The following is a 111,267-nucleotide window of genomic DNA, read 5'->3' on the forward strand; positions in this document are numbered from 1 at the left end:
AGCGCCATCGCCATAGAAAAGCGGAAGTGTACTGCTACGGGTTTCAAATCCGAACACAAACACATGATGCTGCTCCGACTTTCAAATACTATGGGGTTCCTCATGGCTCAACTGGATGCCCTTCTAGTACAATTATTTACAATATTCTTTCTTTTTCTCATGATTTTGAGGGAAATTGCGAAAGGTGTTGATTTTAATCTTGTTTGTTTGTGGGTATTTGTTTGTTTGTTTAATCCTTGTGTTTTGTTTGGTTTTTGGTGTTTTTTGGCGATTTTTCGTGTTACATGTGAGACGCTTCGTTGTTCGCTTCGCATACGACGAGTCAACTTGACCGATAGCATAGCGGTGGTGGCTGATGGTGGCGGTGACGGCGGTTTCAGGACGGGATCCGATTTCAGAAAGGAAAGCGCGCTAATTGTGCCTTATTTGAGGGCGGTAGATGTGCCTCAATTATTGAGGGCGTAAATTGTGCGGCGTTAATTGGGTCTTATTTAAGGGCGTTAATTGTGTCTTAATTAAGGATATTAATATTTTATTATTATGCCTTAATTAAGAGCTTAATTGTCTCAATCATGAGTTATCATGATTGTGGGAATATTTTGATGTAATCTGTTAAATATATCGACTTATATTCTTCTTGTTTCTCTTGTTTTATTTTCAGGATTCTTGGAAGAAGACCGATTTTCTTTTCGGACATTAAAGTTTTATTGTCTAAATTTCCCCGGTCATCTTGCATGTCCGACGGTTAGATAATAAACTTTATTGAATGAAAGAATTATCACGGTGAATTGCCGATTCTCGTTGAGATTTATTCTCATTTTCAAAAAAAAAAAAAAACATTCATAAAATATGGAATAATCAATTAAAATTCCAATTTTATTCTAATAAGAAACCCCTACGGATTTGAATTTTATAAAATCCTTAAAACAGCTAAGGTTAGCATTCGGCCGGTTCGATCAGAATGGACAGAACCAAAAGAACCAAAGACCGAATAACTATTTTTTTTCAGATCAAACCAGACCGAAATCATCATTCTTTCCTTAAGAACCGAAATTTTGCAAGCTACAGAGCCGCCATCAGAGTTTACGAAACTCAGATCAAAATTCATTACAGTGGTATACTCTGCTTCTTCAGCATTAAAAAATTAAAACAAACATGAAGTATTGATGGGTGATGGGCCTAATTGCTTTCGAGGTGCATGAATCTCCGATTCTGGCATCAGAATTTACGAAATTCAGATCAAAAGTCATTACAGTGGTATACTGTGATTCTTCAGAATTAAAAAAATAAAACAAACATGAAGTGTTGATGGGTGATGGGCCTGATTGCTGTTGAAGTGCATGAATCTCCAATTCTGGAAACAGCCATTCTTGATTCTCAACTTATATATTTGATAATAGATTCTCGATGTGATCAGCGCAGCAACAGTATGAATTTTTGACTCTGAGGAATTTGGGATTTCAGGCTGAGCGATTGAGACTCTGTAGTCACTTATAGCTAGAGGTGATCGCGGCCCGGTTTAGTTCGAATTAGAGTAGAATCGGAACCAAACCGTACATTATCAGTTTTTTAAAATTTCAGACCAACCCGTGACCCGCAAACCAGCTAACCCAGATCAAGCGGTACGGTTTTTGATGGTTTGGTTAAACGGATTGATTGGTTTATGAGTAAGGCTTATAATCAGAAATAAGAATTCATGAATAATACCAGAAATTAACGTGTTCACATTTTGTCTCTATTAAGTGCACACATAGTTAAATTAAAATACAAACTTTAGTCTAAAAAAAAGCATAAATTTGAATCAATTGAAGAGTAGTGTCAAGATCTAATAGAAAACTCAATAATAATGAAAAAAAATTAGAAATGCAGCTGTCTTATAAACTAAAAGAGTAAAAGTTCTAGTTTCAAAAAAAAAGGAAAAATTCTAAACAGCATAACAGCAAACCAGCAAGTATAAATTAAAAAAATTAATATGTTTATATAGATATAATATTTTGTACATATATGATATTAAATCTTTATGTGTGTATATGTGTGTGCGCGCGCGATCCGGTTTTATAACGAGTTGGTTTAATATAAAACCGAAACCAACCCACAAATCACGATTTTTTTTGATTAGTCGAACCGAAACCGTAAACTTCATTTCAGTTTCGGTTTGGATCGGATTAATATCGGGTAGGTTTATTCGGATTTTGCGGTTTAAACCAAACCGTGATCACCCTTGGTTATAGCTACAATTTACAAAACATAAAGTGATAAAATGTACTCCTTACGTCCCATTCATTTATATACAGTTTTCTTTTTGGAATGTCCCATCATTTCTATACATTCCAAAAATAATACTTCTTCCATCCCAACCAGCTGTATACATTTGGTTGGGACACGAGACCAAGAAAAAATGTAAAAAATGAGTAAAGTTAGATGAAAAGTGGGTATAGTGGTGAGACCCATTTATATTTAATAATAGATCTGAGATAATGGAGGAAATTAGTGGGTGTAATTGTGTTTATATTATTATTATAGAATGGAGATAGTGGATAAAGTAGTTGGTTATAAAAGTTTACTACTACTGGAATGTATACAATTGTAGGGACGTTCCAAAAAGGAAACTGTATACAAATGAATGGGACGTTCCAAAAAGGAAACTGTATACAAATGAATGGGACGGAGGGTAACATAAAATACTATTACACCCACTACTTTTTTCAATCATCTCCATTTTATAATAATGGGTCAGGTTCCACATAGAACCGCTTACACTTAGAACCTTAGAACCACATTAATAGTCATTAAATGAAAATAAACTAAATGTGTTTTAAATTAGTACATATTTAAATATACATCTATTCAATTAATGCACATTCCTAATTTTAATGAAACTAACCATATTTAATCATTCTAACAAAAAAAAATATTTGATCTTTAATTTATATATCTCATGTGATAAAATGATATATACATACAAATTAATTTATATACTGCTGCAGAATCATGATATATGAATAAATCGAATATATCTATTATGATTTTTTTAACTCTATTATTTACATATACTGCAACAGAACTCCTACATACGATGAGCTAGAGTGTGTATGTTTTGATTTTATTCATTATTATTTTATGTACTGCAGCAGAATCTCTTGTTTTGTAATATTATATGAGTTATAGATATGTACTGCAACAGAGATCTCCTCTCTTTTATAATATTATATGAGCAAGAAATGTACTGTAGCAGAATATCGTGTTTTGTAATAATATATGAGCTCGATATGTACTGCAGCACAATCTCGTGTTTTGTAATGTTACATGTACTGCAGCAAAAACTCGTGTTTTGTAATATTATATTATTAAAATTGATTAAAAATCACATGTTGTTGTAGGTTTGATTTGCATGTATATATATTAATTAATTGTTATTGTAAGTAAGTAAATAATCAATGATTGTTATGATTTGTAATGATGATCTATATATAAGGTAAGGTATCTTAAATAGCACCTAGTTTTAATTTATATTTATATAGCTAGGTAAATTATGACCATTAAATTCATATTCATCCAATGGATGTGTGTGGTCCTAAGTTCTAATTATAATATTGGTTCTAATTTGAACCTCACCCTTATAATAATATAAACACTATTATACCCGCTACTTTTCTCAACTATCTCAAATCTATTGTTAAATATAAATGGGTCCCATCATTCTACTCACTTTTCATTTAACTTTACTCATTTTTTACTTTTTTCTTGGTCTCCGTGTCCATCCAAAATGTATATAAATGACCGGGACAGAAGGAGTATTATACTAACGCTAACATATATTATATTTAATATATTAATTATTAGTATATTTGGTCTGAACCAAATTTTTTAAAAAGAACTGGACCGTACCGGACCGAAAAACCAAAAAATCGAAATTCTGAAAAAATTGGAAACTGGCCCGAATTTTCACGGTTCGGTTCTGTATCAGTTCTGCTCAGCACGAGAAAGTCCAGGGGTGATCAAGAAATCGCCCAAACCGCATAAACCGCCCGCACCGCACCACAAAATGCGGTTTTTAATTTTCGTGGTGCGGTTGCGGTTTGAATTTTTCAAAAACCGCGTGGTGCGGTGTGGGTTGCGGTTTGACATATTACTAGTGCGGTTCAAACCGCACCGCACCGCAATATTATAATGTATATATAAATATATTAGTTATTGTCAAATAAAATTATATTATAGTCATATATATTATTTATAATTTTGTTATAATATTCATTAGATCTCTTCAAATAATAGTTAATAATTATTTTATCAATCTCTCATTACTATTATACAAAATTTGTATGAAATGATTATATTATTATAATATCTTTTAGTATTTATATTTATTATCATATTTACACTTTTGTTTATGTTATTTTAGTAGTTGTTGTAGCTCTGAAATAATAAATATCATATAAATTCATTACAAAAAAATATTTTAATTATGGTATATTTAAATTTTATTTCTAACTTCAACTAAAAATATTTATTTTTAATCATACAAACCGCCCCGCACCGCCCCGCATTTTTGTGATGCGGTTTACGCGGTTTTTATGCTAGCGTGGTGCGGTTGCGGTTTGAGTTTTTAACCAAACCGGTTTTAGTGAAAAACCGCACCGCCCGCACCGCGATCACCCCACGAGAAACAACATGTACAACCTGAACCTACTCCTGTCCGATTCAGAAGCTCGAAAGTACAGTATATTTCAGGGACGAAGCCAACAAACATCTGTAAGGGGGGCCGAAAAAAAAAATTTCTTCCATACAGTAAAATTTTTCATCAGCATTATAAAATATTCATTATAAAATAAAGACAAAAATACTAGTAAAAATATTATACTAGAGCTTTGCGGTCTTTTAAATCTGGGAATCAAACTTACAATTGTGTCAACTAAAATATTTGGCTATTTCTCTTTAAATATATTTAAGTATAAAATAGTCAGGAAACTCATCATAATAACTCTAAGTTATACAGTAATCTTTAATTGGCAAGTAATACACATTAAATGAAATTGTATTTTGACAATATCTCAAAAACTAAATATTATGTTTATTATACTTACAAAAAGAAATATTGTGCTTACTTAGAAGATGACAAATTATAATTTAAATAAGTAAAAATATTACCTGGATGATGAAATTTAAATTGAAGATGAGTAGATCAATATTAATATTAAATAATAAATTGATAATGCACGAGGACTAACTCTATTCTATGAAAATGAAGAAGTGAAGTGAGGTATAAGTTTCTTGGATAAGAAAGACCTCCACCAAAGATTCTTATTTTTAAAGAAGAACCATATTGATATTTATATTTATCACCTTTTACGATCTTTTTTTTTAAAATAGTATAATTGTATATATATCCATATTTTTGTTTATTTTTATTTTTAAATTTGGTCTAATACAATAAATTAAAAAAATCTGAGAATAAAAACTTTATTTTACAATGTTAAATATTTTTTAGAAGCGAACAAATATTTTTTGAGGGGACCAAATTTTTATATTTATATAAATATATAGATAAAATAATTTTCTTTAAAATTATATAATACAAATTATAATATTATGGAAACCCTAGGAGGCCTCGCCGTAGCTTCGTCCTTGATATATTTGTATATTATGTAGAAGCCGCTGTGAGAAGCCTGAAATCAAATCTCGAGTATGTATTCTTCATCAGCCTAGAAGACAATAATAATAAGTCATAGTTGCAAAAGGAGGACTGATCTCTCTCTCACATCAGACTGATCAAACAAGGTTCGGCTTGATTCTTATGGGTATGGATAATTTATCTGATTTTCTGCAAGATTTGTTGATCGAAATTCTAATAAAACTGCCTGAAAAAGATTTGTACAAATGCAAGTGTTTGTCACGAAAGATGTATGATTTCATCACGTTTACTTGTGTGCCCGTGTTACTGTCACAAACCACAATTGCATGCCCAGAAGGTTTTTTCTTTAGCCGATTATCTTTACCACGCCCGCGCCAATCTGAGTCGTATCTGCCCAGAATTGGGTGTCGCTCGACTCGTAAAACCGTTGATGAATTCTTTTATAAGCTGGCGTATTCGAGTTTCAAGCACATTTTTACTGCCAGCGGTTGGGATGTAGATTATCAAATATGTCGTCAGTTCATAGGGAAGGATGTGTCTTCGCTTTTGCCCTTTAAGCATCACGCCAGGGACTTGCTTGATGTTTGCAATGGCTTATTGTTATTTATAAAACCATATACATGTCAATTATATGTTTGTAACCCTGCAACTAAACAATGTATTTCAATTCCCAAGTTATGTGATCATAGGCCTTGTGTGTCTCGTTTCTCCATGCTCGCCTTTGACCCTTCGGTCTCGTCCCATTACAAAATTGTTCGGTTACCTCTGTTTGAAGAGGAGAATTTGTTTTTGGAATTTGATATATTTTGTTCTGAAACTGGAGTTTGGGTCCGTCGCGCTGTTCAAGTCAATGAGAGTAATAGCCTTTGTGGGTTGAGTTTAGTCAAGAATTCGGCCTATCTTGATGGTGTCCTGTATAGGTTACTCTCGTTTAATTCACGGAAGCTTGTTAGCATCGATCTTAACAATATAGACTCTGTCATCGTTCGTGTTATTGACCTTCCGGTTGTACATAAGCTAGCGGTTCCAGGTTGCATCGGGGTTTCTCGACGGAATATTTATTATGCTTATCGTGAACCACAGAGCTTTAACATTTGGCATCTGAATGAAGCGGCGGATTGGGTCTTAAATTATGAGCTTTCTACTCGCAAATTTGAAGCGTATATAGTCCGTAAGTTCAATGTTCAGTCTGATGAAACTGTATGGCTTTCTCCCTATGCAATGCATCCAACAGATGATATCGTCTTTATCGGTACTGGTGATATGATCTTTGCACTTTATCTGGAAACCAGCACCCTTCGTTTGGCGTACAGCACAGATTCTTTGACGTGTGTGCCAGGTCTTTTTCATCCCATATTTGTGTATATCAGTTGTCCAGTCCCGTTGAACAACTTTCGCCCCGTAACAACCCAAAAGTAAGAATTTTTTTTTGTTATAATGATTTGAAAATTGTCTTTAATTACTGGCTAGTGTTTTTAACATGATATTTCTCCTCATGTTCTGTTTATCTGTCTGATTAATCTGTTGGAGCATGCAGGGTACTGTGGTCTTGCAAAGGAGAAGTTTTAGTTACCGACGGCGACGTATGTAGTGATAATCCAGAACAATGTGGTATTTTACCTGAAATGGACAAATTTGTCAATGGAGTATCTCCAGAATTTTGGGTGATGCCAACTATACGTAGTATTGGACTGAAGCATGTGGACGTGACCGGTGTTGGCCACCTATTGCATCCATCTTATAAAGGTCCCAAGTTCTAGTGGTAAGAAGAGGTAATGTGGATGGATGGACATATGTGGTATTCAAAATTTTGCTGCCACATGTATGAATAATCATCTTTCTCACTGATGAATAAATGGAAAGCATTTTGTCTCAGAAATGCAAATATTCGGGGGATGCCATACTTATCTATCTATTATATAATAATGCTTCAACAAGGAGGTTCTGTGAGCCAAAAAGTCAGTGAAAAATACAATTTTGCCCATCATTTTATAAGAATGAAACTTCTTTTACCATGTCTACGCTACCTGCTCGGTCTTTTCAGTTATTTTGTCAGGGAATTGCTACAGCCTTTGATTATATTTGTAAGTTGTACAGAAACAGCTGCCAGGTCCTCCTCTCTGTGCTTTTTGCGTGTATCAAAAGTTCAGATACAACTGTTGGGTCCTCTCTCCGTTTTTCACTTCTAATGCTTTATTAGTCTCACCCTTTTTCAAGATACTATTGCTTTGAATTTTTTTTTTTTTTTTTTGTGGAATCATTTGAGAGCTCAAGAATTGTGATTAGTATGCAATCTAACGTGTAAAGAATGACCCACCTCCAATCATGCGAGGATGGAATGATGACCAGGTTCTTCAGAAGTCATAACAAAAAAAATCAGTGGCAATCTTCTGTGTTTTGTTAGTAAAATCTGGTACTGCTAGATGCTTATTCCGCAAAAAGGTTAAAGAAATCTACTTTCTCAACTCTTCATATTCTGTATGCTTTCTTTGTGCTCATTGTTCTGCTTTTTAAAACTATTTAGGCATACATTGCCCCATATTTGAAAGCACTGTTTGGTGATTATGCAGTTTTGCACCATGTGATTTAAGTTATTTTACATTGGGATAATTAATTTATACGTCCTTGAACTTTGGCCCATTTTTGATTCGCGTCCTTGAACTAAGTTTGTCAATTTATGCATCCTCAAACTTTGTAAATTTCCAATTCAGGTCCTTCCGTCAGTTTTTGACTAACGGAAGTTAGTCAATTAGGGTTTTCAATTTGAGGGTTTTCGATTCGTTCATGGATTGATGAAATTGATGGTATGGGAAGTTTCGGGAGGTCAAACCGAACAGATTAATGTAGGTTTCAATGATGGAGGATTGCCGGAATGGTGGCAATGTCTACGCCGGCCGGAAAATGGCCATTGATTCCGGCCATCATTCCGGCAATCCTCCGCCATTGAAACCTACATGAATCTCTTCGGTTTGACCTCCCGAAACTTCCCATACCATCAATTTCAACAATCCATTAACGAGTCGAAAACCCCCAAATTCAAAACCCTAATTACTAACTTCTGTTAGTCAAAAACTGACGGAGGGACCTGAATTGGAAATTTACAAAGTTTGAGGATGCATAAATTGACAAACTTAGTTCAAGGACGCGAATCAAAAATGAGCCAAAGTTCAAGGACGTATAAATTAATTATCCCTTTTACATTCTATATAGAAATATGACAATATATCAAAGAGTTGAGTATTCTTTAACATTGATTGTTTTAATCTAAAAGAGATTTCTTTAGCGACCTGGAATGCAATAGATTTAGTTGTATGCCGTTTGAAGCAGCTGAATTTTTAGATAGATGCATCCTCAGTGTATTATAATTGTATTGGTTTATATTGATATGTCAAAGAAGATGCGAACTATCTGTGTATTTCTATGATTTGACGAAATAGAGTTGTTCTCATTTTCTACTGAATCTGAGAGTTCTGATGTCTGAATGTTACTCAGACTCGGGTACAGAGTGTCGGACACAACACATATCCAAGTGTCGAACTTGGAAACTTTGAAAATTGGGGACATGGGGACACCGTCCTATTTTTGGACACGGGTACGGGGACACATCATAGTATACTAATAAGCAAGTATGGTAAGTTAGACATCTTAACAAAAGTAACAATAAAACTCAAATTAGACATGATTTTGTAGGGGATTTTGCAAATTAGGCTTTTTCTGTACTTTAATCCCATTCTTCCTTCTTTCGTTTTTCTCACATATATCTTTTGAATTGTAAGTTTGACTCGTATTTGATTTTTAAATTGGTCAAAGTGTTCACATTTTAGTCAAAGGATCCGACACGAAATAAGTGTCGTGTCCGAGTGTCCAAGTGTCCGACACGGGTACGACAACCTAAATAGAAGAGTCGGAGTAACATTGAATGTCTCTCTTGACGAGGCAAGATGTCATGGGTTTCTCTACTGTCAAAGGCTGTGATCATAAATGTTGGCTAAAACATGACATATATTTAATTAAAAAGAGGCCTTATGTCCGAATATAAAATAATCTGGGCATATATATATTACAGTCATATGATGTATACGATGTTTACTTGATGCTATTCATACCCTGAATCTCTGCCCATAATTCAAATTTCCTTAGATTTTTTTTAAAAAATAATTGGGAGTAGCTACCTCTTTTATAGACCAGATACCAAATCCATGCGAGAAGGACGAGGGTGACGAGGAGTCAAGAGACTCTTTCTTTTACAAGCATAGATCGGTCAAGTTGTATCAAAGGTGGAGTAAAACTATTTTTCGTTAATGTGTAATGGAACTTTAGGCATACTCTTCGTTCTCTTGCCGCTGATCAGCTTAGACTAGGTTCTGTTATTCTGGAAAGTGATTATAGTTTATACAAATTTTATTCTCTGCTCCTATTATTGTTTGATTTGTTTGGGCTTATTTTTTATTTTGGTGCTTTATGGAAATTATATTGTTGGATTTGGTAGACTTAAAAATTGTTAGATGCTTATAATGTTTCGTTTGAATATTCTACTTTTAACAAGTAAACCTAAGATTTCGCTTGGTACAGTTGTTCAGTCGTGAAAGCCACGTTTGTGTAGTTAATGAATGATGGAGGATAAAAATTGAAGTGTTGTAATATCTTAATCTTACAGGGGTGATTATCTTATCATACACTTTATGCACATAAAATGGAGGCCTTTCTTTGATGGGGAATAAAAGATTTTAATTAATATTCTCAATGATTAGTTGTATATTTCATGAGTTGACTATTTTAAAATTTTAGTATTACAATATTCCATAAATGCAGTTCATTTGATATGATGGGTTGTCAACACTCTTCTTTCTGGTTCCACTATGGGATCATTTACTGGAGGTCAATAGCTGTCAAATTTGGTCAGACCGAGACTTCTCGGTTGGATGCATTCTCACATGGAGTTCGAACATTTTCCTGGCATGTTTCTTGCCAGATGGGTTGATATTATCATAGTTCGATTATGTTGTTTCAGAGCGCTCAGAGTGGTAAGACAATATTTATAGGTTGCTTACTCGCTGAAATAGGCATGACACATATTACCTGCAATTGGACCGACCAGCCAGATATCTATTTGTATGGGGTTTTTGCATCTTTGCTGGCTGGATAACCTTTGACAATAAATCCTCTATGCTGAGTTTATGTACTGACTTGGTTAAGTTACTTTACAACATTTTCTCATTGCAGAGAAAAAAAACCTGTGGGATAGCATACATCATCAAATGAGGTTGTTTTCGGTTGATTATAGACAAAGCAACATCAGGTTTTTTAGTACACACACTCTGATGGCTTAATTAAACGTGTGTTTAGTACATTTTAATGATTATTATGGTCTCACTTATATGCTTTATATATATATGTGTGTGTGTGTGTGTGTGTGTGTGTGTGTATCTGTGTGTTTGTGTGTGTATTTGATCCTAGTTATGTTCAGAATATTTTTATGATTCTCATGCATGATACAGACGGATATCCTCAATGCTCGTCAACTTGCAAAAGCTAGGTATCTTTTATATTGGCGCTGCTGCGCATAGAGGCTTTCTGAATGGAGGGTGTTGTACTCATGCTGAAGATGGATATACTGGTTTTTGCTTTCAGTTATCCTCATTTTGCCTTGGTACTTGTCTTAGTTTGATGAACTTGCAAATGCAACACCTATGTATGCATATATATATAGGATATATAATTGCACTCTCAAAGTGGACAAACGAGCAAACACCATCCTCTCCAGAAAGCTTAAGAGTGAGGAGCACGACAGGATGGATGTTTCTCGGCTTAATTGAGTAATCCCTATGCTGATTAAAAATGTCAGCAAACTCAGTGTTTATACATATATGTGCAGACTACGTCTCTTTGTCTCTTCTGCACTTTATCTCATCCGCTCAACTCTCAACCGCCGATTGCTATTAATTAGATCTGTCATATAAGAATTTGCTGCTTACAGGTGCCTGCTATGCTTTTATTAATTCAATTATCAAAAATTTACTCTTTCCCCGATTTGTAATATAATGATGAAATGATCAAGGTTCTATGTATGCTCTCTCTTCTCTCTTTCTTTCCTCATTTGCTTGTGATTATACACATCGCCATATGAGCTTCATGTGTTCTCATTTGTTAGGCTCATGAGATAGGAGAAAAACACACACACACAAATATATATATATATATATATATATATATATATATATATATGTATGTATGTATGTATGTATGTATCTACTAAATTGTTATTCCCCTACTAAATTGTTGTTCCCTTCTGTAAAACAGGTACATATCTATCTATTGTGAGATTCATGTAGTTGTTTGTAAATTTGTAGAGGAGTTCATTATTGAAAAGGTTAGTATGCTAATGTGTTCTAAACAGTATACAGATATGAAACTGCTTTGTGAAATAGGATTAAGAATATATAGCAATGGTGCAACAACATAAAGCCTTTATTGTGCAAAATGTTAAGGTCTATAAAAGCTGGTTACTTAATATAGGCAATATCTTTGAGAAACAAATTGTTTATACGTATATTATGTACTTAATATGTACTAAACAAGCAATTGTTTAAGACTCAGAAATTGTTTGAAAACATCTGGAGAACTAGAACTGAACCCAAAGTAATTTGCTTAAAGTCCAATCACAAAACATGTTTTCTAGGAGATGACAGTGATCATCCTCTCGCCTTCTTTGCATCTTCAATCTACATGAATACACACAATTGAAAGACATTAGATTTTCCAGAAATGAAATGGAAGGTGAAAATTTAAAATTTTAATATATATTCTATTTGAAACATCAATCGCATAAAAAACAAAGATAAATTTATAAAAAATATTGATACCACAAAAATATAGATATTTACCATTTTTAAGATTTGTGTCGCATTCGGTCGAGCCTCGGGCAATTCTGCTAAGAGCGCCCTTGGTAAAGCCGTGTCAAACTTCCAATCAACAGGAAAGATTCCCTTCTTTATGCCATCTATAATATGAGATCTTTCGTGGTCCGTCTCAACGTGAACAAGAAGCATGTCCAGATAGGTTATTCCAAGAGCATAGAAATCTGACTTTTTAGAATAAGGCTGATGTTGCTTAAGTTCTGGTGCGCGGTGAAAGCCAATTCCGATGGATTCTGAATGTGGAGAGTGAGAGCAGTACATATCATCGTCATCTTGGCCAATCAACTCTTTAGCTGCCAGAGATCCGCATAATAAGTAAATCAATCAAATTAATATACCTATGATGGTATATCTATATAAAAAATGTTGGAATTTGAGAGAAAAAGCTTATATATGTAAAGTTAAACTCAATATATTAATTGTAGTGATAAAATTATAGTAAAGATTAAAATCCGTAAAAATTTACCTAAACCAAAATCACCGATTTTAATTCTTTTATCCTTTCCAATGAAAATATTTTTCATGGCGAGATCTCTATGTAAAAATCCAGAGTTATGGATATAGTCGAGGCCTTTTACCAAATGATGCAAGTAAGTTAGGACCTCAAAGTGATTCACTGGCTGTTCTTCCAGTTTGGACTTCAAAGTGCTATATCATAAAAAGAAGAAATCAAGGGAGAGTTTTTTATAAAATATAATGAAACTGGAAATCAAAATTAGCAATCACTTAACCTTGGGCAATACTCCATCTGTATAAACAGATACAACTGGACAATACAAAAAAAAAACAATTTTAGAATTTGACAAACTCAAAATCAGCAAGTCAGACTTTTAAATTTATTAACCTAATATTGTGTCATCTAAAGATAGAGTATTTACCAGATTTTTCACAGGAGAATCCTCACTTCCTTCACTTTCTTGACTTTTACTTTCTTCACTTTCTTGACTTTGACTACCTTCAGTAGATGAAAATCCATCCCAATTAGTATCAGTCCATGACTGCAAAATCAAAAAAAAACAAACAAATTAGAGGTGTAATTATGTATAACTATAATATTATGTGAACACTTCGTTTTACCTGATAATATCGTACCACATGTTTGTGTTCCAAACATGAGAGGGCTTTGACCTCCCTCAAACACCACTCAAGTTGTTTTCTGTTGTTTTTCAGTTCAATTCTCTTAACAGCATATTCTTTTCCTTCCAAAGTATGGACACATTTGTAAACTGATCCAAAGCCTCCAGCCCCTGTGATGAGAGAGAATTTTGTTCTTAGGTACATGTGTATATACACACACACACACGCATTTACCTCTCTAGACAACATCTAGATAAATCAAGTTCTTACCAAGTCTTTCAGTTTTTTCGAGGAGATCACTGAATTTATTAGTGATTCGAACACTTGAATCGGGATTTGACTCAGAACTTGAGTCATCAGTTAAGTCGGGATCATAATCTGACATGCTAGTTATCATAAAGGAAGTGCATTCAATATTAGTGAACCTTGGTAAATAATGGTTGCGCAAGATGGAACAATGTTTACAATTCAATTTTATTGCTATGTGGGAAAAATGAGCAAATTTCTAGCCATCACAAAGAAAAAGGAAGCGAAAAGTAGATTTATATCACTAAAACAGTTCCTAGTTCCGAACAAGCATTATGACTGACTTGCTCAAAATAATGTAGTCTGAATAGTAGAAGGTCACAAAAGTTAATGATGGTTGCACAATATGGTTGTACTTTCAAACCCTGCCTGGACCAGATTGATTATAACAGATATACTCTGCATATGTGTTAAACGTCAAATGTTTAACAGCCTAAAGCACTTATAACATACTAAGACGGCAATCAAATCAAATACCAAAACACCCCAACAAGTAAACTATCCAGCCAGGAACCTATCCAAATATCAAATCCATATAGTCCACTTCTAAGGTCTTTTTTTTAATCAGCAAATACGTTAAATAAAGTAGGAAACAGTACATCAGAGGGGAAACATCACAGCAAAACAACGAAAAGAAATAATTAAGACACTAAAAGGACAAACAACAGTAGCATAATCTAGACAGTAAGACAGGCTAACTAAAACTACCAATCCAACCCTACAAAACTGCAGATGCCTATTCAGAAGGATGGTCAATGCACTGCCAGTAAAAGGAAGATTAAGTAGCACCGGAAGAAAAACAAGGATGCAGGTAGCTACGATTTCCAACTAAACGTTGTGCGCTCATTGGATAGGAAAAACCTTTATTAAACTCTAACAGAACTTGAGGTTTATATATGTCCCTTTTCAATATTACTCTCTCCCTGCGGCTCTGGATCGTTTAAGGTCCACCTATTGTTTACTTGATCAGCTAATCTGCTCATGTAATCGTAATTGTTAACATCTGATTTTCTAGTTAATACCAAGGTTGTGATAACATAAGAGGAACCCCTGTTTTCATGTCTGTACTTGCTAAAACTGTATAAAATGCATTTGCAATATAAAACCCTTCATATATATGGTTTAGGTGTTCTTAGTGCCTGAAAAAGTGGGAACAAACAGAGTAACGTACTTCACAAGGCCAAAAGCTAATGACCTTGTGATTTCTCCTCTTATCATTAAATTTTGTAAATCAGCACTCCAATTCATTCTAGTGCTCCTGTTACAAACCATACATTCTTTCCGACATCTCAGTCTTAGGAATCACAAATGCATATTGGTAAATGATGGCTGCACAATATGGAACAATATAAAAAATAAGAACATTCGATATTAGTGAACCTATTCGATATTAGTGGACCTTGGTATGTGATGGCTGCACAATATGGAACAATGTTTACAACTCAATTTTATTGATCCTTAGTTGGGGAAAAGAGCAAATTTCTAGCCATCACAAGAAAAAGGAAACAAAAGCTGGATTTATATCACTAAAACAGTTCCTAGTTCCGAACATGCTTTATGACCGACTTGTTCAAAATAATGTAGTTCGAATAGTAGTTCACAGAAGACACTAAAAGGACAAACAACAGTAGCATAATCTAGACGGTAAGACAAGCTAACTGCATGAAAACTGCTTAAGGCTATAAGTTAGTTAGGGAAGGAATTCGCAAACATCGAAATAACATCACCAAATTCTCGATATACACCTGATTAAAACTAATCAGAATCATCAGATACATATCTTTCGTATAAAGCGAGAGCGAATACCTGTTTCACAAAGTTAATCAATTGCAAACAGATAACAATCACCTTGAAACCTATGATCAACAATCCGGAGAGAAAGAGGGAGAGGGGGAGAGGGGGGGAGAGAGAGAGAGAGAGAGAGAGAGAGAGAGCATGTCAAAAAAGTACCTAATAGCTGGAATCTCGAAATTGTCACTGCAACTCGTAAAGTAAGTGCTCCAAATTGTCTATGAAGCTCCTAAAGTAAGTTCATGAATTGTGAATCACCTTGAAACCTACGCTGAACAATCCGGAGAGAGAGGGAGAGGGCGAGAGAGAGAGCGAGAGAGAGATGTGAGGTGTGTGTTTCGTGAGTAAAAAGAAAGAGGAGCAAATACAAATTTGGGGGTTTTGAATTGGCGGGAAGGAATGTTGTCGCCACGTCACAATTCAGCTATAACACGAGGCAAGAGTCATTAGTAGTCCGCTTTAAATTAATGACACATGGGCCATGGCTATGCCTTAGAGAGACTTGACTTGACAATTTATCAGTTTAAATTGTTCGTTGGAGTAATTTTATATTATATGTAAATTATAAGTTATTAAAAAAATAATAATAATATTAAATTTGATAAATCGTTCAGTCTAGTGTTAAAATTGATGATTATAAAAAAATCATTAGAATAAAATAAACTGATAAAAAAAGTATATCATATCAATTTTTGATTTTAACTGGTTTATTTTTAATCTTCACTAAATTCTGACTTATTAGACAAACAAATATTTTCCGCTTTAAAATTAAAAATGATTTAAAACCAGATTAAAAACCCACACAAACATGCTCTAGATACAAAAATTGACTATAGGCTTTTGACACTCATATATGTTTTTCTGATAAAAATATGCAACAAAGATTAATTTGTTAAAGTGGATAATTAAAATAATAATTACTCAAATTCAATAAAATGGTTTTGACCAAACTTTAACATGAATTAATAATAAATGATTTTAGAAAAATGAAAGACACATTTTAATGTATATCTAAAATATTTTAAAATTATATATATATATACACACACACACACACACATATACATACATAGTGTATTATTAAAACTGAAATATTAAAAATTTGGATCATCGGTCGGTTGGGCCGAATTATGGGATTGCTTTATATAATATTATCCTTTTTAGCTTAAATTATTATTTTTTTATATTTTCTAACTAAAAAACACAATTTCTAAAAATAACATTGGACAAATACCTTTTTTAACTAAAACACATTATCTTTTTCGAATTCCGAACTAAAAAACCGAATTTCTAGACATAACACATGCAACATTCATAAAAAAAATTATTATATATAATTATTAATATACAACAAATGATATGTTTCACCTAAAAACATTAATATTATTTTTAATTACTCAATGTTATGACTTTAAAAGTAATATTCATAAATCTATATTATCCTTTTATATTATATTATACTATACTATATATTATTATTATTTAATAAAAACAGAAATATTAATAATTTTATTGGTCGATCGGCATTATCCTGCATGTCTCCTTAATACATAGCATGTTCTAATAAACTTTTTTATTATCAATTAAGTCAAACATTTAAAAATTCGGTCAATACGATAAATTTGTATAACAATTTAAAGTCAGGCTGGTCTGTTGTCAGTACTTGGCCCGAATCATCGAATTGCCTATATAATCAATTATCCTTTTTAACTAAAATTATTATTTTTTTAATATTTTCTAACTAAAAATTCTCAATTTTCTAAAAATAACATTGTACAACATACCATATTTAACTAAAACATATTACCTCTTTTAGATTCCTAACTAAAAAGCTGATTTTCTAAAAATAACACATGAAACATACATATGAAAGAGATAATATTCTTATATATAATTGTTAGAGCATCTCCAACCATTGAAAGCCCTTGACTAAAAGGTGAGTTGGCATACTTAAATTAAAAATTTAGCCAACAACTCGAAATATTGAACTCCAACCATGCTCATCTGTTGTCTATAAATTTAGCCAATCTCCTATAGATGGCTAAATTTGTCGAACCTCTACAGCTCTGTAAGAAATCTGTAGGAAGATTGCACATCATTTACTACCATATTGAACTGATATATTCTATTTTAATAATTTAAAATATTAATAACATACTATTTTTAAATTATAGTCAATCAATATAGCCAATACCATTGAAGCAAAATGTCTTACAAGTTCAGCAAATTTTACATAATGTCTTACAGGTCCCATTTAGCCAACGATTATAGTCAACGCCGTTGGAGATACTCTTAGTATGCAGCCGAGGATATGTTTCAACTAAATACATTAATTTTATTTTTAATTACTCCATGTTATCACTTTAAAAGTCGATATTCTAAAAATAACACATGCAACATACATATTAAAAAAATAATATTATAATATATAATTATTAATATACAACTGATGATATGTTTTAACTAAATACATTAATTTTTTTAACTACTCCGTGTTATTATTTTAAGAATAATATCATATATCTGTGTTGTTTATTTATAATTTATACTATATTATACTATATATTATTATTATTCTATTAAAACTGAATTTTAATAATTTTGTTGGTCAGTCTAGTTTTATCAGTTGGTCGGTATTATTCAACGGGTCTCCTTAATATATAACGTGTTCTAATAAATTTTTTAATTGTCAATTAAGTCAAAATATTTAAAAATTCGATCGCGATGATCGATTTGTATTTAAATTAAATTTAAAACATAGACGATAAAGTTACAAATATTATTAATTACTCGTGATCCGCGCATGATATATATGTATATAGGTGAGTGATCAAATACAAGCCAACTCTTAAATACAAACTAAAAACCAGATCCCTGCCACTATTTATAACTACGGGTATCACTAATTACTGTTTTTATACTGTATATAAACATCAATTTTTATTATTTAAAATTGAGAAAAATCTACTGCCTAAACTATTGATGCTTATTTATAGATGATCAATTTCAAGAAAAGTTCTCGACCGCAACAAGCCGTAAAAGAAGGTGTATGATGGTAGTATATAGTCGATTGTTTTGGTAAGTTATGCTGGCAAGTGTCCGTGACTATTGTTGATTGATAAGCGTGCATTTATCTTAATATTATCCCTGTATTTTAGTTATTTTGTAATTAATTGGATTTTTATTTAATAAATATTAATGTTTTATTGTAGGATGCAAGGAATTCTAATTAGATTTGGATTGGAGTTTAAATAGCAAAGATTGGAGATTAATTCGAATATAATTCGGATTATGAAGCTAGCTGCGCAGCATTCACTGATTGGGTCATATCTGGGGTTCTGTAAGTCCAAATCAGGTGATTCAAGAGCCCACGCGAAGATTAGAACAAGGCCTTTAATTCAGAGGTGGTCTTGTATTTTTATCCTAGTTGAATCAGCCCAGAAACAGAGTCAAAAAATTAACTACGAATTTCCTCTTTTGGAATTCTATTCTGATTCAGAAATTAAATCTCCTTGTATTTTCATTAATTCATTAAAACAACTTTTAATATTGATGTTATGGTTTAGTATTCAATGAGAATTATAGAGATACGAAGCAAGAGACAAGAAGCTACACAAGGGAGGAGGAAAAGCCATCAACAGAGAAAATTTCAGCCATTGAAGACATTCAATTAGCTTTGTTTTCTCTTATCTTTTATTTATCTCTTCTTATGAACATGTGTTGGTTATCTTGGGATTGTTTTGATACTTTGATTATGAACTAACTTTTATGAGTTATGATTTTTATGGAACCCTAGTATGGGATTGTTGGTATTTAGATGAGATGTATTATATGCAGTTTGCAGTTTATTCATTCAAGTGGATTTCATGTTTAGTATTTGCTATTGTTTGGCAAACTATAGTACATTATTGAGTTAGTTATAATACTGAGAGGGTTATGATTAATTGACACAAAACTTGAATGGTGCATAATTATATCTTTTTATTATAATTTTGTTGCGGTATAGACATATATTGTGATCATGCATAGCCGTGTGAAATTGGTGCTTAATTTGTATTCTGGAAGTTAAATTTGGCATAGACATATGTTAGTTTAATTACAGAATCTAAATCATAATGATTTCGAGAAAAATCTATGACCATTAAATTTCAGGTTAGTAAACTGTGATTTGTTATAATATTACACTGTTTTGTTGCCAGCATGAACATATTAGGGGGAAGTAATTATCCTGGCTTATGTTTTAGTATCTAAACTTATCCAGATTTTTTTGCTAGTATTTTATTTGTTAGTTAATTTAGTTGCTAAATAATTAATTTAATTAGAAAAACTAAAACCCAATTCTTGTGTTCTATAATTGAATTGTTTGATATTGATTTGCAATATATACAAATAGACAGTCCTTGAGGAACGATATCTCGTATTCACTATTATATTACTTGCTTGTGATTGTGTACACTTGCACATCTGTATTTTACGCAACAGTGATGATAGACGATGATGGCAAGTCATAGAAACGGCGGGCAATGGTGGTGAGGGGTCCATTATTACGGTTCGGATGAAGATGATGGTCATATACATTGCATATATATATATATATATATATATATATATATATATAGGGTCTTGCTCAAATGAGAACCCCAACTAATATGAGATATGAGATCTAATCTAATCCACACATTTTATCCCCAAATTAAATCAGAACCACACATTTGAACTCTTGTTTTATAATTCATCTCTTTTATTCACCTCCCACCCACCTCCACCACCCAACCCATCCACCAGCACCAACACCATCCACCACCACCACGCACCAGTAGTGCCTCAGCCATCACTTCCGCGCAATCAGATCTCTCCCCTCTCTCTCCCCCTCCCCCTCCAGCCCCGCTCTCTCCCGCTCCTACCACCACCATCCAACGGCGCCGACAACCTAACTCTCTTTCTCGGAAAAACACCGCGCTACTTCCTCTACGAACGACGCTGTTGAACTGCCTTGGTTTCCGCTACCGCTCGTGCTCTTTCCGGCGCTATTTTGCGTTTGTTAATCTTCGAATATAGATACAGAATGATGATGCACACTCTTTTGCATACTGATCTTCGATACGGCGTTATTTACAGCGCTGCTGTTATCTGATTGTCTTGTGTTTTAAGCTTTAGTGATTACACTTTATTTTTTGGAGATCTGATGGAATTTTTGGTGATGGTGATTGTATTTTAGTGATTCTAATTTTGGTGGTGATTTTCATTTTTCCGGCACTGATTTTATATTTCCGGCAATGATTTTGTCTTGTAGTTGGTGGTTTTTTCAGATTTGGGAGTGGTGGCGGTGGTTTGTAGATGGTGTGGTGCGGTGATTTTAATTTTCTGGCGTTGTTTTTGGATTTTATGGCGGTGATTTTTAGTTTTCTGGTGGTGATTTTATGTTTTCAGATGGTGATTTTATGTTTGTCGGTGGTGATTTTCTGATGGTCGCCGGAGGTGGTGGTGGTCGCCGGAGATGGTGGTGGTGGTCAGCAGTGGTTGAAGGTCATAGGTAGTTGAATTAGAAGATGGTGAAATAATAAAATGTTAAATGAATGATGAAAGATGAATATAATGTATTTAAATGAGTGGGTGAGATTAGATCTCATATCTCACCACAAGAGGGGTTCTCATTTGAGCAAGACCATATATATATATATATATGGTAGCACTCCATAGTATACCCTCTTATATGGAGTTACGTAGCACACCATTATAAATATATACATAATATATATTTTATTATATTTTTTATGAAATATAATTGCAATTTTTGATTATTAAACCGAAAACGAAGTTATACAGTTTTTTTATTCCAAAAATCATCTAAAATTATGCAATATCTCAACATGATTCTATAACAGAATAATAATCATTCAGAATTATTCTGTTGTAGAATCAGTTTCGAAAATATACTTTTTTTAATCAAATTTTAAGTGTTAAATTACTTAAAATGGATTTATTTTATAGTATTCTATATTAGAATCACGTTTTATATGTATTCTATAACAGAATTTATAATAAAATTGATGATTTAAAGTGGCGCAATATGTAACTCCATATAAGGAGTCCCTCTCTGGAATGTTGGCATATATATATATATTGACTCATGATCAAATAGAAACCACTCTTAAAATAAAAATTAGAAACCAATACAAGTTAGTGATATTCTCAGTACAATTTCGTGATATTCTCTTTAGAATTTAGTGATCTGTGTTGCAGGTTTTAGTGAAAACTTGCAGAAACTGCCCATAATCTTCAGATATGTTCCAGAAACTGCTAAGAATCTCCAGATCTGTTCACGTTTTCGATTCAGATGGTGGTGACGGTGGTGGAGATGGTGGAGGTGAAGGTGGAGATGGAGGAAGGATGATTCTGACGGAAATCTGGGCGGCTTGAAGTAGGGGGTTGGAGCGTTGCCGGAAAAGTGGCGGCTCCGCCGCATTTTAAAGTTGAGCCAAGGTGGAGAAAGAAGTATGAACGGGGCTGAAGGAGGTTGAAGCAGCGATCAAGATGGGGCAGGTGAATATGGAGGTGGAGATTGTGTTGTTAGAGAAATAATGGAGGTGGAGATGGAGGGGGCGGGCGGCATAGAGGTGGTGGTGGTGGTTATGGAGGAGGCGACGACGGAGGTGGTGGCAGTGGCGGATGTGGTGGTGGGGTTGGTGAAGATGAATGTGGAGTTGGTGAAGATGGAGGTGGAGATGGGGTTGTTTAAGAATTTAGTGGTATTTGCTTTAGGATTTAGTGATATTCCAGCTTGGTTTTTAGTTTCTAGAATAAGGAGATTTCTATTATAGTAAGACTTTATATATTTTTATATATATAGAGGGTGGTGCTTAAATGAGAACCCCAAATATGTGAGATATGAGATCTAATTTTAGCCATCCATTTTATATAAAAAAATCTTAATCACATCCATTCAGTTGTCCTATCCCAACTTTATGTAATTCATCCACACCCCCCAGATTCTTACCTCCGCTACTACCCTCTCGCACCATCACTTTCAGATCGAACCACCTTCTTCACATCAGATTTCCTCCTTACCTCTGATTTCTACCTCTTCACAATTTCTTTCTCCGATCTTCCCCTGCCATCTCCGATCGATTTCGATCTTTTTGCCTCTGCTTCGATCTTCAACTTGCAAATCTTTTTTTTTCGGTGATCAAGATGTTTACAGTTGTCAGCAGTTGAATGTTATATACTCTCGCGAGTCCACTGGTTCTGGTTAGTCAAATTAGTGTCGCTCTTGTGCTTGTCAAAATGTGTCAAACAATTTCTATTTGTTGGTGTTGGTGGTAGTTTGATGATGGTATCAGTGTGGCGGTGGTGGTATTGGTTTAATACAATGATTGTAGGTGGTTAGGAAAGTCATGACCGGAAATGATGTGGTGATTTTTTTTGTGGTGGTGATTTTTGTTTTCTGGCGCTGATTTTACTTTGTAGTTGGTGATTTTTCAGATTTAGGGGGTTTGTAGATGGTGGTGATGTGGTGATTTTCGTTTTCTGACAGTGATTTTCATTTTTATAGCGGTGATTTTAGTTTTCTGGTGGTGATTTTCGGTTTCACGGTGGTGATTTTATATTTGCTGGTAGTGATTTTGTAGTGGTGGCCGGAAGTGGTGGTTGGAGGTGGAATTAGAATGAAGATGGGGATAAAATATTTAAATATTAAAAATTAATGTATGGTGATAAATTAATATAAGGTATAAAATGTGTGGTTGGGATTAGATCTCATGTCTCATAATAAGCGTGATCCTATATATTTATATGACAATGGAATGTTGGTTAAGATTGATTGTTTGGAACAATCAAATCGAAATATAATAATTATTTTGAGATCCACATAGTAAATTTTCTTATGCGACTGTGTTTTAAAAATTAGAGTATGCTATATTAAAATGCTTGTTTAAAATCAATGCGTATATATACACATTATAAAATGATGGAAGTAAAATAAAAGGGAGTATTTACGATGCATACATACATGTTTGTCAAAATCTTATATTAGTGGTTCTTCTCCGAAATATTGTCATTCAAAGTAGGGACGAGTTGAAAGTTAAAACCTGACCCTCATGTGCCACGTATACTCCTCCGGCCCACCATTCATCCAAAGTAGGACCCCCAACTACTCACTGAAGACGATATCAAATCGCACCTCTTTACCTCAACTTCCAAAATCACACGCACTACAATCACACATAATTTCGTCAATTCACACTCAATTTCGTTAAAAAGCTCGTAATTTAATCAGAAATTGACCAAAAATCTGGAGATCCCGGAGGGATTAAGAGCGAGATGGTCGGCGTTGAAGCCAGTCTTCGCTAACGACGACGACGGCGGCGTCCACCGCCGTCCGTGGCGCCGGCGCGTAGTCTCGTCAATCGCGTTCTTCGCTTCTGCTTCTGTTCTTCGTGTCTCGCTTCTCTTGCTGCTTCTCGGTGCTATTGTTTCCGCTTGCGTTTTTCTTCCTGTCGAAAAGGTAGTTTTCCAGTTTTTTTCGATTTGGTATATTGCTTGTTAGTGATTGTTTGATTTGAATTGTATTGTTTGAGATCTAATTTGGTGATTGAGGTGCTGCATTTTACTTAAATGTTGTAGAATCTCTATAATTGAATGTCAGATAAGTTACTATTAAATAGCATTGTTTATATTAAGATAGGACTGAGAAGGAATTTTTAATTTATCGAGGTTTTAGTGTGATGTTTTTATTTTAGGTTGTAAGTGTGGTATTGTCGAGATGGTGTATTTTGGATTTGATAAATGTATAATGTCGATAGATGAATAAAATTCTGTGATTTGGAGGCTATCTAGACGCTCTTTGGTTTGCTTCTACACTTAGTGTATGATTTGAACACTGTCGATGTAATACGATGGTTTAATTAGGGAAAGCCGGATCTCATTGATGTTGGCCAAATGCATTGCATAAGTTAGCTGTTTGTTTAGTACCCAAATAAAATTAAGGAATGGGAACTTCATTTTACTGAGATATCAAATAATATTGTACAAGTTCTTGGACATCCATAAGTCCATCAACAAGGATTACTTTAAGGGGGTGTTTGGATGGTGTGTGCCTGTGTGGGAATGGGAATCAGGAATGAGTATTCCAAGGTGCATGGAAGGAATGATTTACCCCTCAATTGGGAATGAGGTTCCCATTCCATATCACAAAATTATTAATCCAAACTCTAAAACATGGGTATGAGTTTTCTATTCCCCGTTAACCAGGCTCGTAAACAATGAACCAAACAGTCCCTAAGTCTATTGCTTTAGATATCAACACTTAACTGTGATTTGGAATCCCTTATAACTTGCTAGTATATTCAGTTATAGATGTGAATTGCCAATGCAACAAGGGTATATGTTTCTGTGTATACTCATTCGATGTGAGTCACTTTTTTTGGAGGAGCACGTGTCGTTTTTCTTCATACTGACTGACTTCTTTTTCTGCAGGTGTTGAAAAATTTTCTTACATGGATTAAGAGTGATCTTGGACCTTGGGGTCCACTTGTACTGTAAGATGTCTTTGATTCTCAGTTTTGATAAATATTTAGGTTTCAGTATATTTCCATCATTATATTTTCTGTGTCATGTATTATATTTTAACTTCATGTCATGTTCTATTGTATTTTTTACTAAATAAGTTCTAGATAATGATGAAATCTGTAGTACCAGTTATCACTTTCACATCAATATAATTTATGCCTGTACCCTAGAGGATTACTGGGTTATGACTTATGAATAGTGGTGTGTGTTGCTGGGTTTAGTAAATTAGTTAGAAATTATCGATTAACGCAAGGCAGATTTTTATATTATTTTTTATCTGGGACGATGATCACATGCTTTGTTTAAAGCATAACTTTTCGGCTCCATTATGCTGACCTTCTAACTATCTAGCATTTCACAGGGCTGTTGCATATATTCCCCTTTCAATTCTAGCTGTCCCAGCCTCTGTACTTACGGTAGGTGGTGCGTTCCATACCTTGGAAGAAAACTTAGTTACTACTGACTAATGTTGATAAATGTGCAATTACTTGTTAATTGTTATCAGCTGCCCCTTTTTTAGAAAGCAGCAAATTGTTTAAGATGAACACAAACAAACTTATCATACCATATCTGGCATCAGAATAATAGTTATTAAATCTTGGTATATGTATATAACTAATTCATGAAGACTTTATGCTATAATCTACGTACATTCTGCTTTCGTGTTAGGACATGAGAGAAGATATGCATATATTTGGTTTTTATTGTATATGTGGGGTTGTTGGGTCTGAAGTAGAATTATCATTGAGGAGACTGCCAATTTTTGTTTCCTTTATTCTGTTCTAGTACCACAGCAATTTGATTTATGCCAAAAGTGTTGCTACGCTGAGAGACTGCCATCTGTACAAGCAATGCAATGCAGATCAGTTAAATACAATGCATCAATGGATGAATCTTATGTGGCCAGAACCCATCTTAGTTTAATTAGAATCTTTTGGTAAATAAGCATGATCACCTCTAATAGTATTCAGGACCACATTCATTAATATGGTAATACATATATTGAGTTGATGAAGGCTGCTTCCGCGTTATCCGTTAATAATGGCAGTGATTTAGAATGGGGCTGGAAACAAATATTGCAAAACAGGACAGTAAGATGCTATTTACTATATAAAAAAAGTTCGTTTGATTAATCATACACACCAACTTACTGCGAAATAATCTATCATATTGTACGTTTTGTTGGTTGAAGTATATGCTCTATCCAATGATCCCTGTAAGGGGCTATGTACTTACGAATTGAATGGCACATTGGCACGACACCGTCCTCCTCCTTCCCGATATATATGCTAAATTTCTTAATTCATATTAACCCAGTGTAAGTAAATTTTCAATTTCTCTTACGCGGCTTTTTTTTTTCCCTCTTCTGTAGACTTATTTTGTTTTATTTTACCAATTGGCAGCTCGGGGGCGGATATCTCTTTGGGTTGCCAGTTGGATTTGTTGCTGATTCTACTGGTGCTACACTTGGAGCAACAGCTGCATTTCTTCTCGGGAGAACAGTAAGTTAAACTCCCCCTTGACTATTCCTTATTGGCCAAGACCAAGTGCAGTTATAGTGATTATATCTATATTTTGCATAACTTTGTCCCCCGTGGTATACATTCCTATGCATTTATTCTTTTATCTTAAGCTTATTGCCATTTGTAGTAAGTGCCAAGCTCTGAATTTATGGTGTCATCTTCACATGAATATATTTTGCCACATATTTGCAGATTGGGAGGCCATATGTCAAATCTAAATTGAAAAATTATCCCAGGTTTCAGGCAGTTACTATAGCGATTCAGAAATCCGGGTTTAAGGTTTGATTGCTGACTAACTATTTTGTTGATAATTAAGTTTATGCCCGAGTTGGGATATTAAGTGAGAAGTGACTTTTTTATAGCTGACTGGACACCTATGAATTTCCTTACCTAAGTGATTAAGATACACTAGCGACAACCCTTTATATATTTGCGTTATATTGTTAGGATGTACATATAAAGGATTGGCTGAGAAGCTCTTGTAAAAAAACACATGTTGCCAGTGTCATGTTGCCGGTGGTTTGCTGGCACATTTAGCTCCCATATGTTTTACAAGCTTAAATATTAATTGAAATTTGAAGTATGCTTTTAAGTGTCTTTGTTGGTTGCTTTGGTATTGCACATTAAGATACCCAATCGCTATTATGAGAGAGGTGTATATTCTATTCATCTGCAATGACCGAATTGTAACAGCCTGATTCCAACCATAACAAACACAAAAAAAAAAATAAACAGCTAAAAACCTTCAAGTTAGATCATTACAAGATTTTACAAATCAGGGGAGGTTCCCAGGTCTGCAGCCTATACATAACAGCAACTACCAAAATCAAGATTTTGACTAGCCAACTTTATACAATACTAGCCTAAAACTAGTACAAAGTATCACACCTCCTGGTACAAAATTCAAAAGTCATATGCTCACTTCACACATCCAAATTGTATGATCAAAAGTAGGAAGATATTAGACTACCCAGCCCGCTTGTACTTTTGCTCTAGTTCTGGTGTTTTTCTGAAAATCATAAATCATCACAAAAATGAGCATTGATATGCCCAGCAAGTCCCATAAGATAAACACAGGAAATATTTCAATTTTGTAGGAAGCAGGAGTAGGCAAGCACACCAATAAACCAACGAATGAAGATAAAATATACCCGCAATCATGTAACCTTCATTTACTAGAGTGATCAGCTCTAGTGGCCATCAATTATGTAACATGCATGTACTAAATCCATCATTTGTGGCTGATTACCATCATTTAGCCACATAAAACATAATCGCAAGCCATCAAGTAGAAAAGATTATATACCTTCTATGTTTATCAAAAGAGCCAATACATAGCTAGCAATTTACTCATCAGGATAAGAAAGTGGAGACAAAGTGATGCGTGTTACTCGACCACATCAAAAATCCCTTTTACTTTCAATAGAGCTCACTATAATTCACAATAAGGCTACCAAATTAAAAAGAAATAAGAAGAAGCTCACAAACCTCAACTAGAAACCAACAATCAAAGCAACAGAAACAAGGGAGAACAGAGTAGACTACGGAAAAAAAAAAAACCATTAAAAGAGAGAGGGAAGGAGAGAGTGAAGGACTTGCCTGCCTTCTCTTCTTTGTGCTTACTTCTTTCTAATTCTTGATTACTACTTGTTCTTTGTTTTCCCTCTGTATCTATCCTTCTCTCTACTTTTGGGAATAAACCCCTAATTTTTCTCTCCCCGGTCTATGTACTCACTGACCTGGCACCTGATGCTTGTTGTTTTTTTTTTCTTTTTTTTTTTTTCTTACTATTTTCCTTTTAATAAATCAATTCTTAGCACTTAATAAAACTATTATAAAGATATCCAAAAAATTTCCATTTATTTGTATTATTATTAATATGACAACTTTACAGCTAAATTTTAAACTAATTTAATATCTAACAAACTTTCACACCAATATTTTAATTAATAACTCTATTTACCAAGGTAGTGCCAACTCTTACTATTATTTATAAAACCAACTAACCTGATGCATTACACGAATAATAGCAACAAACTATTGTGATCCTTTACAGATACTGATCTTTGGTGGAAAACATGTGTTTTACTTTTTATCTCAAGTATATATTACATAAAAAATTAGAAAGTAGAGAGCTTAATGCATTTTGTACATGATTTATAATCTTATCTTGTAATCTCTCAACATAGTGACATAACTCATTTTGGTCGACCATAGCTTGCAATTGATGTTTGGTCCACTGAATAAGTTTTCAGGAAATGCCTCTTATCTAAATCTTACTGGCTATTCAGGAGATATAACTTCATGACTTATCCTGCAGGGATTTACCGGGGTGTTGAAAGATTGTAATAAAACCCCTTAAAAGATTTTTGTATATGGTTATAGCCAAGATCAATTAAGTGATGAAACATGTATTTGTCCTTTTGAAAAAGAAAACAGCCAATGGCCAGAAGCTTTTAGCACTAGATGGGGTAATTATCTTCTGGAATGAGATGTCTAGCACTTAATGTGGTATATATTATTACTATTATTGTTGTTGTTGTTGTTGTTGTTGTTGTTGTTGTTGTTGTTGTTGTTGTTGTTGTTGTTATTACGTACTTGTTTTTATGGTGAGGGGTGGGTGAAATATCTGTCGATGAGTAACAAAAGAATGGGATCGGGTGAAATTTCCTGGCTATGAGTAAGAATTGAATGTTTGATTACTTTCTTATGTACATAGGTAGTTCTGACTCTTTTCCTCTTCTGTCATTTCACAGATTGTGTTACTACTTCGGCTTGTTCCATTACTTCCATTTAACATGTTGAACTATCTGCTATCTGTGACTCCTGTTCGTCTTGTTGAATATATGCTGGCTTCTTGGTTGGGGATGATGGTATGTTTCTTTCAGTTATTCACCAATGTTTATATATCTTATACAGACTATATTAATATGTAACATACTTTTTTTCTTGTTTCTATGTCGCATAGCTGTTACAATTTTTTGATCTCTTGAGTTCAGCGATATGTTTTTGCTGTTATAATAGCCCAGGTGGTGCATAATCGTGCCCAGAAGTTGGAACATACAATAAATTTGCATAATCCATTTATATATCTTGCATTCTTCAGTTTTTTTGCTAAATTTCTTGTGATGTTCTTGGTTACTATGTTCTCAGTTCCTATATAGAATAATCGTTATCTTGATGCTGTATCATTTATAACTTTTTTAGTATGAATTCAATCGATTTCATCTTTATTCCTGCATTACAGGAAAGTAAGTTCTAGCATACCAACTAGACTCCCAAGTGATTCTGTGTTGCTGATAATTTGCGTAGTTTACATACTATGAAGCTTTGCTCAATATAGGGATATTTGGAGATTATCACAGTTATGATAGCAGTGATATCATTCTCTTCCTTTCTAAATTGTACTGTATTTTATCATGGGCAAGAGCACTTGGCAATTGGCATTGTATATCTGTTTGGTTGATTCCTGTTATTGATATTGCATCCAAATCTAACTTGTTAATGACGTTGGTGGCTTAGAAGTCTTCTTGCACTTTTCTAGTGTAAAAAGTTGTGTAGGTTGCTGCAAATTAGACCTGCATTATTTTTTTTGATTGGTGAATTCTTTCAATTGATTCTTTAGCATCCCACTATGGCCTGTGTAATAGCGCTCTGTTGCTACTAGGCAAGATGAAATCTTGCACCTTTTTTATATATTTCATATTGAATCTGCGCCTGTCCGTGCTGCTTGTTCTGTCTTTCTTTCGAATACTTTCTCTGAAAAGATAATATCCTCTTTTTCTAATAATAATTTTCCTATTTAATGAGACAGGGGAGAGTATGATAATGTAGAGTTGAGAACTTGAGGCCTGAGGATGTTTGAACTTAAAACAGTCATGTTCTACCAAGCTTAAATTGATTCTAGTTAACAGAAACCTTACAGTTGAAGATAGGGAGTAAAATGATCTAACTGATACTCTATTGTTTCAGCCAGTAACATTTGCACTAGTGTATGTCGGAACAACTTTAAAGGATCTTTCTGACGTTACACATGGCTGGGGTGAGGTCTCGACAATTCGTTGGGTAAGAGATCAAGACCTGTCATTCTATTTAAAAGTAATATTATACATTGTCAAGCCTGTAAAAGATAAAATATTGTTATATATGAAACTCCTTTCAGCTTCCTGTTAAAAAAAGTCTCGGAATTAGCCTAGAAGATAAACTTGATTTCAGAATAATTTGACACTGTAGGGTGAAAATTGATGTGCCTTGTTATTGGCTCTTCAATTTGTGCATCTTTTGTTACCTATTCCTCTTTGGTGTGTTGTGACAGTTACTTTTTAATGCAGATTTTTATTGCATCGGGCTTTCTGATCTCTGGTAAGCTTCAACCTTTGACTGAGCTTTGTGTTTTAGCTGACAGCCTGACATAGAATGCCTAACATTTCACTTTTTTTATATAGTAATTATACTGGTGTATATTTTCAAAACCGCAAAGGCTTCTCTTGAGAAGGCTTTAGAAGAAGGTGCTGGAACAGATGGCCTTTTAGCATCCCCAGTTCTACCCTTTGTGGCTGAGGCACCTCTGGGTCTCCAGAACCCTCTTGTTATCAAGATAGACTCATCTGCAGTCGACCATGTGCAGTAAAGGTTAAGACAATTACTTCATTGGACCGGAAGTTAGGAATGATGGACACTAGAGCAAGGGAGTGGTTATAGAGGAAATCGTAAAAGTAAAAATAGGACACAGAAACCTTTACTCGGCCTTAGTTGTAGAGTGGTAGTGCTGCTGCTTCGATCTTTAGTTATAGCTCCTGCTGTTATACATGTATGTAAATTATAGAAAACGTCGCCAGTCATCCAGATTTGTCCATTTTTTGTACTTGCACGTGTTGATTTAATTCATTGCAGATTCATGTTTGACATGTATGAGAGATGAGAGAATTTTATGACAACTTAATTTATATATTTTTTTAAAAGAAACACTACTGTAAAAACTTTCTACGCCTTCTCTCTCTCTCTCTCAAACCTTAGCCTCAAATTAAAGATTTTTGAGGGGACTTTCATCGATTTTCACCGGTGGAAAGCCCCAATTTTTTTATTTTTTGTTTTCTTGTTTGAAGTCTTATTTTCCTTTCAATAAGTTCCCGATTTATTTGGGTTTTGTTAGTCTCTTTTTGTGATAATTGATTTTGTTTTGGTGTGTTTTGATGTTCTTCATGGTTGCTGAGATTATAGATGGGCATGATTTTCACATTATTCAGAACAGTCGGCGAAAACTAATTTAAGATTGGATGAAATAAAGTACATGTATTCAAATTATCTTCAAATTGTTTAGTTGTTTAAAGACAAATTGTTTAGTTGATTAAAGATTTAAGAGTGATATTTTTCGGGGTGTCCAATTTCAATTGTGTTTGTAAATATTGTATGGCTTTATAAATTGATTCTTTTTTATTAAAAAAACTTAGGTTATATTTATTTTATTTCTTTCCCACGACATCTAATGTGTCATTAGTATAAATTATAATATTGCTACATATTTCTTCGAGTAATCCTTAACAAAGATATACCGTAACAGAATAGTCTGCTATTCAATATATATTTTAAATTCATATCTAAATATTTTAATTTTTTAAATGTACAAATAATATATAATTTAATATTTTTATCCTGCATTTTTCCTAAAAAGAATAAATGAAAACTTTAACGTATTATAATTTATATATCACTCTCCGGCTCATTTCTTTGCGATTCTTTTCCACTATTTTACATATATGAAGATGTATAAAATATATTTTCATGATTTTTTTAAAATAAATCAAATATTAAATTTTTATTTGAAAAATTAAATAATTTATAGAACCAAAATGCGTCCCCTCCGTCCCATTTTAACTGATGTTTGACTTTCTAGCACGTATATTGAGATGTAAAAAATAATAACTACACTCAATAAAATAATTCAATTCTTATATCAAATAAAAGTTTAGGTTTTAAATTTTTATTTGATATAAATTTTATAAAAAGTTATTATGTTTAGATGCGATTTTTTTAACATCTTAAAAATATGTGTAAAAAAGTCAAAAGCAGTTAAAATAGGATGTATACTGACATACTGTATAGTTGACTACCTGTATACCACTGAACATCCAACCCATGACGAAGAAGCAAGTGAAGTACTGTGTGGTAATCTCATTTTGTTATTTCCACTTGCATCAATTTGTTATTTATACACACATAGAGACTGATGATTTGCTAAATAATTTTAATATTTTTAGGTGGATGCATTCACAGAATCAGCATTCAAGGGAAACCCAGCTGCAGTTTGTTTGTTAGAAGAGGAAAAAGATGATTGGTGGTTACAATTGGTGGCCACTGAGTTTAATCTCTCTGAGACATGTTTCTTGACTAGGATTGAATTGGGTTATGCTAATCCTAGGTTTCACCTCAGATGGTTTACTCCTGTTGCTGAGGTTCACTTGCTATTGATTCTTGTCTGTGTTTTTTGTGTTTTATGATTCCCCGGGTATCGAATTTTGGTCTTGTGTATTGGGTTTGTGTAAGGATTTAATCTTTTGGTGGTAGCGGTCTGGAATTTGAATTTGTGTAATGGAGTTTGTGTAAAGATTTAATCAGCAGTCTCAAATTTGAATTGGGGCAAAACAAAGTTGATTTGGACATTCAAGTGGACTTAATAACGAATAAGTAATTAAGAATGATATGCATATTAAACTCCTTTGTTGCTGAGGTTCAATTACTATTGAGTCTTGTCCATCATTTTTGTTTTTTTTTTTATTTGAAAAAAGGTCCCTACTATCACAAATTGAGTTGAAAAGACCCGTAAACACACAACTTTGTGAAAAGGCCCTTTGTATCACTAAGTAACGAGTTTTAGTGTAGCGTTTTGTATTAATCCTCTGTATATGCAGTTTCATGAGAATAAAGAGTTGAAGTGGCCTCTGAGAATGGGCAGTAGCCCATAAGACTTAATAACGAATAAATATGATATGCATATTAAACCCCTTTGTTGCTGAGGTTTTATTTTAATCTTGTTTAGCTCATTTATTTGTATCTTGGGTTTGCATAAAGATTTGATAGTTTTGGTGTTACCGGTCTTGAATTTGATTTGGGCAAAACAAAGTGTTTGAAAAAATTTGGTTTGGAAATTCAAGCCGAATATTCCCGCAAAGATGGTTTATCAAGTAATTTTAGTATGATATACATAATAAACTGCTTTAATAATAATTTAAAATTCTAGTGGAGTTGGTAACGTAACAGATATTATGCGCGTTCCATATGTTATTGCTTTGATTATGTGATAGGTAAATCGTAAATGACCACGTATTTTTCTTAGTCATGCACTATTGCTACTATGTCAGTTGTCATTTTACTTGATATTTGAATAAAACATGCATAATTAGACTATGTTTTATTGCATAGCCAGAGGTGGTGGTTGCTTTATCTTTCCATCTAAAAAGGGTCTATGCAATTATATGTGTATTAGCTAAAATTGATAAAGATAGTGGTTTTCTCATGTCAAATTTACCAATCGCTTGATAAGTCATTCGTAGTTGGCCTGTTATAGTTTACAAAGACTTGCTAGTTTTCATCTCTATGCATAATGTCTGCTTACAGGTTAAACTTTGTGGCCATGCAACTTTGGCGGCATCTCACTTCATCTTCTCATCTGGTTTGGTGAAAGTGAATGTGATTGAGTTCATTACACTCTCTGGAGTTTTGACTGCTAGGAGGGTTTCACTGCCTAAAGTTTCGGTTTTATCACACTTGACAAGTGATGACGCAGGTGATGATTTCTGTATAGAGTTGGATTTTCCTGTGGTGCCACTGGTTGAATATAATTCTGCTGAGGTGTCAATCATTTCACAAAGCCTAAACGGCGCCTCTATTGTTGACATCAAGAAGACAACTACAGAAGATGACCTCCTTGTAAGTGTTTGGCATTGCTCTAAAATTTTGTTAATATTATTAAAATGTGGATACATTCTTTTGGAAGTTGTTTATGACGGGGCTAACATGTCTTAACAATGATATGTTATATAGGAGTGCCATTGTTTCTTGCTTAGAAAAAGTTTATATTTTGTATCCGAGGAATGTAAAAGTCATCTGAATTTGCAGGTTGTGCTATCATCTGGAGAGACTGTTGCAGATTTAAAGCCGATGTTTGAAAAGATACAGAAACTTCCTTGCAGAGGAATGACTATAACAGCGCTTGCTCCCTCTGACTCTGGATTTGACATATACAGCCGCTTCTTTTGTCCTAAATATGGGATTAAGGAGGTAAGCCTTAAGCTAAATATCAGGATTCCTTGATAATTATCCAAAACCTTGGAGAATTGTCATAGTCTTGGTACACTTTGTATGTGGTAGTCTCTTCATAACTTGTCTACCTTCCAAATGCATTCTTTTCTTATGTCTAGAATTTGGATATTCCATTTGGCCTTCACCCACCTTTCATTATAATTCATTTGCTAGATTATTTGTGTAGTGTTTAATTCAAAACTAAATTCAAATTGTTTATCCTTAGTTGAATCCAGGTTTTTAATAGAGGTGCTACTTCTTATGTCCCGTCTTTCCCTATAGACTATAGTTACAGGCACCATGTCATTAAATAGAGAAAGAGCTTATCTAAAAGTTGAACATTTGTCTTGAGTGCTGGGAACTGATACAAATTGGTAATCTCTTTAATGTGTGACATTTAATTTCAGGATCCTGTCACAGGCAGTGCACATTGTGCCTTGGCACCCTATTGGTGCCAAAAGCTGGGAAAAAGTGATCTTGTTGCGTATCAGGTTATTGTCCTTAGTGCTCACTCTCTCTGCCTATCTCTATCAAATACGTATGCACACACTGATTACGTATTTGATCCTTCTGGAGCTTGTTCGTTAAACTCACTAGTCAGTATTCAACTTTGTCACAATGTTGTATTTCGTGAATTCAGGCATCAAGTAGAGGTGGCATCATTAAATTACATCTAGATGAGAAGAATCAAAGGGTAATGCTCCAAGGGAAAGCTGTTACTGTGATGGAAGGTTCTCTCCTAGTGTAAATTTGGAGGTATTCCTAGAATGCCTAAAGTGAACAGGGAACTATTCATCACTAAAACATCAAAATCTTGAGATCTTCATATTGTATCTGTAACAGTTTACTTCAACAAGTTTCTTTACCATTTGCTACAGCGATTTCTTGGTGAACACTATCTTGTCAAATGTGTTTTATGAATGTGTTGTTGATATAAGCGTTTAGTGCTAATGATTATAAATAAGTAGTATTTTTATAATTCTCTTGAATAGATTGCTTGCAATATTGTATACTTGAATAATTTATGTAGTCGTCTTCACTCCTCTGAGTCACTGGAACCAAATTGAGTTGGTAATCTGTATGTTAGCATAAGTGACTAAGAGAGTATTTATGTGTCATTTCATTTAACATCTCCAATATATTTATTTCAAAGTATTGTGCAAAGTATTGGAATTTGTAAATAATACTGGCAAAATTGTGCCAATATTATTTAGAGCACTTAACTCTACTAACGACCGAAAGAAATCCGTTGGTGATTATATTCTTGCCAAAATCCATACTCCCTCCGTCCTCATTTCTTTATACTTTTTTCAACTTCTTGGCACGCATTTTAAGACTTCTGTAAAACAAACTTTCATTACTTATTTTCAAGATTTTCTTTTTGTGTATAAAAATTTAAGGACTCAGTATGGAGTCATATCAACAGACAACAATGGCTACTATTGTACCACTACTCGCCATAGAGAGCCATTTTTTCCATTAATTAGTAAGATGCCTCAAGTGCATCTTCTTAAATTGATTGAGGCATTCACTTTGACCATCAACATGTAGATAGTATGGTCTAGTGTCACCTTTTTGAAGAGTTCTGTGTAGAAACCACTAGTTTATATTTTGTCTAGATCCAGGATTAGGAAAAAAAGGGCTGATTGAAGCTTTTGCTTTTCTCGATGTAAGGATCTGTGGCCATCTCCCCTTGCATCTTCATACGTTAGGAACAATCCTTTGTTAGGAGGCTTAATCTTAGACAGTGCAATTTGAGAGGAACTAAATTGGTTGTTCTTATAGCTCATCGTCATCTGTACATAGGTTGTTCTTATTGTTAATGATATACAAGCAACTTCAGCAAGCATGTGCAAGGTGACAGTGACAGCTAACAACATGACAGCTAGCACAGCTCCACCTCAGCATACAGGCCACGATCTCATAGAATAGTTCGTTACTAGTTTGTTACAAAATGTGTAGATACATTCATGTATGTAAATAGTCTAGGAGTCTCTAGTAGGTTCTGTTCATCTGTCTATATAAACAGAACCATGTGTACAGTTTTCTGAAGCTTGATATTCAATACAGTTTCTGATACACAGTAATACAAGCTCTCTTCTTAGTGCATTCTTCAGTTTAGATTACATTTCTGATATGGTATCAGAGCGAGGTTACACTCTAAACTGAAGATCCAGCACCTAGTTACAGTCTTCGATTGCGTGTGAATGTACTCATATGCTTCCGCAGTAATATCAGGAACTTCATCAATGGCGGCAAATCAAGTAATAGACATAAATCATCCATATTATCTCAGCTCATCAGATCATCCTGGATTAGCGCTTGTCACAGAGGTGTTAACAGAGCAAAACTATCAGCAATGGAGCAGATCTGTCAGAATTGCTCTCTCGACCAAATTGAAGCTAGGCTTCATAGACGGAACAGTTCACAAACCTGCAACCACATCAAATCAGTATGCGTTGTGGAAACGAGGTGATGATCTGGTTGTTTCATGGATCCTGAACTCAGTCTCCACTGAAATCAGGAAAAGCATTGTGTATATGAATACATCACAACAGATCTGGGAAGATCTGTTCAAACGATACTCTCAGAGCAATGTTCCACAGCTGTTTAATCTCAGGAAGGAACTTGCTTCTCTTACTCAAGGTACTAAATCAATCAATGCTTATTTTACAACATTTAGAGGATTGATTGATGAACTTGAGAATTTGGCACCAATTCCTAGATGTATGTGTCAAAACAACAATTGTGCTTGTGGTTTAAGTGCAAGATTAGACAGTTATGAACAGCAGATTAGGTTAAGTCAATTTCTAATGGGACTGAATGATCAGTTCACAACGACTAGAGGTCAGATATTGTTAATGAATCCACTGCCTGATATCAGTAGAGCATATGCTATGCTCTTGCAAGAGGAAAGTCAAAGGAACAATGCAAATAGCATGACAACTGCTGTGACTGAAGGAGTAGCTATGAATGCTAGGTTTCAACAAAGTAATCAAGGATCTAAGCAGAAGTTTGGAAACAGAAAGGAGGAGAAGAAAGGAGGTGACTCCAGTGTGACCTGTGAGTACTGTAAACTTACAGGTCATAGCAAGGACAAATGCTTTGCTTTGCATGGATATCCTGAATGGCATAGACTGTATGGTCAGCCTAAGCCTAAAGTCAAGAACAAAATTGCTGCTAATATGATGCACAGTTCCAATGCTAATGGAGCTTCTGGAAATGATAATATTTCAACACAGAATTCAACTCTCAACACAACTGGTACAGCTGGTACATCTGGTACTTCAGTGACAGATTCACTCTCTGAGTCTCAATGTCAACAAATAATCTCTATGTTGCAATCTAAACTCCAGCCTACTACATATGCTCCTTGGATAAACAACAGCACAAATCAGGTGTCAGGTATAAATTTCCAAACTAACTCTGTCATGTTTGCATCACCTGCTGTAATGACATCTGGTAAGGAAGTTTGGATACTGGACTCTGGAGCTACACATCGTATTACTCCACACTTAGAACTTGTACACAAGCCTGTATCAGTTGCATCACAATTGCACTTACCTAATGGAGATCATTCTGCTGTTACACATATAGGCAGTGTATATCTGTCTAATGACATCATTCTGTGCAATGTGCTGGTAGTTCCAACCTTTCATTGTAACTTGTTGTCTATTCCACAACTAACACATAACACTGCATCCACTGTTATGTTTTCTTCTGCCAAATGTATTTTGCAGGACCCTGCCTTGATGATGGAGAAAGAGATTGGTGAACTGGTAGAAGGTCTATACAAGCTTAATACTCAAGCCTCCAAACCTTATTGTATCAACCCAAGCTTAAAAGTGTCAGCCAATAGTTGTTCTCAGTCCACATTACATAAGTGGAACTGGAGATTGGGTCATCCTTCTGTTAAGGTGTTAACACATATCAAAAATCTGTCCATATCTACTACTAGTGTCATGACTGATTGTGAGATTTGTCATCTTGCAAAGCAAGTTAGATTACCTTTTTTAGTTAGGGAGTCAAGTAGTTCTGCACCTTTTGATATCATACAATGTGATGTATGGGGTCCATATAAGTATAGTACTCATGGAAATTGTACAAAATTTCTGACTATTGTTAATGATTTTTCCAAATGTACATGGATCTACTTGTGCTCTTCCAAGTCTCAAGTACCTCAGCTGATCAAAAATTTTGTTGCTTATGTATTCACTCATTTTCAGAAAACAGTAAAAATTCTAAGATCAGATAATGGAAAAGAATTTGACAATACTGATCTTACTCAACACTGTTCTGAACTTGGTATACTCCAACAATATACTTGTGCTCATACCCCTCAACAGAATGGAACTGTTGAGAGGAAACATCAGCACCTTCTAAATGTTGCCAGGTCTCTTCGATTTCAGGCTAATCTTCCCATTTCTTTCTGGGGGGATTGTGTACTAACTGCTACACATTTGATCAATATCCTACCCACTCCTGTACTCAAATACAAATCCCCATTTGAGGTGCTTTTCAAGGAAAAGCCAGACTATTCCACTCTCAGAACTTTTGGCTGTTTATGTTACATTTCAGATCTATACTCTGCCTCAGACAAATTTGCACCAAAAACTATGAAGTGTGTGTTTTTAGGCTATCCGTTTAACAAAAAGGGATACAGGGTCATGGACTTGGCCACCAGAAAATGCTATGTGTCTAGAGACATTAAATTTGTGGAGGATGTGTTTCCTTTTCAGAATAATCCTGCTAGTACTACTGTTCCAACATCACCCACAATGTTTCCTGCTACACCTTTTCATGAGTTGTATATTCATGATTCTGACCAGATTGAACATACACACATTTCAACTGCTCATGACACTAGTCCTGATACTTCCCATGACAGTGACAATACTGTAGCTGACCCCCCTCCTGTTCAAAGACCTAGCAGACAGAAACAGATACCTGTTAAGTTCAAAGACTATACAGGTCTACCAGTCACCATCAGCTCTACTTCACATCATGCAGGCTTGCAGGGTACTGCTCCTCCATCCTGTAAGTACCCTATTCAAAAGTATCTCTCTTATAATGGGGGTGTTTGGAAGTTAGCTTTTTGAGATGAAATTAGCTTTTTGGATCAAATTAGATGTTTGACCAAATGAAAAAGCTAATGGATGTGTTTGGTAGTTAGCTTATTGAAATAGCTTTTTGGATCCAAAAAGCTAATTTTGAAAAAGCTAATAGGAGGAGCTTTTTCAATTAGATGATTGGCAATGTGTCTGGATAAAGTACAAACAGCTAATTCAATCAGCTATTTACCAAACACTTTTTTCCAAAACAGCTAATTTCAATCAGCTAGTCAAAACAGCTAATTCAATCAGCTAGTCAAAACAGCTCATTCAATCAGCTACAGCTAACCGCTAACAGCTAACTCCCAAACAGGGCCAATGCTTTTTCTCCAAAGTACACTCAGTTTCTCTGTGCTTCAGCTGCTATACCTATTCCCTTTACTTATAAGCAAGCTGCTACTGATAGCAATTGGCTACAAGCTATGAAACTAGAACTTCATGCACTGGAGTCTAACCACACATGGGATTTAGTACCTAAACCTGCTAATACTCATATTGTTGACTGTAAATGGTTGTTCAAAGTCAAGTATCTTCCAGATGGTAGCATTGAAAGATATAAGGCCCGGTTGGTGGCCAAAGGATTCACCCAAACCTATGGTCTTGATTATTTCGAAACGTTTGCTCCAGTTGCTAAGATGACTACAGTACGTCTTTTTGTTGCTGTGGCTGCTTCACAAGAATGGCCAATTACACAGCTTGATGTCACCAATGCCTTCTTGCATGGTGACTTGCATGAAGATGTTTACATGAGAATACCACCAGGTTATGCTCAGTTGTCTTCCATTCCTGCTACCAATGAGATTACAGACTTGTCTAATTGGGTTTGCAAGCTTGTCAAGTCTATCTATGGGCTTCGTCAAGCGCCCAGATGTTGGTTCAATAAGTTCTTTAATACTCTCAAGCAATATGGCTTTACTCAATGTCATTCTGACAACAGCTTGTTCACGTTTCATCAAGATTCTCACTTTGTTGCTGTGCTTGTCTATGTGGACGACATCTTAATTACTGGGACTGACAAATCTCTTATTGAGCATGTCATTCAGTTTATGGCAAAAGCATTTAAGGTAAAAGATCTGGGTGCCCTCAGATACTTCCTTGGTATTGAAGCTGCCAGGTCAGCTACTGGTGTTTACCTGCATCAACGCAAATACACCCTTGATATTCTGCAAGATACTGGGCTAATGGCTGCTCGTCCTTCAAAAATACCTATGGAGCAGAATCATAACTTGCATAGCAACACTAGTGAATTTCTATCTGATACAGACACATTCTTGTTCCGGCGTCTGGTTGGACGGCTAATTTACCTGACTGTTACGCGTCCCGATCTATCCTACTCTGTTCAGGTCTTATCACAGTTTATCTCTAAGCCACGTTGTGATCATCTGACAGCAGCTTACAAGGTGGTTCGCTACTTAAAACAATCTCCAGGACAAGGGTTGTTCTTTGCTCGAAATGCGAAGCCTTCTCTGCATGCTTTCTGTGACTCTGATTGGGGAGGTTGTCGTCAAACTCGACAATCCTTGACTGGGTACTGTGTTTTGTTTGGCAATACTGTCATTTCTTGGAAGTGCAAGAAACAGCACACCGTCTCCAGGTCTTCAGCTGAAGCTGAATATCGCTGTATGGCAGACACGTGTTGTGAAATTAAGTGGTTACTAGCTCTGTTCAAGACATTTGGCTATAACAAACTTACACCAGTTGCTCTAGCCTGTGATAGTCGCTCTGCTCTCTATATTGCTTCCAACCCTGTCTATCATGAGCGAACAAAGCATATAGACATCGATTGTCATCTGGTGCGTGAGCTTCTGCAGTCAGGTGTTATTACTACTACACATGTTCAAACATCTGAGCAACCTGCTGACATATTCACCAAAGCTTTATCTTCTCAGCAGCTTACCTATCTCATTTCCAAGTTGGGTGTTTGCAACATGTTTGCCACTCCCAACTTGAGGGGGGATGTTAATGATATACAAGCAACTTCAGCAAGCATGTGCAAGGTGACAGTGACAGCTAACAACATGACAGCTAGCAAAGCTCCACCTCAGCATACAGGCCACGATCTCATAGAATAGTTCGTTACTAGTTTGTTACAAAATGTGTAGATACATTCATGTATGTAAATAGTCTAGGAGTCTCTTGTAGGTTCTGTTCATCTGTCTATATAAACAGAACCATGTGTACAGTTTTCTGAAGCTTGATATTCAATACAGTTTTTGATACACAGTAATACAAGCTCTCTTCTTAGTGCATTCTTCAGTTTAGATTACATTTCTGATACTTATAGCTCACCATCATCAAGATAGTCATTATCTTCCATCATCAAAAATCAATAGATGCATTTGGCATTTGTGGCACAGTTGTCACAGAGCTCATTGTCTTGTTGTTTAGTCATTTCCGTAGGATAGATATGCGAAACATATGAAATTGGAAAGGTTTATTGTGAAGTGGGAGCTAGTTTAGGGCTTTCCTAGTGTTGGGTAGGAGTTTTTGAATAACTATTTAAAGTCCAAGTTTTAATACTACTGCCCTCAGAAATAAATTTAGGAGAATCAGAACTCCAGTGAGTTGCGTAGTGTCCTTTGACTTGCTTTTCCATCAAGTCCATGAGTAATACTGTTCCTTAGATGTTTTGATAGCTTCCAGGTGCGTCGAAGGCTTATCAATGTATAGATTTTGTTAAGAATCAGCTCAATTAAAGCAGTCAGGTGTTAAGTAAATGCCTTGCCATCATGTACACATCGAGATCTTTAATTTGTGCAACATAGGACTTAAAAGTTTTTTTTTGAGCAAATTACATTCACCCACAAGTTTCTTAACTACTTTCAAATGAAAAATGTAGTAGAAGTTGTTTGATGAAAAACTCCCATGTCATAACTGACTGTTCCGCTCGTAAGGTTTGAAACCAAAAATCAGCCTTCCCTTGAGATGCAACGCAATTTTGTAATATCACCTTTGTGTTACCATCCAGAACCGGGTTTGACATAAAAGATTTCTCATGAATAACCCACCCACGAGTGTTACCATCGTCTAACTTGAGAAAATCAAATTTCAGAAACTTATATTGATTGTGCAAATGGGACCGAGGTAAATAGATATCACTATAATGGTTATACCCGCCCTCAGGGCTGCGTTGTGTGTGATGGTCTCATACTCTCATGTGGTAAATAATAAATAGAATAGGTAGGTCTGTTGATTTGAGAGTTTAAGTTTAGATGTATTTTGGGGTATGATGGTGTTTGAGTTTTTAGGGATGGGTTAATGAACTTGAAGCCTATGATGAAGGGGGAACTAGACTGATTAGAGCTGTATATGATCGAGAGGCATGGGATGAAGTGAAATGGATATAAATTGGGTACGTAACATTCTGGTATAAGTTCCCCCAAATTGTATATTATGTGTAGGGTGTTTGAGATTTTATCTGTGTATTGTGTGCAGGTGGAATAATTGGAGGAATTGTGGAAGAAATGTACCACTAATTTTCGTTTAGTTTTGCAGGTTGCTTGCCACCTGAAGCTTCATCAATCTACATGAGCTCCCTGAACAGTGTTGAGATTCCATGATGGTCTAATCTCTTCTCCACCGCTAGACGCTAGTGTATTTAGTTGTTTCCCGTTTTTAGAAATTCAAGAAGTTATATATGCAAATTGGCTCCTGAACTCTGCCTTCTTCGCAAGCGTGCTTTACCGGACATCTTTTAGCTGAGATTCACTGGCGTTCTGATGTTGTTCATGTTGCATGGCCCAACATACTTTGACTCCACTTCTAGCAAGGTAGCTGTACTTTGTATGGAAGTCTGAAATGCAAATGCGGAAAAAAGAAAAGAGGATAACGGTAAAATTCAATATAGTTCCAGAAGTTTTGGAAATATATATAAATATATATATATATATATATATATATATAGATTTATTCCGAAAGTTGTTTTCTTGTACACGAGAATCAGCATACATTCCCCTGCCAGACTAACAACTTGCCTCGAAAATGGAAAAAAAATAAAAAGAAATGATTTGTAAATATTATCCTTAAACGGTGTCGTGTTTAGCCATTCTAGTATATTCTGTTTTAAACGATGTAAACGATGTCGTTTCATGGCATATGCAAATATCTTCCAGTCAGCTGATTACACGACGTCGTTATAAGGTGGGAATACATTATTAAGAATTAGGGTTGTATCACTAAATCTCACATTTCTTTCCTCGCTCCGCCGCGTTTACGCTGCCTCACTCCACCACGTTTACGCTGCCTCACTCCCATCACTCCAAGCAATAAAGGTATCAAATATGTGTGTGTGTGTGTGTATATGAATCATTATCTTTGTTGAATAAATCAATATCTTTATGTATGATGACATAATTTTTTTATTCTATCTTTTGTTTAGGGGTTTTAATTAATTGTTGAACTTTCGCTTATATATGCGGAAATGGTTGTCACTTTTTTCCAAATTTGATAATGTTTGGTTGAATTGTTGACATACATGGGTCTTATGAATAATTGTTCTATAAATTCGGTGCTATGATAAATTTTATTAGTTGTCACTACCCAATTAGCCATTATACATATACTTAGTTAGATTTATATCGTAGCATTATTGTTTGCATTATCCTTTTCAGTTTGGTTCTTACTTCTTTTGGTATTTAGAGATATGGACAGTGATGCTAACACAAGGCGGCTTCATTGTGGAGACGCAATTGATGTCATCAGTAACCTGCCCAGTGACTTGCTAGACCTCATTCTGAAGCAATTACCGATTGATTGTGTAGCAAGAATGAGCACTGTCTCAAAAATATGGAGGGGGAAATGGGAAATGCACCCACATCTAGTTTTTGATGACTTTTTCTTCGACCGGATTTCTCAGAGGTTTTCTTTTAGGAATAGAGAACTTGAATTATATGAATTTTCAAGAACTGTCAGCAGTATTCTTCTAGGTCGTAGTGGTCTCATATTAAAGTTTGTTCTATGCATCCCTTATGATCTCCCTCTTCGTCACTGTTCAGATATAGATATTTGGATTAGAAACATATCAAACAAGGGAGTTAGGGAAGTGCAACTTCATAGTCGTCGTTCATCCGTTTCCTACCGAATACCATCTTATTTGTTCTCATGTTCGGATTTGACTCGTCTGAGTATAAGTTATTGTATTCTCACACCACCTCTGATGTTTGAAGGTTTTCGTAATTTGATTAGTGTTTCTCTTGTGGGTGTCAAAATTACTGCTTACACATCATTTGGGGCTCAACTTAGAAAACTATATTTGCAAAGTTGTGTTGGGATTGAACATTTGGGCCGTCAATTTAAATATTATATCAATCTCACTTTTTTGAGTATCACCGATTCTGGGGAAATTGATTGGCAATGGTTTGGATGCACCCGAAAGGTAAATGTTTCTGTTCTCATGTTGTGTGGAAAGGCAAAGAAAATTGTGGATTTGGAAGAGCTAGTTGACAATATGCCTAGAATCGGTAATCTTCATCTTGATGGCTCTTTCCTTAAGGTAATTAAAGTACACTACGTACAATTTTTTTGATTGATATTGTAATTATAATATATTAATTATATTTTCAACCAAATGTGTTGGAATTTTAAAAAATTTCTGATATACAGGCATGTGTGTGTGTGTGTTGATAGTTTTTGGAATCAGGTGCAGCGATTAGGAGGCATATACTAACAATGGATGCTTTGAAATATCTGACCCTTGACAAAGTTGGATTTTATGATTTGGGTCAGATTAAAAATGTTATTTGCTTGATGGGAATTTCGCCCAAACTGGAAAAACTCGTCATGAACCTGGTGAGAACTAGTTCCTGAAATTCTGTTTTTATTATAGCTTTTTCTACTGTGTATGAAAGACTTGCGGTCCTCTCTGTAAGTGATATTCACATTTATCTATTCTTTCCACCCACTTTGGCTTAGATTTTGCTTTGTTTTTCTTTCACTTTATTCTCCAGCTATATTTTATTCCTACTTTCTCTTTATTTATCACGTCATAAAAATGTCCTCATATTGTCTATGATAGCATTGTATTGTATTTAGTCCTGATGGTTTATATTGTATCTGTCATCATATATCCTCTTCTTGTTTGTTCTCCTGGTTGGTAAGACGACAACTCAAATCTGTCTATAAGGTTTACGGATATCCTTGATCTCTTGGTAATAAGAGGTTGAGGACTGAAGTCGGAGTAGTCAGGTGTGCATGCATATTTAAATTTCTGTTATTGACCTTACTAGTAATATGAAAATCCATCAATAAAATATTAGGATGAATATCTACAAAATATCTCTTACTAACATAATTCTGATTGAATACATAATTATCCTAAAATATGGTCAAGTACTATTAAATGAATTGTACATGTTGATGAGTACTATGCTCTTCTGTTAACTTTGTATGCAGGAATTTGATTTGAAGTGGTGGAATTACGTGGAAGAAAGCAGGGAACAAATGGTGTCATCGGTTGCACAATATTTGCAATCACTATACTTGGTTGGCATGACTTTTAACCGACTTGAAACTGTGGAAATATATGTCGTGGAGAATTCGGCTGAGCTCGAGTTCATAAAGCTTTTGCTTGCATCTTCTCCTTCGCTTAGATCGATGAGAATTCTTAACATGATTAGTGACCGTAAAGAAGCGTTAAGGATTTCGCAAGAGTTAATGAGGTTCCCCCGAGCATCTACAAATGCAGAGATAATATGGAGGTAACCAGCAGTATTGGTAGGTTCATTTTGAAAGTTAATGCTGAACATTGAACAATATGAACTCCTTGGGATTGTTCATTTTGTGGTTGCAGAATCAGACCCCTTTTTGTGGCTCTAGAACTGGAGATCTTTTTTCTGGATTTCATTAAGTTTAATTTCAATGACAGCAATGTTTTTAATTTTTGTTTTTTTTCCTTTGATATTTAAATGGTGTTCATGTTTAAAGTTCTGTAAACTGTAGGCTACAAGTAGTCATGGCTGCTTCTCTATTTCACAATATTTTGATGTTTAGCTCTTTGCCTGTCTATTTTTCGAAACTAAAGTACCTTTAACTAAGTATTCGGAAGTCTCAAATATACTCCATTTCAAATTCAACCAAGGAGATTCACTCTTGTTATTGGAAGTCTGAGTGTTGCTCTGTTTTTACCCGCCCTGTCCTATTTTTTTACGATTCTGGGTGAAATTTTTTAAGTAAATCAATTATTGATCTCCGCGTGTAATAAATCAACCACTTGGACACTTGGTTGCAAGTTGCCCCGTGCAGACGCGCTTTGTTCTCATCACACAAACATTGACCATGCTAAAACTATATAAACAAACTACAAGTCTCAACCATTTCATCACAAACCATGTCTAATTTCATCCATTTCATTCTCCTGTCCTCCCTGCTCCTCTCCCTGTCTTCTGCTCAACAATCTCTCCACCCTCGTGCATTGCTCTTACCCGTCTCGAAAGACCCGAAAACGCAACAATTCTTAACGAAAATCAGCCAGAGAACTCCATTAGTCCCTACAACTCTTGTTGTTTCACTCGGAGGCCGCCAACTTTGGGCTGACTGCTACAACAATTTCAGTTCTTCCTCCATTCGCCGGCCTAAATGTGGCGCTGCTCAGTGCTCGTTAGCCGACTCTGATGGCTGCAGGAACAACATCTGTGGTGCCGACCCTGAAAACCCTGTCACACGAACTATCACGTACGATGATGTTGTCAGTGACATTGTCACCATAATATCGACCGACGGATCGAGGCCTGGCCCTGTTTTTACGATACGAGATTTTGTTTCGCTTTGTGCACCTTCGTCGCTGTTGGAAGAGCTTGCCAGCAATGCAGTAGGCTCTGCTGGTTTAGGAAGGACTCGCGTCTCGCTTTCTTCACAACTAGCTGCTAGATCGAGTTTCAAGAGACAATTCGCAATGTGCCTCCCCTCTTCGACGACCGCTAACGGTGTCATAATATTCGGAGACGTTTCGTATAAATTTCTCCCCAACATCGATGCTACCAAATTTCTCAAATTTACGCCAATTCTGACCCATCCGTCGCCTGACAAGTCAGCTGAATATTTCATCGGGGTGAAAAAAATTAAAATTAACGGAAAGGCAGTTCCGATAAATTATTCATTGTTAACTATCCAGAACGGTGGAACGCAGCTCACTACTGGAAATCCCAACACTGTAATGAGGACTTCAATCTACAATGCAGTGACCGCGGCCTTTATAAACGAGGCCACAGCCATGAACATCACTAGAGTGGCCTCAGTCGCGCCTTTTGGTGCCTGTTTTGATGAAAAAACGGTGGCAGGCAGCAGGTTAGGCGCGAAGGTTCCAGTTATCGACCTTGTTCTGCAGAATGAGAACGTCGTGTGGACTATTACAGGGTCGAATTCGATGGTTCAGGCTGGAACCAATGTGTTGTGCCTTGGATTTGTGGATGGAGGCAAGGACCCGAGGATTCCGATTATAATTGGAACGCATCAGCTGGAGGATAATGTTCTGCAATTTGATCTAGCAACATCAAGGCTAGGTTTCAGCAATACTCTGTTGGCGCGACAGACGACATGTTCAAATTTTAACTTCACATCGACTGCTTAAGTAGAATTTTGTGTACTTATGTTATGAGATAGTGTCATATATGGCTCACTCAAAGAAAATTTTTAAATGAAATTCAAGTTCTCAAAACACGCCATACATAGATTCTGAGGAGGCTGAGCCATTTTATAAAGATAGACACTATTATTAACATTATATAAATTTTGAAGAATCATACATGTTGCTTAATAGTGCCCTTAATCATCATTGGTGGTTTCTGAAAAAGGCCATCATCTGGTTATACACAACATTATTAGCAGTAACTCCCATTATGAAGTCTGCATGAGCAAATTCCTTAACAAATTGAATATCCAGCTTGTCCACATCATGAAACCTCAGGCTGTCGAGCAATATCTGCACATCCTTCGTATCAGAAAGCTTGTCTTTGCCTCCGTAGCTGAGAAACAAAGGAAGATTCTTTGGAATGTTGCTCATATTGTAAATAGGTGGTGTGGCTTTTCCATAATGCTCCATATTGGACTTTACACTCCCATAGTCGAATTTTGCTAATTTTCCAAACCGAATGGCTGCAAATTTTTTCAAAAATATTTTAAAGTTAGCGGCGAATATAAATTGCACATAAAGATAAGAACACAAGTTTTCATATACTCCCATATAAGTCGTTTGACTTCTTACAGACATCTTTAAAAGGTCTGACCACGTATTATCTAAAGTTCGTATTTTAAAAATTTTATATGAGACTAATACTTAGTTGTAACTTACATTGAGCTAAATGCACCAGATTCTTGGTTGCTGTTGATTGAGGCTCATTCTTCAGGAATAAATCAACGGTGGAAGTGTTGAGACAGCAGTTTGGGCCTTCAAATATTCAGAGGAAGAAACAGATTGTAAAATTAGTTAATCAAAATTGATATCTTGATTAGCTAGCTAGTCCTGCAGTAATTAACTAAGTTGTTAATGATATGAGAATGAGAGTTAAAAGAGGATGATGTACAAGTACCTGTCATTTCAGTAATCAAATCATAACAGTCGACTCCTGGATTAGCACACAAAGCCTTGAGAAAAATAGCTACCGGCACTCTGTTGAAATTTTAAGCTTCTCAGTCATGTCAGAACAAGTGTTGAAGAATTAATTTAAGTGACATTATCATAATTTTTGATTATTACGTACCCAACTGGATTAAATTCTGCTATGCCCAACAAGTCTGTAATCTGTCAATGTATAAGGGTCATTAGTCATTAGTAATGTTGGGAATTAATTTCTGTCTTGAGTCGAGATAAGCCACTGAAAGGATGATCTGGAGATAGAATACATACCTCACCAACGAAGGCTTTGGCAGCAAGGTTACCAAGTGCAGTTGTTATGTGGCTAACATACGCGATTGGGCTCAACAATGCCGCTGATTTGACCTTGTCTACCTGATTTCCTTCTGAGAATGCTGCGAGTGCTGTCAAAGTTCCCTGTTTATGCACACAATTAAACACCCGGATTTTCTTAGATATGCAAGCTCTGAAAAGTAATGGAAGATTCACATTAAGTGAGAGTTAAAATGAGAATTACCAAGGAATGTCCAACATAATGAACCTTCTGTCCAGTTTGTTTGAAGACATAATCAACAGTGGCTGATAGCTCATGAGTTACCAGATCATCCCACGTCCAGTCCCAAAATTTCTGTACCATAATGGTATTTGATAATTCACTCAATTACATGAACTCTTGTAGAGTTAATAGTATGGTTACTTGATTTGTTAGAGGGTTACCTTATTGTCGGGATCAAGAGAAAGATGGCGTCGGCTGAATCTGGTGCCTCTGGTATTAGCAATCCACACATCATAACCATTATCAGCCAATATAAATGCTAGAGATTCGTTGGCTGAATTCAGCATCCATGTCATTCCATCCTGCACCATTCATTAACTTATTAGTATGTTTATTTTTATTTTATTTAAAATGTATGTTATAAACAAATATCCGATTGATGTATAATAGACAGTTTTGCACATCAGAGCAAATATATGCAAAGTTTTCTATTTTCTGGTGTGCCAGTGCATGCATGGGCATGGCTGGCGAGAAAAGGAAGAGAACGATTATTGTCGGGATGATATCATAAAAATTTAAATACTGACGCACACATGCATCAACGAGCAGGAACAGGGCAAACAGGAGAGGAGACTTGTTAGTGTAAGCAAGGGAAGAGGAGATTGAGTGTACAGATACTATGCAGAAGACTAAAAGGGTAACATAGATCCGACCCATTTTACAATTGGCTCCGAGGAATCTACTGATCTACTGTATGAAGAATGAAACATGACTACAGCCCATATTGTTTTTAACTCCATAGATCCACTAGTTCTTAAAAGTGGGTGCAACTTTATCAACAAAACAGAATGTGGATGGACAGAGGGAATTCTGGTAAAAAGACATTCCACTTATTAATAAAATTATTAGTATATAGAAAATACCATGCATAGTTAAATTTTTATACACCTTAGTACCTTACCTACTTACAAGTCCAAAGTCAAAGGTAAAGTGACAATTTGAACCAGTACAAGAAGAGTGCATCAGCATTGACCTTCGTCTTACCACTAATGCTTACTGCTTATGAGTGATGAAGACCTTTGAAAAAGAAGAGACTAGAATTTTTACCCACACAAGACTACTAAGTTTATTAACACTAATTGTCTACTAGTAATAATTGTAAATGAAGCAAACTTTACTTTTTGAGGCATGAATTCTAAAGATCACCATGTTATAATTCCTTTTTGAGTTGAAAAAAAACCACGCGGATTCCTTCAATTATTAACAGATGCATCAGATCATCAGAGTAACCGAGTAAGGAAATAAAGTAAAGTAAGTAGAAGTTCTTGCAGAGATTCACACAAGCATCAAAGTTATCAGACTACTTTCATACGAATTTTAGCTGAAGTTGGCACTCGGAAACAAATCTACCACATTTCAACAGGTTACTACCTCCGTCCCGGTCAATAGTATATACTAGACTCTAGAGGTCGGAAACGCGGCACAGATTTTAATCTTTCAATAATATATAGTTCTGCAACTTGTTTTTAGATTTAAAATACATGTCGAATGGTGAAAAACAGACGTATATAATTGAAGGAGACGTAGAGAATATTAAATAAAGATGTTCTTGAAAATTTTTAATTCATCTCACCACAAGAAGGCCATGCTGCAACAGGACCGGCTGTTTATTACCACCAGCGCCTTGACCATTTCGACCCTCTGGAAATCTCGAAATGCTTATTATATATCCATCATCTGTCACCACCTGCACCATCAACAACAATATCTTAGATTTACATCTTCATACATACGTGTCTTAAATGCACATATAAATAACATATCAATAAATAAACACATGCGTTATTTATTAGGTGCATGGTTACTGGCAAGCATAACGCTAAAAAGGCTCCTACTTACATGATGCTCTTGACATTTATAACCAGCATGCAAGATAGTAGCGCAAGAGCATAAGCCAGTCACCGCCAGATCACCCTGATCGACGCTCTTGAGGCCGAACCCGCCACGGCCCGAGGCTGAGGCGGCTCGATCAGGGTGAATGGCAACGAGCAAAACAACAATGGCTGCGACCACTCTGAATAAGCTGTGGACAGCCATCTCTGTTTTTTGCTATGTGAAGAGAATTGGATATTGGATATATATGAATGAATGAACACTGCCTTTGCTTCAAAGCAAGTATTTATAGGCAATGTTAAGCAGTTAAAAGGAGTGTGAAAATAAGAAAGGGAGTTGAGATCTTTTTCTTGATTATCACCGATAAGATTTATAAATGGCTTCTGGTATGAAAGCGGAGACTTTTGCCTTGGTGTGGCCCCACATTTCTTTCCATCATCTTGACACACTCATCACCATTGTCTTAATTTTAATCATTATCCTCAAAATCGGATTAATTTCAATTATTATTTTATAACTCGTTAAACTGAATAGATATTTAATAAGACATCTAAATAATTTATAATCATTTTTTCCGTATTTTGAGTAATTATCTGATTCCTGATTTTTACGACACTGGTTATGACTGACATCGATTATAATGGCGAAGAAATTGTAGTTGGATGGACTTGACCACCATGCATAACCATAAACTTGAGGAGATGTTTGTACGTATGTGCATGGGAATATAAGAGTGTATACATTGCACACGCATATGGAAGTACAATTTACCCACACGCACAATTGGACGCTGAGTGATCTGATTCTAGACAGAATCGGAACAGAATGCAGTTGGGAGATGGAAGAGTGGAGGTTATATTTCACAAGTTGTGCAACCTCTTATGACATGTGTTTGTTAAGAGATAATCCCATTTCTTACGGAAGAACAAGCCATAATAAGGCAAGCTCGGTCAGGTAAGAAACGAATGTATGTTTATAAACGTGTAATAATTATCGTTCTAGGCAATACTAGGAACGGCAAAATATAAGGATAAGTCGTCTGTGAAACTGTGACTCGAATTTCTAAATTTATAATATAGCAAATATTATCTTTAGTGCCGGTATTCTCCGATTGACATATATATACTCGTCGAGTATAAATATAAAAGGTTTTCGTAATTTCCTTTTTTTCGTTTTTCTTTGCTTTTAAAAAACAGTATTTGTTTGACCGTTGAACTAAATAGAACTAATTAGCCGGGGAAAAAAAAGCCCAACTAAAACTACAGTATGCATGTGACGTAACAAGTTATAAACTGAAAATAAATGAACCATCAAGAAGTATTTTTTTGAAAAAAGACAAGCAGAGAGCTCCAAATAAGCAAAAGTGTTGTTGCAGTTAACGAGAAACAAGGAAAAGAAATCTAGAGTCAGTTTGTATGGGTTTTAAAGTCCAAATAGGGCTGTAAATCGATACGGACTATCCGGTGTCTCGGCTCATATCCGGCTCGAAAATATGATACATGTCTCATATTCGTTTTGAAAACGATCCAAATCTGGCGGAAAAATTAAGCCCGTATAATATATGATCCCGGATACGAGCACACCTATACCCGCTCAGATTCGGGCTCATATAACTTTTCATAATATGATCCTACCCGAATAACCGAATATGATCCGCGGTTCATATTCGATTCAAACTCATATACATATTATATTTTAACACCATCATATTTGCAAGTAAATAGTTATCATTTTATAAAATTTTAATATCTTATTTAAGTTTATATCTTCATAAAATATGATTTATTTAATGTGATCATACTTATTATCTTCATATATATTTAATAAATGATATATATCAATATATAACTATAAGTTTTAATTTAAAATTATTATACTTTATAATATTATGTTTACTTAGACTAATGATAATTATTTGAACAAATGAAATAAAGTGTTAGTGGATCATATTTGGCTCATATTCGATGGATCATAAACTACCCGGTTAAAAAATAGAAAATACGATACTGGATCATATCCGGTTCAGATCCGAATCTCAAATACCCGGGATCGGTTTAGATCCGAATAAAACGATCCCGGACCCAAATCTGGACAAGCTAAAAATAATATGATCCGGTACTTGAGCAGAGGGGTACCCGGGATCACCCGGATCATTTTACAGCCCTAAGTCCAAACTAATAAGTCGTAACCTCAGAAAACTAGTTGAGAAGCCGCGCGTTGCGGCGGCCTATAAAAATTATATCAACGATCTAATATTAATATTTGTAGAATGCAATAATTTTGTGGCTGTATATAAAAAATATATTAATGATTAAAAATTAAATTTTTAGGATAAAATAAATTTTATATTATAAATATCTTAATGTAATGCCAATACTAATATATAAAATTGCAAAATTAGACTATAATTCATGTTGAAAATATGAAAATAAATTTCTACACGTAATTAACAATTTAAAGCACGACAAATCTTAATTTTATTTGTGTTTTTTTTTTTGAAAAGTAATCATGTTCTTACATTGTCACCTTCCTCTAATTTTTTTGGATTGATTGTGCACAAAAACATCTGACTTAAATTCGTGCGATAGCGGTCTATAACTACCCTCACTTGCAACAACCTTTATTTTAATACTGTATGAACAGTCTTCACTTAAAAGTTGTTTGAACGGAGCAAACAGATAATGCATGAATAATATTTTCTTGTGTGCAAAGTAAATCATATAAAAATTAACAACAACAAACATGTCCGATGAACAAAACAAATTTTATAAAAGAATAACCAACAAACATACATCACTAATAGTTAATTTATTGATATCATCCATTAATATCATGTCAAGACTATATTCTTCTCCCGTGTTTGGATTTGTCGACTCCCACATAGCGGTCTATAACTACCTTTGCTTACAACAACTTTTATTTTTTTTTAATACTGTATAAACAGCCTTCACCAGAAGAACGGCAACACCGAGTTAGAAATCGAGCAATAGAACTATCACCAGAGAGAGTTAGAGTTGTGATACTGAGAGAGAAGGTTGTGTTAAGATGATCCAAAACCGTACAACCTATAAGGGTATTTATAGGTGCAGAGAGACTTGTGTGCTACTCTTTTTCATAATTAAATAATCTGAAACAAAATCAGATTAAAACTTTCAAGCTGCTATATTCCATAAATAATCTGAAACAAAATCAGATTCTGAAACTTGCTTCTAATATATCCGAAACTAAAAAAGACAGTTCTAATTTTTGATATTTTTCATCTGAAAATTTCAGAAAATTAGAAAAATAAAACGGAGCGATGTGAGAGGCGCCACCTACACGCCCCTCGCTCCTCCTTTATATAGAAACAAAATCAAATTAAAACTTTCAAGCTACTATATTCCATAAATAATCTGAAACAAAATCAGATTATATGGAAATAAAATCAAATTAAAATTTTCAAGCTACTATATTCCATAAATAATCTGAAACAAAATCAGATTCTGAAACTTACTTATAATATATCCGAAACTAAAAAAATTAGTTCTAATTTTTAGTATTTTTCATCCAAAAATTCCTGAAAATTAGAAAAATAGAACGGAGCGATGTGAGAGGCGCCACCTAAACGCCCCTCGCTTCTCCTTTATATAAGTATATTGATTGATTTAAAAATAACAAATTGATATGATATGTTTTTTTATCAATATATTTTATTTTTATGATTTTTTAAAAAATAAAAGTTAATTTCAACACAAAATTTATTCATCATCAAAAAAATAATTTATTCACTCCTGTTTGTCCATCACTTTCCATCTCTTTCAATTCACATCTTCATGAATTATAAAATAGAGAACCAATTTAAATATTGTCGTTGGTGTTTGACATTGTTAAAATCAGTGGCGGACCCAGAATTTTTTCTCAGTGGGTTCCTTGTTTTATTTTATTAATATAAATATTTAATATTTAATTAAATATTAATATTTAAATTTTTGATATTAATATTAAATGTTAATTTAAAGAACAACGGAAACTAAAAGGAATATATTTATACAAATATCTTAATAAATACGAGATGTTAAATAATTTCGAACAACAATCGCCTAATAATTAATAAGATTTCTGAATTATTAAAGTAAATTATAAATTTGGTAAGATATTTTAGTGGGTTCCCGCTAATTTTAAATTAATTTTTAACCGAAATTTACCTTATAATTACATTTCGGCGGGAAGTTGAGTGGATGCCCGGGAACCCATAGCCAAAGCTATGGGTCCGCCCCTGGTTAAAATTACTAACCAAAGATATACTAACTTGCTAAAAAATATATATTTTACATTATGTTTAAGAAGAATCTATGAAATTTTCAGATCTAGAGTGTGTGTGACTAAGTTTATGATTTATTCCTTAACTTGAGCTGTGACTTATGTGATAAGCAGTGAGTTTAAAAGATATATTTAACTAATTTTAACTTATTAATGATTTATGGGTTATTAAAAGTATAATAACTAAAATAAAAATAATTTATTGGTAAATTATGACTTACGAAGTTATGAGGAATTTTTATAAAAGAAACAATTCAAAAAAAATTAAGTCACTTAAAACTTCTAGTTTTAAATGAATTAATTCTGATTTTAAAACTAACTTTCACCTATTACACATACATATATTTTTCATGTAAAAATCAGGAATTACTTAAAATCCGGATTTTAAAACCTCCACCTCTACATGTTCAAATTAACATGTGTAATTTTATATTGAATATAACCGCCAGCTAGAAGACTCACTGACATGCTATTCCCAGCTAAACCTCCGCGTGTTGAAATTGACAGGAGGGCAGTTCTACGTACATAGATGACTAAAACAACATCTAGTACATAGAGAATTCTGAGGGTATCATATTCCTTGGATCAATTCAGTTTCATTGGTACTTAAGAAATTGTTGGAAGCATAAAGATTCTATTCTCTACAACTCGGTGGAATGTTAAGCTCCTGTTCGAATTGAATGCTAAGCTCTTGACTGACCACATGAAATCCAATACTATGGAACCAACTTCGTTGAACTAGAAAATGCTGTGGCCTGTGCTCCTATGCCTGGACTAATTAAGATAGACTCGTATGTTTATGTGGTCCTTGGTTCTACTTCAGAGTACAGTTGGCTGCTTGTGATAACTGTGGAGCACTGGCCGGAAATAGAGGAAGGCTACCAGCTTACCCAGAAAATTTAATGATCAATTTTTATTTTCAGTAATCAATATATTTTTTATTTAAGCCCCAACTCAACTCGAATAATTATTTTAGTCCCTGCTCATTTCGATTACCCGTTCCACCACAGCTGGTGAAGCCATCAGATGATTTCTTCAATAGACCAACAAATCCTTTTATAGGGGAGCTACAGGCCATTACAACTGGAGAAGGGTCATAATTATTTTCATGTTGAAGCCTCCTTCACTAGAAGTTTAGCTCTGGGAGGGGAGGGGGGGTCTTCAAATAGCAAGGTCTATTTTGTTAACGTATGAGCTTTTCTATTGTAAAAGTCATATGCTCTGTACTGAAAAAAATCTGTCTAAGAATGCTACTGCTAATCCATCCACTTAACGTTTGGGGAGGGGGATCGGCATATTCAACTCCATACTGTATGTCATGGCCTTGACATAATAATATATTGAAATTATTTATACACACTTGTAATCCGGGGAAAAAAAACTCAAAAAAGTATTAAACATTGCAATTTTTTTGAATATTTACCTGCCGCCTCCTCATTTACTTGAGTATATCTTGTTTCTCCTTAAACTAGAATTACAGGTGCAGGAGAATTTTGTTTCACAATTTACACGAACGATAACTGGAGTACTTATCATGCAATGGTGCCTACAGGGCTCATCTTCTTCTTTCTTTCATTAAAGCTACTGCTTGAGCGTAGACTCGGAATGCAACATTGAATTGACCTTAAGGATTTGACCTTAAAGTTTCCATTAGGAGTTCTTTCACTGCTCTGCAAACTAGATGCATTAGGTGTTGCAGAACCGGATGTTTGCTCGTCCTCGTTATGATCATTCCGTAAGCTCTCTTTAAAGAGATCAGATAACCTATGTTTCTTATCTGTTGGAGATGGTTCAGGTCTGTCATTAGGGGTTAGGTCAGCTCCACCGGTTTTATTGACTCTTGGGGCTCCTGCCGAGAAGTTATGATGTACTGGAGTATTACCTCGAGATGGGGTGAATTCTGCATTGTGAATTGTAAATAACAGACAACATTAGGAGTATAGATAAAGATCACATTTATACAGTCGGAAACGGGGAAACAAGTTCTAAAGTAAACTCCAGCCTATCATTTGTTTTTGGGCAAGTACTTTCATTCTGATTCATGAATAGATTATAGTTTGTGGTCAATCAGAAAAATGCACCTTTGCACTCACACAAAACAAGTACTCCAAAATTTCACAAAATTTCAATACCCCAAACACGCACTCACACAATTAAAATGAGCATGAAAGAACAATAAAAATACAATCAATATATCTTACCACCATTAACACTCATAAAATCGTCATCACAATCAGAATCCAACCAAACATTAGTATCAAAAAAGGTCTCGTCTTTGCTACCTGCATATAAATCAGATATAGGTATTACACAATGCAGACAATGAAAATGAGGACAAATAAAATCTAAGCAGCAATGATAAAGTAAAGGGCCAACTAAATGACAAGCCTGCACTTATGTTTGCCTCCAGCTGCTAAAAGATATGCATACATATACATACTTAAATCAAATACATATAAATAGAACAGGTAAATCTCAATATCCTCTTTCTCCGAGGTAAAATACTTCAGACCTCATAGAGGGGATACTAGAAGGTCTAGATCCTTAGATTGATATAAAGTTTATGTGAAAATGATACTCCTATTAAACATGATAACAGATCCTACTATCTTGAGAAGTACATCACAAACATTACATAAAGAATATAAAATGCATTCAGACGAAAAAGTATATTATATGCACACACAACAGACTCCTACATGATCGATATAAAACCATAATATAATGAAGGTACACTGTCCATACTATAGATACCATAGATCTTGCTCAGACTTCACTATACAGTGTTCAAAAGGACATATCAGGCAATACTATCTAAAGATTACTACCATGAGAGTAAGATGATTACATCCTTTAAACTTGAATATTAGTTGACATAACAAAGGACATAGAGAAATAGAAAGCCTGCCCTCTGTAAAAGAAAAGAGAAGTGTGACTTTTTGACATACTTCCGCAACCCTCACCTTCTTGCATCCTAGATTCCTAGGCACGTATATTCCGTGCAGAAGGTGTACAGAAGATTTTGAAGTAAGGAGGGAGCATGAGGGAGATGTTAGAAATTTGAGAAGAACTGATTTAAGTATTAAAAAGAGTAAGTTGCATTACAGGCTTGCAAGTTACAGACATGAGCAGATTAAAAGAGGACCCATAATATTCAGGTGTTCCATTTACAAATTTCCGAATATTAATTACTTGACCAACACTCAAGTATATGAATTATGATGGTCTGCCATTGTCACATTTCTTCTAGCACACCCATAAAAAATAAACCAGTCAAGAGAAGGGAGTGGTTTGTCTTGGTCACCTACACATGAAAGCACACATCCTCGATAGAACCCTGAGTGCAAATTTTAGAGGTCCAAAGTGCTCAAAGAATATTGAACCACTCAGTATTGAAGAACTTCTTTCCATTCAAAACAGAACACAGTTTATTGAGATGTCATTTATTAGCGTGGGCATATTGTTCCTTGTTTAAAGAATTTTAGTTGCAAAATTTTTTAAGTTGATAATGTAGATCATAGTCTTTCTTTGCATCATGCAAACAAAAATATTACAAAGTACAAACACGTTAATACGCGAGAGGCACCAACCAAACAATTATGGAGGGAAGTACTGCTAGACAGATGCGAAAAGAAAAAAAGAACTCAGCTTTCCTAAAGAGCTTAGAGATTGCTTTATTACCCATCCCGGTTAAATTCAAATTGAAAGAGCCTATATACACAATTTAAAAGAAATAAAATTTCTTTGATGAAGTAAAGAACGGTCCCAACATAGTGGAAAGTAAGGTATTGGAGTGGGTGGATGTTCAATAGTTCCACTAGTTTAAAATTCAACTTTCCTACAGAAAATCAAGTAGATAGCACACCTTGTTTTTAAACGCAATTACTTTCAATGATGACTGCAGAGAATTGTCAATATTAGTTACATCTACATAAAAACCATACTTCATTTTCCATACCAAAACAAGGGGGACCAGAAACAAAACCAAATTATTAGGAGTGAAAATAGTCGATTATAATGTTTAATAAAAAGATACCAGGACTTCTATTCTAAGTAAGACAACATCAAACTAAGCTGCCCTATTAGTTAATTGTTTGAAATAGGCTCCACCTAGCCACTACAATTAGTCACCACAATGAAAACAACTTTCTTAAATCAAAAATCAAAAAGGGTTAACTGTATGTTTATATAGTCTCATGTTTAATTACAAATTAGCAAAAAAATTTATTACAGTTGTTAAAAATTTGCAGTTTGTAGAATAAATAGATTTCTATCTAAACTTAAATACTACTCCCCCGTTCCCGAGAGTAATAAACATCGGGGAAACGGGAACATGATACGCACTTTAATGTCTCTATAAAATATATTTTGTCATCTATTTTTAAGATTTTTTTTCTGAATAAAAGTTTAACATCTAAATTTTTATTCAAAAAACATAAAACATTAAAATGTGTGTCGAGTAATGAAAAAAACTCGTATAGAATAAAACAAGACAGACGGAATACTATTATAAGGCCAGGATGATCTGTCATGCCTTGTTTTGTAGTATTTGCTAAATTCTAGCATGCCAAGAGAAGTTGATCAAACCAATCAAACACAATAAAAAAATGCAGGAAATCAAGAAGACAACAAGAAGCAATAAAAGAATATTTGCAGACAAAACAAGACATACACAACCAAAAATATTGATGAAAAAGTGATGATACCAGTTGGAGGAACGGAAGAAGATTTGTGTTTGACAGGGGAAGGGATGATGAGATGGTTCTGAGTTTTGGAGGCAAAAGGGAGACTAAACTTCATAACTGCAGAATCTTGTGGCTGCTTCGGCTCTTTTTCTGATGATGATGATGATAAGCAAGAACCCATGTGTGATTATATATGTGATGTGCTTTAGGCTTAATACCTTTCTTCACCCGGAAATATCGGGAGGGTCTACAGAGAGAGAGAGAGAGAGAGAGGAGTGAAGTAAAAGTGAGGAAGGATGAATAGACGAGAGAGGAGAGATAGAGGGAGGGAGGGGTCGGGTATTTTTGGCTTGGCTTCGAAAGAATGACAGAGACACCATTAGGATTTTAAGACCTTATTTATTATTAATGTGGGAGATTTTTTTCTAACCATGTAAATTATATCTTTCGTTACAACGTACGTACGGGGTTGTTATCTGTCGGCAACGCTGTGCAAAACGCACGCTAAACTTGCCAATTTATCGTGGATTATTTCTTCCAAAAACAATGAGATAATTATATATATTACGAACGGAAAACATATTATTTTTTGGTATAATAATTGCGAAATTGTGAAATTTTGTTACAATTTTTTAAAAGTTCGACATATTTAATTAATGACAAACATAATTAATGTTGTCTAAAATTGTATTTCATTGAAAGTGGACATCGGTTTTAGGTTTCATTCGTATCATATTAAAAGTCTAGTCTGCAAAATTGATATTTAAATGATTAATTGAGTGATGCTCAATTTTAAAACGGTTACTCAATACATCAATCATCAATCATTTATATAAATATATTTATAATTTATATAAATATATATTTATATAAGAGAAAATCGAGAGGCGTCTAGATAGCGCCTATCATATAACTATATTCTATTTTTCTAATTTTTTTGAAATTTTTAGATGGAAAATATCAAAAATTAAACTATTTTTTTAATTTTGAATATATTCTTTATATAAAGAGAAGCGAGGGGTGTGTAAAGGGCGCTTCTCATATATCTCCATTTTATTTTATTGGTTTTCTAGAATTTTTGAATGAAAAATATCAAAAATTAAACTACTTTATTAGTTTTGGATATATTCAAAACAAGTTTCAGAACAACCAGTGCAACTTGTTATGTAAATAAATATAATTTTTAAAAGATTTTTTGTATATATGGTTGCTAGCAACTACCGTATTTTTACAAATATTTTCAGGAACATAGTGTTTTTATAATTTATTTTAAAAATTGACAGTATTTTTGGAAAAGTTTTAAACTTGGTTATTTATAAAAAAAAACTAAATATTATTATTATTTTGGTTGAAAAATTAGTATTTACTCTTTTTGTCTTATTTTAACTGATTTTTGACTTTTTAACATGTATATTGAGGTGTAAAAAAACAATATCTACACTCTATAAAAAAAATTCAAGTCTTATACTAAATAAAAGTTTAGTTTCTAAACTTTTATTTGATATAAATTTTATAAAAAATAATTAAGTTTTGAGGTGATTTTTTTAACTCCTTAAACTACGTGTAAAAAAGTCAAAAGCAATTAAAATGGTACATAAGAATACAATATTTGTTTTTTATTATTGGCGAGTATTCATAAGCGAGTTAAATGACAAGACCACTGCGTTTGACCGAAGGTACCCATCAATCACCCATGTGCGCTTTACGTGGCTTGTTTTATTTATATCTTCCCTTCTTCCCTAATTTATGCTCCCCTCTTTTCCCACTTGAAATTATCTACTCCCACTTATATATTCACCGCACATAAATATGTACCCCATGTAAGAAGTAAAAAGTTGACGTACATACATTTTATAGTAATTATTATTTTATTAATAATTATTTTTAGGGTTGTAATTCAAGCGGAGTCAGTTGACTTTCGAACCGAGCCTAATTCGAGTCAAGTTTAATCGAGTCGAGTCGGCTCGATTAACTAATCGAGTCTAAATCATATCACTACCCGAACTCGACTCGTCTGATTTCACGAGTCGAGTCAAGCCGGCTCATTTAGCTAAATGAGCCGGTTTTAACGAATTGAGCGAGCAAGCTCGTATAATTTTACACTGAGTCGAGTCTAAAACTCTACCCGAACTCGGCTTGTTTATTTTCACGAGTCGAGTCGAGCCGACTCGTTTAGCTAAACGAGCCAGCTAGTATAATTTTACACTTAAACGAGCCTAAAACTCTACCCAAATTCGGCTCGTTTATTTTCACGAGTCGAGTCGAGCCGAAGTCACTTAATTAAATGAGTCGGAACCTTTGCCGAATTCGGCTCGTTTAGCGAGTCGAGTCGAGCCCAATTAAACGAGTTGGAACACGGCGAGCTCGCGAACAGCCGACTCGACCGCTCTAATTATTTTCTAATAATATTCATTGGTTAGTACCGATTTAACATTTTTACTTTATAACATAAGAGTTTTATAATTTTATCAAAAAAAAAAGAGTTTTATAATATATATGCGAGTCTTCTCTCTCAAAAATAAACAATCTAGTGAGATGGAGGAAATAATTTATAATAATATACAAATATATAAATTAAAAATTATTTTTCGGTTGCAAATAATTTATTACCCATGAATAACGAACATGTTTAACTTATCTTATTTTCTTCAGAAATAAATCCTCTATATCTAAAAGCAGTACATAAATGTGTACTCTTTTTGAAAATTATTATTATTTCATTAATAAAAATTTATTTTAGAAAAACTTCAATAAAAATCTCTCACCTCTATTTTCTTTTCTTTTATTTGTTATTAGTTGTCAAGGGCTTTCATCATTTTTTTATTGTGAAAAATCCAAATTAGTAAATTTTTTGATTTTTTCTTGTTTTTTCATTATAATACTATCTCCGATAAAGATTTCTATCTTTTTAGTTTCTTTTGCTCATTTAATTAAATTTGTTTTTGTGTATTTTGTTCAATTTATTTGAGTTTGTTTTGTATATGTGTTTTTTTTATTATGATACGACTCAGTTAGGACCTTTAATATGGATTTTCAATATATAACAACTGGGCTATCATCTTGAGGCTAAACCATAAACTCAGAATAATTCTATGTTACAAAAACCATATTATTCCTACAATAAGAGCCGAATAGAAAATTATTGTGATAATCTTCCCATTCTTAACACAGCATCGATTGATATTGTGTGTATCAATGTTTGTCAATACTGTAGCCAAGTCTTCCAAACACCTGCAGCAAAGTTTTCGGTTTCCTTCAGATTTTCCATGTCCAATTCATGGGTTATATGAGAACTAGCCAACTAGGAGTAAAATTCTGATACTCACTTAAACTAAGATCGAGTTTATAGTTACCGTGTTATGACTTTGAGTGGAGTGGGAATGACAATGATCGTATACGATCGATTGTTAGTCGGATCATGCTTAACAATCACGGTCGCGCCATTCCTCCAAATAAGATTGTCGAGTTTCAGAAAGCTTTTAGTCTTTTCGACAATGTGCGATCTTTCCAATACATTATACTTCATGATTATGGTTATGTGATTATTTATGGATTCACAGTATATATTATTATGGTGTGGTTCATAATTTTCATGATTAAGTATAATGGTGTGGTGTGCTTGAATCTATTAGTGTATGTGTTGTTTTGTATCATATTTTGTCATTTCTTGATCTATTTTGCCTGATTCGGAGGAGATTGGGTATTTGTAATCATTTTTATATCATATGATTAGTTACATTTTTGAGTTTTGGATTCGCATTTTCGATTTTTAGTTTTCGCTAGTGTCCATGATGAATGTTTGTGTTTTTCCGATTCTTGCACGGTGACGGTGGAGGTGGTGTAATGGTGCTTAATTAGCGCGTGTTTTGATATTAGATTATTCTGATTGACCTATTTTGTTGCATGATTTTAGTTTAGATTTGAAAATTTGGAATTTATTTGATTTTAATAGTAGTAAATGTAGGTCTTAATTTTAGTTTTTGTGAATGGCAAGTTGACTATTTTAATTTATTTGGTTTTAAAATTTGAATTTTCTCTTCATACTTTAATTTGAACTTTTATGTAGTAATTAGAAGATTAATTAAAAGATTCAAATTTTGAATCTTATAAATGAATGCATTTAAATATATTTGTACCATTTATGGGTTATTTGAATTTTGAATCTTGTAAATGAATGCATTTAAATATATATATCATTTTGGTGGCCGAGGGTGACGACGGCGACGGTAGTTCCGGGATCAGCATGCGATCCGGTTTCAAAAAGGAAGGCGCTTCACTGTGCCTTAATAAAGGCGTTAATTGTGCCTCTTTATTGAGGGTGTAATTTGTGCTCCATAATTGATGGAGTTAAATGTGCCTTATTTGAGGTGTTAATTGGCCTTAATTGAGGACATTAATTGTGTCTTAATTAAGGGCGTTAATATTTTATTAATTGTACCTTAATTAAGAGCTTAATTGTCTCAATTATGAGTTATCATAATTGTGGGAATTTTTTGATCATCTCATGCAATATACACGTGATTTTAATATTAATTAATTATTGGATATATTATCTTTTATTTTTATAATATATATAATGTGTTATATATGTCGACTTATATTATTCTTGTTTTCTTTCTTCTATTCTCAGGATTCTTGGAAGAAGACGGGTTTTTCTTTTCGGACATTAAAGTTTTATTGTCTAAATTTCCCCGGTCATCTTGCATGTCCGACGGTTAGATAATAAGCTTTCTTGAATGAAAGAATTATCACGGTGAACTGCTGTTTCATATTGTTGAGATTCATTCTCATTTTCAAAAAAAAAATAAAATATGGATTTTCAATATTTTAATTCAATGATAAAAAAATTATGGATCAATAATTCATGAAGGTTGTGTTGAAGCAGGTGTACATCACATGCATCAATTTCAACAGATCATGATAACCATTTAATTGCCACATCGAATAATCAACAATAAGACGGTGTTTAATAGTTTATATTTGTTTTACTCAATTCCCTTTAAAATATTTTATCATTTTTTATTATTAATATAATATAACTCATTTTTATAACAATAAATTTCCCTGTTATGGGCCAGTAATAGTTGGGGAAAGGTAGTTATGAAAAGGTATCGGCTGTTGTGGGCTATGTAAGGACGGGCCCAAATCTTACTGATTATATACTTATATATAATAAGCGTAACGGAGATAATTTGGTCGCATGATCTAAAAGCTTATCATCCGTTGGATCGTATATTGAACAAGTAAGCACAGTTAGATTAGAACAAAATTAACTTCTAATTCTATAAGGCAACTGATATCTACTTGCATATTTATAATTTCTTTTCTGAATCCAAAACAAATTCTGTCTTTCACATGTTTATGATTTTTTTAATCCAAAATAAATATTTCCTACCGGCTTTAATTGTAGAATCATATAAATCGCACCGTCACAAAATTATTTTTATCAAATTATATACTTATATATAATAAGCGTAAGGGAGATAATTTGGTCGCATGGTCGTATGGTCCAAAAGCTTATCATCCGTTAGATCGTATATTGAACAAATAAGTACCGTTAGATTAGAACAAAATTAACTTCTATTTCTATAAGGCAACTGATATGCATGTTTATAATTCCTTTTCAGAATCCAAAACAAATTCTGTCTTTCACATGTTTATGATTTTTTTTAATCCAAGATAAATATTTCCTATCAGCTTTAATTGTAGATTCATATAAATTGCACCATCACAAAATTATTTTTATCTAATATATTTTAAAATTAATAAGCCGGATATTTTAATTCAAAATAAATATTTCCTACCAGTTTTAATTGTAAAATCATATAAATCGCACTGTCACAAAATTATTTTTATCAAATATATTTTAAAATTAGTAAGCCAAATTTAAATCATATTATAATAATTCTTATATAAAATACATTTATAAATATAATCTAATGGAAGTTGATGTCACATATTCTTCTCAATATATATTAAAATTTGATAGAAAAAATATAATACTTTGGCATGATACATAAGAGAAAAGTAATGGCTTGATTACAATAGTTTACTTGAAGCCATTAATGAGTGTGACGGTGTATTTTATACCGCATCGTCGGATGATCCAACATGTCTAACCAGTTTTTTTTTTACAGAAACAAGTAGAACCTATATATTTTTACAATAGTTCCGACTTACAAACAAATTATAATTTCAAATTTTATTTAAATGAAAATTTTAATTTATTATTTATAAATTAAATTCTTTCACACCACTTACAATATATTTAAAAAGTTTATAAATAATTAAAAAATTCCCGTGCCTTGCACGGGCTATAAGCTAGTATATTTTAAAATTAATAAGTTGGATATTTTAATCCAAAATAAATATTTCCTACCAGTTTTAATTGTAGAATCATATAAATCGCCCCGTCACAAAATTATTTTTATCTAATATATTTTAAAATTAGTAAGCCAAATTTAAATAATATAAAATACATTTATAAATATAATCTAATGGAAGTTGGCGTCACAGATTCTACTCAATATATATTATAATTTGATACAAAAAATTTAATACTTTGGCATGATACATAGAAGAAAAAGAATGGCTTGATTACAATAGTTTATTTGAAGTCATTAATGGCTGTGATGGTATATTTTATACTGCATCGCAACTGTCGGATGATCCAAGATGTGTGATCAGTTTTTTTTTTTTTTTACAGAAACAAGTCTGAAAAGTAGAACCTATATATTTTTACAATAGTTCTGACTTGCAAACAAATCATAATTTCAAATTTTATTTATTTGAAAATTTTAATTTATTATTTATCAATTAAATTCTTTCACATCATTTACAATATATTTAAAAAGTCAATATACTTATATAAAGGAGAAGCGAGGGGCGTGTAGGTGGCGCCTCTAACATCGCTCCGTTCTATTTTTCTAATTTTCTAAAATTCTTGGATGAAAAATATCAAAAATTAAAACTATCTTTTTTTAGTTTCATGTATATTAGAAGCAAGTTTCAGAATCTGATTTTGTTTAAGATTATTTATGGAATATAGTAGCTTGAAAGTTTCAATTTGATTTTGTTTCAGATTATTTCAATATACTTATATAAAGGAGAAGCGAGGGGCGTGTATGTGGCGCCTCTCACATCCCTCCGTTTTATTTTTCTAATTTTTGAAATTTTTGGATGAAAAATATCAAAAATTAGAACTACCTTTTTTAGTTTCATGTATATTAGAAGAAAGTTTCAGAATTTGATTTTGTTTCAGATTATTTATGGAATATGGTAGCTTGAAAGTTTTAATTTGATTTTGTTTCAGATTATTTAATTATGGGAAAGAGTAGCACACAAGTCTCTCTGCGCCTATAAATACCCCTATATAGATTGTAGGGTTTTGGATCATCTAAACACAACCTCCTCTATTTCAATTTTAATCTGATTTTGTTTCAGATTATTTAATTATGGGAAAGATTAGCACACAAGTCTCTCTGCAACTATAAATACCCCTATAAATTGTAGGGTTTTGGATCATATAAACACAACATCCTCTCTTTCAATGTCATAACCCTACCTCTCTCTGGTAATAGTTCTCTTGCTCGATTTTCTAACTCGGTGGTGCCGTTCTTCTACAACGATGAGTGAAGGATGTTTATACAATATTAAAAAAAAAATAAAGGTTGTTGCAAGCAGAGATAGTTATAGACCACTATGTGAGAGTCGACAAATCCAAACACGGGAAAAGAATATAGTCTTGACATGATATTGATGGATGATATCAATAAATTAACTATTAGTGATGTGTGTTTGTTGGTTATTTTTTTATAACATTTGTTTTGTTTATCGGACATGTTTGTTGTTGTTAATTTTTATATGATTTACTTTGTATACAGGAAAAAATTATCATAATCTGTTTGCTCCGTTCAAGCAACTTTTAAGTGAAGGTTATTTACACATTATTAAAAAATAAAGATTATTACAAGCAAGGGTAGTTATAGACCGCTATCTCAAGGATTTAGGTTAGATGTTTTTGTGCACAATCAATCCAAAAAAATTGGAGGAAGGTGACAATGTAAGAACATGATTACTTTTTAAAAAACACAAATAAAATTAAGATTCGTCGTGCATTAAATTGTTAATACGTGTATAAATTTATTTTTATTTTTTCAGCATGAATTATATTCCAATTTTGCAATTTTATATATTAGTATTGGTATTACATCAAGATTTTTATAATATAAAATTTATGTTATCCTACAAATATTAACTTGGAAACATTAATATACGTTTTATAGATAACCACAAAATTATTTTATTCTACAAATATTAATATTACATCATTGATATAATTTTTATAGACCGCCGCAACGCGCGGCTTCTCAACTAGTTTATAAATAATTAAAAAGCTCCGTGCCTTGCACGGGCTATAAGCTAGTAATTAACAAAATAAATAATCTTGTTTTGGCTTCAGAGGCTCATCGCATATACTTTTTCCTCACAAAAAAATAAATAAATAAAAAAAGATAAAAAAACGGGTCTCTCGCATGATATAAATGGGGCATCTGAAAGCAGTCGTAGCTTGACCCGAACAAACAAAGAAATCAAAAGACAAAGAAGATCAAAAATGGTAGCAGCTAAAATAGCACCGTCGATGTTGTCCTCCGACTTCTCCAATTTGGCCTCAGAGGCCCATCGCATGCTCTCTTTCGGCGCCGATTGGCTTCACATGGACATCATGGTTTTTTCTAACTCTTCTTACATGTTGTACATTTGATTCTCTCATTTTTGTTTCCTGTCTTGTACTATATTGTTTCGTTAGATTTAAGCTACTTATTCATTCATTTACTTATCAGTTTATTTCAGCTTTTGGATGTCATACTTGTTGCAACTGAGTTGAATGTCAAATGTTGACTAATTCCTTTCTGTTTGACATTATGGTAATTTTTAGTACTGTGGTATGTGTTTTTTAGCTAGTTTTTAGCGGAGTATGAGCTTATATAAATATGTAGTTAACCCTTCTTCGATCTTTTGGATGGTTTTGGTTGTGATGATTAATGGTAAAAAGGAACAACATGTCCACACTATATAATCAAACAACAATAAACTGTCTACTGTCTTGTGTCTCGGAACTAAATAATGGTGTGTTGTATACTTATTGTTCAGAAAAAAGATTTTATTACCTTCATGATGAACAAACGTCTATGTGTTTTAATATATACTGCATAAATGAAGAAATAGAATGACTCGGAATACAAATGACAGTGCCTTACTGTTAAAATATTACATACAAAATAATATATCTAGTATTAAGTCAGTTTTCATAATTACTAGTAACCAACATTTTGTAAGTTGTTTGAATTAATTTTGGCAAAGCTTTTTGTAATCGAGTCATTTTGCACATGCCTTTCGATCATCAGATAGGAACAGAACTATGATTGAGTAATCTACTTTAATTGTTGTATTCCCCAGTCTTCTCAAGATGAGAAGGGAAGCTGAAGAGTAGAAAAGATTTGGCCTAATTTATCTCCAAAATTTCCCTTCTAGAAGCAATGATTTGGAAAGAATGGGAAACTCTTTTTTTTTTTTATAACTTTCTTGTAATTTTTTACTGGTCTTTAGTTATCTTATTACTTGCAACTCCATACTTTTCCTTCTCTGTTTAAAACTGTTTTTGTTGTTGTATACAAAGTAGCCACAGTTAATGAACTTAACATGCACAATATATATTTTCAACTTCTTTCATTTTTTTACAACTTCTTTACCCTTGTTTTCTGTTCTTTACATATGAAACTCGGAAACAAAATGCTGATTTCCCATAAAAAAGAATCTTATTTTACCGAGGTGTCTTAAATATGGTGTTATGCTCTGGGCATCTATTTACTGGTGATGGGCACAGCCTAATAGTGTTTTTGCATTAGATTACCATCAGTTGTAATTATATGAGATAAAATTTTAATTTGTGCTTATAAGCTTACTGATTAAATCTTTTGATTTTGCAGGATGGGTAGGCTTCTCAGTTTGTTAAAATTTTCACCTTTGCTTGCCAACTGAATTTAAATTAAGTGAAGCTCATCAGATGCTTAACACCCTTTTCTAGCATTTTAAACCATGGAAGTGCAAATTTATTGTAGTCAAGCTCTTTCCTATTTTTGCAGGCACTTTGTCCCAAATCTTACTATTGGTGCTCCAGTCATTGAGAGTCTGCGGAAGCACACAAAGTAATGTGCTTTCATAGATCAATATTCAGTTGATCACAGTATCACACACTCTATTTATAAAATGTTTTACTATAGTCGAAATTTTTACTAGTGATCTTCTTTGGCAGGGCCTATTTGGATTGCCATCTTATGGTCACAAATCCTCTTGATTATGTGGAACCATTTGGAAAAGCTGGGGCTTCAGGGTTTACATTTCATGTTGAGGCATCCAAAGGTTGACCATATTATTGTTGTGGTGGATTGTTTTACTGAATTTTATATGTTATGAACACTCTTTGAGATTTCTTAACATTATTAATTGATAATCATTTGGCTCTTCTCAGATAACTGGAAAGAAATTGTTCAAAAAATTAAGGCAAAAGGCATGACGCCAGGTGTATCACTAAAACCCGGGACACCAGTTGAAGAAGTGTTTCCATTGGTATGCATGTTTGGGTTTCTGGACACTCAGTTAGACCTGTTATAGTGTAAAGGACTAATGCTTCAAGTTTGGTAAAACAAAATTGAATCAATAATCTTAAAGCATTATTTATTAGAAAAATTATCACATCCTTGTAATGATGGTATAGTTCTTCATTCTTCTGCACAGCTAGATGATGAAAATCCTGTGGAGCTGGTTCTTGTGATGACCGTGGAACCTGGATTTGGTGGGCAGAAGTTTATGCCTGAAATGATGGATAAGGTGCAGTCGAATAACCATATATTGGAATTATCATTACTATGATCCTTGGTTTATAAGAATTTATTTCGGGTTTTCAGGTACGAACTCTGAGAAAAAAGTACCCAACACTTGACATAGAGGTTAGTATATTGACTATATTCTCAACTTCTTTTGTTGTTTCCTAAAAGGTCTTAGATCCGTAATTTGTTTAGTTCTTGTTTTTGCTTTTCTTATTTTGCCTGAATAGGATTTAGATAATGCAAAGATTTTCCCGTGATTCATAGATCTCTGTATCAGCTGGGAAATTGCAAACTGTAAATATAATTGACAAAGATACTCATAGGGAGGAATTTACTTGACCCGCATATTTGTAAAATCACCGATAGTAAAAGAGTTCTTGACAACAAGTAATTGTAGATGAATCCTATATGAACTACTAATGGTCAACACTCAGATGTACTCCCTCCATCCCCCTGAGTAGTATACATTGGGGGACAGGGATGCGGCACACATTGTAATGCTCCTGTAAAGTATAGTTCTATAACTTAGTTTTAAGATTATTTTTTTCTGAACAAAAATTTAACATCAGAATTTTTATTCACGCAAAAAATTCTTAAAAATGAGTTACTATAAGAGCATTGAAATGCGTGTCGAGCGGTGGAAAAAATGTATAGAATTAAATGGGACAGAGGGAGTATGGAGTTATATGTATTATCTACTATTTCTGTGTCTTACGATCTTAACTGGAATGTATAGTCTTTTAGTTTGGAAGAAATGGTGTATGCATAATTGTGTCTCGAGTCTTGACATAATACAGATTATAATTGTTTCTGATTGACCTTTGAAAAGGAAACCGTTGATGTATCTAAAGATTAGTTGCAACTTAAAACTTGCACGTGAACTGCAATGTGGTCACAAAATTGTCACTATCGTAGAAACAACAACATTGCCACTATCGTAGAAACAATGAATACTATTACCAAATTGCAGACATTTTATTTGGCTTTGGCAAAGATGGTAAAAGAAATTCTAAAAACACTGTTTATATTGTTTTTAGGTAGACGGTGGTTTAGGACCTTCAACCATTGATATTGCGGCTGCTGCTGGAGCAAACTGCATCGTTGCAGGAAGTTCAGTTTTTGGAGCTCCTGAGCCTGCCCAAGTCATATCAGTTCTAAGAAAGAGTGTGAATGAAGCTCAAATATCTAAGTAATATGGCTGAAGCCCCAAAAAAAAATGAACTGTGAGGAATACAAGTGTTGTTTGTACTTTATAGAATAAAGATCTATGAGTTTTCTAAACCATGAGATAATTGTAGGATACGTCTTTGGCATCATGTCAGCTGGTTGTCTTGTATGCATTTGGTTGAATACTATGAAGCGTGGTAGAAGCTTACAGTTTTCATGAGACATTTTTATTTTAAATCTTTCGAGTAAAAACGCAGTAGTTCAGGGTTTGGAAGCACACAATTACTGTCTGATTTGAATTGGCAATGAATGTGTATGTTATTAACTTATATTGCAGCTGTCTTTATTCCTGCACAGAGATGATGAGTGAACTCTCTGAGAATGGAAAGAAAACTTTGTGAAAGTACCAAAAGAACGTCTTCTTGTTTCCTGTATCTATATTGTTTTACAATTGATATTAATTCGGACTTTGACCATCAAATAATTGTGCATTTTGTACTCATCGCTGGTGTAAACTAATATGGGTACAGGTCCTTAGCACGAGGCTGATTAACACTATCTGGCCATGATGAATTAAAACTTAACAGTCTTTTGAGTACTTTGCGGAGAATTTCTTGTACGATTGTAGCTGTACAAGAAACATTTCAGGGCCAACTTTAGCATTTTCTTCTTCCTATGTTTTTCACTTTTTTCAAATTTCACTGATTTTTCTTTTCTGCAGATTTTGTATATCAGTTTTTTCAGATTTTGCAGATCTATGCATCAATTTTGTGGATTCTGTAATTATGTTATAATCTGCAACAAATCAGATTTTGTTATATGGATTTTTTGCTGCAGATTCATAGATGGTAATCTACAGTTTATAAACCAACTGGAATGCTATTATAATCTGCAGACATTGGTTCATGATATTGGCCCTGCAGTCGGTTTACAAACTGCATGTATTCAAGATATATCTTTTTGCTGCTGATTTCATGCTACATAGATTTAAGTGATTAAGTTTTGAATATGCTGCGGAATTTACATAGTCAATGCATTATGATATACTATGTTTTTATAGAGCTGACTTTAAAGCACAAAAGTTTATGATCTCCCTTCCTTTTTCTCCCCGAGATCTCACAGTTGATACTTTGTGAACCAAATTCTTATTCAAAAACTTCTCACCGTAAAGGTTAAAGGTAACCACAAAAGCACGGTATAGGTTTTATTAAGAAATCCTTTTCGCCTGGCATCAGGGCAATCCTTGCTCAGTTGCTCTCGCAAACAATTAGGGTACTATTACCTCCATCCTGGTGATCTCCATGAGGTCAACATAAAGGTTCTCAAGGTGTTTCTTACTCCTTAGGTCAAGTTTGCAGACTTAAAAAGTGTATGGTTTGAGGACCTATAGGCAATGGTTTATAGAACTCTAAGAACTGCAATTCCAACGCTTCACTCGGTCTCATAACGATCCTTTTGAGATATCTAGCATCTATCATTCTACACACTCGGTAAGCATTGCTTCTTAGATTGTAATGCTAGAACATTCCCTCAATGTTTTTAAGTTTGTGCAATCTCCATCAATGGATCTTTATCTTGCTTTAATAACATAGCACATTTATTTAGCTTGCAAACATATGTTCAATTTATTAGTCTTTACTACATCTGATAACAGTTATACAAAAAAGCTTATCTAAGGCATACTCTTCCATACCTCCCGTAGTAGTTGATACCTGACATTGCTACTATTACTGCCATCTTCGTTCAATGTAGTCCGGTCCTGTTTGGCTAAAGTAGGTGAGGGGCGGAAACTTTTGATGCCTGAAACTGATTCCAACTCGTCAAGTTCATCGTCGCTAATATACGACTTTTGCAGGACCAATGATCCAGTTCGTCTCAACTCAGACTGTCTTCCACAATCTCCTAAGACATACGAAACTGAACTTACAGACAGCGGGAGATAGGTAATGGCATCTGCACCACATGGAATGTTTTGGATGCAATCTTCACCAACCTCAGTAGGATCCTGAATTACATGTTATTATCAATTATGATATGTATAATGAATTTTCTGGAAAAAGGCCACTGTGACATGTGTTTATGCCAACAGAACCTTCAGAAACTTATGTTGTATTTGTTATAATAAAGCAAAAGAAAATACAAGGCTCAAAACTTTCCTCTTGCTGTAGTCATTTTGATACATACATTCACAGAAATGTAAACCCACCCCCCCACCCCTCATTATGTGTATGTGCTTGTAACACATGTTATAATTTGACCTTTAATGAAATTATTATCAAGTTACTAAAATAGCAATTAGGAAAAAGTAGAATTTTGGTTTCTGAAAGTAAGTGGGCAAGCACAATGCGCTGACCTTTGATTCCAGGGCTTCAAACACAGCAGCAGGAATTAGTTCCGGGCAAAATTCATCTGGAACAAAACTTTTGAGGATCTGCCTTATTAAGGTTGTAGTAAATCGAGGACATACCTTCAAACATATAGATTGATCAATGTTAACAAGCATGAGAAATGATGGAACAGACATAAAAAAAGGTAACGGCCTAGGTATTTATCTACGTCCAAACCTCTTTTCTGACCGACTTGCTTAATAGCATATCCTTTGGAATCATCATTAGGTCACTCAGCGCATGCAAGAGACGGAAGGACTTGAGAAATGTATCAGTGTCTTGTCTTCTAGTTAGATCATCACCATCCTCTTGTTCATTCCAATATTTGGTGGGAGAGTCAACCTTAATATCATATTGGTCGGTAAGCCACCTGGACCAGATCCCAATCTGGTACAAACCGAAAATGGACATTCACGAGATTATCGGTGTATCATGTATGTTTACTCCTCAACCAATCTAACTAACGAACATTAAACTATAAAATCATGATCCAATATCTGGTACACAGTTATATATAATTGTACTAAATTGATGACCCTTTTATCAGCATACGCAAATTCTTACTACACTATATAGACGACTGTTTATATCAGTTGTGGAAGTAGCTTAAAACATTACTGAGAGTTCTCACCGCAGTTCTTAGTTGTGCACCAGCCCCGAAGCTTGACCTACCAGATGGAATAGGAAGAACCTTTACATCGGTAATAGGGTCAGATACAGGATCGGTTGAAATGTCATCAGCAGTTTCACGTAGAATAGCATTAAACATAGCCACATCCAATCTAGCCAGACATTGTTCCAGTATCTGGTGGAACAAGAGGGTTATTTAAGACTATTAATTGGAAATAAAATTAGAGAAAAATAAGATTCCACAGGAAACAACGATTGACAATGAAGCTGCTTATTCATTTCATTATTTAACTCTAGCAAACTGAACTTTGTCAACAAAAAAAAAAACTCTAGCAGACTGAACAATTTTATGCATCACTCGGATATTAGGAGCACTTGGTCACGATTGAACACACTTGCTATGCCATGTGGGCACTGTCCCTAGAGCTGAAGAGCAGTTCAAAAACTAAGAAACTTGAGCACACTTGTTGACTCACTTAGATGCCACTTGAACCTCCCCCAAATGAGAGAGCTTTGCCTGTGTATAGACTCTGCTTCCTCAGGGAAGGATCTAGATACCTAGACTACCTTCATGATCAGCATCAATTAATAAGTAGTGTTGGAAGTTTCTGATGTTAAAGGTTAAAGTAGCAACTTAAGTACTGTCTTAGAAATTCATGCTTTAGGTGTGTCACCATGTGTGTTTATATGCTTAACGTGAGCAGTATGGAGATATATCCTCCCTTTTCATATTTAGTTCAAAGCTATATTACTTCAAAAACTTACCAGTTTGGAAATCATATGCAAACAGCCACACTTATGTCTGTCAGCTCGGATAGGACAAATTTTTTCATAAGCATCACTGAGAGCCTTTTTCCAGATCTCCAAAGAGTAGTTGTCTTGATCTATATTGCCTACATAAGATGTTTTTGCATCAAGTTTGGTTGAGATGTTATTCATGTCATTTGAGGCAGAATGCTGCATAGGTGGAGTCAAAATCTGGAAAAAGAAATATCATGGAACCAGATTAGCTTCCAAGATTTATTAAATCCCAGTTAAGGAAGGTGTCAAGAAGTACATTATATTCTAAGAAATTAAGGAAGCTACGAAGACAAGCTTATAAAATGACAACCTCGAACCATATTAATTCAACAATGCGAGAGAAGATCCAAGTTTCAACACTTTCCAAGGCAGATGTAAAGGTTTTAAGGTCCTCCCACTTATCAACATTCAGATGTAGATCATCAACACTCTCTTTGCATAAACTTGAATGTGAGTCCTTCCACTTTAGAGCTAGATATTTCTTATTGCTACCTTTTCGAGAAGTACTTTCACTTAAATTTCCAGAAAAAGGTGACAGTATATGATTCTCCCTAGCTTGACTCAGTATTGCCCTTAGTACGACAGCATTTGACATCCAAAAAGTCAACCTGTGTTGTAGCACAGAATTTTATAAGCAAATGGAAGTATGTGGAGTTCTTAACTCTTTTAAATATTGGCAAAACAGACTGAGATGTATTAAGTTGTACATACCCTTGCTCCTTAATTGATACTCCCCTAAGAAATAAATTAGTGTTATTCAAACAGTTGAATTTTGCAAATTGATTGTGGTTTTTAGTTTTTTTTATTAAAGGTGTTAAAGCTTATAAGATGATAACCTCATCATGATGATTTTAAGCCCTATGTTGACCAAATGCTTCATGGGTTTGCACCTAGTTGTATTGATGTCATCAAAGGACTGTTCATTAAATTCCTATTGCATAATTATACTAAATCTCCCATTACAAGCCAACTACGCTCTTAAGTCTTCCCTTGAAGAGACTATATTAGAAAATCCAACGTGAAAACTATAAGCTAGGAAGAAGTAATGGTACGAGTAGATTATATTTAGATCCAGAAAAGATGATTTGACCCAGAATGTACCTTGGAACATCATTTCCGCATGCTTTTGCAACTAAAACTAGTCCAGATATCACACTTCTAGCAGTGCTTGCAATTCTTGATCTAGATTTCTCCTTACAAGCATGAAGATATAACCTCCAGAGTCGCCTAGCTGGAGCATGCACCTTATTGACAGAACTTCCATGTTCTGCAACAACAGAATAAAGACTGACTTCAATAGCTGCTGCTTCTGTCAATTCCCCTTCAAGCATATCTATTCTTTGTTGCAGTTGCTGAAGTTTGATTTTTTCTGGATAAAGCTTATCATCTTTTCTTTCACTGCAAATAGGGTTTTGGGGACCAGTCTGAGCATATCTGAGAACACCAATATCCTTATCTTTTACGACAAAATGAGAACTCTTGACAATTCCATTGCTTCGTCTCGAGTCAGTAGCTGATCTGACAGACTTCAAATGATATGATCTGTCAATATCCGGTATAACATTTTCCCTGCTGTTACTATGAATATCATTTTCTAGCATAGTATCCTTCTTGGTATTATCTGATGGAGATCTATTTAATTGTTCGTAAACTATATCATGCAAATTCTCATCCAAGATTTTCCTTTCAGCTCCACTTACTTGATAGCTCTTACTGTTATAATTCACTGCATGACCATATAAAACAGTAACAGTATCTGCATCCTTTTTTGTGCTTGCCTGAAAATGGTTATCTGAATGGTCTTTGTCGTTTCTGCTACTACTGATGATCAGATTTTCATCTCCTCCATCATATGTGATAGACGAGGAAGATGATTGAACGCTACAAGTGCGACTCATAAAGCTCGACTCTCGGGAGTTGTATATAATGGAATGCATATTTTCTTGGCTCTCGGAATCAGAAGACAACTCTGTTGATGATGGGCAAGATATACTATCCTTCAGACTGTCATCTCGAGCGTTTGCTGGTTTAACATCCGTTGGTTCAAGCCTTTGTTTTGAGGACTGAATTTGGTGAACTTCAACATCCTTAGTTATATCCTCTACTGTCTTTAATATAGTCTGAAATTAATCATTTTACCATTTTATATAATGGGGAAAAGTGCATTTAGAGGTAACTATATAAGATATATACTAGCCTATATATGTGTTTGTGTAATAATAAAAACAACCATCCTGCACTTACACCCATACTACTAGCAATTAATGCAAACAAAAAGCATGATAAAATGAAAATTTGCATTTGAATGAGGTAATTGAATTCTGAACAGAAAATAATGGATTGAAAGCAAGAATTTCTTACCTTTTTCTCTTTATGTGATGAAGCCCCATGAAACTGAGCAGCTGAAAAAGGAGCACTTGTAGATGAGTGAGAGGTAACATCAAAACCTGTGCAGGAAACAATCTCGGCTTCTTCTGCATATTCTTTGCTCATCAATGCAGAAACAGATTTATCACCATTCTTGTCCATGGATGCATTTCCCAACTGCCCATTCCTTGATAAAGAGGTAGCACGATTCCTCTGAACTGGTTGGACTTTTAGAAAGAGCACTGGCTGTGCTTTATTACCTGTAACCCTCTTGCAGTTCATAGGAGCAGTAATGTGTATGGCCTCTTTTACTATGCCATAATCTGCAAGGTCTATGATAGCAGTCGCCAACAACTGACCTTTCACAGTCTTATCCCTTGACGTTTCAAACAAATTTACCTTTAAGCAGTTCTTCCGTAAAGTATCCTCGACTTTTAAAAGATTTACAGGTAACTTAAAGGCATGATTAAATTGTATTTTTCCATCTCCAGCATTAGACCCAAATGAGGGGACAACTGGGCTAGTAGAGCCAGAATACTTGTCACTGTATTTCCATTGAAGAACAACAGAACGAAGAGACTTCAGCACCTTGGATGATGACCAGGGTTTGATCTCTTGAACATGAATTTGATACTCGAGCTGAGCCGAGGGGCCTCTACTGTTTGACGTCGTCATTCCTATAACCCTGACTAATAAAACACCTCATATTACTCTACACTCTCATCTCAGTGGACCAACAATGTATTTGAAAGTACAATGACATCAAGCCCTTATGTCCAAACATGAAAATCATGAGAATGCTAACAGATGAGTAGCTATATACTATGTTTCCACTCTAAACAAAAGACCGGTTCATTTGCACATGATAAATAGGCGCCAGCCTAGAGTGGCAGGCTCCTTTCCCTCCCCTCTTGGGCAAAGATCATGTACTCAAATTTTTAATGACAATATCTATTTTAAAATATATTTAACATTGCTAGTAATATTAGCCCACTCAAATTCATGGGGTTTTAGTAATACTCAACTCATCGAACTCGGCAGAAAATAACAAATTACTGTAACATATAGTGCAAACAAACTGATGCTAACACCAACATATACTAATTCACCAACCTCTCTCTCTCTCTAATCAACAGATAATGCAAACAAACTGATGCTGACACTCACATAAACTAATACACAACCTCTCTCCCTCCCTCCCCCCTCTGCCTCTCTCTCTCTCCCTCTTCTCTCTCTCTGTGTGTGTCTATGTGTGAGTGTCTTAATTCTAAAATAATCAAGATACAAACTTTAGAGTTTAAGGGTGAAAAAGAAAGTAAAACAAAGATCAAACACAATAATCATCAAGAGAAAGCACAAATAATTTTACAAGAAAAACAATGGGGGCCTAACCTAGCCAGCCTCATTGGAAAAACAAGTACTAGTCCATGTGAACCTAAAAGCAGTTACTAAAAGCTAAAGCACAAAAAAACAAAAAACAAAATGTTGAGCCATGTACATACATAAATGATAGAGCAAGCAGAGCACACCAAGAAATTCAACAAAATCAGTTAAATGAATAATACCCAAAAGGCCATGAATCACAAATTATATTTAAAAAAAAAATTCAGGAGCAGAAGAACAGAATTTAAAATCTGCATTAGATACAGGTGATGAGGCTGTAGAAATGAAAGAAGAATATCAACTTACTTGTGGACAATGTTGTAGCATAGAAATATAGAAACTGGGTTTCAGTTTGCCTATGAGGGAAAATGCGGGAAGATCAATGTCAAACCGTTTCAGTCTGCATTTAAGAAGTTGAGAGAGAGAGAGAGAGAGAGAGAGGGAGAGAGAGAGAGAGTGGGAGAGACAGGGTGAGAGAATATTAATTAATTTGAGAATAATCCAAGCCAGCTTCATTTTTGAAATATTTTTCAGGGGTTATTTTAATAGAGTACTTAGATTTCATACTAAGGTGTCTTAAAATAATGTGGTTACAGGAAACAGATAAGCATTTTATGGAATCGATAGTTTAAATATTTTATAAGTTGGTACAAATTGAAGTCATCAATACCATGGTCAAACACTCTCTTTACTATTTTATAAGTTTGAATTTTAAATCGGTGGTATGTCCTTTTCGTGTTTTGTTGTCTTTAATTTTTATTACGGCTAATTTATATTATTTACTTTTCATTATTTGTAATGGTAATAATAATAAATATTTATTTTAAATTCTAAAAATTGTTCATTTACAAATGTTTTGCTCAGAGTTTGGTAGAAACTCTATTCATAAACTTGAAGACGTAAGAAAATGGTGACCGAAGAGTGAAAATCACGAATTAAAGAAGGTGGTAGTAATGCGTTTGGTGTGCCAAAATGCTCCCGCATTTTTAATTCTAAGCCAAATTAGACAACTCGTTGGAATTATTCAACAAATAGATTGATGATTAATTGATTATACTCCCTCCGTCCCAATGAATAATATACATTGGGATCGGACACGGAGACCTAGAAAAAGGGTAAGAAATGAGTAAAGTTGGATGGAAAGTGGGTAAAGTGGTGGGACCCACATATTTTTTAATAATAAATTTGAGATAGTGAAGTAAAGTAGTGGGTGTAATAGTGTTTTTATTATTATATAATGGAGATAGTGGGAGAATGTAGTGGGTGTAGTACTGTTTTATATTTTAAAAAGTTGCTATTTAGGGAATGTATAGAAATGATGGGACATCCCAAAAAGGAAACTGTATAAAATTGATTGGGACGGAGGGAGTAACAATTTTGATTAGCCCAACAAAATGGCTTCCACATTTCACTTACTCCTCCTTTCCGTTTCATATTACTTGTCTGAGCATTTTCGTTTCATATTATTTATCCAAATTTTGACTGAAATTTATAAATTATTTTTATAAAATTTAAAATTTTGAAAATTACATTTTAAATTAAATTTATACATATTTTTTACTGGCATAGTTTTCTAAACTTTTTATAATTGTACATAAAATTCAGTCAAAATTGAATGAATTTGACCAGTCAAAAATGAAAAATGGACAAGTATTTTGAATCCAGAATCCTGGGAACACCTATCTTCGAAGCATCTATGTACAATACAACTTACTGTCAGAACTTATGAAATTTGAACCTTCTGCACGGAAAACCCACAAAATTCACTTCACATTAGAATGAGATGAAAGTTCAGACAGCTGCAGAACATTTTCGCAACTGAATTTGATCCATCAGTTTCTATATCCTACTTTTAAAGTCTGAAATCTATAATGAAAAAAGACATTTGCAATTTTACACAAGAATACTACAGGATGATTAGATTGGCACAAGAATCATGGTCATACTGTTGAGCAAATGATTTTTTTCTAAAAATGGTTATGCAAGAGGATTTGAATAGCAAATGACTTAATGCCATCTGTTGCGTAAGGTAAGAATACTTGGAAAGGACACAATGATCAGTGTGATGATGTATTTGACTTCTGATCAGCATCTGCTGAAGCCTGGACTTGGGCCGCGTACTGCAGATTCCAGAGCACATCCTCGAACGAGGGACGATTTGTAGGATCAGCTGATATACATTTGTTGGTGATTGATATCACAGTTGTTAATGACTCTTGTGAGCAAGTGGTTAGCACAATTGGATCCACGATCCTCTTTCGACCATCCAGGCTACCAAAGGATGTCTGTGATACATTAAACCAAATCAGAAATTTACAACAATAATTTACTGACATCAGACTCATGGTCTTCCACGATTTGTATAAAAAAGAGAATTTCACGAGCTGAACACAGGTGACACTGAACTTAAGAACTTATAGAAGATTTTGATAAGCACTAAGAATCCAAAAATATATAAGTTGCACTATCTATGCAACAAGACTCAAAGAAGGTTTGAAATTTTATGGGGTAAGATTGTGATAAGTACTAAGAATCTAAAATATATAAGTTGCACATCTATGCAATAAGAATCAAAGTATGTTTGAGAGTTTATGGGGTAAGTACTAAGAATCTAAAATATATAAGTCGCGCATCTATGCAATAAGAATCAAAGTATGTTTGAGAGTTTATGGGGTAAGACTAATAAGTGCAGTTGAAAAGTATTAATCGTACCATTTCGTTCAGCAAATATGCTTCTCCTTTTCCACTCACAATAGGCCCAACAAGCACCTCCAGCAATATAAACCCAAAGTTATAAACATCGTCCTCTGGCTTTGATTTATGCCTGACAAACAACTAAAGGTGAGTAGTTATACAATATGTAGTTGGCATAGCATCATATATGAACAAATATATTCAGCCACATTTATCGAACCATCCAATATCAGAGTTTCTGAGAAGTGATTTTTGCAACAATATTGAAGTCCTAAAATTCTATCTAGAATTGGCATGCTGCAAATGGAAAAACTTAATTGCCATACCATGATCTAGAGCCTTCTTTCTTTCCCTGCAAAAAATAAAAATAAAGTAATTATGTTAGACTAAGATATGACTGACACTTTGGCCCCTGATATGGCTGCATATTCCCAATCATATGATTCAGGATTAGAAGCAAACCTCGAGCGTTTCTATATCATCAGTAATTATGGAAATCCCATAGTCACTCAGCTTGGCTATGCGATGGTCATCTAGTAATATATTATTTGTTCTCAAGCGATTACTGATAGAAGCATATACCCCAGTATGCAAAAAATGCACAGCTTTTGCAATGCCAATTAGAACTGCTAATCGATCTGACCAATTAAGAAGTTTTTCTGGAGAGCTTTCTGCAAAAAGGTTAGATAAATTGTGAATTTAGGAAATCGCAATTGTACTTACGTATAGTGTCAAGATAAAAAAATATACCATACTGCTTCTGGTCTATCTACCATGCTTTCTTTATTTTGTAATATAACCCCCCTTCTTCAGACCTTCATATAATTACTCTCTCATTACTCCTATACAATTTTTTGTAGCTATTTAAGTCTAGAAACAAAAATATAATGTGGTAATAGGCTCATTTAAAATATACACGTAGCATGCTGGACGTGATCCTACAGAGCTTTATACATATCTTTGTAGCATTGTTCACTTTGCTGTCCACTATCAGATGAATGATGATTTCTAGTATTGAACACAATGCACTTATGTGCAAACAGGTATAGTATGTATATTGCACCACTGACCTGAGAGATGAGCACGGAAATTTCCATTTGGCACATATTCATATACAAGGAAGACTCTGCTAGCAGTAGAATCATCTTGTCCTCCTCCATCAATACAGTGGCCTAGAAGTGCTACAAGGTGCGGGTGGCGAAGCTTTGAAAGCAGATCCAATCGAAGTTTAAGGTTTCGAACTGAATACTTTCTAAATAAAGGCAGAGCTCGTACAGTAATGAAAAGCCCATTATCTAATCTTCCTTTGTAAAGCTGTTAAGAAGAAGGACAGAGAATGTTAAGAAGGTTGTTTAGCTGGGGGGAAAAAGTCCATAAATTAAAAACCTTCAAGATAAATCAATCAAAATTTATATCTTAAAAGTAAAATTCCAACAGGAACCCATTCACCATGTTTTAGTTCTTGACATGATCAATTCCATGTAATACACACAATCAAACCACATCAAAGAGGTGCACAAATTGTTTAAAGCATAATGACAGGTGTAATTAATTAATTATACACGAATATCACAACGAAATGGACTGCATATAAAAATGGATAAAAGCTGTAGTAGTTAATTTCTAGTTATATGCATAATTAGAAAGATGACCAACTAGGTCACAAATCACATCGAAGTGCCAGGGTACCTTTCCAGCAGAACCTTCACCCAAGATTGCCGACTCGTCAAAATCATTGGTAGCTTCTTCTAACTCTTCCAGTGAAAATACTTGGTATGCTTGGGAACCTTGAGTTCCTAGTTTTGCTGATTCAGATATGATCCCTAAAGCAAAATGAAAAGCAAATTATTGATCTTATTCTTATGTAACATAATACCATCTAGAGAATATGCTATGGAAGAGTATCTTTGGAAATGTAGTACCAAAAAATAATTACTTACTGGCATTTTCAAGGAGTTCAAGTGATATTCCTGATGGTGCATTCTGTTGCACAAGCTTGGGCAGTGTATGTTGGACAAGTGCCTCTTCTCGTGAAGAATATCTTCGACGCAAAGCTAGAAGGAAAATTGTCAGAAGCACTACAACAAAAACAATTCCTCCAATCACACCAATTAAAACTGCCTTTGATCTTCCCCTAGATTTTTCCTTTTTAACTGTTGCAACTTTGCAGAAAGACTCTGGATGCTGATGTTGTGTATTAGTTGACAGACAGTTCCCACTAAACATACCAATCCGCTTTTGTGACGTAGAGGATAAACAAGAAGGAAGCCTACCTATCAACCTATTACTAGAAATATCAACGAACCCAAGTTCATCTCCACAAGTCAGGTTGTCTGGAAGAGAACCACTCAACATGTTTGATGCTATATTTAGATAACTAATATTTGGCAAAGAAAACAATGCAGCTGGTGGTTCTCCAGTCAAAAAATTGGAAGAAAGGTCAAGGTGCTGAAGCTGATTTAGGTTGCTAAACTGACGAGGAATAGTACCAGAGAATGAGTTCTTGCTCAGAAGCATAGTAGTCAATCCTCTAGGCATGCGAGGCAATTCGGAATCCAGCCCATTCTCCCTCATATCCAACAAATGAAGATTAGATAATGCACTCATATTTGGCAGTCTACCAGTAATCTTATTGTGAGACAAAGACACATCAGCAAGGGTTGTCACATTGGAAATTGAAGAAGGTAACAAGCCCTTCAACCGGTTATTCTTGATACTCAAAATGGTAAGGTTCGAGAACAAATCCAACCAGTCTGGAACAGTGCCATTGAAGTAATTACTATCAAATGTTAAAGTATTAAGCTTCTCTAATCTCGATAATTCTGGTGGAATGGAACCAAACATAAAATTTGAACTCATATCAAGAACTTCAAGCAATCTCAACCGATGAATTTTAACCGGCAATGGTCCCCATATACCCAAAGACACCAAATTAAGAACCCTTAGGCCACTTAACCTTGCCAACGTGGTAACAAAAGAATCAATCGAGAACTTCTCAGATAAAGTCATATTAGGAATTGCATATCCATAAAACTGACTCACACTATCACGCTTGTCCCCCTTAATTGTGAGCTCAGAAACAATATTATCATGGCATGTAATGCTAACATGTAATGTTGAGGGCATGTAACACAAATCACCATTATAATTCTCCCAAGCTTGCAATGCCACAGGGTATTCTAAATGCTTTCTTAGCTGAAGAAGAGCTTGGGTTTCAGAGCTCTGTAACTCATGGGTAGTTGAGATACAAAAAACCCACAAAACATAAACTACAAGCAACAACTTTAAGCACCCCATTCCCCCAAATTCTGATCACTAAACTTCACAATAGCACAAAACCCTAGGTATCAAGTACTACATCAATGATTATCATATCACAAGATACCGAGCCTTAACAAAAACCCATGAAAACCTGTACCTAATCAACACAAACCCATGTAAAATCTTGAAAAAAGAGCCTTATCTGAGGTATATCTTGGCCTAATCAAGACAACCCCATGCAGAAATCTTGAAAAAAGAGCCTTATTTAAGGTACATTCTGGGCTAATCACAAACCAAGAAAATTAAAACTAGACTGACTTAGTGGGACAGTACTAAAAGATAGGAGCAGAAATCAAGAACCCCACCAGAGGAAAACAAGGCAGAAGAGTACCCAACAACTAAAGAATGTTTTTTTCTGGGGGTTACAGTACTAAAGAAATGGGGAGAAGCCCAAGAAAGAGCAGAGTTGCAGAGAACAATTGGGAAGATGAGCAGAGTTGTTGGGTGGCGTAGATTTCAAGGAGCAATGTGCATGTAGTAAAGAGGTGGCTAATTGTTTGTTGAGGATAGCAGTGTGAAGAAGTGGATGGATCGTATGAGAATGAAGAGGGTAGGTTCTGTTTTTATTGTTACTCAATTCTTTAATGTGTTGGCCTCTATTCTCTCTCGTGTTGCCTAATATTATACTCCAGAGAGAGTGAGTGTTAAAGGAATAAATTGAAGAAGTGGGGTGTGAGCGGTGAGTTAAACGAGTTTTCTGCAGTGTGTGTTAGTTGGTGTAGCTCAAGGGATTTATGTGCAAGCATACAAAACATCTTTTTCTTTTTTTGGATTATGAAGGGGTTGTATAATGGGGATATGGGTGACATTCCTTCGTTTCGATCTTATATCTGAATTCGGAAATCTAATTTGTTCATTCGGCACCACTAGTACTATCTGGATTCGGAAATCTAATCTCTTCATTTGGGACCACTAGCACTATGTCGGAATATATTAAAAAAAATCATTATTATGTCCGTGAATTGAAAGCAAGATTTTCATTATTTCTGATTTCCGGATAATCTGATATTGGGAAAGAATAGACAAAAATAATCTACACAAGTGACGTTTTCGATGGAAACAAAATACATAGAGAAAAAAGCACCACATTTTGAGCTGATATTTTTCATAGACTGACTGGCAGGTTTGTTTAAGTATTGATAGAAAGCAAGAAGATATAAACATTTGTCTGTAGGGGCAATAAAATAACAATTGGCAAGTGCAGTAGATTTCTGATAAATTCAATATGCGGTCCTTGATATTGAATAAATATTTAAAAAGCTGGTCCCTGATTTTGTGAATTCGTTTTATTGCTTGTAATTGTATGCAATAGTTACAGTGTGTCTTGATATTAATAAACAATGAATGCTTTGGATCCCATGCTTTTGCTTAATAGTCTAACTGTCTAAACTCTAAAGTAAATCATCTAAATTACTGTGATAGTGAGGAATCAGTCTGCACCCAGATACTACATCAAAAGGATGATGCACTCTGCTGTAAAGAGAATTTCAATATAGACGTAGATGTTAAGTGACCGGTTCTCTTAAACTCTCGACGTTCTAATATACACTCATCTTACATACATGGTCCAGACACTGTTTTTAAGAAGGCTGCAGCCAAACCAGATTTCCACACATGAAATTCAGCAGATTTAAAAGAGTATTGTAAAAATCCGAAATGACCACCAGGGGTGACACTGCATTCTTTTGTTAACCCAAATAAACTTTGTTTTGCAAAAATCAAAGGCAAACTAGTATCTTCTTTTACACAACAGAGACATCATAAGTTAAAATAAGTCTTGACTAGTATCTGGTATTAACAAGTGAGTATCCATTGGTGTCGGTTCATTTTAGATGCAGAGTAATAATCCTAAGCAATTCATCATTCCACTAAAACTGCAACTATACTCCCCTTTTCAGATTCTTAACTTTAGACAGCAAATCTATAGAGTAAGGCAAACTAGTGCTTTTGAGAAGATGGTGATTGAGTAGGTTATGAGTTGTGGGGTAGAACAGAAACATAAATCAAAGACAAAAGCTAAGATGGGGGTCATGTGATTCCACTTTGAAAGATGCATGTTTAGATTTGGCATCATCATAATTCAGTCAAACTCTTTTTGGTAGGGTTTCAGTATATATCGGGAATGCAAAAAGTTATGCAAATTGGCCAAGTAGCCTACTTCTGTTGCAGCTGCTACAAACTTTCATGCAAATTTTATGATAAGAGAAGTCTAAAACATTCTCAACTTTAACCTAATTATAATTAAGATTCATTTAATTATCAAATATCAACTAAATTTCGGATTTTATAGTTCGAAGTTCATTTATCCTTTTAATGAAGTCCAACTTAATTAATAATAAATAGTTCAAATTTTCTATTTAATATATATATCATAATATAAATTAAATATATATCTACTTAAATTTTTTATTTAAATATGATGTTAAGCTTAAGAACGATTACGCTTTAAAAAAAATTTATGAACCATTTACATCATCATCACTGGGAGATTACTTATGACACAACAAACACGAAGAATCTCTCACATTGGGCCCAGCATCATATATATCTACTTATATATTAAATTGCAACCAAGGGCAAAAAGAGCAAAAGAATTAGGCGTAAAATGTTCATTATACCTTTACTAAACCTATAAGGGTTTGTCTAGTGTGTGCCCATGGGCACATGCTAAGCACGGAAACTCATAAATTTGGTGTGTTTTGATTGGTGTGGTTGGTGTGAATGCATGGGGGCCATCATTATTAAAAGAGTGTAAGCCAATCAAAACAAAGGAAAGTCGTCAAATTTTGTGCTTATTATGTGCCCATGGGCACATCAGAGAAAAACCGAACCTATAATTACAAGAATACTAATATGGTTCATTTATTATATTCTCATTTATTATATTCAACATATTAAATATCATTGATGAAGGTATTTGCACATAAATATTTATGTTAGTTACACTTTTTATTTATTTATGACCCCTCATTTACAAAAAAAATTTAACTAATATATTCATACAAAAAATATTAAATGCTAATAGTAAGTTAATTTACAAAAAAAAATATTTTTTTGAATTGATTTTGGAACATTTAATTAAACTATCATTTTAATTATAAATTTAAATTAAGATCTTGTAATTCTCATTTTATTTAAAAATAAAAATTATTTACATGTAATGGACTCAAGGGGCAACTTAATTAAATTTTGTAATCGAGTTTTATTCGAGTGACACTTAAAATTGAGTTATCTTCCATATAATATAAAATTAGCTTGAAAAAGAGTTCGAGTGCAGGTACCCAACCGAATTACAACTCAAATCAGTCGAGTTTCACACAATTGACTATCAGATAAAATAATCACATATAATTTCATAAAAAATAAATCAGCTTGCTAAATATTAATAAACTTTCATGATAAGATAGTATTAAGGTAGCAAATGATCATTTTACTGACTGATGATCACAGTATTGTTCAACATATAAATATGTGTAGACGGGTTATAAGAAGACTGAGAGAGAGGAGGAGATAAAGAGGGGGATAACAACTATTATGTGTATCTGAACTTTCATCGACTCACATAGTTAAACTTTTATATGCGCATGTGCTTGAATTCGATCATATCACTACAGGTGATCGTAACTTGTGAACACTGAACATATTAAATCAATTTCAACTATTTATATGTTTTATATATTAAAATATATAATTTGCGTCTAAAAATTCTACCCGTGTCACTATAATTGGATTGAATAGTTCACCAGACTTTACTGATTGTAAAAATATCTCATATACAGATTATTTCGTGTTAGTCTGAGTAATTACAAATATATTTATTATCCTGAATTAGATATTATTGATATTATCAGGTGGGCTTGGTAACGCGAGCCTGTAACTCAAGTGAGGGGTAGATGGTTGGATGTTGGGCCTGGTCTTGACGGGTTGGGCCTTCTAAGTGCTAATCTGGCCTGCCCTATTCAAGTAAGAAGTGAGTTAGGGTCCTCTAGCGAAGGCTTGGGGGCAATGACTCCTAAAGTACAGGGCACTGCGCGAGGCTGGCTCCACAGAGCAGCGAACACCTGTCTCTTCTCACAGTGGAAGGATCACAGGCCCTTTCTTGGGTGGGTCCATCAAATGCCTGAATGACCTCTCAACAAGACAACCATCTTTTAAGAGGCTTATCAAAAAAAAGATATTATTGATATTATCAATTGGTTTCAAAATAAAATTATACTTAAAATTTAATAACAAACAATTATATTATAAAAACAAACAAAATTATCAATTAAATTAAATAATATATTTTTTTATAAATGCTGGCCCGTGTCTTGCACGTGTTTCTACACTAGTATTTATTTTATATTCTAGGATCAACGAATGTAATCATTGGTCAACAAAACACACTAATCTTAATGTATTATCATCATCGTTATATAATAATAATACTCAACTATGGATGTTTAGGAATATCAATATTATTCTTATAATTTCATTTTTAAGTACATATTTAAAGATATATAATTCATATTATATTCCAATGATATTTATCAATCTAATATTTGCATCACAATAAATGAAGATATAAAAATAAAAAAATAAAAAATAGAATAATAATACAAAGAAGAACATAATCTAGGGTCAGTCTCCATATCATACAACAGTAAAAAGTTTAACTAATACAAAAATATAGTACATGCATCTCACGTTTATATTAGAAATTTATTTATTTTATTACAAAATCAAAATTAGCGTAACATTGAATTTATCGTCGGAAACAAGGTTTCCTCCTAAAACTTCATCTTTTTCCATGGCTGTTTTAAAATTGTCTTAAAATAAAATATATTCTATTTTCCAAACGGAAAACTGAAGTTTCTATTAATTCAGTTAAATCGAGTAATTAGATGCAAATTATGATACTAAATGAATTCTGTTAAATTGCTCAATTAGATGATTATTTATGCAAAACTTTGACAAAATATAAGAGGTACTACTTCATGCCAGAGCATAGTACATTGATGATGAGACGACCAAATTGACTATTTCATCTGCATCAAGTATACGAGTAATACATATTCAACAACACTGTTAGTACAACAGCCAATTTTGATTGGAAAAAAGAGCGTATTAAACATGAGTCGACCTATATCCAAGAAAAATCCCTACATCCTGCTGCTTCAAAAGTTTGATGCCTCCTCCATAAAATAAGTATCATGTCCACCTGAAACAAATTATAAATGATAAAGTATGAAAAAGGTCTCACACTGGTGCTGATTATGTGGCACCATGGATATACATTAATAGTTCTATTTAGAATATCCCAAATAATAATCAATGTATAATCATGCTACTACAAAAATGGTATAGGAGTCGAATAAGTTGCTTGGACCAAGAGTGCCACAACTGAGCCAAAATACATTTGTGGCACTATTTTCAAAATCAGTATCTCCTAAATATCATTTTATAAAAAAGTAATTATTATTTATTGAATATATTGAGGTCCAATTTCTTTCCTACATCTTAAATAACTTCCGGGAATATTTACTTGATATAAGCAAAGTATGGTGATAGTAGCTCAAATTTTACAAGTGCTATTTTGTTTCGAGATTAGGGATGCTTCTTTGTGTCACCAATATATCACCAAAATTTTAACTATAATACTATAGTTGCATTTGTATTGAATGTGACTAGTGCTAGCATGATTTTAATTTCTTCACCTTTAAAAGGGGTTTATTCACTTCTTGTAAGTTGTAACCAAAAAAAATACCTGAGCACATGAAAAAAAAGAATGAAGCTTCACACATTTTCTCCGGCAATTGAAGTATTTAGGTAAATGCATATAAGTATAAATAATTCTTTTATTATTGTTTGTTGTGAACAGGAAACATTGAATGTATGCACCTGATTTCAGTGTTTGGGCATTTCTCTCTCGGTTATTATAATTCTATTCCAAGATTTTTAAGTCTTTGTCAGAATATATATGATCATCCTTGGTAACAACCTCCCACCCCCACCTAGACGTTTTGAAAGAAGTAATAACAGTTTGCAAAGGACACAAAAGATTTTATATTTATTTATTTCTTCTCAATATCTTTAATTTGTTTTTTAAACTGCAATAAAATTATCACGCGTATCTATACATTTTTCTGCACCAAATCTATTGTTTTGTAAAATTAACGTGAGATCCACACATCTCATGTTATTTAATCAATTATAATTTTTATTTATCGTAATTAGTATTTCTTTTTATTATTACATTAAATCTTTTTCTTTATCGGTAGAATTTTGCCGGTGCAGGTTGATGGTAACTTCACATTAACATCTTTAAAGATAACTTACAAGATGATACTGTAAGCAAGCAATTAATAGTTTAATACTAGCTTTCGACCCGTGAAATGCAAGCCATATTTTTTTCTTAATTTTTATATCCTAACTCTAGTTTCTGTAATTTTTTTTGAATATATATTAATATTTGAGGGCCACACTCCACTTATAACTACTTTAAAATATATTCTTTTTCAGAACATAATATCTTTTTTTAAAATATATAATTACATGATTTCAGATAAAACATTCTTTTTACATAATTATTTTTCATTTATGTAGAAATAAACTATTCTCGAAAAATTATGTAATTTAGGGTAAAAATATTGTCTATAGCTAAAGTGCGTCATATTCTATAATTCATAACAGACAATCAAAGATATCGTGTTTAGCACCGCATATAAGTCAGTTCATTAGGTTGATATTGTTTCTAAGTTCTTATTTAGGATAAGGTTTTAATTTGAATCGGGCCCTAATTTTTTATATCATCTGTCTTAATTATGATTTATCTAAAAGAAAAGTATGTTTGATATTAACTTAAAATGTTATCATATTTTTACATATTACTTTGAATTGTTGGGATCAATTTTCAGGTATAGCATATTATACATGGCAAACGGTCATGGACCTTTCCATCAGCCATCACCTTCCCAGTTACTGAGCCAATGGCTGGGATAATAGATAAAAATATATCTGCTCCCTCCTACCACACAAAATTATATATGGAAACCAATTCGTCTTCCAACTATAACTTTTAGCTGGAAAGCAATTCCTCTTCCAGCTAAAAAAAGTTGAGAGGGTGAGATCTTCTTTTTAATCCTAGCCGTTATAAAACGGTCAGAAAACTGATGATTGTGCAGATGATCTTGACCATCAATGCCTAAGGACCCGGCCCCATTATACATATGATAATTTATCAATTATTAATTGTAGTTTTCCCTTGGATTTAGTGAAGGTAAAGGTATTTGACCTCACATCACTAATTATAAATGAGTGACTATTGACTTAAAATTTTGAATAACTATAAGTCAGAAGTCAAGCTTACCCGAACCGACTTATATTTGGTTGGTTAATGGGTACATTGGTCAAGTAAATGAATAATGACAATCCAAGCTATAACTACAGAATCTAAAGAATACTCAGCTTAACGTTGAATATCGTTATTAAAACAGATATTTATATTTTTGATAGTAAATATATAAGTAAATGTGTAAGACTCGAATCTCACAAACCACATATTATTATAATTTATTTTATTGCAAATCATTTAAAATTATGATTAATTTTCTTTCCAAATCACTAAACTATTATTAGATTTCTTTATCTTTTTTTTTTTGGAGACCACTACTATTATTAGATTTCTAATAGCAGTCTAACTATAATATGTTATTATTTATTTTATTTCAAATCTATGAACAATTATATTAATATATTTTATTATTATATTTACTACTAGATGTCCTAGTTCGAATCCCATCAACAATATACTAAATTAAATATTTATATTATTGTTTTAAAGATTTATCCTATTATAATTATAAGACATGTACCAGTGTAATATTAACACATCTTTCATAAGAATATATATTAAAACTAAAATTGATATAACAAATTTTAAAATCAACCCATCATATGGGATATAAGGCTATAAGCTACTATTATATATTTATATCGTATATACAATAAGAGTAAGCAGAATAATATGAACATACTGTCAAAGGTTCGATACTCGTTAGTCGTTACCAACAACTTTGAACTTTATATTTTATAACATATTAACAAAAGTTTGACGTTCAGATCACATCACTAATAATTTAAAACATAATATTTATATTATCAACTTCAAAAGTTAATAAATAATTAGATTTAAATCATATCAAAATAATATATATGAAAACAAAGAACCGTGCTTTGCACAGGTACAAGCTATTTTCATTAAATTAATTCAGGTCTAAAGTTTTAGTTGTGGGATGCAGATTTGATTATGTCTGGTCAAATTTTGAACTTACATCTGCGTGTGTGTGTGTGTGTGTGTGTGTGTATTCAGAAGGGTCGTTTGCCCCAACATTGCCACAATAGTGTCTTCTATAATTCTATTGCATTGGCAAGTAATAAACATACCTTTCAGATGCTTAAGTGCAGTTCTCCCTTGACAAATTATTCTCTAAAGAAGAATCCAGATATGAGATTACAAGATCTGCTGCTTTGCACCCTGAGGATATTGCTTTACCGACAGAGAGTCCTCCCCTATGGTTTCCTAATATATCCAAGAAATCAGAAAAAGGTAATTACCAAACTAAGTGTAGGAGACAATTAACTTCTTGGTAGCAAGCTAGAACTCCAAATGAGAAGGAGAGAGTAATGTCAAAGAGTCTGTATTATACAGATCAGGATAAATCTCTTTCCTGTTCGAGGTGCTAATTAACCTGAGGAGAAGACTACTCACCTATTACAAGTTTATACGTACATGACTAACAACAGTAAATGGGTGGATAACTAATAACACTGTGACTAGACAAATGTATAGTGGTACGACTGAATAGAACTAATCAATAAGATAGCATTATAGTATATTATCCAATCACATAACACCATATCCTACTCCACATGTACCTTATTACAGGATATAATCCAACTAGAACAGATAAGGTTATTATCTTTATTGTAGCAGAAAAAGGAATTTGAGGATTTTAAAAGCACTATATTCTTGTAGCAAGTTAAAGGATATGTTCATTTAATCCCAGAATAGGAATTGGAAGTATAGAGGAAAACTTCCAATCCTATGAGAACTGCTTACCTGCGTAAAAAAATCCTGGAAGGTCCTTTTCCATCTTATCAATTGCTCCTATGACAGAATTGTAGTCATGCCCATAAAGAGGAAATGCTTTACTCCAATACAAATGACTGCAAATTAAGAATAGTAGCTGTAAAAATTGGATTTGCAACGAATTTGTAGTATCCCAGTTCCAAAAGACAAAAGCTCTATAAGATGATAGAAATATCAGTATTTACTTTATTATCCATACTTAACAAATGTTGGCTCCCCTTCTGCACCCAATAATTGTCTAAGATCAGCAGCCACGATCTTCTTCAACTCATCCCTGTAAAGAAGTAAATAACTAAATTCTTTGTAAACATTTACAAAAGAATAGAATACCATAAGAAAAAGAACATACTTGCAACATGCAAGACAACAGTATAAGCAAAAGCAATTAGAACAAGAGTGAATATATAGCTGAAAAGGTAACCTTGAAGCTCTAGCTAATTCTTGGTTTCTACTCCCCCCTATAAATGTAGTATATAGATACAGATCACTAGGTGTGCGGTCAGGAAACATCATAGAGGAAAAGAGAGTACCTGCATAGCAGAAACTAGTGACAATACTGCTATACGAGAGTAGTTTTTTATAAGCCAAAATCAAGTATTACCAAGTGACTTTAATCCATTTTGCTGCTCTTTGGAGGGAACAAGAACTCCAAATCCCTCAAGGGGTCGTCTAACATTCTCTTTCTTGAATGAGGTGATTACAACTGATAGTGGCATATAACTCACCTACATTGTTGGCAGGCATACCTTTTGAGGTGGAAGAATTTATAAAGAAGTGGGTGAGGTCTATGCAAAACTTTGTTTATGCATTGTTATTAGAAATTTAAGAGAAGTTGGTATATGCATAACTACAGAGTACTTAACTTTGTTAGAATGCAAGAACTACAGAAACAGAAGGATGTAGGAGAGGAGCAAGACAGTTCTTTGTTTGTACACAAATAGAAGAAACAAACCTCAGGAATGAAATCAAGTACAAAGGGTTTCCCTCTCTTTGTAATCTTCATTTGCTTGACATCACAAAGTGGAGCCTGTTCCATATTAGTCTTTCAGTGAACAATAATGTCTAAAAGTTTAGCAGCAGAAAATTGATATCTTAATTCTTACATACAAGGCATGTTTCTCCAGATTGTGTTTTATAATTTCATAAATAGATAGTAAATTTTCAGGTATTTCAAAAGACTTTGGAAACGTATCACTGTCAAGATAGGTACAAAAAACTTATGTACTCACTGTCATGATGACTGCATCAAAACATTGTTCTTTTAGGTGCTTGTCGAAATCTAGAGCATATGAAATTGACCAATTACTCAACTGCGATTCCTGGCTGCAGGGATAAGATAATTCCAAAACCCTTGTTTGCAGATTGACTTTATCTTTGCCTACCTCTTCGCAGAGTGCATCGGTTAGTGTCTACAAACAAAAGTATTACTATTAAAAGACCTAAGCCAAATTCACATATTTTAACATGTAGTCAGTAGTCACTATATATTAGAGTTAAAGAAACAATATCTTTTCAGTGTCAGGAATTAAAGTTTTCAGACAAGTATGAATGTCCATTGTACCTAAAGTTGAAACTATCAAATCAAAGACAGAATTAATTTGTTCACATATTTTAACATGTAGTTAGTCGTCACTATATATTAGAGTTAAAGAAACAATATCTTTTCAGTGTCTGAAATTAAAATTTTCAGACAAGTATGAATGTCCACTGTACCTAAAGTTGAAACTATCAAATTGAAGACAGAATCAATTTGTGATGTAGTCTAACACATACTAGTATAATCCGGCACTTTGCAGTAGGCAATTCTTTTATATAATATTTTATGATGAGCCTGATAAGCGAGCCATAACTCCACAAAAGTCTGATATTATCTGCTTTGGGCCAAACTAGCTGGTTTATATTCTAGCTACCATGGGAGAACTCCCAACATCTTATTGCAAAAGAAGTCAATGATAATCATTTCAGAGAAATAAAAATAATATATTAATAAATTAATATATTTTTAATAAGTTACTAGGACTAAAAGGCACTACTGCTATACAGGAGTAGGATATAAAAATCTCCCCCCCCCCCCCCCCCCCCCCCCCCGGAAAAAAAATTCCCAAATAAAGATTAGAATCCAGCATGCTCATGTTACCTGCATTCCGCCCAAAAATGAAAATGAACCACGTTTACGCCTCTTAGACTTTGAAGAAGCATTCATCCCTTGACCTTCTCCCTTTTTGAAAGATATTTTAGAACGAACTGCGCCAACTATGATAGAGCCAAATCTGATAAACATATAAAATGTTATTGTCAAGTATCAAAGACATGTAGATTTACCACCAAAATCAGAGAAACAAAAAAAAAAACTGTTATAGAAAGCATGATTATTTGAAAGCAGATGTATGCTACTAGTGAAGCTTACTTTTTCTCTAGATTCCACAAGTCTGGAAATGCATGATACATCTGTTACAAAAAAGTGAGCATGTCATTTAATAAATTGTGTGGGAGGTCTAGACCTCAAGTGCAAATATATTAATGCAATTTAGAAACACAAAAGGTGCCATGTTTATGAAACTTCGGTGTAAAGCCAGTGAAAATGAAGCAAAAAGAATATAATAACACATTAATAAATTAATCAAGATGTTCTTGTAGCCAAGATATCCTAAATAAGTCTGAAGCGATGAAACTTGAAAGAGACATATACTTACAGAGAGAGATTCAGGATCTCCGGCATTAAGACCGGCAACAAAAGGGTCAATGAGATGGTCAACAACCTTGCAAAACACAGATTAACATGAATTTACCATAACAAACTTTATACATTTCAACAATTAAGAAACTCACTCAAAATGTGGAGCTTTATAAAGCAGATACAGTGGGAAACAGAGCAAAAATACCTCCTGTCCAAAATGACGCCGAAAGAAACCTCCAACGCTGCAAAAACAAAGCAATAAATTAGCATGTCTAGAATACTTTAAGCAACTAGATGTGAGTTTTTCTAAAGTGGTGAGTATTTACAAAATGCAGATATATGTTAAGAACTTCTCTTCGAGTGTGAAATATATACCAAGAGAAATCAACACAGAAGCTGATGAACTTACACGCAAGGGAGGAAATACAAAAAGGTAGAGGTGGCTTCAGAGTTATGTGGACTGCAAGGTGACAGATATAAGTGAACTTGGATGGTGTTTGAAATGTTAGTTAAATGCCAGGCTTTTGGACTATTGTTGCCAAAGTGGGGGTGAGAATACTGAGGTATGGTCAAGAAAGTAGTGATTAAATATGTTCATTGGTTGCTCATGGTCATGGATATGCCCTGTATATATATCCTACTGGCTTTGACTAAATAAGAATTAATCAGCATATCAGGAAAAACACAAAAGAGCAATTAAAAATAATAATACAATGTCAAGTTTATATGTTTAGAGGATAGAATATCGAGAGAAAAAAAGAAAGAAAATGAACACAAGAAGAGGTGCGGTGAACTGTCTCTACTTTCTATTCTACTACTTCTGCTGCATATTATGTTTTTTGTATTGTTACAAGAAGGAAGACTAAGCCTCTTTATATAGATACACTCAGCTTCCTCCTAAAGCTAGCTACTCATGATACTGTAACTATGATGTCATTATACTGATATCATCTTTTTTACATCACTTTCTAGCTCATATTTAACACATCCTCTCACTCAAAATCCCATCTTGGGATGAAAGACCTATCTTGGGATTGAGGAGGGGACACTAGTCGCTCTTGAGCGCAGTCTGAGCGTCTATCCAAACCCATATTAGAATTAACCAATCTTGAGATCTTGTAACTGAGTATTTTGGGATACCGGGATTCGAACTTGTGAGCGCCGCACAGTATATTTTAAGCCATGTCAAATTACAGAAGGTGTTGCTGTTAGCGCTATATTAGATAGCCACCTTATAAGAGGTTTTCAACCCCTTTACTCCGTCAAGGGTATGACCTGAATATAAAGGAACAGCCCATCTATTTTTTGGATCTGGTTTGGGGTCAGAAGTGTAAGCAGTTGAATGTGAACAGAAATTCCCTTGAGTACTTTGACAAAATATGTAATCTAACACTGCCCTATCTTATTTTGGTTTAGATGGCCAAACTTGAAAAGATCTGGGCTCAAGTTTCCCCTGAGAAACTTGAGTTTGGAGGGCTAGAAAAGGGGAAAGTCAAATCAGGGCAGAAATTAGACAAGTTCCCTTCAGAACATTGAATTTTTAACAAAAAAAATCACTCGTCTCTCTACATAAATGAACCCAATCTAATACCATTTCAAGATTTATACGTATAGAGGACAGAATATAGAGAGAGAAAAGAAAGATAATGAACACAAGAAGAGGTGCAGTTAAATGTGAGTATTTTCTATACTACTACTTCTGCATTTTATGTTTTTTGCATTGTTACAAGAACGAAGACTAAGCCCTTTATATAGATAAACTCAGCTTCCTCCTAAAGCTAGCTACTCATGCTACAGTGATTATGATGTCATTATAAAGACATCGTCTTGCTTACATCACTTTCTAGCTCATATATAACATACAAACCCAAAAACATTCGCAAGAAACTACCATGTCTGGGTCTTAGTGATTAAACAAAAGACAAAAAATGATAAATAAACCTGAAACCAGGCACATCATTAGCAAAAATATATATATATTTATATCTGTCACCTTTCATGTTTGTCTGACATCTTCGAGTTACTGTTTTTCTTCCACAAAAACGGCTCCAACAGCAACTGAATCTGTAAAAATTACACACCCATAAGAGTATAGTCCAGAATTAGAAAACTCATTTCAAACTAAAAACCTGTAATACCACAGAAACGTTATCTGGTCTGTAATGTGGGGATAACCATAATTCGCACCATCAGAGTGTTTCTAATTCCTAACTCGGAGTGTTGACAAATGTTTCCAACATTTTATATAAGAACTACATAAGTACTATGAATACAAAACAAATACATATAAAGTATTAATACATATATATTACAGTCGCACCAATCTGACTTTGGTCAAAAGATCAATTCTAATCATGATTCATGACTTTTGTTTAAGTTGACACTATGCACAAAAACCCTCTATTTGTTACAAATGTTTCTAGCATATAATTTACCCTAACAAAACTAAGACAAGCAGAACCATACAGTTCTCTTAAATATGTGACATACAGATACAGGTAACTCGAGAAAGTGCTCTTACATTATGTAGGCATATGAAGTTATGATACAGCTAGAAGTCTTCAGTTTTCAGGTGATCTGCTTCTACTTGCGTATTATTTTAAATGTAGACCAAGGAGTAAAATCTGTGATTGTTTAGTGCATTATATAATTGTTTATAAAAAAAGAACTTATCCTCACAATGTCATTTTCTACACAACTTTTTCATCAGCTACAAATACAATACCCTTTTCAGAGAAAACCAAAACTCATTGTACTCCTCAGTCTTCTCTAGTTTCTTAAAACAACAATTTGTTTTTGGTAAACCTCAATCACAAAGATAGGCTACAATGCATATTAGCCCAAATATTAAGTCCAGGCCCACTAACCAAATGACTCCAGGACAATATCAACCAAAGACCCCAGCACACGTGTCCCCAGGGTGATCTCTAACTCTCTATTGACAAATCAACATTAAAGAATATCTGCATAGTGATTGTTCGTGAGTACGATGAATAAGACACCTTACGACACCTCATGATTAGCATGCACCTATCCCAGAGTCCCCACACGCATAGGCACCCTAGAACGTGCATACGCATAGGTACCAGATCCGTCATGTGAAATTCCGACCTGTCTTCTTTGTTGCCGGAAAAACTACAGATGATATTTCAGCTTGTATATTTTTACTACTGAGATTGTTTAAGAGGATTGTTTTTTATGCTAATTGCTAATTCATGATCATTTTACAATGATGAAGAAGAAAATCACTGAGGGACAAATAAACAGCCGGAAGGGAAGAACAGAAAAGGGTGTGATAAAAGGGAAGAAGACGATGAGCTGTATTACATGATGTATTTCAGTTTCCCAAAATAATTGTTTCTTACATATTGTATATGTCAAAGTCTTTAGACTGTACTCAATCCATACGAATCGACCTATTGCTGGATGTATTCTTTAATTTTATTTTACTAAGTTAAAGCTGTTTATAGTATATTATGTCGTGTCCCCGTACCCGTGCCAAAATTCGGACGGTGTCCCAGTGTCCTAGATTTCCAGATGTGCCGAGTCCGACACTCGGATATGTATCGTGTCCGACACTCCGTACCCGAGTCTAAGCGACTTAGCTATCATGCCAGAGGTGCCACGGGATCCAAACCCCTCTCCAACATTGTTTTGCGGAGGCCCTCACCGCAGCTACACCCTAGTCTGAGACTCATCCAGGAATCCCAGGAGAGGAAGAGCTCATGGAGGCCCCATTCTGGTAAAGAGTGGTCCAGGAGCGGAAGAGCTGATGGTGGTGTTTTAAAGTTATCACACATGAATTTAAATACACACGCACTCTTCCACTACTGGGGGTGATCACGCGGCCACTGAATGATGTTCAAACCCTCGACTTCTTATTAGTAAGAGTAGAGGTTTATCTGCTAGATTAAGCCTTGAAGATTTAAAACAACGATTAGAAGATGCATATAGGCATATATTGATTCAATACAATTTTTAAGATGATGGAAGAACTCGTTTCTGTGTGGGGTACCTTTGATTGAGTAGAGAGAATATTGCTTTTGATCAGAGCAATTGGATTTGAAGGTAGCTGCTCAAGAACACAGGTGTTAATACAGTGACAAATGTCTATGGAAGACACAGGAAAACAATTCAATGCTGTGTAAAGGTGAAAACAGTTAATCAACAGCATGATAAAAAGGAAATTACCAGTACTGGAGTTCCATTCTTTGCAATATAGCGCTTGTGCTGTGATATTGGCTGCAACAGATTCAAAATGAAAAGGCAGTCCAGATTAAAATATATATAAAAAAAAAATCTTAGAATCAGAGCACAATTTGAAGTATTGAATCCGTATAATTGTACATGATTATACTTGCTTCTCAGAATAAAGTATAAACAGTATACAGCCAATAATCAATTTCTAACAAGGCAAACCCCCTTACAAATTGTTGTTTGTCGCGAAGCCCGAGATTATCAAGCAAATAACTAACATTACCCTCAGACTCCGTCTGCAAAAGGTCGAAGGCATTACAGCATGTTAATTGCAGCTTTGTGCAAGTAAATCTCAGAGATCATAATATTTTGCAACATGAGTAGATGGAGGAGATTTACAACACACCATAGTGTTTGCACCCTCATCCCATATTAGACCATCATGGGATACACTCTTTAACTTGCCTCCAGCTCTCTCTTCAGCTTCGAAAATTGTGACATTCAAACCCCGCTGGGACAATTTGTAGGCTGCAGCAAGGCCACTAGAAATCAAATATTAATATTAACTAAAGTTTCGAAAAATTACACCCAATATTCATATTTGAAATGCAGATTAATTACAAATTACAAGCAACATGAATATTCTTATTAGTGAGAAGATAAAAAGTAAATATTGCTCTTCCAAAATAGCATTAGTAAAAATAAATTGATCAAACATATATGAAATATGAGTCAATAATTAAAAACTTCTTGTCAGTCTAATTTCATTAAATTGAAGAAAATGTGATTAGCTACATTACTTGTATCTAATTAGTCCCTAAGTTGAAGTTATAATTATAATTCCAATTCAGTAATATCATGTCAACAAGACCACCAACACTACATTTTTAACTAATTAATCCCCAGTCACAACGAACATTCAGTAATATCACGCCAACGAGACCACCACCACTAGATTTCAAAGTAAAATTCATTTCTAGCTGAACTTCAAAAATACATTCAAAACATCGAAATTGTATTGAAAATTCCTAATCAGACTACTCTGAACCGAAGACATGGATAATTCTAAGAATTCTCGACAGAAATGTCTGGTATGAATTCATTCACTTGAACACTGAATTACAGGAATAAGCAATACAAATACAGTGAGCAAATGCAAATGAAATTGAAACAAAAATTAAGTGTGATGAAGCGTGAAGATTAAGATACCTAACGCCAGCACCAACAACAGCGACTCTTTTAGCAGCACCTGAAATCACAACTTTATCTGTTAATTACGGAATTCAAACACATATTTACATTTAAATAGAATCTAAATTTGAGGGGGAGAGAGAGGGAGAGGGAGAGGGAGAGAGAGAGAGAGAGAGAGAGAGAGACTGTTATTATCCTGAGCAGGAGCTGAAGCCATTTTGGTGAAGCTTGTGAACGAGAAATGTCCAGTGCAGTTGTCTTTGATCAGCTTAGCTACTATGGAAACTATTAGTACTATTCTGTAGGATAAAGAGCAGTTTACGATACGGTGTTCCTCGACTTTTTTTTTGGTAGTGGTCAAAGTTGGGCCCACTTGTTAAAATGTGGTGTATAAAACCTTGGGCTTTTGGCGACTTTTTTTTTGGTAGTGGTCAAAAGTTAGGCCCACTTGTTAAAATGTGTTTGTATAAAACCTTGGGCTTTAGGCTGAATTGGCGAGTAGTATACTAGTATCCTGGGAATTCCTGTTTCACTATAAACTCAGAGGCAGAGCTAAGGGGCTGGTATTGTATGAGGATTTTTAATGACTTTTATTGACTTTTAAAATTTAGATGTATTCAATTACAATTTTTAAATACTCTTTAAAAGTAAGAGGGTATTGTATCAGGATTTTTAAAAAGTCTTTTAAAGTTTGAGGTATTGAATTACAACTTTTAAAGAGTTATTAAAAGTTAGTTGTTATTCAATATATCAATGACTTTGGTGGAAAAATATAATTGATAGACTTTTAATGACTTTCTATCTAAAATTGCATATATTTTTTCAGAAAATTGTCAAGCCATACTTGAAAAGATTTGACATGACTTTATCTTCCCTCAATTAACTGATCGCTCCAACCTAGGGTTCATCCTTTGTGAAAAGTCTCTCCAATTTATCCTCTCCTAGGTTCTAATTGTATATTCTGATTGCATTCACATGCGTCTATATGCGTGTGATGCCATGCAATTTTAGATCAACTGGAGATGCAAAAGCACTTCAAACGTGAATTTAGAACTTTTATATGGCTGATGTAATGTTGGAGGCAACTTCTTTTACAATATTAATGAAATAAAGCATCTGGAGTAGATTTTATGCATCTGTTTCACAGACATTCAAATGTTTTGTTTAGGTGCTAAATTAAATTGTATATGAACTTCCGGCGGAGCATCCTTTGGCTGAGAGCAGGCCTCTACGTGAGCTTCCAGGCCACACCCCTCCTCAGGTTTACTTGCAGTTTCTTATTGTTCTAATTTTTTAAATCTCATGATGAATGATAATGACATGTATAATTCAGGAGATAGATCCTCCAATTGTGATTCACGGTTAACATTATGTTTATAAATATGATTCAGTAAATATTATTATAGTATATATAATACAGCAATAATACCTTGTACTCGATTTTGTAGTCGCCAGATTTGTGAACATACACCCAACTTGGGTATAGCAGAAGATCGAGAGGATATATCAAAAGGTGTAGAGAGTTTCAGAAAGGCTATTTATGATTTTAATAAAAGTCTATTAAAGTATTTCAAAGTCATGAATTTGTAAAAAAAAGTTTGTTGAAGTTTTTAAAAGTCATTGTCTCGAGAGTCATGGATTGTTTTTGAAAATCTTAAGAAGTCAAAGAGAGTCATTAAAAGTCTATAAAATCCATTAAAGTCATCCTCCCAAAATTTGTCATTAAAAGTCATGATACAATACTAGCCCCTAAGTCCAATGAGGTTAAAATAGATGATGATGTTAAAATAAATGTAGTTATTCTTATAATTTAAAATTAAAAAATTGTTATGTACAAATTATTTGTGAATGACTTTTGCTTAGCCCAACTTTTCAAGTTCACAACCTTTTGTCTTTCCAAGCTTTAGATCTTCCAAACCTTTGGCTTTTCATCATCCTGTAACCTATAATTAGATAGCCTATATAAAGGCTTGGTTTGTACATTGTTTATACACATGAATAAGATGAAGATTATCCTCTCCAAAGTTTCTCTCTAGTTTCTAGTATATATATCATATAAATATAACACGTTATCAGCACGACGTTCTTATATATATAGCTTTTAATTTTTCTGATAGTAGAAAGGAGCCGGAAAGTGATCTTCTCAAGGTAATTTTTATACTTCTATTAGCATGTGATAATACTGACCTTTATAACAGCACATGCATACTTTGAGATGCCTATCTTATTTGATTGATTATTACGCTGATTTCCTATATTTTTGTATATACATGCTTCTCTCTCTTACTGCTTATATGTCAATAGTTTTTAGTTCTTGCTTTTGTGTAATTATATGCTTTGCCCACGTTAAGTCACCTTTTGGTTAATATGTAAGCATTTTCATGCATTATGCAAATTTTTAGATCCTGAGTATCACTTACTTATTTTGCTTGTTTTGCACTCGCTAGTGTCATTTGGATAATCATTCTTTTGCTGCCCTATTTTTTATTTATTTATTTATTCTTGTAATGGCTATTCACCAAATATGTGATACAGTTTCAAATTGTGTATTAAAAAAAAAGAAAAAAAGAAGGGGCTTTCCTCTAAACTAGCTTAATATCTTTTTGTTTAACCAGGATGAGTTAAATATTGTATCTATTAATTGTTTTCAAACTTGATAGATAATATATAATATGCCTCGGCAGGCCGAGGTATTTTCTTTTAAAAGGCTATCTTATTTCAATGCCTTTCACCAAGCTCTCACAAGGCTTTTGTGTGGTATACTCCTCTGCTTGCATATTTTCGAGAAACTTAGATAATTTAGACCTCCTTTGCATGTGCTACTTGAACTAGCGATCTAAAGTTATTTTTCATGTAAGTTATAGGTTACTTGATACATTCCAGAGATATTTTTGGTTACAATCATACTGGATGTCTTTTAATAAAAAATCTTGTTCTATTTAAATGAGTTTCCTAAAATTCCGTGTTTATAAGTATTCCTGTCTTATAAATATATATATATATATATATATATATATATATATATATATATGCATGCCTCTTAAACTGACTAATGATTGTTCAGATTCTGCAAATGAATTATTTGTTAACATGATCAGATTTATGTTTTATTGATATATATAATTGTTTAAAATATTTGTAATTTGTATTATAGCTACAATGTCAAATCTTACGAAGCTCGAATTTAACGCTCTTGATATCTCCGGCAATAATTATTTAACGTGGATTCTTGATGCTGAAATCCACCTTAATGCTATGGGTCTTGGAGACACCATAAAGGAAGGAAATGTGAAAACTGAGCAAGAAAAGGCAAAAGCCATGATATTCCTTCGACATCATCTTCATGAAGGCTTGAAAACTGAATACTTGACGGTTAAGGATCCGTTAAACCTTTGGAATGATCTAAAAGAGAGATATGATCACCAAAAAACTGTGATACTCCCTAAGGCCCGCTATGATTGGCTACACTTGCGCTTGCAAGATTATAAAAGTGTAAGCGAGTACAATTCAGCAATGTTCAAAATCACTTCTCAATTGAAATTATGCGGTGAAAATGTAACCGATAAAGATATGCTGGAAAAGACTTACTCCACTTTTCATGCCAACAATATGCTCTTGCAGCAGCAATATCGTGAACGGGGGTTCACGAAATATTCTGAACTTATTTCTGTCCTGCTTCTTGCTGAGCAAAATAATGAACTTTTGATGAAAAATCATCAAGCTCGTCCAACTGGTTTAACACCATTCCCTGAAGTGAATGCTGTTACTAATAATGATTTTGGACGTGGACGAGGACGAGGACGTGGTTTTGGACGAGGTCGTGGACATGCCCGTGGACGTGTTTTTGGGCATGGTCGAGGTCATAAATATCGAAACTTCTCAAATTTTAAAAAGAAGCCTCACCACCAGAAGTGGACAAAGAATGAGGAAAAGCATAAGGCGAATACGATGGGTCAAAGGGTTGAAAGCATTTGTTATCGTTGTGGAATGAAAGGGCACTGGAGTAAAACTTGTCGTACCTCCAAACACCTTGTTGATCTCTACCAAGCTTCCTTAAAAGGTGTTGAGACTAATTTTACTGAGCAACATGATTCTCTGGGTCTTGCCTAGCTTGAAACTCATCTTGGTGGAGATTATCAAATTGATCCACTCAACTCTACTCACATGGAAGTATCTGATTTCTTTGAAGATGGCAATATGGAGGTGGCCAAATTTGCTGGTGATGATGCCAATTAAATAAAAGGCCTTGTTTTATTTTATTAAGTGTTTATGTCTTTATGGATGAACTATAAACTTTTGTTTGATATGTTGCTTATTTTCAAATCAATGGAATGTCATGAGATGTTTTATCTCTAATTTTGCTTTATTTTTGTGTGAAGAACATGGCCAGCAGCCTCTCATCATATGTCATAGAAGATGAGGAATCACTTTGCTTAGCAGATAGTGCAACAACACACACAATTCTAAAAAATGAAAAATATTTTTCGCATCTAAAGTTAGCTAAAGCCACTGTGAACACCATATCTGGTGCATCAAATCTTATTGATGGCTCCGGAAGAGCAAATATAGTGTTACCTAATGGAACACGACTTACTATTGATGATGCAATGTTTTCCACCAAATCAAAAAGAAACCTTTTGAGTTTCAAAGATATACGTAAAAATGGATATCACATAGAGACAACAAATGCAAATGATGAAGAATTTTTATATATCACATCAGTTGTCTCAGGGGTGAAGCAGTTAATTGAAAAGCTCCCCTCATATAAATCTGGATTGTATTACACCTTTATAAATCCAGTTGAATCATATATGGTGGTGAACAAAAAATTAGAGGACCCAACTAATTTTATGATGTGGCATGATCGTTTAGGTCATCCGGGTTCGACAATGATGCGAAGAATTATAGAAAACTCAAATGGACATCCTCTCAAGAACAAAATTGTTCCTTTATCTAAAGATGTCCCTTGTATTGCTTGTTTTCAAGGAAAATTGATAACTAGACCATCTCCTGTGAAAGTTTCAATTGAATGCCCAAATTTTTTGGAGCGAATACAAGGAGATATATGTGGACCAATTACCCCATCTAGTGGGCCATTTCAGTACTTTATGGTACTCATTGATGCATCAACACGATGGTCGCATGTTAGTTTATTGTCCACTCGTAATGTTGCTTTTGCACGACTCCTTGCTCAAATAATTCGGTTAAGAGCACAATTCTCTGATCATAATATAAAGAAAATAAGATTGGACAATGCAGGGGAATTTACATCCCAATCTTTTAATGATTATTGTACGTCAATTGGGATTGAAGTGGAACATTCTGTTGCCCACGTACACACTCAAAATGGTCTCGCTGAATCTTTCATCAAAAGGCTACAACTGATTGCTAGGCCTTTACTTATGAAAATGAATTTACCAAATTCTACTTGGGGACATGCGATTTTACATGCGGCTTCTTTAGTTCGGTTACGACCGACCTCTTATCATCAATATTCCCTTATGCAACTTGTAAATGGTACAGAACCGAATATCTCTCATTTAAGAGTTTTTGGGTGTGCAGTTTATGTTCCGATATCCCCTCCCCAACGAACAAAAATGGGACCCCAAAGAAGATTAGGGGTATATGTTGGGTTTGACTCTCCCTCAATTATTAAATATTTGGAGCCCGTGACTGGTGATTTATTTAAGGCAAGGTTTGCCGATTGTCAATTTGATGAGACAGTTTTTCCTGCATTAGGGGGAGATAAGATAAAATTTGAAAAAGAAAAGCAAGAAATTTTATGGAATGCAGCATCCCTGTCTCATTTTGATCCTCGTACAAATCAATGTGAACTTGAAGTTCAAAAGATTATCCACCTACAAGAAGTCGCAAATAGATTGCCTGATGCATTTACTGATGTCAAGAATGTGACAAAGTCACATATACCAGCTGTTAATGTTCCTTGTAAAATTAAACTTCCCGAAGAAGATAATAAAATTATGCTAGCAAATGAGTCTAAAGCACGCCAGAAGCGTGGTAGACCTATTGGATCCAAGGATAAAACTCCAAGAAAAACAAGGAAACTTGATAAGGAAGTTGATACATCAAATGACATCATAGAATTGATCACTGAAGAGACGTCTTCTAAGGATGATCAAACACCTGAAATTGTTGACAATGAAGAGATCTCGATAAATTATGTCATTTCAGGAAAGAGGTGGAACAGAAAAGAAATTGTCATGGATGATATATTTGCATATGCAGCTGCACTTGACATTTCTGAGGAAATCGAGGATCATGAGCCTAGATCGATCTATGAATGTAAAAGAAGAAATGATTGGCCAAAATGGAAAGAAGCTATTGAAGCAGAACTGAAATCACTTGAAAAACGCCAAGTTTTTGGACCTATTGTCCAAACACCTGCAGGTATAAAACCCGTCGGATATAGATGGGTATTTGTGCGTAAAAGAAATGAGAAAAATGAAATTGTGAGATACAAGGCACGCCTTGTTGCTCAAGGCTTCTCACAAAGACCGGGAATTGATTATGAAGAAACTTATTCCCCGGTAATGGATGCAACAACATTCAGATTTTTAATAAGTTTATCAATTCTAGAAGGGCTCCGAATGAATTTAATGGATGTTGTAACTGCCTACTTATATGGGTCACTCGATACCGACATTTACATGAAAATCCCTGATGGATTAAAAATGCCTGAAGCATATAGTTCAAGACCCCGAGAGATTTACTCAATTAAATTACAGAGATCATTATACGGATTGAAACAGTCGGGTCGTATGTGGTACAAACGTCTCAGTGAATATCTTTTGAAAAATGGATATACTAATAATGTAATATGTCCATGTGTTTTTATCAAAAGGACAAAATTGGGGTTTACTATCATTGCAGTATATGTTGATGATTTAAACATCATTGGAACCCCAGATGAACTTCATGAGACGATTGGATATTTGAAAAGAGAGTTTGAAATGAAGGACTTGGGTAAAACAAAACTCTGTCTTGGTTTTCAAGTTGAACATTTATCTAAAGGAATCTTTGTCCACCAGTCTTCATATATTGAAAAGATTCTTAAACGGTTTATTATGGATAAGGCATATCCTGTGAGTACACCTATGGTTGTACGATCCTTAGAAATGAATAAGGATCCATTTCGCCCAAGAGAAAAGGGAGAAGAACTTCTTGGTCCTGAAGTACCATATCTTAGTGCCATTGGTGCACTAATGTATCTTGCCAATTGTACACGTCCTGATATTGCATTTTCTGTTAACCT

At 34.1% G+C, this 111,267-nt stretch overlaps 14 protein-coding genes across 20 annotated transcripts; 8 read left to right on the forward strand and 6 right to left on the reverse strand.

Annotated features, from left to right (window-relative positions):
- Positions 1-5,668: 5,668 nt before the first annotated feature.
- On the forward strand, positions 5,669-8,018 carry LOC108227022 (uncharacterized). The gene is made up of 2 exons (XM_017402015.2): positions 5,669-7,047; positions 7,170-8,018. The coding sequence occupies exons 1-2, from the start codon at positions 5,795-5,797 to the stop codon at positions 7,390-7,392; spliced, it is 1,476 nt and encodes a 491-aa protein (XP_017257504.1). The 5' UTR covers positions 5,669-5,794; the 3' UTR covers positions 7,393-8,018.
- A 4,095-nt stretch (positions 8,019-12,113) lies between these two features.
- LOC108227029 (eIF-2-alpha kinase GCN2) lies at positions 12,114-16,117 on the reverse strand. Its single transcript, XM_017402025.2, has 8 exons — positions 15,883-16,117; positions 13,897-14,012; positions 13,627-13,796; positions 13,428-13,547; positions 13,281-13,315; positions 13,016-13,197; positions 12,517-12,842; positions 12,114-12,354 (listed from the first exon to the last, which is right to left on the reverse strand). Exons 2-8 carry the CDS (start codon positions 14,009-14,011, stop codon positions 12,325-12,327), a joined length of 978 nt encoding a protein of 325 aa, XP_017257514.1. The 5' UTR covers position 14,012; positions 15,883-16,117; the 3' UTR covers positions 12,114-12,324.
- A 7,674-nt stretch (positions 16,118-23,791) lies between these two features.
- LOC108226114 (uncharacterized) lies at positions 23,792-31,774 on the forward strand. 3 transcript variants are annotated; one of them, XM_017401063.2, is made up of 9 exons: positions 23,792-24,226; positions 25,198-25,259; positions 25,652-25,706; positions 26,694-26,792; positions 27,006-27,092; positions 29,570-29,686; positions 30,786-30,878; positions 31,145-31,175; positions 31,259-31,774. In XM_017401063.2, the coding sequence occupies exons 6-9, from the start codon at positions 29,612-29,614 to the stop codon at positions 31,441-31,443; spliced, it is 384 nt and encodes a 127-aa protein (XP_017256552.2). In that variant the 5' UTR covers positions 23,792-24,226; positions 25,198-25,259; positions 25,652-25,706; positions 26,694-26,792; positions 27,006-27,092; positions 29,570-29,611; the 3' UTR covers positions 31,444-31,774. The 3 variants fall into 3 exon arrangements, with proteins under 3 accessions (XP_017256552.2, XP_063935933.1, XP_063935934.1); XM_064079863.1 differs by having other exon boundaries at positions 24,210-24,226; positions 25,652-25,713; XM_064079864.1 differs by lacking the exons at positions 23,792-24,226; positions 25,652-25,706 and having other exon boundaries at positions 25,203-25,259.
- On the forward strand, positions 24,842-27,098 carry LOC135147254 (uncharacterized). Its single transcript, XM_064080145.1, has 5 exons — positions 24,842-24,943; positions 25,198-25,259; positions 25,652-25,706; positions 26,694-26,792; positions 27,006-27,098. The coding sequence occupies exons 1-5, from the start codon at positions 24,842-24,844 to the stop codon at positions 27,096-27,098; spliced, it is 411 nt and encodes a 136-aa protein (XP_063936215.1).
- Positions 31,775-32,892: 1,118 nt separating the features above from the next.
- On the forward strand, positions 32,893-35,988 carry LOC108227590 (uncharacterized). The gene is made up of 6 exons (XM_017402826.2): positions 32,893-32,978; positions 33,071-33,265; positions 34,428-34,739; positions 34,929-35,090; positions 35,519-35,602; positions 35,752-35,988. The coding sequence occupies exons 1-6, from the start codon at positions 32,949-32,951 to the stop codon at positions 35,857-35,859; spliced, it is 891 nt and encodes a 296-aa protein (XP_017258315.1). The 5' UTR covers positions 32,893-32,948; the 3' UTR covers positions 35,860-35,988.
- Positions 35,989-44,864: 8,876 nt separating this feature from the next.
- On the forward strand, positions 44,865-46,921 carry LOC108227589 (F-box/FBD/LRR-repeat protein At1g13570-like). Its single transcript, XM_017402825.2, has 3 exons — positions 44,865-45,713; positions 45,848-46,009; positions 46,613-46,921. Exons 1-3 carry the CDS (start codon positions 44,865-44,867, stop codon positions 46,919-46,921), a joined length of 1,320 nt encoding a protein of 439 aa, XP_017258314.1.
- Positions 46,922-47,546: 625 nt separating this feature from the next.
- LOC108224258 (probable aspartic proteinase GIP2) lies at positions 47,547-48,890 on the forward strand. Its single transcript, XM_017398778.2, has one exon. The coding sequence runs from the start codon at positions 47,547-47,549 to the stop codon at positions 48,783-48,785; it is 1,239 nt and encodes a 412-aa protein (XP_017254267.1). The 3' UTR covers positions 48,786-48,890.
- LOC108224257 (triacylglycerol lipase 2) lies at positions 48,886-52,513 on the reverse strand. Its single transcript, XM_064079728.1, has 9 exons — positions 52,183-52,513; positions 51,917-52,030; positions 50,505-50,645; positions 50,305-50,415; positions 50,061-50,204; positions 49,915-49,955; positions 49,744-49,823; positions 49,506-49,601; positions 48,886-49,309 (listed from the first exon to the last, which is right to left on the reverse strand). The coding sequence occupies exons 1-9, from the start codon at positions 52,378-52,380 to the stop codon at positions 48,987-48,989; spliced, it is 1,248 nt and encodes a 415-aa protein (XP_063935798.1). The 5' UTR covers positions 52,381-52,513; the 3' UTR covers positions 48,886-48,986.
- A 5,257-nt stretch (positions 52,514-57,770) lies between these two features.
- Positions 57,771-61,536, reverse strand: LOC108224753 (uncharacterized protein At3g27210). The gene is made up of 3 exons (XM_017399474.2): positions 61,182-61,536; positions 58,677-58,757; positions 57,771-58,375 (listed from the first exon to the last, which is right to left on the reverse strand). The coding sequence occupies exons 1-3, from the start codon at positions 61,339-61,341 to the stop codon at positions 58,008-58,010; spliced, it is 609 nt and encodes a 202-aa protein (XP_017254963.1). The 5' UTR covers positions 61,342-61,536; the 3' UTR covers positions 57,771-58,007.
- Positions 61,537-69,720: 8,184 nt separating this feature from the next.
- LOC108227354 (ribulose-phosphate 3-epimerase, cytoplasmic isoform) lies at positions 69,721-73,453 on the forward strand. The gene is made up of 8 exons (XM_017402454.2): positions 69,721-69,888; positions 71,150-71,154; positions 71,306-71,368; positions 71,476-71,582; positions 71,692-71,789; positions 71,958-72,050; positions 72,128-72,169; positions 73,087-73,453. The coding sequence occupies exons 1-8, from the start codon at positions 69,775-69,777 to the stop codon at positions 73,240-73,242; spliced, it is 678 nt and encodes a 225-aa protein (XP_017257943.1). The 5' UTR covers positions 69,721-69,774; the 3' UTR covers positions 73,243-73,453.
- Positions 73,454-74,771: 1,318 nt separating this feature from the next.
- Positions 74,772-81,295, reverse strand: LOC108227357 (uncharacterized). 2 transcript variants are annotated; one of them, XM_017402457.2, is made up of 9 exons: positions 81,091-81,295; positions 79,396-80,086; positions 78,136-79,154; positions 77,345-77,642; positions 76,999-77,211; positions 76,235-76,408; positions 75,781-75,990; positions 75,570-75,683; positions 74,772-75,221 (listed from the first exon to the last, which is right to left on the reverse strand). In XM_017402457.2, exons 2-9 carry the CDS (start codon positions 80,074-80,076, stop codon positions 74,889-74,891), a joined length of 3,042 nt encoding a protein of 1,013 aa, XP_017257946.1. In that variant the 5' UTR covers positions 80,077-80,086; positions 81,091-81,295; the 3' UTR covers positions 74,772-74,888. The 2 variants fall into 2 exon arrangements, with proteins under 2 accessions (XP_017257946.1, XP_017257945.1); XM_017402456.2 differs by having other exon boundaries at positions 79,396-80,090; positions 81,091-81,294.
- A 1,142-nt stretch (positions 81,296-82,437) lies between these two features.
- On the reverse strand, positions 82,438-87,632 carry LOC108227358 (probable inactive leucine-rich repeat receptor-like protein kinase At3g03770). Of its 2 annotated transcripts, none has more exons than XM_017402460.2 (7): positions 85,419-87,615; positions 85,168-85,301; positions 84,549-84,792; positions 83,941-84,149; positions 83,805-83,830; positions 83,497-83,608; positions 82,438-83,069 (listed from the first exon to the last, which is right to left on the reverse strand). In XM_017402460.2, exons 1-7 carry the CDS (start codon positions 86,773-86,775, stop codon positions 82,842-82,844), a joined length of 2,310 nt encoding a protein of 769 aa, XP_017257949.1. In that variant the 5' UTR covers positions 86,776-87,615; the 3' UTR covers positions 82,438-82,841. The 2 variants fall into 2 exon arrangements, with proteins under 2 accessions (XP_017257949.1, XP_063936484.1); XM_064080414.1 differs by having other exon boundaries at positions 82,858-83,069; positions 83,497-83,619; positions 85,419-87,632.
- Positions 87,633-91,800: 4,168 nt separating this feature from the next.
- LOC108192845 (protoporphyrinogen oxidase, mitochondrial) lies at positions 91,801-104,334 on the reverse strand. 3 transcript variants are annotated; one of them, XR_010284634.1, is made up of 19 exons: positions 104,181-104,334; positions 104,013-104,052; positions 103,210-103,345; positions 103,034-103,099; positions 102,798-102,848; positions 102,622-102,678; positions 100,600-100,670; positions 98,812-98,848; positions 98,623-98,688; positions 98,337-98,377; positions 98,067-98,199; positions 97,159-97,338; positions 96,882-96,956; positions 96,531-96,654; positions 96,351-96,459; positions 96,115-96,203; positions 95,900-96,006; positions 95,224-95,359; positions 91,801-91,999 (listed from the first exon to the last, which is right to left on the reverse strand). XR_010284634.1 is itself a non-coding variant. In XM_017359348.2 (19 exons), exons 1-18 carry the CDS (start codon positions 104,209-104,211, stop codon positions 95,235-95,237), a joined length of 1,524 nt encoding a protein of 507 aa, XP_017214837.1. In that variant the 5' UTR covers positions 104,212-104,334; the 3' UTR covers positions 91,801-91,999; positions 95,224-95,234. The 3 variants fall into 3 exon arrangements, 2 of the variants coding, with proteins under 2 accessions (XP_017214837.1, XP_063935919.1); XM_017359348.2 differs by having other exon boundaries at positions 96,129-96,203; XM_064079849.1 differs by having other exon boundaries at positions 96,129-96,203; positions 103,210-103,331; positions 104,181-104,280.
- Positions 104,335-107,153: 2,819 nt separating this feature from the next.
- LOC108226115 (uncharacterized) lies at positions 107,154-108,104 on the forward strand. Its single transcript, XM_017401065.2, has one exon. It carries the CDS (start codon positions 107,154-107,156, stop codon positions 108,102-108,104), a length of 951 nt encoding a protein of 316 aa, XP_017256554.2.
- The last annotated feature ends 3,163 nt before the right edge of the window (positions 108,105-111,267 follow it).

Source organism: Daucus carota, chromosome 6 (assembly GCF_001625215.2).
Source record: "Daucus carota subsp. sativus chromosome 6, DH1 v3.0, whole genome shotgun sequence".
Classification (NCBI taxonomy): domain Eukaryota; kingdom Viridiplantae; phylum Streptophyta; class Magnoliopsida; order Apiales; family Apiaceae; genus Daucus; species Daucus carota.

What these genes read in the sequence shown, in the direction of transcription:
- LOC108226114 (XM_017401063.2), top strand. Translation starts at nt 29,612, where the DNA reads ATGTTGAACTATCTGCTATCTGTGACTCCTGTTCGTCTTGTTGAATAT. An exon ending in AGGTCTCGACAATTCGTTGG is followed by an intron (nt 30,879 to 31,144) that starts GTAAGAGATCAA and finishes TTTTTAATGCAG; the next exon opens with ATTTTTATTGCATCGGGCTT. An exon ending in ATCGGGCTTTCTGATCTCTG is followed by an intron (nt 31,176 to 31,258) that starts GTAAGCTTCAAC and finishes TTTTTTATATAG; the next exon opens with TAATTATACTGGTGTATATT.
- LOC108227358 (XM_017402460.2), bottom strand. Translation starts at nt 86,775, where the DNA reads ATGGGGTGCTTAAAGTTGTTGCTTGTAGTTTATGTTTTGTGGGTTTTT. An exon ending in TGAACTCCTTGAAAATGCCA is followed by an intron (nt 85,302 to 85,418) that starts GTAAGTAATTAT and finishes ATTTTGCTTTAG; the next exon opens with GGATCATATCTGAATCAGCA. An exon ending in ATGATATAGAAACGCTCGAG is followed by an intron (nt 83,831 to 83,940) that starts GTTTGCTTCTAA and finishes TATTTTTTGCAG; the next exon opens with GGAAAGAAAGAAGGCTCTAG.
- LOC108227022 (XM_017402015.2), top strand. Translation starts at nt 5,795, where the DNA reads ATGGGTATGGATAATTTATCTGATTTTCTGCAAGATTTGTTGATCGAA. An exon ending in CGCCCCGTAACAACCCAAAA is followed by an intron (nt 7,048 to 7,169) that starts GTAAGAATTTTT and finishes TGGAGCATGCAG; the next exon opens with GGTACTGTGGTCTTGCAAAG.
- LOC108227589 (XM_017402825.2), top strand. Translation starts at nt 44,865, where the DNA reads ATGGACAGTGATGCTAACACAAGGCGGCTTCATTGTGGAGACGCAATT. An exon ending in TTGATGGCTCTTTCCTTAAG is followed by an intron (nt 45,714 to 45,847) that starts GTAATTAAAGTA and finishes GTGTGTTGATAG; the next exon opens with TTTTTGGAATCAGGTGCAGC. An exon ending in AAAAACTCGTCATGAACCTG is followed by an intron (nt 46,010 to 46,612) that starts GTGAGAACTAGT and finishes CTTTGTATGCAG; the next exon opens with GAATTTGATTTGAAGTGGTG.
- LOC108227354 (XM_017402454.2), top strand. Translation starts at nt 69,775, where the DNA reads ATGGTAGCAGCTAAAATAGCACCGTCGATGTTGTCCTCCGACTTCTCC. An exon ending in TCATGTTGAGGCATCCAAAG is followed by an intron (nt 71,583 to 71,691) that starts GTTGACCATATT and finishes GGCTCTTCTCAG; the next exon opens with ATAACTGGAAAGAAATTGTT. An exon ending in TGCCTGAAATGATGGATAAG is followed by an intron (nt 72,051 to 72,127) that starts GTGCAGTCGAAT and finishes TCGGGTTTTCAG; the next exon opens with GTACGAACTCTGAGAAAAAA.
- LOC108224257 (XM_064079728.1), bottom strand. Translation starts at nt 52,380, where the DNA reads ATGGCTGTCCACAGCTTATTCAGAGTGGTCGCAGCCATTGTTGTTTTG. An exon ending in CTCTTGATCCCGACAATAAG is followed by an intron (nt 50,416 to 50,504) that starts GTAACCCTCTAA and finishes ATTATGGTACAG; the next exon opens with AAATTTTGGGACTGGACGTG. An exon ending in TCTGGTGCATTTAGCTCAAT is followed by an intron (nt 49,310 to 49,505) that starts GTAAGTTACAAC and finishes AAAAATTTGCAG; the next exon opens with CCATTCGGTTTGGAAAATTA.
- LOC135147254 (XM_064080145.1), top strand. Translation starts at nt 24,842, where the DNA reads ATGAGTATTCCAAGGTGCATGGAAGGAATGATTTACCCCTCAATTGGG. An exon ending in CCTTGGGGTCCACTTGTACT is followed by an intron (nt 25,260 to 25,651) that starts GTAAGATGTCTT and finishes AGCATTTCACAG; the next exon opens with GGCTGTTGCATATATTCCCC. An exon ending in TCCCAGCCTCTGTACTTACG is followed by an intron (nt 25,707 to 26,693) that starts GTAGGTGGTGCG and finishes ACCAATTGGCAG; the next exon opens with CTCGGGGGCGGATATCTCTT.
- LOC108226115 (XM_017401065.2), top strand. Translation starts at nt 107,154, where the DNA reads ATGTCAAATCTTACGAAGCTCGAATTTAACGCTCTTGATATCTCCGGC.
- LOC108227357 (XM_017402457.2), bottom strand. Translation starts at nt 80,076, where the DNA reads ATGACGACGTCAAACAGTAGAGGCCCCTCGGCTCAGCTCGAGTATCAA. An exon ending in TGCGGAAATGATGTTCCAAG is followed by an intron (nt 77,643 to 78,135) that starts GTACATTCTGGG and finishes GCTACAACACAG; the next exon opens with GTTGACTTTTTGGATGTCAA. An exon ending in TTGAATTAATATGGTTCGAG is followed by an intron (nt 77,212 to 77,344) that starts GTTGTCATTTTA and finishes TTCTTTTTCCAG; the next exon opens with ATTTTGACTCCACCTATGCA.
- LOC108227590 (XM_017402826.2), top strand. Translation starts at nt 32,949, where the DNA reads ATGACGAAGAAGCAAGTGAAGTACTGTGTG. An exon ending in GGTTTACTCCTGTTGCTGAG is followed by an intron (nt 33,266 to 34,427) that starts GTTCACTTGCTA and finishes GTCTGCTTACAG; the next exon opens with GTTAAACTTTGTGGCCATGC. An exon ending in GTGATCTTGTTGCGTATCAG is followed by an intron (nt 35,603 to 35,751) that starts GTTATTGTCCTT and finishes TCGTGAATTCAG; the next exon opens with GCATCAAGTAGAGGTGGCAT.
- LOC108192845 (XM_017359348.2), bottom strand. Translation starts at nt 104,211, where the DNA reads ATGGCTTCAGCTCCTGCTCAGGATAATAACA. An exon ending in TTCTCTCTACTCAATCAAAG is followed by an intron (nt 100,671 to 102,621) that starts GTACCCCACACA and finishes TAATTTTTACAG; the next exon opens with ATTCAGTTGCTGTTGGAGCC. An exon ending in CATTTTTGGGCGGAATGCAG is followed by an intron (nt 97,339 to 98,066) that starts GTAACATGAGCA and finishes TTTTGTTTGTAG; the next exon opens with ACACTAACCGATGCACTCTG.
- LOC108224753 (XM_017399474.2), bottom strand. Translation starts at nt 61,341, where the DNA reads ATGGGTTCTTGCTTATCATCATCATCATCAGAAAAAGAGCCGAAGCAG. An exon ending in TTCTTCCGTTCCTCCAACTG is followed by an intron (nt 58,758 to 61,181) that starts GTATCATCACTT and finishes ATTTATATGCAG; the next exon opens with GTAGCAAAGACGAGACCTTT. An exon ending in TTTTATGAGTGTTAATGGTG is followed by an intron (nt 58,376 to 58,676) that starts GTAAGATATATT and finishes TTCACAATGCAG; the next exon opens with AATTCACCCCATCTCGAGGT.
- LOC108224258 (XM_017398778.2), top strand. Translation starts at nt 47,547, where the DNA reads ATGTCTAATTTCATCCATTTCATTCTCCTGTCCTCCCTGCTCCTCTCC.
- LOC108227029 (XM_017402025.2), bottom strand. Translation starts at nt 14,011, where the DNA reads ATGTCAGATTATGATCCCGACTTAACTGATGACTCAAGTTCTGAGTCA. An exon ending in CAGATGGAGTATTGCCCAAG is followed by an intron (nt 13,198 to 13,280) that starts GTTAAGTGATTG and finishes TTTATGATATAG; the next exon opens with CACTTTGAAGTCCAAACTGG. An exon ending in AATCGGTGATTTTGGTTTAG is followed by an intron (nt 12,843 to 13,015) that starts GTAAATTTTTAC and finishes GATCTCTGGCAG; the next exon opens with CTAAAGAGTTGATTGGCCAA.